Below are 123,414 nucleotides of genomic sequence, written 5' to 3'. Positions count from 1 at the left end.
CCTCTAGCGGGATTCGAACCTATGACCTTCCAATGAATACTTAGTTTTTCCAAAAAAAAAACAGAAGTCATACTTTCCTTCTTGCCCTCTCCTTCACTAGAATCACTACACTTAGTGCAATAAGCTTATAGGGCAAAGTCACTAGTCAGGAGACTGAAAACAATCGAAGCTACAGAAGAACATCTGCAAAATTATGACAAAAATACTAACTTTCAAACACATCACAAGAACTTGTTACAACCGAACATATTGCGTCTTACGGTTGTGCGCATCGAAAACTCATTAGCAATGTCATTTATGCTGATGTAATTAAGAATATTGTGGTGAATGTTGCAATTTGCAAACAATGCTAGCATTCAACCTTTCTTGTCCCAAAGTATTTCTCAGCCAGGTTTTCAATCTACGAAGATTGGAAAACGACCTCTCACAAGCAGCAGAGCTTACCGGGCAAATTAAGAGGATTTTAATCAGCTGGAGTATTTCAGAATAGAGAGGTTTTTCCAACTCGGACAATGCCGGGTAAACTCTTTTTAGCATCGTAGGCTACAAAGATTTTGCTCCTGTTGCCTTGCTGAATGGATCAATTAGATAACTCATCGATTGTCTATTCAGCTCTGGATAATTTTTGACCATTTCAGGAACTAAGCCGGTCTTGAAAATTAGTGCAAGTTCTTTATACTTTGCCGAATCGGAATTCAGGCTACTTTCAAACCGTTCGGTCAGTTCAGAGATTACTCTGTCCATGAACTGTGTAAAGCATTTTATAACGCAGTTGAGTGTCTGCAGTATAGCTGCCATCGAGCCTCCACCCAATCTTCCAGGGACTCTTCTTTGCTGTGTTGCTTGCAAAATGTAAAGACGTGATGAAATTAGCAGCAAATTTTTCCGGAAGTGAAACTGTATTTTTGTAATTGTTCTCAAACTCCAAATCACGATATTTCTCTCGAGTGATTTTCAGGGTCTGAAACAGCTCTTGACAAGAGTCAATGTCAAGCTTTTCTCCTTGCAACGTGATACTAAATTGCTCTATAAGTGCCAAAGGCTTCAAAATCAGCACAAGTCCCAGATATGTTTCTGCAGTTTCTTCATTACTGCAGTGCCGTGGCCAGTGGCCTGGTCCAACTCGTCCTTAATACCTTCAATGAAGGTCCGTCATTGTCTGTAGCGTCAAATCCAAGACAATTTAGAACTGTGATCAAACATCAATAAAAGAAAAACAACAGCAATTCGAGATGCTTGCAAACAACTAGATCGAAGTACAACTTCATAGCAAATAATTTTTGTCTGAATTATTGGGGGGGATGCTGCAAAAGTATTGGGGGGGATATATCCCCCCATCCCCCTCTACTTCGGCACCACTGATCCGTCTATCTACCACAGACAGATGCTAAAGGTGGCAGTTGACTCGATGACCTCACTGACCATTCCTGTCTCCTCCAGAAAGCGAAATAAACTAATCTGAACTTAACTACCAAAGTTAAATTGACTGAACAATGCTATAGCTTACAAGTTACACTGACATTCGATCATTACTTCAACAGCATGAGCATCATTAAACCGTCACAAATACCACATGGTGAGGCACAATCAAAAAAGTTGCAAATTAGTTTATAGGCATAACTTGTTTAATTTTTTGGCTTCACTTAGATCAGTGTTAACTTAGGTCGTTTAAGTCTGAGTCTCTCCGAGAATAAATTAATGTGACTGTCTTTGTTCGCTTAAACTTTAAAACGTTATCACATTTTGCCGCCCTCTAGCAACGTGCCGCCCCTGGATTTATCCGCAAGATCCAATGGGTAGTTACGCCACTGCTGTAGCGTATAGGCTACCAGGAAGTAGAAAGGAGACCGTTAATACAGTAAAACTGCAGGTAAATAGTGAAATAAAAAAATTGGACTGGAGGAGAAAGATCAAAACAGAAACGTTAAGACAATTGTTGGAGTAAGAAAATCGGCTACCTTTACTAGAAGAGAACAAACCAAAGTTAGGCTAGAATACGATGAAAGATGATGAGAACACAAGATAAAATGTTGAGTCTGAGCAACAACTTTTGCCCACATTATGGTCTAGGCTTCAAATAATAGCCTAAGTTACTTTGCACAAACACAACTACACTGCAGGGATATGCTGGGGACGAAAGCAAGTAGGCTACCTACACGTGGTCGACCCCGCAAGTACCAGCTTGGGAAACTATACTTTAGGGTGTTTCATTTTTTCACCATTTTTGAAATTCAAAATGCCTGGGATCTCATCTGGTGGTATTTGGGGTAAAAAGTTTATATCCCAAATTTTTTCAATTATGACGTCATATTGAGGTGGTCCACGAGGTTTGACATTTCTGGGCCTCAAAATCTCGAAATTTGGCCATATCTCCGGAACCGCTCATCATAGATCGACAAAATTAGTATCAAAATGCGCAGAAGGGTCGGTTTCCTACACCTGATGTAGAGAATATTAAGGTCTATCTGCTTCAGAAAAAAAGTTATTTCAAAAAATCTGATTTTCGGTCTATTTTCTCCTGATGAACAGAAATCAGGTGATCAAGAAAAGAAGTTTTTCTGTATTTTTCCATCTTGGAAGCTGCTATTGCGTAATATAATAGTCCTTGTTCGTTTTGAAAGAGATGAAATGGTAATTTGAAGGTATTACTATTATAATATTAATGTAACCGTTGAGGAAGAGGTAGGCTATGCTGCTCAGTGCTCACCTGCTTTAGATTAAGTGTCATTATGGCATTAAGGTCAGGTATTAGTAAGTCGATGCAAAACTTCAAGGAATTGAGCGAAATGTGCTTCCCCTGAATTCAGATATAGTCAGTCACTATTTTCACTTGAGAAAGAAAGTAGCCGAAACTAATCCTAAGTTTTTGAAGAAAATACCCCATTTCAAAGATTTGAAAGATGAACTGCTGAAAGATGTAGTTGGCATGTGGGACAAAGCTGGTCTTCCAGTGCTTAGCAAACAGAGAAACCTAGCACTTCTGGGATACGATCTGCCAAAGCATCGGCACTACTATGTTTGAAACAGAGAAAAAGAAATGAAGTAGTTAGATGTCTACACAGTAGCGAAAGCGACTCTGATGGTGTTATGAATTGGGAAGATGATAAGGAATACGAGCCTCTGAAACCAGCTGTTTGGGGAAAAGTGTGCAAGAAAGTACATTCTTTTTCCATAAATGATAGAAGTTGTGTACTTGCTGATCGTAGGATGACTTCGGTACGCCAGCAGTCAGATCTTATGAGGTCAGTTCTTGGAAAAGATCAAGTAGCTGCAATGCTGCATCACCTTCGACAGTATACCGCCAACGACAAAAAACGAGAGAAAAATCTCTGATGGAAAGTGATAACCTTCTCAACTCAGCTTCTGCCATGCAGTTATGTTATGATGGGTGCGTTGTCGAGAAAATAGATCGATACGTTTTTTTGGGCCAACTTGTTGATGATAATGGCATGAAGCCCGAAAGTGTGCTTGCTGTTCAGTCTTTTCCCAAAAGTGTGCCGGTCACTGCAGAACTGATTTTTGGCACCATCATCCAGTAGGCTTGCAGAGTTCACCTATACCACGTATATTCAGTCATGGCTGATACCACTGATCTCAACACAGGAAAAAAGTCCGGAGTCAATACTCGACTGGGCAGTTATTTTAATGATGAAGTTGGTCATGATATTCATACCCTTTAATGCATGTTCCACATAAATGAAATATATCTTTCCCATGTCATTTCTTTTGTGGACGGCGCCAAGAAGAGTCCCGGAGCAATGCAAGATGGGGCTTTGCTTAACCAGATAGCAAGACTAGACAAGCCCAGTACTGAAACCTTAACACCAACTATTATTACGCAATAACAGCTTCCAAGAGTGGAAAAATACAGAAAAACTTCTTTTCTTGATCACCTGATTTCTGTTCATCAGGAGAAAATAGACCGAAAATCAGATTTTTTGAAATAACTTTTTTTCTGAAGCAGATAGACCTTAATATTCTCTACATCAGGTGTAGGAAACCGACCCTTCTGCGCATTTTGATACTAATTTTGTCGATCTATGATGAGCGGTTCCGGAGATACGGCCAAATTTCAAGATTTTGAGGCCCAAAAATTTCAAACCTCGTGGACCACCTCAATATGACGTCATAATTGAAAAAAATTTGGGGTGTAAACTTTTTTCCCCAAATACCACCAGATGGGACTCCAGGCATTTTGAATTTCAAAAATGGTGAAAAAATGAAACACCCTACTATACTTGCTACAACTGTCGCTATAAAATTATCATGCGGAAGAACAACCATTGGAATGGCACCAGAGGTGGGCAGTGGCGCAGTACATGTTTGTTAGAGTAACGACGCTACCTTTTTTTCAATGTATCATACAGACGCTACATTTCTTTAGTCGCATTCCGCTACATTATAATTTGAAGTAAAAAAATGACTCGTTTTTGGAGATTTTTTGTGAAAACAATGCGTGAAAAAATCAAAAAAAAAATCCTTCGACTATTGCGGGAAACATCAAGCCACGTTAATACCGACAAGAGTGACACCAACACCAGTAACAACTTCGAGGATGAATTTTTTGGTGTGGTAAAGCCATCGCATGACAAGTAGCCTAGATACAGAAAAAAAAATCGGTTGTCAGAAAAGGTAGTGGGAAGCGCGCTACTTCTTACCGATTGGTAGCGGGTGGCGGTAGCGCGCGCTATTTTAACCCAAGTAGCGGTATTTTTCTTTTAAAGTAGCGGATGCCCACCTGCAAATGGCGCTCCCACACCAAGGGCACTAAACCGCAGGGATATGCTACACTGGTTAGAGCAGTAGAGCTACTACAAAATACACAAAATAGAAGAAAAGAGCGGTGAGAAACCAACAGTCAGAGTTTAATTCCTGGTATTTTCTTAATAAAAATACTAGGCTAACACACTGGACGCAACAAAGAAAAACAAACAAACATTGAGTAAAGACGTCTACAACGTTGTTAGATATGCCGCACAAAACAAAAATGGATTAGAAATCTCATTTTGCATGAGTTTAAAAAAATCTAATAGGGCTATAATTCAGTTGATAAATGGTTCAAAAAGGATTTCACTTTGTCAGCTGGCTAGAAATAGCAAGCAATTAAGTCTTTTTAAAACAGACAAGACGCACATAAGATGCTTCAAAAGTAACGAGTAGATAATTTGAAGTGCTGCATTTCGACAGGTAGTTGACAAGAAGAATGCAACCAAAGCAAGTATCTGCGCAAATTAGCTGAATTCCATTTTTACGTTTGATTTTAAACATTAAGTTCTATATTACAAAAAAGAATCCAGTCCAAACTCAGCAGCTCTACAACATCAAACATCTGGCAACGTGGTATTTCCCAAATAGCATTTTTCGTCATTTATACATTGATTCAACGTCTGCAGACGTTGAATCAATGTAAAAATGACGAATTTTGCTGCCTGGGTTGCTACAACAAATATCAGATTAGTTTATTTTATGGACTGCTGTTGTTCAAATTGAAATTGATTTTAAAATCACATCAAAAAAGATCAATGAAGGACGATGCCTCTTATCTTTCACCTGACGAAAGATTTCCTACTTAGAGTAGGCTGCAACCAAACGGGTTACTGAAGGTAAAATATAAAAGAAAAATGGTTCTAAAATTACGTTTCTACTGAGTTTTACGTCATAATTTTTCTTGAATAAAAATAGTTTCTTGCGGAAAAAGGCCAGCGCTTTGCAATGTCGTGTCATGAGGCAATAAGGAAATGTTCTTCCTTGGAAAGTTTGTCACTAACTCGTGAGTTTGTGGATCGTAGCGTTTCTTCAGCAACAAGTCATGAAGTTCCTGAAAATAAACAAATATTATCTTAATTTAACTTATTTTAACTAATCTCGGATATTCACTTTATTTTATCTACTTAGACTGGATTCCAACATTTCAAGTTTAGTTAAATGTGTTGTTTTCACGAGAAGTAACATTTGAGACATATGTCATGCTAGACAAGCAGCCTTTGGCTGATCCAGCCCCCTGAAGTTAGTCGTGTCTGATTGACGAAACGTCGGAAGAAATGCAAATTATTCAGTCAAAACACCTTGTGATAGTTCAGCTTAGTTTACACCAGAAGAGAGCATCATGTTATTGATCTGAGCTACATCGTAAGATCTTCTAGTGTGAACAAGCTAAACTATTCCAAAATGATGCGAGGGATAATCTGCGTTTGTCCGGCCGTTTCATTGATATGATTCGCCTGACACCTTCAAAGCAATGATCAGCATATCTGCCTATAAAATGACAGAGCAACATCGGGCGCTAAATCAAAAAAAAAAAAACAGGAAAAAAATAAAGGCATATTAGAATGATTTTTTTACCCAGCAACGCTGCATTGGTTACGACTAGCGTAAAACAATTTGAATTCGGCAACGAAAACTGATTCGATTTGTGATAGCTTGCTTATTTGCACCTGAATAACACCCCGTGTTTCAGATTAGATGCTTGATAGCAACTTTAATTCATTTTTGTGAACTTCAGCTACTTAGGCACCTGGATCGTTTCGCGTTGTGCTGCATTAAATGCAAATGTGAAAAAAATAAAATAAACAACACACCACCGAAAAGATGCTGAGATAAACAAAAAATACCTGCACAGTGCTATTTGCACTTAATTCCATCAATTCTTTAGCACCATCCGGATATTTTAACCTCAGCTGACACTTAGCGGTTGGCGACGTGTTGTTTGTATTTAGAGATAGGCCATTGCTTTTCATGTTCAATCTTTTTTGAGTATTTTGAGTGACATCAGTTGAATAAAAATCGTAATGCGAGTTTTTTGCACATTTCGAAGGTGATTCGGTCAGGAAAGGATTCTCGTTGTCGTCTAGCTTTCTCTTTTTCGGAAAAATCTTTTGAAAAGTTCTCTTCGGAGGCTTCGGTTCTTCAATGGGATCGGCCGGCGCCGCGTGACCATTTTCAACGGCGGAAAAGCTCTGTTTGACGTCATAAAAGGGCTCCTCATCTTCAGGATCGACAAATTCTTCCACGGATGAAGCAGAAGAATCGTAGTCGGTTTCTGTAGTCAAATCTTGGTTTGCTTGAGCGTCCTTCAGCGAGGCGGTTATAGCCGCTTTTAACTGGTCTTGCTCGTTCATAGTCAAGATGTCATCCTGCAATTGTCAAAACATTTATTTATTTTCAACCGGCTTCAGCTTTACAAAACCAGCAAATTAGTTCTTCTTTGCATTGATTCAACTGAAAACGTTGAATCAATGCAAAAAAGAATTGATTTGTTGGTTGGGTAGTGGGTAGTTACTGTGCAGTAATTACAATTAACCAACACATGAAAGCAGGGGCCTTCGTTGAGATCTTCGGGCCCCTAATCATGACACTTCTAAAAAAAACGCATTATATCCAAAGAATACGCGGTGGTTTCTCAAACTTTCGGGCCCCTTAAAAAGGTCCCAGCCCCTAAATTCCTCCCGGGCACGGATCCAAAAGTATCCCCTGAACCTTCCTGTCAGCGCTGCTGCCTGAAAGAACCACGGATCAATTGAACAGCCAATTCCATAGGGAATGGCATTCCCACAAAACCAACTTCGCAAACTTACTTTTGAGCTTTTAGAAGAAGCCACGTCGTCGTTCACACTGCCATGATTAGCAAGAAACAAGTTTACTGCAATTCAATACATAAGCAGAGTTAGTAAAAAATACATAAACTTGAAAACCATCATCCTTCATAATGACCAATTGATTCTAAAAGTAACTAAAAATGCACACAACCTTTCCAACTCCATTTACTCTTTGGTTTCGATTGGCGTTGACTGTCAGCACAATGTTAACGATCACATTATAAAATGACTACTAAAAATCAATTTTACTATATTTATAGTTACCTTCCCCAAGAGCAAATCAACCGTTTTATACAATGTAAAAATAAAAAAAGATGTGAAAAGGGTTGATTCTGTCTGGGTTGTACTACCATCAAAACATTGTAACGGAATTTGATTTGCTGTGAAATGAAACCTGAATTAACACAAAACTCATTCGCGCGACAACGCGAGCCCGCAGTGACGTAGTTGGTAAAAAGAAAACTTTAGAGGGGGGGAAGCAACTGTTGGAGAGGGCAAACGTCTTTCAACAGGAATTATAATGGTACGGTATTAAAACGTTGTGAAAGTTTTTTTAGAAGGGCAAGATAAAATGTTTGGGGACGATTGCCCCTCCAAGCCCCCCCCCCTCTGTGGCTACGTCCCTGCGACCCCGGTTATTTCTTACTTGACTCCACGATGCTGGCGGATGTGACGTCATCCCACGTTGCTAAGCGACCGCCAGTACGAGGATCAATGACAGCAACATGAGGCCACTTGTTGACAGGATAGAAGTTCATATAGCGCTCCCCTTCCACGCTGTCACAACGCTCCTGAGAAATCAGATTAGTGACTTCAATTAGGGGGCGATGAAAAAGTGGCTTCGATGCTTTTGAAACGTTAAACCAAACTTCATCACCATTCTAAGTCGGTTTTGTCCCCACTAGTGGGGGTGGCCGATTCTTTCCTTGCAGCGATTGCCTTCACTCTTATTCTCCATCTCTTAAGGTATATTTATCAACAACCATTTAACTATGTGGATTTATAGAGTGACGACATAGCCAGAATGCCAGGTATTCAAGTTCGTATATTTTGCTTAGTCATTCGTTGCATAACGTTCAATGGGGTGAGACACCTACTTAATTGCTGTCTATATGTAAAAAGGAAATATGCAGGTTAGACTATATTTATTTTAGTTACCAGTTGACTAGCTGGTAAAATCCTATCTTACGTAACAATAATAAAGAAACCTAACCATTTACACCTGAAATTCAATTTTTAATAAAAAAGAAACAAAAAACAGCGCACAGGTTACCTGCCAAAAAACGAAATGCTTTCTAATCAAAGCTTTCACACTCTTATTGCTCCACACATCTCGATTGATGGCTTGGCAAACAAACTCTTGTACATTCTGAAGGTTCACCAACAACCACTTGTTCTCCCCAGACCCTTTCTGGCATGCCTAGATCAAAACCAGTGGAGTGAATAAATGAACGGCAATAGAAAGCACGAAGAATCACACAATGTAACACGACAGGTGTAACGCTTCGAAAAATTATCATTGAACAGGCCTCGAAATTCGTTTTTGTTGACGGCGGACAAACGTGTCCGGTCTGAGCAGCTATCTCGGCGGACAAATCAAGTCTCACGGCGGACATACCAGTTTTAGCGTCGATCGTCATGCTTAATCACTTTATCGTGATAATTCTTCTCCATTTGAGAACTATAGCTACGGTACGGATTAGAAGGCTTTTTAAAATTTCAGCGAAGTCACTGACTCTGAAAAGCTTTCATCAGACCAACGACGTGCGCTTGAAGAGTCAAAGCGCCGTATAGCTGCTTAATACGCCGCATAACTAATTAACTTCCACCGAACGAGGTCGTGTGGCTTCTTTCGTCACAATGCTCTGGGCACGAGTGGGAAAACTTCTACGCTGAAACGCTACTATTTTCTGTTGTGCAAAGTTTCACTAGGCTTTTTTCTTTAGGTTTATTTTTGCGCGTCATGTGAGCGAAAGTGAATTTTCCCTGGGCCTTTTCTTACTGTAATACCAAAACTTAAAAAATTTTGCTGCATCTTGTTGTAATAGCCGACTCGTATAATCTAATTTTGTAACCAACTTTGCCTTATCAATATTACTGGGAGATCAAAGCCAGACATTGTGACGTAAGATTTGAACTAAGTTGCGCGTGATTAGTGCAAAAGTACCGGTACTCCCATCGGTTCTTAGCGAATAATTCACTTTTGTTACGCTGATTCAATGTCACCAATCGTTGGAGCAACATAAAAATCGAAAGTTTTCCTGCTTGAATGGAAGCTAAGGGATATTATTCAGTATTCACATTTTCTAGAATGCACGGGAAATTATATTTTCGCAACAATTGTTCGTGCTATGGAATGACGATTTCCATCGATATTTCTCGGCGGACAAATATGACCGATCTAGAATCTAGATGGTACTTCCCGCGGACATCACATGCTGTGACGGCGGACATGACCGCCATGAATTTCGAGGCCTGTTGAATGGTCTTTCCTGCAGCAATCGTTGCAACTTTCATTTCTTCCTGTTTGCCTCAACATGAACTTGATCAAAGATTAGGTTCACCGCTAAGAAACCATGTTCTCAGCGGCTTACCAGAGTACAGTCATACAATGTGAAAAGTGCACACAATACTTGCTGCGTCGGTGAAGCGCTATTTTTCATTTTTAGTGTTTAGTTTTCCTATTGTCTGATGAGCATTGACAGAAAAGTAAACAAACAGTGCCAAGCTATCACACTTTTCAGTATTCAGCTGCATAATGTCTGGCCATAAAATCGCAATTCAAGAACATTGAGATCTACGCTTCCACCAAGAAAATGTGAACAAACGCGTGGTTGCTATGTAGACATCATTTGACGCACCAGTTTGGTCGTGGACAGGATATAGTGTTGAGGTTAAGTAATAAATGTAAGCAACAGGTTGGCAAACGCTCAAGCATCTCTCGCTTCAACACAAAAGGACAAGAGAATGACCGGGCAACCGATAGTTAGAAAGGAAACCACTAACATACAGTGAAAACGTGCACGACACAAAAGGGCACAATGACACCGCAAAGTCGATCTTTCTTACGTAACACGCTGCTTATGTAAAGACTAGCTTAGCTAAAAGGACACTTATCGATCAAAAAACCGCAAAATTGCACGATGCTTATGTTCTATGTAATTAACCTTGCATAACAATGATAGTGGATTTTCAACAGCCGTTACGTAAGCTTGTCAGATATTGAAATTGCCACGATGGTCACGCTTGAGTAGACATACTATGTCACAAAATGCAGGCTGCAGCTTTGAAAAAAAAGAAGCTGCGCGGTGCTGCAAGTCGCGTCACTGTCTAGCAACAGTGTGTAGAGCAGATGGCACAATACAATGACTAATTGTTGTAACAATGGCTGCAATGCTCACCCGATGCTAGCGTAAGTGCGTGAATTCTTAAGCACATTATTTCATGCTTTTGGAGTGCGTTATTGTTACACTACTTGTTTAACGTATATGTGGAATGAAATCTTAAAGCATCAGTAATATATCGTGATCAACACTGCGCTCATTCTCAAATCACGCAAATACTTTTGGTTATTACAACCTCCAGCCTTCAACTCAATGTAAACTTGTCCAGCCAGTAACGTTGTCATTTTGTATCATTTTAACGTCGCTAGATGCAGCTATTGCTGGCTGGGTAATGCAGTTTTTTTGGTGAAAAACCCAAAACCTACAAAACGAATTTGGAGGACCACTTCCGTAAAAACAACGAATGCTACCAACATTACAAGAATTCCCATTTAATAAGAACTGTGATGAACTGGCCAAACAAAACATGCTGATGTGCGCGACTGCTATAAAAGAAATGTTAACAAATATTTAAAGTTAAAATATCCAATCATAGTTCATGGATCAAAGTAGTATGTAAAATGGTAGGGAGTGTTAGAAAATAAATTTTAAGTCAGGCCACCAGGAAGATTAAATATGTTGAATAACTTGTTTCTTATACATAGGTATATACGCAAGCTGTTACGCAATGAGAAAAACAGAACACATAAACTTTTCTTTTATAGTTAATTTTGCGAGTAAGCTTTGCGAGTAAGCTTTCTCCATGAATGGAAATGTTTATTTTCTACTTTGAGTTGATTTGAAATTACAATCAATCCTGTGATTTTATATTTTGTTACTTTTGTGGAACTGTAAACCTAATGCTGAAATGATCCTTAAAATTTTTATATTTCCAAAATCGACAAAAACGACTCACCTAAGATGATCATGGAAAAAAAAATTTTGTGTCTTTATATCTGCTATCACTCGAACAGCTCCACCATTCAGAAAAAACACAAATTTAAAACATAAGTCATTTACCGCTTGAAATGTACCAATGTGCATGAGTTCACGGGGTGGACTGAATAGTTCCTCTAGTTTCTTCAATTTCTTGCTACCACCACGGCTCGATCCATCTGTAAAAGCAAAACATCAGACACATGCATAGTTGATGCATGTTTTTGAGCAGAGTTGTAAATTACAAAACCGGAAAATTCTCAATGAAATAAACACGTCACTGTATCAGAATCTGTCCCGCTACGGTTTTAATGTTCGGGACGTTATGCATTTGATAGCTACAGCAGGCCTTAAAACTCGTGTTTTTTTTTCCGGCAGACATCGTGGCCTACCGAGAGCTCCTTCTCGGCGGCCAAATCTGCGTGCTTGGAGGCCAAAATACAATAACGATGGCACAAGTAAATAGCATTAAACTTGCAGCAATGTTAAAACAATCACTTAGCGTTGTTGAAGTCTGGGCGACGTCCTGCAATAGAATCGTTGTACCACGCATTAAATGCTTTATCGGGATTGTAATCCGGTATTGCGGGACCATCTAACGACCCTAAATTGTTTTAACTGCTCGCAGCTCAGTAAACTGTTTCAACTGCATACCGCCTTTCATAAAACCTGACCATTTATTCCGTTATGATGTCACCTTTGAGGGTGTGAAGTCACTAACCCACAGCGTTCTCAACTATTAAGACACGTGTTTTACCCACGGATGTCAACTAACCTAGTTCTCCTTTTTAACAATGATTCAATGTCCGACAACATTGAATCGATATAAAAACGACAATATTGCCAGCCGATGTAAATTAGCACTTCGGATTAACAATTCGTTAAAATAAACATCGGGAATTGCAAACAAGACTTACAGCGCTGGTGATCGCAGCTGGATATATTCAATACAACAGTAGTGACTATAATGCGCTGACCTAATTCTGCGTCACTCTTTGATGCTACATATTTTCGACATTTAATCCACGATCATTCTATTGCAAAATCAAATAATTGGCTAGAAGAAACCGGCGGCCAAACTTGGCCGACGGAGGAGGTAGCACCGGCGGTCATTCAAACACTACTTAGCGGCCATGGCCGCGATGGCCGCCGGCTGCTTTAAGGCTTGTACAGTACAACAGTATTGCACCGTTTACTTATATATTGCTTACTAAAATACAACCCATTGCATAGCAGCATAGTATTGTGAATAAAATATTCGATCTGGAGTAAAAAATTTTGATGCCAGGTCTGGTGTCACAAGAAAAGCATAAAATGAATCCACATTCATTGTCTGTGCTGAATGTTATCGTTCGCTTCAACCTTTGGCATAAAAGTGCAAATACTATGTTGTGGTGATGGGCAAATAATGTCAGTGTTGCCTGGTGTTCAATGCAACAGGTCTGGTGACTAATGTTGCATGTCTATATTCTCCAGATAAAAGAAAACTGGTACAATATCCTGAGTATAATGGTTACTTTCGGTTCGGTGGAAAGATTTGGCGGAATGGCCCGTCTCGGCGAATTCAATTCGGAGAAATCCTGTTTCGGAGACAGCCTTTTACGGAGCATTCTCGAGAATTTGTGGGATAATTTAAGCAGGCGGCTTTTGTGTTTACCTTTCCATACCATTAATTACCCATGCAAAAGATTGGGCAATTAACTTAACCTATAACACTGGTCAACAAGAAATTTTTACAAGACAAACTATCATTTCCAAATAATTCTGGTGCCCAAGTACGTAATTTAATACTAATACGCCAGCCAGTGTTATGCTTGGTCAAAACTACTATTGTTTTGGAAGCTTAAACTGTACAAGGTAGCTTTCAAGAATGCTGTATTTTTGTTATTAGCATAGCTGGCAAGAGCCATTACAACCAGTATGAGTGCGAGACCAAGTAGCTCAAGACGAGGTTGGTTGAACATAGAAACAAAGTTTGCTTCATATGCGGAGAGTAGGTACAGTGGTACACATTTGCCTTCTGATTCTGTAAAGCTGTCCACCAGCCACAAACTTGCCTGGCCTGATAAGGTTGCAAGGAAGCAATTGTCAGATTCGCCACTGATATGTCGACCGTGGTAATGATTCATGTGTAACAAGTATGGATGGGCAATTTGGAATTGGATCTTTGCATGCATGTTTTAAACCATTACGGCTTTGCCACCTTTTCTTTTTGTTGGTTATGTCTTGTCACTGTATTTTATTTTCACAATAACGTCATTCCGACTAAGAAAAATAAATATCTTCACAGTCATCATGTTTTCTCGGAACCCAGAGACTTGAAATGTTCATTCTCGGAACCCAGAGACTTGAAGAACCCATAGCACATGACTAGGGAACTGTGTTCCGAAAGCTCGTGTAATTTGATATTGCCACAACTAACTCGCAGCATCAGGCTTAAACAGATCGTTAGAATCTACACTGTGAAGTAAGCAACAATCATGCTGCTAAAAGCGAAACTCAATCAAAAAATAAATATATACACAGTGTACAACTGCAAAAAAGTGTACGTTTTAATGGGGACGGGGAGGCCATAATCTGTTGTAGTAAACAAAACATTGACTTTATTTTGAGTTTGCTTTGTTTCCTATGGCAGAAATATATCAAAATTGAATCGGATTCGATGTAGGCCTTGCTGAGTTACTCTAGCGGGCCTCTGAGCTCATTTACTTTTCCAGAGACCAAGCATGGCCTACCAGAGCTGCTTCCAGGTGGCCATGTTCTCGCCAAAAAAAATCCGTTAAAAATTGTGTTTATAAAAATCCATTAATTGATATCGTGTTCTTGCGTTCACTCAAAGAACAACGCAAACAAAAACCAAAAACTTAATTGCAGTTGTATTTAAATGCACTGCTTCCCACGTAAGTGTAGAGCTAGTCTTCGAGTTTTTTTTAGGTCGAGAGCGATGCTCAATTGCTCATACTTTGTCTTGTTGGTAAAAAATGTTGCGAAGGCGAGTTAAGAGAAATATTTCGAATACCAGCGGAATGGAGAAATGTTGGCTTGTGGAAGCCGGCCTAACATGGACTACCGACACGGTAGTTTTAACGGAATGGCCTGTTTCGGCTAGTCCGATTTGGCTAGTTCCCTATTAGTATTCGGCTACAGTTTTGAATTGTATTTTGTATTCTATATGTATTTAATGTATTGTTTCTTTTGCATTCCAACAATGAAAAATAAATTGAAACGAAATTTAGCGCAAAATGTTTGAACTACTGTACTAAATTGAAATGTTTGCTCACATAAAATCGACATGTATCCTGCGTCACCGTCTGTATGCAAATTGAGAATATATTAGAATCCTCAACTATTATAAATTTCTAAATCCAACGACGCCTTCAGTTTATTTAGGGAATTTTGTATTTTATTCCACAATATTGTTTCTTTTATAGTTGAAATTATCGAAGCTTTAGATGAGTGGGGTTTAAACCTAACCACTGAGATCTTAAGTCATATTTATGACACCGGAAACATCCCTAGTGATATGGTTCGTTCCATATTTATAACTTTACCAAAGACAACCGGAGCAACAGAATGCTCACTCCACAGAACAATTAGCCTTGTGAATCATCTAACAAAGATCTTACTCCGAATCATGACAATGAGATTGAGACCAAAACTAAAATTTCAACAGAGCAGTTTGGATTTGTTCCAGACAAAGGGACCACAAAAGGAATTTTTACATTAAAAATGATAACAGAGAGAGATGCACATATGTCCAATTCTTCTGTTTATTTAAAGAACTTTGTATTTTATTAACTACAATATGTATCCTTTCTTTTGCATTCTTGCATTTTATCCAGTGTTTACCTTTGAGTACCTATATATATATGTTTTTGAACAAATTGAACTATACAATTTAAAACTGGTGAACTTTGATTACTGAATTGAACACAAAACAGTATTGCATTTGGTTGTTTCTTTTTTATTTGGTGTTTTTTTTTGGTGATTAGTGTTAAGAATGAATTTTCCTTTACAGCAACCAATGCATAAACTTTCTTGGACTGGTTTGTTGCTTAATAACTTTGTTGGTAACAATTTTTTTGTAGTTGATATATATTCAGGGTTGTCGGTATTTTACCCGACCCAAAAAAACCCGGGTGGGTTTTTTCAAAAAAACCCACTTAAAAAAACCCCAAAAAAACCCATAAAAAAACCCAGAGCATCATATTTGTCCAGTTTTTATTAAAAAATTGAAAAAATGAACAAAAACACTACAAGGCGCTTAAAACAAACTTTAAATTAGACTTAAGGATGTGATTATGAAGTAAATTTCCAAGAATAAACTGAAAACGCAGTGGATATTGTACAGTACACAGAAATCAAGTAATGCCCCTTTGTGTATACTACACTAAAACTCATTTATGCAAGAAGGCCTTATAGTTAAACTGGTGAAAGTACTACTCTACTGTAGTCTGTATATATGATGTGAAATGCAATTTAGGAGGCTATTTACCAATTACAGATTCTGCAAAGCAGGACATTAAGGCGCGAACAAAACGGCGCAGACATAACGGCGCCAATGTCAACGCAACAAGTTCAATTTATAGAACGATAATACTCTGCAACCATAACGAAAGTTTATGCGTGAATAAGGATTTTTGGAGCTGGTATACAAGTCCCCCCCCCACCACCCTTGGCAACTCATGACAAAGAGGAATTGACCAAAACATGTTAACAAAATGAGGAAAAGGTTCTGAGCTGGTTACGTTGACTTTGGCGCCGTTTTGTCTGCGCCGTTTTGCCTCTGCGCCGTTTTGTTCGCGCCTTAATGTCGTGGACCGCAGATTCTGGATTCTAACGCTTGGCTGTTTCAGAGCATTTGCCTAAATGGCCATTGGCCACGCAATCGCTCAATTGCTCATCCATTACTATATATAATATATATATAAATGATAAAAAATATTTAAACATGATGGCATAAATGCTCCTTGCCTTCAAATCTAAAGCAAATGATGCAATAATGTGATTTCTACCACGGTAGCATCAACTTGGTATAGAAATCAGTGGATATGCAACATCCAACTTGATCTTGAAATTAATGGATGATGCAACATTCAAGCAACAACAGCCTTAGTGCATTATTTTATTGAGTTATGCAAGCATGTACTGTGAGTGAAAGGCACTTCATTCGTAAAAAGTAGTTTTGAGGTGAAATAAGCATGAATCTACCTTTTTTGCATCTTTTTTAAAAAAAAACAATAAAACCCAAAAAAACCGGGGTTTTTTTAAAAAAAACGGGCGGGTTGGGCTTTTTAAAAAAAAAACGGGTTTTTCTCAACCCTGTATATATTAGTTAAATATCGGTATATATATATATTGGCATCAGCCTAAAACTTTTATAAATATCGGTATTGGCCTGAAAAAGTGATATCGGTCTATTACTGAAAAAGTGATATCGGTTACTTATGTATAGAGATGTACCGATACCAATATTTTAGCTGATACCGATCCTGATATCACTTTTTTAGGCCGATACCGATACTGATACCGATATTTTGGCCAATACTTTGGTGTTACAAAAAGAAGCAATTTTGGTATTTGCAAGGAATTATATCAGATGCTAAGTTTTACCTTATTTGCATAAAACTCTTAAAAAAAGCTTTCAATTGGCATAATTTATTAAAGATTTAGGAATCCAATCTCAACCGCATTGCTGTGTCATAATCAGCGGCGCAACTAGAAAAAATCAAAGGGGGTCGGCAACGAGAGAGAAAACTAACAATTATTTGTAGAAGTGGATATATCACAGTTAGATTGTTAGAATATTAGCCTAGTGTAATTTGACAGCGCAATGATCCAATTCTGTGACGTGCGAAGCGACCGTTTTCGCTCTGTCCGCGCTTGCTACTCTCTCAAAAAAGTTTCCCGCTCTTTCAAAAGTAGGCAGCAAATTGTTTGCTCTCCAAGCCCACATTTTAAAAAGTAGTCCACGCAAGCTTAGGGCCTGGATACACGTCAAGATTGTAAAGAAAATTTAATTGCCGTCTTTTTGATACCAAAATTATAAAATTGGTTTAAGAATGTGTGAAGTTGTGACCATACGAAGATTACAAATCAGACTAGCCTAAAGCCAGCTGCAGTTTCGTTTTGTGGGTTAATAAGGTTGCATCCTAAGTAGGGATGCCCAAAGTAGAATTTCAAATCCTTAAGATTCGAATCCATCCAGAATCGAATCTAAAAACCGCTTTTTATCGGGTAATTGGATTCGGAAATAATACGGAGAAAGGAAAAAAATAAAAATTGAAAAAATGCTCCGCCGTCCGCAAAACGCCTGCAAGTCACGTGCGTCGTGCATGCCAATCCGTTTCTGCATGTGATTAACAGAAGTCCCTTACGCGTGTGTTGTTTTGAGAGAACAAAGGCAAGAAGAAGAAAACGATTGAACCTGAGAATGAGAACTTGTTAAAATGATGGCTTTGCAAAGCTTCTTTTTCATGCCGTTGTAAGCGTAAAGCTGAGCCGGTTTCCCAAGCCATTTTGTTTTTATGACATCATATTGCGTGAATAAATGACGGTCTGTTAATATTTTGTATTGCGGTTTATGCGACTTGAGCGTGAAACAAGTTTGGTATGCATAGGACGTAGCTTGAACGGACACACGTTAAGTAGTACGTAAGTCTCAGTCTAGTTAGTCGTCCTTCTTCTTGAAGTTGCAAATCTTAAAGGGGGCTGTCATGCCGACTAGACAGCCCCCCTAGTTGCGCCCCTGGTCATAATAGTAGGTTTTAGTAATGAAAGGCCACCGTAATTGAGGATTGGGGTATAAGGGAAGAAACATTACCGTACATCATAATTGGGGTTTCTGAAAAAAAGTGTTTGCGCAAACTCTCCAAATAGGCTATCATAATTGATAATAAGATGTAAAATGTAAACCAAGTGATTTGTGTAGTTGTACAAAAACTATTCGACAAGTAATGTGCAACCTAAGGGCGCTTTTCGCTTGGTTGAAAAGCTTTTGCCAGGCCAAGACTACCCAGGTAGCAAAAATGCACAATTCTGCATCGCTCTCACCCCGCCAAACGCTAAAAAAACCCATGCAACTCGGCTGTCCCCAGCAAGCCGGCTCCACCAGTCGGCAAATTAACTTCCACCCTTAGCCGCAACAAACTCACCAAGCCCAAACAATGTCACGGCAGAATAAGTAGGCCCAAAAAGAAAGCAATGGGACCACGAATCCTCACCAAACCAATCAAAATGGTCCCGTTGCGCCAAAGATGACAACCTTATTGCAAAGAAAGGAGCGTCCCCCCCCGGCCACCAGCACAAGGCTGAGCACTCACCAGCACACCGAGCTGCCGTGACCCGCCAACCACAAGGGTGCAGCTTCCACACTAGCCATTTCAATTCTTGTCGATGTCAATTCTTGCTACAAAACGGCTGCCGAGAAACATATAGTTGATTGGATGGTCTAAATGGCTAGGGTGGAAGCTACACCGTTATGGCCAGCGAATCGCAACAGCCCGCCGCACTAGTGAGCGCCCAGCCCCATGCCGACAGCAGGGAAGGACACTCCCCCCTTACAATGAGGCCGCCATCCCAGGCGCAACAAGACCACTTATTGATTAGTTCAGTGAAGATTCGCAGTCCCACCGCCCCCACCCCGAGCCCACCCACTCCGCCACGACTTTGTTCAAGCCTGGTGAGTCCACCACAACGAAAGGCGGAAACCAAATCATAAACTGACAGAACCAGCCCACCAAAAACAACCAAGCCACACGGGTCCCTCAAACGTCCAGCAACGCAAAAATGATGCAAAACTACAAATTCCCGCCACCTGGGTAGTCTTGGCCTGGTTTTATCCTCTGCTGAGAGAAAAAAGAAACACAAATGATAAATGTTGGAGAAATTGAGTCTCCTTCACAACTTAAGAATCGAACAACGCAAAACTGCTGAAACAAAACGTTTTGTTTGAGTGAAAGAATCACTGTAAGCAAACAATTCCAAAAGGTGCGCGGCACTGCGCGCATGAAGTCATGGGAGTGTGAGGTATCAAAAATTTGAAAAGGTTGTTATTTTTCTACTTCAATGTGACGTTAGTTACCACTTTAAAAAAATCTATATCTTTGCTTCTGCAGAAAATCCGCAGCAAACGCCTTTTTTTACGTGTTTAGTATCGGCCACAGTATCGGCCAAATTTTGCCGATACCGATGCCGATACTCAAAAAATGGCCGATATCACCGATACCGATATATCGGTACATCTCTACATGTATATACCGTACTGTTTGATCACTGCTTTTTTAGCTAAAATTTATTTAATTAATTTCTATTGTTAATCATGAAACACCGTTTAATAACGTTTTATTTTATTTAGTTGAGACTTTTTCACTGACACTTTACTTAAGGTTAACTTCTATTATAAGCTAATTCCTTCAAATAAACAGATGTTCTCCGAAAAGGCTTTCTCCAAATCGGCTTCTTAGAATCGGATTTTCTGAAATGGATTCTCCGAATAATAGCAGACCGAAAGATGTGAGTGTGGCTCTCAGCAAAAACTATTTTCCAACTACAGCTGCAGCATTTGCTGACATGAAAAAGACAAACTTTACGACATTGAAATTCAACAGCTACCTGATCTTTCCAATGTTGTGAAACCATTCAAGCCATCAAATACAGAACGTCTTGTAGCTGGCATCCACTGATACGATGAAGCAAAATCATCAACTAGTCTTCCTACAAGATGGTACATCATCAGAGAAAGATACACACAAACAAACCATGTTAGTCATGAATTAACACTTATTGCTACTTTTCAAATGTTAAGCAAAGACGACATTTGTGGGCTAAACTGGCATGAATACAACAATTTAACTTCAGATTTAATATTAGACTTCTGTACATGTTGAACTTCCTGAAAATGTTGTGTACTTCTCGAATAATGTACTCCACTAATTGACAAAATGTAATTGCATGTCGCTTGATCATCCTTCAATAAATATTTTATAATAACATAGATTATAATATTATTTTTTCCATACATATTTCATAAAAACAAATTTACTACAGCAGCAAAATAAAAAATAACATTGTTACCTTGGGTTTGAGGAATGGGTGCTCTAACTTCATCTTCATTGGGGTGAGAGAGTTTATCTAGAAAGAAAAGTGAGGTGACAGAAGATACAGCTTAAATAGTTTTTGTTTAATGCAGTTAAATTTGCAGCATTTAACCCGGTACGGTACTTCACAAAGTGATATCATAGTTGTTTTCCAGAAATTAGATCTATAGTGATCATCATGTAAAATATTGCATTTTCTTTGCATTTAGTCTAAAACTGTTGATATGCACATGCCACTGCACAAGAGAGGAGTCTTGTGGCTTTTTGCTTTGAAACTGGCTTGGATCTTGGTGTATTAGGCCTAACTATTATACTGTAACACTTGGTGAGAAAAGTCTAAGAATTCTTAAGTTTTTAATCTGTTTTAATGATATTGCAGGTGGTGTCTGGTGCATTGACAAAAATCAATTTGTACTTACTTGAATCATTTGACAAATAGCCACTGTCTAAGTATGCAGCAACGGCAGAATCAAGATTATTCGCACAAGCCTCCAACATACGAGATGCAGTGAGTCTATCACAGCCTGAAAAATTCAAAATTACAACAAAAGATAAAAATCTTGAGCTGATTCTTCTATGAAATATCACAAGATAGACAAAGAGATAAAACAAAGCAATAACATACAGTAATTATTTTCGTAGTCAAGTAAATCTATTGTGAAAGGTTGCAATGTAGCGTTTGACTTTGAGTTTCTATTCCTAACACACTTACCAGTAACTGATACAAATTTGTTTACTAATGTTTCATCTGCCATATCTTTTTTTCTCAAAATGATAGGCTTTGAACAGAAAAACTATTCGATAGATTATTTACTTCAAGTTAAGATACCTAAATTATCCCAAAATCAAGTAGCCTAAAGGCCCTACGTTTTTACAAAAATAGTTCAACCATTTTCACTTAGAAATAATGGGAGTTTGCTTCTGAAAAACAAAAAAAAGCATTATAGACCGAGCAAAACACTAGGTTAATTAAGAAATGCCAACAAATTACTTTGATAAGGTTTGTGAATTTCTGTTATTTCTAAAACTATAAATAACTTTTTAGAGGTACAAATTATATATAACTTAATGCTTCTTTGTAACAGTTGTTGGTTTTGTGGCAATGTTAAGCTATAGGCATCTACTGAATTCCACAAACAACTATTCAGGCACATTTTACACCATTTTAGGTTTTGCCACCTTTTCCTGTTCATTAACATGCTGTTTTACCCCTTGTTGTAGCTATTGCAACTACCTTTTAAGTTTTTTGTTCTCCACACCAAAATGACAACAACATAAAATGCTACAAAGTTTTAAAAATTCTGGAAGTGTTTCAAATTTATCGGTCTACTGTACAAACAATACAGCTTAACAGTGAAAAGGAAGTAAATCTTTCAGAGCAAACTGCATCAATCATTTACATAACCTAATTTGTCTATAATTTACTTGCTCTTTCAAAGTCCTGTCCAACACTCAAACTTGTTAATTGTTATGCAATTACTCCCCTATTTCAGAAAACCACCTCAGCTTCAGTGCTGCCTGAGAATAGATCTCTAACCATAACTTTGAAGTAATAAATTTTAGAAGGCTGCTTGTCCAGTTAAAATTTTTACTTCTGTAAATTAACCTAACCTAACAACTCCGAAAAGAGATTATAATTTATCGGTTATAAAAGTCAGGGCAGTGGTGAATCGTGATCCTGGAGGCTGGTGGAGGACCAACCAGAGTTGTTACTTTTCCAAGTTTCCAAAGAACCTATTTATCAATTTATTTATTTTATCCAGTGGTACACGCAGAAAATTTTCATAGGTGGGGGATGGAAAAAAATACAATGAAACCATTTTTACCAACGCTGACTTCTCGGCAAAAAAAGAAATGTAGGTCTATGAAAAAAAATTTTCAATGCGAGGCATATTCTTCTCTTGTTAACAACAATTGCCAGTGTAAGACATAGCAGGGGGCACTTGACCACCTCCTCCCAAAATCGAGAAAAATCATGTTCATTTTCTATGTTTTTGCGTAATTTTCTCGCTCTTTTAATCCAAATTTGCAGTAATAACAAAGATTTCATTTATGATCAGAACAAGATTAATTTTGTCAAAACTTTTCCCCCCCAAGCTAAACCGTTTTCCTTTTCGGACCTCTACTTTTACACCATCATAATTTTGCTTCATTAAAAACTCTGGCCTAGCCAAAAAACTTAAGCTTTTTTTTTTTTGAAAAGGTGAGTGGTTTTAAAAGACTACTGTTTCATCATCATCATAATCCATCGTCGGTTTGTTCCCCACTAGTGGGGGTGGCCGATTGTTTCCGCGCAGCAATTGTTTTAATACCTTTTCTCCATTTCACCCTGTCCCTTGCATCTTCCTCCTTCAGTCCGACTTTTTTAAATTCATCCTTCGCTTGTTGTTTCCACGTTCTTCTTGGACGACCGCGTTTCCTCTTCCCATCCACCTTTAGATCTAGTGCCTTTCTAAGAAAACTTCCTTCCTCCCTCCTTATCACATGTCCATACCATCTTACTCCATTTGCCCTTGCCATGGAGTAATTACTCCGATTGGAAGTAATTTGTTTGATTGGACGAAATTATATCAGAACTGAAGTTGTCGCCAACCTCGGTCTGGCATAACTACCTAGGCCGACACAGTCTAACCTAGCAGATTAAACAATATGCCTAATCCTGTGAAACTCCGTATAGGTTCGTTGCTGACCATTCTTTCAATTTAAGTGTAGGTTCATAGCACATTCAACCCTGGACAAGAAGTATTTTTAAATGTTGGCAACACTGCATTTGATTGTGGGAATCTTTATCCCCGGACTGCGAAAACTTCTTCGAGAGTTTAATCCGGGCAGTTTCGCATACTTGTAGAGGCTTTGAACCACTGACGCTGGTCCGGTTACCGAGTTTGACAGAGTGAATAGCTTTTTCTTAAATTATAATCTATTTGATCGGATGAATGCATGCTTGACGTGCCCTTGTAATTTCACCATTTAAGAACCTCAGGAATAAATAACCAAGCAATCACCTAAGAGATGCTTGAACGAACAAATTAAATCTCGTCACGCACTCGGCATTAAGGAAGAAATTTTCAGGGCAAGACAAAAAGAAAGCATGTAAATCAGAGACTGATGAAATAACCCAGCTGCACAGGCCAGTGACGTAGTACGTAGATGAAGAAAGCTTTAGCAGGGCATATGTCACTGAATTACAATGCTATTAAAACACATTTTATGGGGCAAATGCCCCCCTCAAGGCCACGTTCCTGGCATAAGCCTTTCGTAAGTCTATATTGATTTGCAGTGACGATCGGTGAGGGAAAGCAAGGAAAGCAGTGCTTACCTGAGCGAAAACTATGCAAAGTATAATGATTGAATTCTAGGTTTAACTTATTATTTTTATCATGTCTATTTTAACTTGAAAATTACTGTATTCGTGACTAGAATTACTCGTAATGCTAGTGAGTAGTCTAAATCCTCACCAAACCGCGTGTCTTGCCTATAAATGCCAATTAACGCAAACGCTTCTGTCAGAAACAATCACTGAGGCTCCAAGGTAAGCAACTATCAAACTTGCTTACCCAAATTCAAAAATGTCAAAAAACGCCTTCGTTTTATCCAATCATCACTCGTTTTGCAAAACGTCACCAGCTGCTTAGCCAATCAGATGTGTTATGGTGAGACCAGGTGAGTCTTGCTTTCCCAGTGACGTCAATGCATACATTCGCTAGAGCGGCTAGACTAACTCGTCAGAATGGTGCTCGTCACGGTACACCGCACAAGCATCATAATGCCGAAATAATTGTTGCTGTTTTTTGATGTCTCCTCGCCATGTACTGTACTTTAGCCTACTAGCTTTCATAGTCATGCCTTTGCCCTTTTTACAGCATTGATATAACGTTACTTCGCCAATGAACGTTCAGGTGCGGATGCAATACTTAGTTCGTTAAGCTTCTATATGCAGGAGGCAAACTTATCCAGCTTTTTGTATAAATTGCTTGCGGTTGTAATGTTTAGACCTAAGTGTTAGTTTTTGTAGTGTAGGCCTAACTGAATATCTCAGAATGAATATTCATGACGAATTAAATATTTAGACAACTATTATTCCATGTCTAACACTGGATTTTGGTCCTGCAACGTTAAAATTAAGATTGTTCATGACTTCTAAACATTAAATGGATGTATGATCACGACAAAAGCGAAGCACAATTTGACAGATTTTTATGTTTGATTTGTTTTGAAAATGCTCTCAGAGCGCACCAAATTGGAAGTGTTTTTCAAAAATTTCTGGGGGAGGCCCCCCAGACCCCCCGCTGGAAGTGTTGCCTTCGGCAACACGCCTTCGGGCTTCGCCCGACGGTTACGCCCTTCGTGCCTAGGCCTACTACCTTGCTGCAGCATATTTACAAGTTGCTTTCCCAACGGTTTAAGCCACCGAACGTCACTGTTGATTTGAAATCTACACTTTGAAGATGAACAAAATACGTTTATTGATATAATTATCGCCTCATGGGTAATAGGCGACCACATTCTTCGAATAAAGTTCACAGAAATGAAAATATGCCAATGATGACGCTAAACAAACACTGTGATGAAACAAAAGCAATCCCTTCCTAGGCAAATTGAGCATCATCCAAAGAAACATAAAGTGCAGAGTGTAGAATCGTGGTAGCAAAATTCAAGGAGACATATTACATGCGAGTGACACAAAAAAGTTAATCAGTTGATCCATTAGTAGTTACATTGGAAAGCCAAGCCAGAAAGCAACCGAGTTAACATGATACTGAGCAACCTATCGCAGTTGCATAAGAGAATAATGACTGTCGAAGTGTCCGTAATGCAAAGTAAAACCGGAACAGTTGATTGCATTAGCTAGATAATCCAGACAAAAAGTGAACTAACGTGAATGTTGGCGGCAGAAAACGCGGAATATTGCTTAAAACATCCATAAAGAACGTAGATTTAACTTCGCGTTTTGCACCAAAAGAAACAAATGTGTATTGCGATGATATATTCGTCAGTGGCAATGAAGAATCAGGATCACAGCAAATATACAAATAATGGGAACCATTTGTTACAGATGAAACGATATTTTTGGGAATGAAAGTGAAACCAGAACATTGTGTTTTAGCAGCAAAATTTTTAAAATATTTACCATCTCAAATGACAATGCAGAATTTCTGGCAGCTTGCATAATGAAGTCTTCAAAACAAATATTACAAGTTGTAGGCTATGGAATAATAAAAATGTGGTTAAAGCTAATTCTTGGAGATTACAGGAGAATTGACATAAGCAGTGGAGCCGTGTTCAGGGTTGGCGCCCTCATCCGCGCCAATGTTATCGTATGTTGTGTTGTTTTGACCTGAGAATTGAGTCAAATATGTCACAAAGTGAGCACAAGACAAGCAATGGTCAGACCGTTTGCTTTAATGTAAGCTTGAGATAAGCTTTGAAAGTGCGTATAGTATTTAATGGAGTAGGCTTTAAGAGCTTCCTCTTAGGTTAAAATAGGTAAAGCTGTGCAGGTTCAAAATAGCTAAATCTTCAGACATTTTGCAACAAAGCATATGTAAAATTGAACCAACTAAAATACCTTTAAAATTGTACTTAGATCGTTTATAGTTCAAAGATTGATTTTTAAATTCACGAATATCCATTACGAATGCTAGATTAAGTATTCCATGCCTCAATGAAGCCCAGCACATTTTTTAGTGTCAAAACTAGGCAAATAACATGTGGCGACCAACCTATCACTGGAATTCCATGACAATGCAGTAACAAGTAAAAAACCATTCAAATATCCTGTGATGCCATTTGATGCTTTTTTCTCACTTCCCCAGGGGCGCTACGCCATGCTTGATGCCAGCACGAACAAGCATACTGTCCAATGTCCATCTTATGCTCAACCTACGGACGCTATATGATCTTTGAAAAAAACCCAAGAAAAATTTAACACTACTGCAATTACTTACCGAAGTTGATGTTGTATTCACCACCTCTGTCCTTGTACATTTGATAAAGAAGCAGAATAGAAAACGGCTTCAGAATGAGATTTATAATTGCCATGGCTGGAATATACAAAAAATCGTGAGAAATACGTGAGCGCAATGTCACAATCAATTTTTGTAACTTTGAAATGGCAAATTATTCTAAAGCTGACAGAGTTCACTTTGTTGTACCACAAAAATAACAGACATAGAAAACTTCTTAACGCCAATGGTTTTACAGTAACATTTTTTGTGGCCGGTGCACGAAAGAAATATGCGTACATACAGTACATGACATAAATAAACAACACGTATTTCGGCAGCTGATTGCAAGAATGGAGTAATACACCGTGATGTTCGCAAGGAGCGATCTTCCTGGCGTCAGCACTACCTGACTACTCACTATGCTGTATAACAGTGAGCGTTGTGTTTCGCTAACCATACCGGTGTAGCCTTCACAGCAATTGCTCGCTGTTCTAGCGAGTACTCAGCATTGTGCTGATTGCCAGGTAGATCGCTTCTTTTTACATAAAGAAATAAGTTAAACACTTTGGAATGTTTTCAGCACATTGTTCTGTCCTCATCAGGAATAACCTGATAATGATTAGTTTTGATTACATACATGAGGTTTAACCAGGGTTGAGAAAAACCCGGGTTTTTTTGGGTTTATTTAAAAAAGATGCAAAAAAGGTAGATTCGTGTTTATTTCAGGTCAAGTACTACTTTTTACCAATGAAGTGCCTCTCACTCACTGTGTGTACATGCTGGCATAACTGAATAAAATAATGCACTAGGGCTGTTTAACTATGAGGCCTTCTTGCATAAATGAGTTTTAGTGTAGTACAAAGTGGCATTACTTGATTTTTGTGTACAGAAGTCAGAAATGTCCACTGTGTTTCCAATTTATCGTTGGAAATTTCCTTCACAATCATATCCTTAAGTCCTAATTTGAAGTTTGTTTTAAGTACCTTGTACTTACTTTAGTTCATTTTTTCAATTTTCTGATAAAAATTGGACAAATATGATGCTCTGGTTTTTTTTTAAGTAGGTTTTTTGAAAAAAACCCACCCGGGTTTTTTTGGGTCGGGTAAAATTAGAGCTCGACCGATATATCGGTCAGCCGATATGTATCGGCCGATATCAGGTGTAGCCGATATATCGTATCGGCTATTTTTCGCCGATAAACATCGGCCAGCAAAAGCACACTCAAAACCAGCCATACATGCCTTTAGAAGAAACACAAGTTGCTCAAACGTGCTTGCATAGCACAAACAATTGCTGTGAGAATACTGTATAATTTCCCGCCCATTCTTGTGCGGGCATCTAGAAAATGTTAATACTGTATCCCTTAGCTTCCATTCAAGCAGGAAAAATTTCGAGTTTTACGTTGCTTCAACGATTGATGACATTGAATCAGTGTAACAAAGGTGAATTTTTCGCTAAGAATCGATGGGAGTGCGGGTGTACTTCTACACTAACCACGCACAGCTTATTTCAAGTCTTACGTTACAATGCCTGGCTTTGATCTCCGAGTGATATTGATAAGGCAAGATTCGTTACAAAATTAGATCATACGAGTAAGGCTATCGCAGCAAGATGCAGCAAAATTTGTCAAGTTTTGGTATTACAGTAAGAAAGAAAAGGTCCAGGGAAAATTAACTTTCGTTCACATGACATGCAAAAATAAACCCAAAGAAAAAATCCTAGTGAAACTTTGCATAGAAGAAAATAGTAGCGTCATTGTAGAAGTTGCAAAAATAAATAAAATAATCCTGGTGAAACTTTGCACAGAAGAAAATAGTAGCGTCATTGTAGAAGTTGCAAAAATAAATCCAAAGAAAAAAGCCTAGTGAAACTTTGCACAGAAGAAAATAGTAGCGTCATTGTAGAAGTTGCAAAAATAAACCCAAAGAAAAAAGCCTAGTGAAACTTTGCACAGAAGAAAATAGTAGCGTCATCGTCATTGTAGAAGTTTTCCGATTCGTGCCCAGAGCATTGTGACACAAGAAGCCACACGACCTCTTTCGGTGGAAGTTATGCGGCGTAATTAAGCAAGCAACCACCTGCGCCGAGTCCCGGGCGGGTGGGCCACGCCCGCCGGACATTTCAGGAATTAAAAAAAAAATTTAATTCAATTTTATGTCCAAAAATTTCTGTAACCATCTGCCGCCTTCTAATACTAGCCTACTTACCTTATTCGCAAGGTTTTGTCGCCATATGATAGGCCCTACTAGACCTACTAATTGAGCGATTAGTTTTCGTCAATTATTGCCATGTTACATTCATGCAACGTTAAACAGCGTTGATTCGCCGTTAAACGAGCAAAAGTGTCCAGCCGTGCCGTTTGTCTCCACTCTGCCACTCGTAAGCCCAGTGCTTTAAATCGAGTAAATTGCGCAAACCTGTGAGGAACTTCATTCGCAGCAAAAGTCTGACCGCAATTTCCACTGCTGTTACATCGTTTTAACATCGCCAGATGTTAAATCGGTGTAAAAATTGTAGCATCGTTCTTCAAGGAGTAATTTTCTCTCAAATTAACTTAAATTAATTAACTCAAATTAATTTTCGTCATCAATTAACCCTGCTGCTAAAATGCTCTATTTTGTCGTCTCAACCATCACAGTTGCGTCTGTTACGTCACTGATATTAAACTGTGCACTACTGAACAGTGCACACGTGTTGGTTTGGCCGGATGAAACCGTTGGTTGTCATTAGTTGCAATTCAGCTCCTTCGTTAACTGTTCTATTGTAGATTCAATGTAAGCTCAGTTCAGTAGCGCAGTTTATCGCTAGATATTTGCAATTTATAGTAGTAGGAACTAGGAAGCCTAGATCTTGGACCTTGGTGGTAGGAAAACAACAGTGGAGTTTTACATTATTATTGGTGATCACGACATGACGTGACAGTATGTGTTCGCCCGCCCAGCTATTTTGAAAACTCGGCGCCTATGACAGCAACCAATGCATAAACTTTCTTGGACTGGTTTGTTGCTTAATAACCTTGTTGGTAACAAATTTTTCGTAGTTGATATATATCGGCCGATATATATCGGTATCGGCCTAAAAATTTCATAAATATCGGTATCGGCCTGAAAAAGTGATATCGGTCGAGCTCTAGGTAAAATACCGACAACCCTGGGTTTAACACACAAGCACGTGAAGCAAATGATTAAAAAACGCACAAAAGAAATGGTGAACCACAGGCAAACAATTGCCTGCTTAAAGATGTATTAATACACTGGTCTACAAAAAAAGATTTTTTTCTGCGGTTTGGACTTTGACAACTGATTTCAGGTAATTATGGGGTGCTGAATCCGAATCTGAACTCAGATTTTTACTACCACATCAAATTTTTGAGATATGATAACAAAAATACTTTATTTTTGCCAAAAGTGAAAGATTTGGCATTGCGTTTACTACCAACATATGCAGTGCTATAGCGAAAGGTTAGTGTTAGACAGGCAAAAACAGCTTAAATAAGGTTACTGAACAAGCATCGCCATAGGCCTGCTTAAATCTTTGTGGTTTCATGCAAAACATTGACGGGGGAGGGGGTCAGTTATACTTTTAGCCTCCCTTTTAGCTTGTTATTACTGCATGGTTAATAATGTTGCTTAGAAAACAAATTGGTATCAAAATTATAGTTTGTGGGTGTATTTCAGCTACTTATGCACCACATGGCCTAGATTTCTGGATATAGCACAATGTGTATGTGTGATAAACGCAACGTCAAATTTTCCACTTTTGACAAAAGTAACAATTTGTTGTTATCATATCTCACAAACATGACGTGATAGGCAAAATCTGAGGTCAGATTCGGATTTAGCACCCCAATATTACTCTAAATCAGTTTTCAAAGTACATACCAGAAAAATCGTCGACAGTGATATTATTCCCAATGAGGAGACAACGATGTGTTGAAAACATTCGGGCTATTTACATGATTATTTTTGTTAGGTGCATTTATGTTTTTTTGCGAGACAAAAATAATAAAAAAGGTGTCAAAATTATTAACGTTACTGGGTTTCAACTGTCCATTTTGAAGCTAAAATATAATAATATCACGTATGTATGGAAAATTTGATTAAATATATTTGTTATTTTATCAAAACTAATTGCAATGCAAACATAATTTCATACCAGCACTAAATTTCATGAATCCAGTAGCTTTATACGATGGAAAGAAAAGGGCCAATACTACAATATCGATAATAATTGTGAAAAACAGAGTGGTCATGAACTGCAAATCAAAAATGTGATTTTAATAATAATAATAATATGTCTTCACTCTTAAAGCATGGTACAGTAACTCTGATTTACAAAGCGTATGCTAAAAATTAATCAGATGTACAATGAATTCCCAGAAACAGAATATTTCAGCTGCTGAGGGATTTGAACTATATACTTGAACTTTGAACACTTGGCATAAAAATATTGAGATGCTATAGCAGCAAAATAATAATAATGATCATGATTTATTTCGTGGCCACTGGCCAGTGTATTGTAATTACAATTATATACTTATTAAGCAGCCGACAAGTAAGAAATGCATTTTTTTCATAAAAAATTAATATTGGTACACTGACACGTTTAACTAACAGTGTAGGCTACATTCAAATAATAATCAGTTATTATTGCAATTTCCAAAACATAATATTAATAATTGCAACCTTCACTTACTTGCTTGAAACTGTTTGAAAACTTTACCAAAACACTAAGATGTGGTACTTGCTATTTAGCAATTAGCATGCGACCTCTCAAGGCTCTCATATTGCAGAGTTATTGGTGATCATGTTTTTTGCAAAGCTATGCACAATTACCTTAAAACTGATTTTTACATTTGCTGTAGAATATTAGTAATAATCTTTGGTCCTAACAACATCCACATACCATAAGGACTGCGTCTACAGATTGTTTGTCAGCTATTGCCCAAACTCCAATAGCAAGTGCTGTGATGTTTCCCCACACAAACGGTTGCACACTCCAATGAGTTGCCCTGTAGTATTAACATTTTTCAGAATTTCAGCAATTATTAAATGAAAGTAAAAAGTACCATACCAGGGGTGCGGAATGGCCCGTTTCGGCGAGTCCGATTCGACTAGTCCGATTCGGCGAGTTTCCTATTCGGCGAGAGCCTTTTTCGGCGAGTGCCCTATTCGGCGAGTTTTTGAAATTTTTAAAAGGAAATTATCGGGTACCGTAGCCTAATTGCAATTGCCGTTTTTACATCGTTTTAATGTCGCTAAACGTTGAAATCGTGCAGAAAGGAATAAAAATAAAATGTTTGAACTATTAAATTAAAATTCGTCATGTCAGCTCAGTTATTTTTACTTTTGACCATCATATCAAAAACAATACACGTCAACATAGCAAAGGTAGAAGCGACAAAACGCGAACGTTAAAACGTGCTTGAATTCATCATGTCAGTTCAGTTATTTTTATTTTTGACTATCATATTAAAAACAATATACGTCAACATAGCAGAGGTAGAAGCGACAAAACGCGAACTATAAAACGTGCTTGAATTCGTCATGTCAGTTCAGTTGTTTTTATTTCTGATCATGATATCAAAAACAATTCAACATAGCAAAGGTGTAGAAAAAGGTAGAAGCGACAAAACGCGAATGTTCAAACGTGCTTGTGACCGAAGTAAGTTATTGAGTTGAAAGAAATTTGGCAAGGTTGCACCACCTTCAGAAAAATTTAAGATATGAAGAAAAAATAAAACAAAGAAAATGTTACAAAAAAATGACTATAAGTTAGTACTTTTGAATAGTTAAAATCATAGGCGCCTAACTATTTTTTTGGCCGTGGGGACGAAAGCGTGTTTCATCAGCAGCAACGTAAATTCAGCGAAATGTCACGCAGATAGATGACGTAATTATGTCGTCACACTAGGATTGCTTTTATTGCCACACTCGGAGTTATCGCTACGTTCTACCTACCGTTAATTATTATAAACAAAGCTCGACCAAAACACATGCTATGCGTCTGCGTTGGCTAGCGGTTGATGGACTGCGACTCTTTAAGCTAAGCGCAACATAAAGTTTAGCAACGAACTAGATTTATTAGCATGAAACAAGAGACGAAAAGGTTTACTAAAAGGTATACTGTAAATGGAATGAAAATACTAACTTGATCATATGCTTGAAAATATACCTGTTGAAAGCAAAATCATTCATGTTTACATCAATTTAACAGCACGTCACCTTTAATAAATTTAAAATTTGCTGACATCCGTAAACAGCCCTTGAAAAATAGTTACAGAGAGACGTTTGATTAAGTTTTCGACTTGACATTGCTCCCTTTTCACTACAATATCGCAACTTATGGCTGACCAGCTTTCAAGTTTCAATTCGCTGTAATACGCCCGTTTTCGTGTTGCAGATGAAACAAAAGATGCGCATATTCCCCGCCTTTGATCGGGTTTCTATGGCAACGGACGTGTGTGCGCCATGCAGTTTGCGCGAGTCCGTTGTTGTGTTGATTATGCCGCCTGTGCGACTGTGGGCAGTGCGGTTTGTACCAGCCCTTGTTACGTTGGTTAGTGGTAACCTCGGGCCGAGACTTCAAGAAGGGTTGCCAGATGGCCATTTTTTAGGCCAAATTCCAGAAAACTGGCCTTTTTAAATTGCAGTTGGCCTAAAAAAATTGATGCAAATAAGGCCAGAAAATCTGGCCTTATTTGGCCCTTTTTATGGCTGCAAATTTTTACCGGTTTAGAAAGTATTATTTTAAGGAAATTCAATTTCAATTGTAATATAAAAGTATCACTTATCATCACTTAGAGCATGACCTATATTCGTTTTAATTTTAATTAGTGAGCAGAGACATAGGTAGAGAGTAAAGAATATGTTAGCGGTGGACAGGGCGGTTCTATTAAGTTGCACCTGCCGTAAACTGCAAAGTATACACTTGCCTTGTTTGTTAATGTCTTCTTCTTCTTCTCTCGTTTGACTTGTAGTAGCTTAGATTGGCAATGCCTCATCGTGCAGCCATGATACGGTAGTTGGGTCCAGTTTTCGAATACCAATGATTCCACTTGGGGGCCGTAAGATGGGGTATTCGTGAAGTATGTGTTGCATTGTTTGTTCTACCGCTCAGCAGACACATATCGGCGTATTATGCAACCCCCACCTAAATAGATTAGCTCCAGTGCAGCCAATGTCACATCTGAACCTGTTCAATGTGACCCATGCCTTTCTTGAGAGGTCTGCTCCAGGAGGGATGGAGAGTGCTGGTATAACTGAAAACTGGGGAGGGATATGTGGCAGCTTGTTCCATTCCTGGGCCCATGTCTCCATGCAGCTGAAGTTCTTATCCACAAGCTGTGTAGCATATCGATGGAATGGGAGCCTTGATGACAGGCGTTGGGGTCTGACTGGTCCATATCTTTGGGAGTGACTGTGGAGAAGGTGTTGAGGATCGAGTCTTGCATGCAAAGCCAGTTTGTGAGAGGCTTCTTCCCTACGGACATGAGCAGGAGCAATGCCAGCCAAAGTTGGCAGATAAGCAGTAGGTGTGGGGCGGAGACAGCCCGTGATGATGCGCAAGGTGTCGTTAATGCATACATCCATTGTTATTCACAAGTGTTAATGTGATGTGTTTGCATTCCATTTGTGCAATTGTCGTATTTTGTTTGCTGCTAAATAATTTCAAAACCGAGTATTAGTTTTAGTTCTTATGACATCTTAAACGTATTGATTTCGTACTGGGTTGGTCTGTGAATAAGTTTATTATAAAAGCCTACGACAACACATTTCACTGATTGTTGAACACTCCACGTTTACTTCTGATCCGGTTTGCAATACGCAAAATGCTACAGAACGACAGGGAATCTTTGCATTCGTTTATTTTTGATTTTTTAGATTCGTGGTTTTAAACTTCTATACATCAAATAAGTTTTGATGTGAGTGTAGGCTATATTTTATATTGTTATTATTATTATTGTAACTGTCTCCGCCGCCAGTGTAGCCAAATTGTTTGGCATCCGCTGGCTTCGATCAGTCTTTCAACAAGGTAGATAGGATCTCCATTCTGTTTTGTCCATTGCGATGTTTTGCAATCGATGGAGATGTGGTGTGCTGAGCAGGGATCCCAGGCCAGCTTTTCTGATGTCAGATCTCAGCAGTTGTAATAAATTGGTACGGTGACGTCCGGTTCGGCCTTGGTACTTTTTGCTGCCAATTATTGCAAATTCAAGGGCTTTCTGGGGAGGTGAGTCCTGGTGAAGTCTCAGAATGTGTCCAAACATGTTCCATCTCATGGTGGAGATCTTGTGTTATTGCGAAATTGAATTTTATACATTCTTTAGTTGATTCAAACAGTGTTTTATTTTAATAATTCTTCTGTAGTCATGTATAGCACTGAAAAGAGTTTCCAATCCTGTAGTTGTAGACAATACATCCCTGGTAAATATACTCAATAAGACAAATTCATGCTTGTTTCTTAGCTAGATGTTCCGAATAGCACTGTTCATGAATTGAAGTAATAATGGTTTCTAGTTTATCTGCTAGTGGGTTTTTTTTTTCGCTCATTTATCGGTCATTGACCAATTTTTTAGCAAAATGTCCGAAAAAAATATAGTCAATTCGGTCAAAATGTCCGAAAAAATATATAGTCAATTCACTATATATGACCAAAAATGACTAAAAATGACCGAAATAAATAAAATTGACCGAATTTTTTCAAGTCAATTCGGACAAATGACCGAAAAGTCTCAGCGAAAAAAAAACCCAGACTGCTACTACAGTAATTTTTCATTAATCAAATTATGCAAACGAACCGGTCATTATGCTCTGACAGTGCTAAATTATTATCTGTCATATTTGATCGTAAAATGGCATTTTCAAAAAATTATTTCAATTAAGTTGTTAGCGTTTATTTAGCCTTAGAAGTAAATAAAAAATTTGGCCTTTTTTTGGCCTTATTTTATAATGGATTTGGCCTTACTATAGCTTTCAGAGTATCTGGCAACCCTGACTTCAAGTTCATTTTCACAGCAACCGATTCACTGCCGCGACAATTCTCTGCAGAGGTTTCGACTTTCGAAAGCGAGGCAATTTGCAAGCGCATTAAGTTAAACGCACGCTGAGTCAACGTAGCAAATTATGTTGTTTTTGGGTGCATTCAACATCTGATGACATTGAATCGACGCAAAATGGTAGACTTTTGCTATGTCACAGGCAGCAAAATCAGTCATTTTTACATTGATTCAACGTCTGCAGACGTTAAATCAACGTAAAACTGACAGATTTTTTTGTCTGGGGTGGGATTGTAGCATCGCTACTCGTTCTAGTGATTATTTACTGCGAAGCTGTTGCGGTTTGCATTTAAAAATGTTTTCCTGCTGCCGATCGCTAGTTCATCTATTGTTTTATGTATCAATGCCGCATAAAAAGTTGCTCCCACGCGGAAATATGCGTGGGGGCCTGGCCCCCACAGCTTAGGCGCCTATGGTTAAAATGATTAGTTTGGATCAACAAATGTGTGACCTACACTTCTACAGCTTAGATTGAAAGGAAATTATCGGGTAGGCTACCGTAGCCTAGTTATCCCGACCAGCAAAAATTTGTTCCAAGAACCCAGTTAGCCTTAACAGTTCATTTTTACATTGTAGTAACAGAATGAAAAGGCTAACCAAATGTGTGGCCTATCATTTTAACGTCGCTAAACGTTGAAATCGTGTAGAAAAGGGTGCTTTTGCTGACTAGGATACGTTGAAACTGAGAAACATTCACAGAAGCCCTACGATACGTTGTATTTTTAAGATAATGTATTCAGACGTTGAATCAATGTATTCTGGGAAGGCACTTAAAGGTAAACACTAGATAAAATGCAAGAATGCAAAAGAAACGATATTGTGAAATAAAATACAAAATTCTCTAAATAAACAGAAGAATCTAAGTTTGCATACAGACGGTGACGTAGGATACATGACGATTTTATGTGAGCAAACATTTCAATTTAATAGTTTAAACATTTTGTGCTAAATTCCATTTCAATTTATTTTTCTTTGTCGGAATGCAAAAGAAACGATATTGTGGAATAAATTACAAAACACAATTCAAAACTGTAGCCGAATAGGGAACTAGCCGAATCGAACTAGGACTTGCCGGCAAGTTATGCAAGACAACAACCTACAGAAAAGAAAAAGAAACGTGGTGGATTAACATCCTCAACACCACTGAACCATTCGGTTTAAATAAGAAAGATTAATTATACTTTTATTCAACGTACTTCCTTCTTACTTTTTGTTGCTTTCCCCCTCCTTGCGATTTTTTAATTAAATGTAATTTTTGTATGCCACAATTCACTTTATGACGTCATTATTCCATTGCATTTTTATGTTATTTTTTTACGTTGCTAAGCTGGTACAGTAGAAGAAAGATTGGCATTACAACAGCATTTAATTTGTTAACGGAAAGCTTCAAGTCAGCTTAAAATTATTTCAAACCTAGACTTTGTTTACATTTAATTTAAATTATTATTTATTTATGGTTCAAACGTTACCTTTTGAAGTGTTTCCTTGTACTTTATAATTTTTTACATATTTTTTTTTAATGCTTTTTATTTGTGCTTTTATAGAGTACTGATGAAGCCGCCTTTACGGCGGCGAAAGCTCTACCAATAAATTTTTGTAGTTACCAAACCTGGTTGATTTTTTATTGATTATTATACGTTTGGTTGAATCCTCTCACATGGATCCTACAATTATTTATGATTTTATGATTAGCAATTCCCATAACACCGAGAAGCAAGAACTGAGGTTAAGAGTCTGCAGAAACCTTTTATTACTATATATATATATACACTATGCACTATATACACTATGCTGTATACTGCTCAGTGCTGATAATGGTAAATGTGTGATAAATGTAAATCCAGTTACAGTAAAGGTAAAAAAGTTGAATAGGCTAGTAACTTCATCACCGACCAGTTGATCGCCAGTAATTAAAAAATTTTTCCAGTCGATCGCAAGCGATGAGTAGTTGCACTATGCATACAGCCATACACACAATGAAAAATGCATTAAAAGCTTACCACATAACTAGAATCCACTGAACCATGACAATCAGCTGAAAATACAAAGATTAATTAAATTTTTGATATTTCAAAGAACCAAAAAAGTATATATAAAAACAGATGTATAATATATAATATGTATAATATATAAATATATATATATATTTACTTTATCAAAAACAACAAGCTTTTGCAAACTCTGGTAAACTGGTGTCCTTTATAACAATCAATCAGCAAACATAAGCAGGGTACTGGTTTAAGGTTAACAATACCACATAATCTATAAAGTTAAAAGAAAACATACTTTAATTGAGATTGAAGGCATGGCGAGTGGAATATGTGAATTTCTCCGGTTAATAACAAATTTTAATTGTGTTTAATAATAACCTAAGAATAAGTTATCAAAACCTGTCATTGAAACATCACAATATCAAATATTCATGGCATCACATTTGATACAGAAGTCTGTAACTTTACAAAACAGTGGGATCTATATGGCATTTTATTTTGTAAGGATGCAAAAGACATTTTATTACATTGATAAATTCACTAACATGACAACTCATGAACGTGGTTGCATGTTATGCACATAAAACCAATGCATCCTATTTAGTGGCTCGTGGTTTGTATCTTGGGTGTGTGTGTGAATAGATCAAAACATTTGAAGTGTAAATAACAATCACAGGCTCAACAGATGATACATAAACCGCAAAACAACATACCTTGCTAACATGAAACAAGCTTAAAAAACATATATATTGAATGTATTTATACCAATTAATGAAATGCACACAAATTTCCAAAGCACTTCAAGCAAAATCAGTTTTTTTCATGTCTTTCCAGTGTTCATGTAACTTCGGAAATTTAATATTATGAATACGCACAACAATAACGATCAGCACAAAACAGATCAAAATGAAATACAGTACACCAACAAGAATCCAGGCAATCTTACTCTCAAATCTACAAAAAAAACTTTACTGACAGCAGTAAGAGTAAACAACAACAGGATTTTGGAGAATCATTGACAAATCAGCTGAAGTTGTGCAACTCAAACTATGCACCAAGACACTTGCAGCATATGCAATGAAGTTGCTTGGTGCTTGGTGAACACATTGCAAACACATCTTGCAGCAAACATATATATAGATTCTTTATAGCAAAGAACAAAGCAGCTTAAAAAATGTGATGTAAAGAAACCTGGGCCAATCAAATGATTTTGAAGTTGATCTCTACTTACAAACTATGAGGTAAAAACCAGAGGCCAACAAGCTCATGTGAGTGAGAAAGTAGCATACGTGATGTTACCATACCATAATGCATCCATGACAAAAATTATTTGTTGAATACACATGTCAGCAGACTTGTTTTTTTGGTGCTTGAAATATTGGACTTCAGGCCTCGAAATATCCGGCGGTCATGACCTCCGGAATGACCTCGAATGTCTGCCGAAGCCGACTCATTGGTCGGTCATAAATGACCGCCGCAAAATTCTTGACAAAAATAAAGCTAATGCAGCAAAAATATATTTTAAATTTGAATTGTTACAATTGTTTGTTTAACGCGAACAAATACGGAGCTGAAACAATATTACAATAGTACAGGCAATTGCTTTAAAGATCACATTAGAGTGGCGTGGTTAACGAGCTAATGGCAAAAGTACTCATTTTTACATCATTTCAACGCCTTGCAATGTTGGCTTGAAATAAAGTTGTCTGAAGTTTTCGGCAGGATATGTATTCTAATTTTAACAATGAGGATTATTGCGTTACATTGATCGTTTATTAAAAAGTAGGGACGGTACATTACGGGACGCGCAACTCCGTTGTTCCTTCAACATTAGAAGGGTCAATTGCCAATTTGACTTTTTTTTTACACTTTACTGCAGGCTTGCTTTCAACTAAAAACCTTAAATTACTTTAAAACCAACTTAACTCTTCTTATATAACCCATAAAAAGTAAAATATTTTGTAAATTAGAAAAAAACGTAACCTTTCTAGTGTTGCGGATGAAGTTTCGCATCCCTATGATCTACAATCCCTATTAAAAAGAAACGTCACAGAGAAGCAAGTCTCAGCTGGGTTCCGCACGTGCTTGGGCGAATGTGGCGAGTGGCGACCTTATTAACGCTGATACTGATAGAAATAGAATTTTTGCACAGAAGGGAGGGTGTTAGACACATTTGTCTGACACCATTAGATAGAAATAGAATTTATGTTCGGTTGAGATATTAATAGTCCGCTGAAAGGGCCAGTCCGGTAGGACATGCTTGACCGCCGGAAAAAAGTACAAATTTCAAGGCCTGGACTTATTTTATGGTTTATTAGAAAGTGGTACCTCTAAATACCCATTGTCAAGGTTGCCAGTTCCAATTGGACTAGTTTTTTGAATTACGGTTAATGTTATAATTGGGGGTCAAGGTTAAGCTTATGGTCTGACAACCCTTTAAAGTGTCTGCCAATCCCTGAAAATACAGACAATGCCTGGTATTACTTATCAATGCCCCACTATTTTTTGGTTGGTAGATCTGCAAGCTTGCCTGCAAAACCTGGACTACCTTTGCTTCTCAATTGCAGAAAAATTTTAACAGTTACAGAGTGTTGTATCGTTGAATCCTTTATTTTCTTATTAATTCCAATTTGCTTCAATGGAATAAATACTATTTTTAATCAAAGACATCTGGCAACACTGACAATGCCAGACAATGGGTATTTAGAGATATGCCCCTTACAAAGTCCTGGTTTTAAAAATGAAACAATTTTTTTCATATGCTCTATTTTTTGGGTTACTCGTACTGTTGCCGAGTGTACAAACTATAAATTTTTGGAATCATTGTCATATATAATTATTATATATCTACAAATTCCAAGCATCAAATTCAGTGGTCACAATGTTATTTTGTTCAAATTGTTGAGTACGGTACATGTCTTATATGTTTTAGCAAATGCACTGCGACTGACGCTATATATACAACACAAATCTAAGATCTAATTAGCAAGAAGTAAATCTAACATATACAATATACATACCTATATGTATTGTAACAAATGTTATTACATGCAAAAAACCAACAACAAATGTGCAGCTTCAATGATGATAGGACAAAGCTAAGACATTTTCTCACTGTGTAAATACAGTTTAATTAAATTTAGTTCTTCATACCGACACAATTGCTTTGTGACTTAGAATAACCTCTTAATCATTTACTGTACAATTCACATATAAATAGCTTGATAGTGAACATCTACTTAGCGAGTATTGATCGCCAAGATCAAGAAATATTAACCTTCCAGTGATAGTTCAACAAGTGGTCACTTACTTTCTACCTACTCAGTTAAAATGACTTTATAAAACATTATGCAGATTTCATCTTTAAAGGAAACATATTTCTGTCAAATTTGAAAATAAAACAAACCCAAACTTTTTAAATAAGGTATGAATAGGTTCTTTGCAATAAAACATCACCAAATCTATTGCAAACAATGTGTCAGCAATCAATAAATTACATAGAAAAGCCTCCTCCGGTGTACTCCAATCGTTGCAAAGGATCGACAAATGCCAACCAATCTGATGCGTGAGTTGGAAGAAGACCCATGCTGTTGCATTTATAAACTGCCAAAGCAAGTGCTAAGCAGTTTCCAACCACATATACAAAAGTTTGAAGAATATACTGGTTTGACAGCGATAACACTTGCATGATTGCTCGAATGCCCATAAATGCTTGAATAGGTCGAAAAAACATCATTCCTACCATCATGATGGGAAATATTGAAATTGTGTTACCAGCCATATACATAATGAATACATTCATTGGCAAATTTTTTATTGGACCCAGTGCTGTATCCCATGACCTTTTGTCAACTACATTAGAGTGACCATCTTCACCGTCATGACTTTCATTTGAAGCTGATGCAATTCTTTCAGTCATATACCCAGGAGGTGAAGCCAATTCCACTTTCTGATCTTTTTTTAAAGAAACATCCAATGCCCATTTATGATGTTTAGACTTGCCCGTTTGAATATGCATATTTTTTTATTGAAGTAAGCTATCTCAAAAATATCTCTTTAAGTCTGTAATAATGAAGACACCTTATTAGTGATATCTGCAACTACACAACTATGAAAGTTTTCTTAGTACTTTTTATGTTGGGCTACTGTACGAAGTTTTAAATTACAATCACTGATACTGGCTGTAAGCCAAGCCTACAAACTAAAAGAACTTGACAAATAGCAAGACCAAGCATCATAACATCTCAGTAAAGTCAGCCCAACCTATCAAAATTACTGAGTAAGTAGGTTTTTTTATCAATATTTGCTAGTCTGCAAAAAAGTGAAGTAAAATTGCCTTCAGAAATATTTTTGGTTTTATCTAAAGTAAGTTTGGAAGCCTCACACAATAAAATGATTTTCAGCTTTTCACAAAATTGTCTAAACGTCACATGATTTGTTTGAGAAATGGTTCATTGGTTCAGGCATGACTTTTTTTGTTCGACAAAGCACAGGGCTGTCAGGTTATCCCTACAAACATTAGCGTAGTAGGGTTCGGTTAGCGCGTGCCTTCGTGAACGAAGAAGCTTCGAGATCAAGCGGCGCTGGTTCGACTTTCGGAAAGTTCACTCTGTCAATCTCAGTAACCGGGCCTGCGTCAGTGGTTCAAAGCCTCGAAACAAGTATGCGAAACTGCCAGGAGTAAGCTCTTAAAAAAGCTTTCCCAGTCCGAGGATAACGATTCAATCAATCAATCCAGAATATCTCAAAAAATATCCAAAAGCAGCCCAACAAAACACAAATAGGCTACGTTAAAACAGTTTCAAACGTACCGTATTATCAATAAAAAATAGAGTTGACCACGAAGACAAGTTTTTGATGAATGTTTTATTTTCGTTCCAAATTCAAAGAAAAAATGTTTTTTTTTCTTGAACACGAATGAAAATATTTTTGATTGAGAAAAACAGTGCATATCAACAAAAGTCTTGAAAGCTGTCACAAAAAAGGTAAAAGTTCAAAAACTGTTAGAATATTTTGAAAAAAAAAACATAGCAGAGAGTGTAGTACCAAACTGATGAAATTAAATTCATCGCCTAACATTAATCTGGCCAAATAAAAAGTATCAAAAAGCTGAACAATATGAAAATAGCACAAACTAAAAATCCAGCAAAGCAAGTCACGTCGAACTACTCCTCCTAAGTCCGTCGAATTACTGATAAGTTGCGTCGAATTACCAATAAGCATCCATTATAAGTGACGACGAATTACCCATAAGTCACTTCGAATTACCTATAAGTCCGGCCGAATTACGCATAAGTTATACACATGTCATGCCAAATTACTAATAAGTCGCGTCAAATTAACCATAAGTCCGTCCGCATTACCCGACCTGGCTTATGGGTAAGCCTACTTATGGGTAATTCGACGTCACTTACGGGTGCTTACGTGTAATTAATTCGACGCGACTTATTGGTAATTCAACATCATGTATGCGTAATTCGACGTGACTTATAGTTATAGGTAGGTGATGACGGACTTCGGTGTGGCTTGTAACGTTGCTGGTTGAATGCTTCTGACTAAGGGTGGCTGATAACGACACTAGAATGTTGGTATCAGGAAGTACATCTTGTATTAGGAAACGTTCAAATATTACGTAACGCCTTTTTTCCGAATTTTTGACCCCCCCCCCTCCCCCATGTAACGCCAACGTAACGCTTTTTTCAATCCCCCCCTCCCCCATGTAACGCTTTTTCACTACAAATTCAGCACAAAAAACTACCATTCCGTACTCGAAAGCGTTACGTAACGTTTTGCTTGAACCTCCTCCCCCCCCCCCGATGTGACGCTTCTTCTTCTTCTTTTCGCTAACGTAACGCTTTGCATAAACCCCCCCCCCTCCCCCTCGAAGGCGTTACGTAATATTTGAACGTTCCCTTACGCCACGTGTGAAGCGATCAAGGCGAATTCAGAAACGTCACGTCATTCCATCAGAAGTTTGTTGATTGAAAAGGGAAGAAGATTACCACACCAGTCTGTTTTATAGGCGAAATCAGTCACCCTTGGCGAGTGCTGCCAGACGCAATGCTAAAAATATTAAAACTTGAAAGTAGGCTAAACAGTACAGAATTATGAGAACGTTGGACTGCACTGCAGAATATTGGTTGATGACGAATACGAGACAGCAGTCGGTACAGGCTAATATGGGTAGGCTACTTATGAGTAATTTGACGTCACTTATGAGTAATTCGATGCGGCTTATGGCTATGGGCGCTTATGGGTACTTATGGTGCTAATGGGTACCGGTAATTTGTGGGACCCTGGCTGGCTTTTTTTAAGCCAAATTTAGATAAAAATGAGACAAAAAGGAATTATATAGTAAAATGTTTGTTTCACAACAATTTTTTGTTTGTTTGTTTATCTTTATCCTGCATTGCGGGAAAGCGGACTTGAGCGCTATGCATCGGTGTACGCCTTCCGACGTACACCTGACCCACGCTGCAGCCGACTGCAATGTCTTTTCCGGTTGTCTACTCTACTTATGACTTAAATTTGGTACTAACCCATTACTCGAAATCGATCACTGGGTAGAGGCAATTATCGTAAAGTTTCTTGCCCAGAGAAACAACAGCAAGTACGGGTGGCTGGAGTCGAACATGCAGGCTCTCGACTGCGAGTGCAACGCGCTAACCACTCGGCCATTGCTTGTTTTGCATTTGCAATCTTGTAAAACGTGCTGAAAACTTGCAATTATACCTTATTTTAAACTGAATATTTTGTTTTGGTACCATGCATATTATAAAGTTTGCGTTTTATTGCTTCTTCCTTTTTCTAGACCTCTGTTTTGTTTAGTATAAATTGCTTTTTGTTGTGATGGTCAGAAAAAAAAAAAAAAAAAAACTGAAGTTGTTGGGAAATGGATTGAACGTAATCTGGCAACAGCGATTTTCAAGCTTTGGTGATTGATGTTGATGTAGGTAGCCAAAGCCCAAAAAATCAACTTTATACTTAACTACGGTATCCAAAATACAATTTTTATGTAGTTTCAAGTACAGCATGGGCATTTAGGTAACCAGCGTATTTAAGAACAGTAACTGCAAACAGAGCTTCTGGTTCAACCGCTTTTTATAAAAAAAATTACCAAAAAAGGAAAATTGCTTCTTTGATGATTGATCAAAATCTTATTTCTGTACTACCGGTACATGCACAACTTGGCCTATTCAGGCACGACTGTTAACCCTTTCAAGGTTTTGCCACCTTTCTGTTCATTGACATGCTGGTAGCCTGGTATATTGATTATATTGTAGCTATTACTATCTTTTTTGTTCTGCACACTTTGATGACAAAAAATAAATGATTTGATCTTTTTACAAGCATCAAGTTATGCATTAAATGCAAAAGTAAATGGCTTAAAGTAGAAAAAAGTTTGGACACAAAATATACTTTTTAATACAATTTTGGTAAAGAGGTGACTTTCTTCAACCATAAACAGATAAAACCAAGCAACTACACGGCATTTAACATAATATATTAAACTGAACATAAACTACCTTTAAATTTATTTCAATGTAGATGTAAAACCAGTTATTTTTTGTTACTTGAAAAGGGCTAACATGTGTATGGTAGAAAACGTTCGTAGTTTATAGTTTATGTTCAGTTTAATATATTATGTTAAATGCCGTGTGGTTGCTTGGTTTTATCTGTTTATGGTTAAAATATACTTTTATCCAAACTTTAGGCTTCGGCCTCTAATCAGAAGTGGGTATCTCCTACCACACTTTAAAAGTAGTGCGCTACCAATCGATAAAAGTAGTATGCTAACGCTACTCGGGCTAAAGTACGATAGACCACGTTACTGTACTGCTAATTCTCTCACTACTTTTGTTTTAAGCTGACACAGGAAGCACTTTGTGATGTCAAAATGACCTTGAAAATGACTGATCGGTACCTAAATAGAGTGAAATTTGGAAAATGCACTCTCACAATTTCATGTTACAACAAAGTCAAAATATTTATTCAGCAATCAGCATACGGTAGATGTTATAGGGATGTTAAGATAGGCCTGTGTTTATTTCATCACTTCATCACATTTTTTTGAGAATTAACAAAGCATTTTTGTGAGCAGTTGACTGTTAAGTTATTACATGTTAAATTATTACATGTTTTGACTGGAAAGCACAATTATTGACAATGGATTCTGCTGGAAATGCTACATCTACAGTTGACTTTGGAACTAAATTTGCACGTCGATATCAAACATTCTTGGATAAGACTGTGCCGTACTTAATTCCAAGATGGGTTACTGCATTTTCCCTTTATTTGCTTTATTTCATTAGAGTATTTTTGCTCCAGGTACATATAAATTTATATTTTGTGTTCAGTAAAAGTTGAACTGTATATACACTTTTATGATGGCTATTGTGTATTTAAGACATGGTAAATACAGCCAGTTCTATGCAATTGTTTTCGCATTTATGAAATTTTTTGTATACTTCAAGCAATAAATTCATAGTGTGTGATATCAAAAACCAAAGAACTGTGTATGGCAAATGGTGTTTGATAGTTGATTTATGGTAATTGGTGACTAGTTTAGAAAAAGAAAGTGGTGACTATATAAAGGTGATTGGATATGTTAACAATGAAAAGGAAATTATCAGAAAACCAATATTTTAATGCTAAATTTGCAATGTTTACTTTAAAGTGCAAGCAAGAAAATGATGATGCTGTTTTGTTAAGCTTACATGCATTTGGGTTATAGAATGTCTGAAAACGCTGAATCAATGTAAAAATGAGATATTTTGTAAGCAGAAATGTTGTATTTGACAGAACAAAAAAATCTATTGCTTATGAAATAAACTGTTACACAGAAAAATTTAAAATTGGGATTGAACTCAGGATTTCAATGGTTATTGTCGCATATAAGTGTTATTTTTCAATGTTTAGTATACCGGTACAGAAGACTTATATTGTTTTGACTTAAAATGTCTTCTATACTGAAAAGTTTGAGTGTTCATCAGGACAATTATCATTTCTAGCACTAGTTGCAACGTTCATCTGATGAAATTAAAAGTAAAAAGTTACAACAAACAAGATGGTTTATTGCTTTCATGGTGCGCGAAGCGTCAGTGAAGTAATAAACCATCTTGTTTGTTGTTACTGTTTACTTTCAATTTCATCAGATGAACGTTGCAACTAGTGCTAGAAACGATGTTTTCTACATATAAATTTGGAATTGAAGATGTAAAATGTAGTAATCTAGCAAGCCTGTGTACTGTGTAGAACAGTGGCTCTCAACCTTTCTCGGCTTATGGCACCCTGCAAACAACCAAATAATTTGGCGGCACCCACAGTCAAACCAAAAAGTTTCTGCATTAAATAAAAATAATTTTGAAAAGAGTTTTGCAAAAACAAAACTAATTACAGCTCTGTATCGTATCATATACAATTTAATGAAGTTAATTAAAAATAGAGTTAATGCGAAATTTGCGGTTGAGTTTTAGCACAAATCCTTTCAATGTCTGGGCGCATATACGATAACGCAACTCTAATAACTCGCGGCACCCTTGCGAAACGTAAATGGCACCCTTGGGTGCCGCGGCACCCCGGTTGAGAACCACTGGTGTAGAAGGACAATTTCATTTACGATGAATGAAAATACTAGTTTCAACTTGACCGTTATATCCAGGGATATCTAGAGAAGGGGATACGAAGGCTATTTTTACGTCTGACAATAATAGGGCTTCTATTTATCTCAAATAATCTGTTTATGGTAAAATGACAATTGGCACATATAGTAATTTAATAAATATTTGAACGTTCCCATAGTTAAAAGAAGAAATAGCACTAGTAGTTATATTCTGCATTAATGCCTTAGTCGTACCAATACAGATAGTGTGTACTACACATGGTACATTAAAAATAGCCTGTATTACAAAGAGCTTTGATGTGACTATGATATCCCCGTAAAATCATTAGGAGGTGAATCATTTTTGAAATTATATAGTCCTTTCATCTAGCCAGCCATGTCACAATGTAAACTCGACTTCTTGCACATTGCAGGGATGGTACATAGTGACTTATGCACTTGCAATATACCACCTGAATCTTTTCATTGCATTTCTCTCACCAAAAGTGGATCCATCCGTCTATGGAGATGATGCAGATGGTCAGTGCGGTAGAAACTACAAAGTTTTAGCCATTCCGGATGCTATGCTTTTGCAAGCACTTTATCATTTTGGTATCTGTTATCTCTATACTGTATATTAGCGTAAATACTAAATAGTTGAGCAAAACTTTCTTACTGTTTTTGAGCTTTCTTACATTAAAATGAAGCTGAACCAAAATGTTATCGTGTTTGTAAACTACATTTGTTGGATAATTGAATCTTGTTGGCTTGCTAGTTATACACTATATGTATTTGATGAAGTATGTTCAATGAATCTCTCAGTTTTACGTTGAGAGTGATTTAAGATGGAAGCAACATAATGTGATTACATTTTAGATGATGGCCCCAAGCTACCTACAAATAGTACTGAGGAATTCAAGCCTTTTATCAGAAGACTCCCAGAGTTCAAATTTTGGTATTCCGCTATAAAGGCTATTCTGATAGCAACAATTTGTACTTTCTTTGATGCTTTCAACGTTCCCGTGTTTTGGCCAATCTTAGTTATGTATTTCATCATATTGTTTGGAGTGACAATGAAGAGGCAAATCAAGGTATGGTTTTTATACATTTTTACACATAAGATATGAAGTCATAGAAGGTTATAGTACAGTAGAACTCGGTTAATCCGGATCTTCGCCTAATCCGGATAAAACTGGAAGTACAAATGATTTGTAATCTTTTTCTTGAGAAACAGCTTTGGATTATTTAATCAGGATCTTCGCCTATTTCGGACAAAAGTTGCGCTTTCTCTATCGCTTTATCCGGATTTGCCCGACAGTTTTGCCATTTTATGCTAAAACTAAAACTTTGACCGTGATTTTTTGTAAGTTTTCCATAAAAACTCGTCTTCGGTAACTGTTTTCAAAAGTTTTGAGTGACTACAGATTATTCCGACAGACCGACACGCATGTCTGAATATGTAACTTTTGCCAGTGTGTTCTTGCGTTAGACGCAGAGTCTACAAATACATTCATTTTACATGCATACTGCGTTTCAAAAGAACTCTATCACTGGGTCGCTAATGTGGTGATCGCGCGTCTCAGAATTGGCAGATGACCACACTAATGCGTTCAATTTCGGTGATTTTTACCGATACCTTTCTATCTAGGTAACGTCAGGCTTGATAGAACCGTCATCGGTTAATCCGGATCTTCGACTAATCCGGATGGAATCGCCGGTCAAATCGAATCCGGATTAACCGAGTTTTACTGTATGTCTACTTCGTCGTTTTTTATGCGAAGATTACAAAAAGGGCTCACCTTCAGAGAGTGGTTTTGTATAAAAATAAAAAAGACAGCTTTTTGGATGTGAACTATCCTCAGCATTTGAAAACTTCATTTGTGTAAATACACAGGAAAAAGTCTTGCTTGATTGAGTGTCGTGCGAATAATTGAGACAAACAAACGAAAGCAATTTTTGTTTATATACTAGTAGAGTGACGGACACAAACTGTACATCTGATGTAACCATTGGCCATAAAGCTTGTTTTCTTTCTTTCAGCATATGATTAAGTATCGCTATCTTCCATTCACGCATGGCAAAACGAAGTACAAAGGAAAGGAGGACACTGGAAAAGTGTTTGGTTCTTAATGTTGTGTTGTCACAATATTTATTTGCATATTCCATGACCGAAGGTTATGATGTTCCATGCAGTTTTTTAGGAAGTCACGTAACATAATGTATTTTGCTTTGTTAACTTTACAGCAAATAGTATAAGAAAAGTTTGTATGTTGTACAGTACTTTGTTAAATCTCTTGCAACAAAATTGGTAAAAGTTTGTATACAAATGGAACTATTTCTGCTCGGATGAAATTTTTGGATGTTTAAAAGCTGATTGATTAGCTGCTGTAGCAGGCGTAGCAGTACCGTGCGTTTATATTTTCTAGAGTGAGAATCGATCGAAATGCGTGACTCACTTTCCATTCAGCAGGCGACAAAATAGCCACACTTGAACAAATCTCAGTTGACTCTGTATTCTGGTGTTGTGATGAAAGAGCTAGGACTTGAATTTGGAATATTATTTCTTGCCACAGTTTGCAACACTGGACCTTTTTAAATAGATTGTAAAATCAAACAAAAAAGACGTACTGCGGCAGGACTGTTTCATCGACGCTGGCCATTTCAATCTTGAGAACGCGTGAAGATTGTCGTTAGCTTCCATTCACTTTTTAAAGAATTAACCATAAAGCTGAATCCGCAAGAGACCTAAGCAATTGGTTGTCAGAGAATGTAAATTCACTGAGTTTGCAATTTTGATGCTGGAGTGTCTGAAATGAGCCCGTTGTGCGCTAACGTTGTGTCAACCGTGGGTCTTGCTGGACTTTGCTCTGTACTTTCCGGTGCTATGTGTGTTCCAGTTGCATTATTGACACATCTTGCCTTGAAATCACAAAGCCAGCAAATCAGACCTTTTTCGTAAAACGTCTTTGAACGACGTTGCATCAATGAAAAATAGACTGATTTGCTGGTCGGGTAATCGCTCACAACAGGCTCACCATATTCCTCAAATAACGCCAAACTTAATTTTTACCATGAAGCAAACGATGTATTATTGACAGCAAGTGTTTATTCTCATACCCATACAGCGAACCAGTCCTTTCTACATTGAACCAATGTAAAAAAGGGCTGATTGTTTGTGTGGATAGTAACGCTTTTAAAGTTACGCCACTTACATTTATGATTATCGCGGGAATGTAAATATATAGAATATGTCTCAATGTGGTCTGTTATAATAGAATTCGATTTTTATAAGCAAATAAATTACGCTTTCTACTACAATCTTAGTTCTGCTGCATTGTCAACGTATGACGTTAAACCAAACCAGCACTGATGTTACGTTTAAGACAAGGACTGATATGCCGGTGGAGAAGAACTAGTAAAAACAAAAACGTTTAAAAAATGCAGTAATCTTAATGTGAAAAGTATTTTAACGACGATTAATGAAACTAAGAAATGATAAATGATCTAACGGTACAAAGACGCAGTGCGCTGTTCCATCTCATAATTAACACGGTTTAAATCCACGAATAATAAAAATGTATTAGTAATAACTAGTCAAAGAAGTCATCGGCTTCTTGAGAAGCCTTGCAGGAACAGGATGGGGAGCCCGAGCATCAACCTTGCGTACAAGTGCACTAGCCTTGGTCTACAGCTCAGCCGAATATGCCACAGCTGTGTGGAACCGTAGCAGACACGCAAAAAAGATGGATGTATGCATTAACGACACCTTGCGCATCATCACTGGCTGTCTCCGCCCCACACTAGGGTGCATCATCTGCCCCTCATTTTTTTGTTTGATTTTCTGCAGTTGATTAAAATGTTCCTTTTTATGATTGTTGAAGATGTGCAACTTTTCAGAAAAATTTATTAACATCTAGGGGTACCACAATTGGATTAAATTATGTCATTTTGTGTTATTTTGGGGTCATTCCATGGCTACTGGTACAGTTGTAGAACCACATGTCGTAGATTTTTTATAAAATTTTATATGTAGAATCTCCGTGCAATTCTGAGAAAAGTGATACCAATTTTACCAAAATCAGCCATGTACTTTTTGAGATATCGGTGATTGAAAATTTGCCCTTTTCGTGGTCGCTCATGCGTAAACATTAACGGCAAATTTTGTTTGACCTATTATGAAGGTGTGTCAAATGGTAACTTGAAAATTCCACTGCATATGAGTTATCCAAAGTAAGGAGATTTTAAAAAGATGTATTGTTTGTTTGTTTTTATATCACTACAGGCCACCAAGTGGCTAGTTTCACAAATGACTCTTTGTGATCAGTCATGCATGACGAAACTTTGATTGCTTATAGCAAAAAACACTCTACTTCGATTTTTCTACAAATTGTCTTAAATGAAAGGCAATTTTCTTGGCTTTCTAGCTTCCAAATATGAAGTGGGATATTTGAGTAGAAATGAGGTAGTTTGCTGTAGTAAGTGTATCATGTATTTTTTAAAGTGAAGGAAGGATGGGTAGCACCGTGCTACATCATCTGCCCCTCATTTTTTTGTTTGATTTTCTGCAGTGGATTAAAATGTTCCTTTTTATGATTGTTGAAGATGTGCAACTTTTCAGAAGAATCCATTAACATCTAGGGGTACCACAATTGGGTTAAATTATGTCACTTCTTGTGATTTTGATCATAATTTCGCATCAAAAGAAAACTAGAACTGCAATATTGTTAGGGAACGTTTTTTTGCTATTTTATGAAATTAAAAAAGAAATGGAAACCCTAACGCATGGTTTTGTTCAGTTTGAGCATTTGAGTGGTATTTTAGAATAAGGTAAAATTAGAGAAAAATTATAGGTTTATAAAATAAACAGTTTTTTGCAGTAGTACTTTCCGATAGTTAGTGCATATTGTGTATTTCTGTCTGTTTCAGCTGTTTTAGGCTACTATGGAGATAAGAACTAGCAGTAAAGTTCCTTGGCTTCTTTCTGAGCATGTAACCAAGGACAGCTTGGTTCTCCACGGCAGCCGTTTGCCAACAAATCTGGATGTATTGAAATGTATTTATGCTTATATAAAGTTTGAATGTGTTGGTAATCAAACATCATCTTTGAATGAGGCTGCTGAATATGCATACAATCAGGTAGTCCCATTTTTTAGAAAGGGAGGCATACCAATGAAAGTTTCAGAAAGTGGTAAAAAGTACCTGAAATCCATGTACAATGATGCGAAAGATGTTGGAAAAATTCCCCAGAAGCGAAGAACCACAAGCGAAAAATTTCAAAAACACAATGATATGTTAATGAAAACTTGCAGCTTGTGGCATTATAATGCAGAAGTACAAATCAGCAAAGAGGAAGACCGGTTGTTTTTTCATTCAATGAAAACAGACAGAACCGCTTCGTGGGATGGTGTGGATATTTCGTCGAAGCGGAAAGCCATAAGAAAGCTACAGAGAGAAGAAGCCAAAAGAAAACGTCTTGAAAAAGAAGAGCTACGAAAAGCTGGCACTCATCAAACAGTGACTTCTGTAAGAGTTGTAGATGACACAGACAGTTGTTCTTCAGCTAATGATTCAGCCTCGGAATTCTATCACTCTTTTGCAAAAAGTAATGAATCACAAATACGTTCACATCGTCGTTCAAAGAAAACTGGAGATACCCTTACATTGCCACACAACTTTGCTAGTCATCCAGAGTTTGTTTCGTTGTTGAAACGTGGAAAAGTTTCCTAATCAGTTGCATCGCAACTTGCGACAAAAGTCATAGAAATTGGTAAGGTGATCGAATGGTATTTTTGATAAATATGCAGTATTATTATTATTATTCTCCTATTTCAGGCGGTGGTGGCGTTGAAAAGTTTTCTATTTCGTATGCCACTCTGGACAGATATGATAGAAAAACATGTCTTGAAATTGCTGAAAACATAAAGGACAGTTGGAAACCTTCTAGTGCTATGGCAATCCATTGGGATGGAAAACTGATGACAACGTTAGATAGCAAATATCAGAATGAAGAACGGTGTGTTGTGTTGGTCTCAGGTGATGATTTTCTGCTGCCTTAATCGAAGCTATATTGCCTTTACAAGTTACTGATGTTTATTTAGTTATGTTACACAACAGGAGAGCACGGAACAAAGCTTCTGGGTGTCGCGAAACTTGAAGAAGTAGGAAAAGGTGAAACCGGCAAAAATATAGCACAGAAGATATTGACGCTCCTGACACAGTGGAAGTGCTGTGATGAAATAGCGGCAATGGTATTCGACACCACAAGCTGTAATACAGGTACAGGAAACCATAGGGTAATTGCAATGATATACATTTTGTAGCAACTGTTTCATGTGATAATACAGTGTGTTTACTATGATGTCTTTGCAGGTCACATCTCAGCTGGTTGCATCTCTTTGCAGACTGCTCTTGAGAAACCATTGCTATGGTTAGCATGTCGTCATCATGTCGCTGAAGTTATTTTGAGTCATGTTGTGAAGGCACTTAAACTTGATGACGCTACTCCTGAATCAAAGACCTTCAACTTGTTCCGGAAGAAGTTCCACCTGCTTGCACATGCCGATGAAAGAGCTTTAGATTTTAGCCTGGTGAATTTCCTGCCTGATGAAAAAAAGAATGAACTGATTACATTGTTTGAGAATCTGCTGTCAGATGAACGGAAGGATAAATATCTCCCTCGCGGAGATTATAAAGAGTTGCTGCAACTGCTTCTCTCTGTTTTAAAAGGGAATTTGATTGTACCCCTGCAAACACCTGGTGCAACCAACAAAGCCCGTTGGATGAATAAGTTGTTATATTGCTTAAAAATTCTGCTCCTTGAAAAAGAGGTTATGAAACAGAAAATCTGCAGCAAGGCCACCATTGCAAAGTTTAAACGTCTTGCCAAATTTATCTTGTCGTGTTATGGCTGGTACTGGTTTGTAGCACCATGCCAAGTCAATGCACCAACAAACGACTTGCGCTTTATTGAAGTCTTACACCAATACAAAGAAGAAGACAAGCTGGTAGCAGAGGTAGCTCTCAAGTATTTCATGCTGCACACATGGTACTTGTCTGGGGAACTTGTTCCCTTTGCCCTTTTCAGCACCAAGACACCGCCAGCTGAGAAAGCATCAATGGCAAAAGCAATGCTATCAAAGAATACCGGTTACAGACAGCCATCAAAAAGATTTGGGGAAGGTTTTGGAAAACCAAGATTGATTCCTGTATTGCCAGCCACCAAGTTGGCTGATCTAATCAATGAAGATTCCTGGTTCTTTTTTGCGGCACTAAAGCTTGGCCATTGTACAAGTTTCATGGAGGAAGATGTTCTTCAGTGGGACAGCTGTCCTTCATATGCAGCTTGCTGCAGAGTTGTTAGGCAGCTGAGAGTAGTGAATGATGCAGCTGAACGGGGAGTCAAGCTTGGATGCGACTATCTTTCATCGGCAAAGTCTGAACAGAGATTCCAAACTGTTCTGCAGACTGTTGAAGGCAGCTATCGGCAGTGTCCGAATTTAAGGAAGAAGGAAATGAACAACAATGTTCAATGGATACTGCATATTTAGTTGAAGAAGAAACTGTGTTTTTTCTAACTGTGTTATTTCAACTTGGAAAATACAGAATTTTGCTATTTCGGCAAAACAATGTGCATTTATTGGTTTTCGCATTTTTCGCTCAACGTCTATACGTCAAAAATTCATTCGCGATGTGGTACCCCTAGATCCAAATAATTTCGCATAAAACTTCACAGGTGTGTTTACTTTGACAAAAGGAACACTTTTGACAACTGCAGAAGAAAATTTGAACGAAAAAGGGCAGATGATGCACCCTACCCCACACCTACTGCTTATCTGCCAACTTTGGCTGGCATTGCTCCTGCTCATGTCCGTAGGGAAGAAGCCTCTCACAAACTGGCTTTGCATGCAAGACTCGATCCTCAACACCTTCTCCACAGTCACTCCCAAAGATATGGACCAGTCAGACCCCAACGCCTGTCATCAAGGCGCCCATTCCATCGATATGCAACACAGCTTGTGGATAAGAACTTCAGCTGCATGGAGACATGGGCCCAGGAATGGAACGAGCTGCCACTATCCCTCCCCAGTTTTCAGTTATACCAGCACTCTCCATCCCTCCTGGAGCAGACCTCTCAAGAAAGGCATGGGTCACATTGAACAGGATCAGATGTGACGTTGGCTGCACTGGAGCTAATCTATTTAGGTGGGGGTTGCATAATACGCCGATATGTGTCTGCGGAGCGGTAGAACAAACAATGCAACACATACTCCACGAATGCCCCATCTTACGGCCCCCAAGTGGAATCATTGGTATTCGAAAACTGGACCCAACTACCGTATCATGGCTGCACGATGAGGCATTGCCAATCTAAGCTACTACAAGTCAAACGAGAGAAGAAGAAGTAATAACTAGTACAATACATGTTACCTTTAACGTAAACAAAACATAGAAGTGCAATGTAGAATACACCATCATGATTAAATGTTTGGAAAAACTATATTGACAGCAATAGCTTCAGAAGAAGCTTTCAACAATGATAAAGAATTCACACATAAAGGTATGTAAGCGATGACTTCTTTGACGGTGCATAGACTAGAACTGGCAATGCAGTGATACAAATTCGCTTCCCAAACTAGAACTATTTCCACGTCAGGAAAAGATTCACGATTCGCTGTCAAATCAACGCGAGATAAAAACAAGGGGACCATCAGGTCGGAGATCGGGAAAGAAACATTCAGAGATGCAGTGGATGTTTTAAAAGTTCCCGAATTGATCAATAACAAGTCAGTTTCTGTGGATGGTTTCTTCTTTTTGAAAGTAGCGGTCAATTGCCATGATGAAGGAGCTTCTTCGGTCAAATGAATGTCCGCCACTGAAAGATTGAGCTGAATTGTTTCATTGATGCCGATGGTGACGCTTTCGACAGATATCTGCTGAGCTCGGTCACGGTTGACTAGTCTGGAAGGTACTTGAGGTTGCTTGGCAACCGGAACGGAATCGGGTACTGTCACATTTTTGACAACAGAAAACTTGACATCAATCTGAAATAATTGACACGCATAAGTGCGTTATGATCGTCACATTCCTTGAATATGTTCCAGTTGCAGTGTTTAAAGGCGCACAAATGATTTATATACTTTTATGTTTTTTGCCCTGGTTTCAATGGCACACAGTAAAACCACGATGCCTTCAACTAAAGTGATATTTGTGCCTTCTTCTTCGTCGCTTACCTCACAAACTTCTCCAGATGTCAGGTTGACCGTTTTCACCGAATGGTTGTTGGTGTCCGCTATATAGAGCCGTTCACATTGCGGATCAAGACATATCCCACCTGGTTCACCTAGCTGTGCTGCTGGAAAGGTAGTTGGGTAACCTACCGTGTTGTCTACGGTCGCACACGATTCTGGCCCGCATAATGTTGAACACATTTTTGATGCAGGATTCACAACTTTTATCTGTCAAGCACAAGTTTTTGTAAATTAAAAGAAACAACCCTGATGTTTCGAGATGAAGAACAAGCTTCGTTGAAGTAGAATGGAAAGAGAGAAAAACAGACCTGGAAAATGAATACAGGTTCTTACATCTTATACGTCATCAACATGATGGCACTTTGACATACGTACGTAACACGTATGACATACGTAGTTTGAGAATCAATACTTTTCAACTTGCTTTTCAATATACAGCACAGACCTTAAAATGCAAAATTACTGACGAACTATGAACAGTTCAAATTTATGAAAGAAGATTCAACGATGTTTCATCTGACGAGACAAGCTTTGAAATAAAAACAGCAAAGTTTGTCAGGCTTAAATTGGCTGAAGCAAACACATTCGTGCGTTCACGACTGATGATTAACTGACGACATGTGAAGCTCAATGGCTTCATTTCGCCACTCAAAGTTTTCCCCTGTAATCGACCACAATCGCTACTGCATAGTCAGTTAGTCACCTTGTGGTTGTACGAATCGGCCACGTACAGTCTTGACCTTTTCTTATCCCAAGCGACGCCTAGTGGATGCTGTAACTTGGCACTTCTTGCTTTTCCATCTTCATCACCGAATGCGAACAAGTTCTGAACAAAACATTCCACAAATCAAGCAACGTATGTCTGATATAAATTAATTTAAAGAATATGATCAAAACAAACAATGAGAAAGGGTGGGTTTGGTGAGACGTTTATAATAGAAAATTGGTCAACAAACTATTATTAAGAAAATATTCAGGGAATTTGTTCGAAATAAAGCGAAAGGACAGAAGACACTGATTGTTTGTTTGTGGGTCGTAAACATATATTTTTGCGGATGCAAACAAAACCTCAAGCCCATGCATGGTGAAGGACTACTAATGAAAAGTTAATCACTTTTAATGAAGTCAAAAGTCACAAAAACTTGATATTATTATCTGTTGTATACGAGTGCGTACCGTTGGGTCCAAATGGCCACCCACCAGACCCTCCACGGCCCCATTGGCTAGGTTGGTACGGCGCACTGTGCTGCTTTCACTGTCAGCCACGTACAACTTTGAGGTTTCGGTGTCTACGCTCAATCCTGAAGGTTGTGCAAATCCTGCCTTAAAATAAAAAATAAAACATCTATAAGATGCATCAAAAGACCTGGTTTCAACTGCCTTACTCTGCTTCAAAAACATATTCCTATCCATATCTTCATTACGCCCCTAAACAAATTTAATAAAAAGCATGGTTGATAACAGTTAACGTATAAAAAAACTAGTTTCCAGATCACATTCCGAATATAAATTTTTACAAACCAAGCAAGCGCTAGTTCGTCGGCGGTAAGCGGGTATGTGTGGCCAATCTGCAAGCTTTGGAAAGGTCATAACGTGATCACGATAGGTATGTAAATGGCACAGTAGTTACACGGCTAATGTTAGCATTGGCGGCTGGAGTGTCAATCTGCATACTTTAATCAGGTGTATTGAATTAATGCAATGTTATCGGCAAAAGTTTGAAAATCAATTGAGTAAAATTCGAGAAAGGACATAACATGGTACCAATGTTACGTTATTACCTTTTGACATGAGTTGCTTTCTTTATGATTACTGCAAGCCTACCATTTACAAACAATGTGAAAATTGTAACTTGTATTGGTGGCGGAATGGCCCGTTTGGGTGAGCCCGATTCGGTGAGTCCGATCCCTTAACGGGGGATTTTTTCAATTTTTTTTTAAATTATCGGATACCGTAGCCTAATTATTACTGCCGATTTAGGGTTAGGGGTTAGAGGTTAGGAACTCACCGAATCGAACTCACCGAATAGTAGCAGACCCTACTGGTGGACAAGCGCGACCTGTACCAAGAGAGTGCTTAAGAGGGTAGGCATATTAAGTTCATACTTTGTGGGGGTAGCTATTGTTTCTATTTTCTTCTTGTCCATTCCCAGCAAACCTTAAGCAAGTTCCCATTGTGTATTCCGAACCTGAAAAGTTTAACCTCGTCAACATCAAAACTGTTCTACGGTTAGTTTGGTAGACCAGGTGTATGACGTGTTGGAGAACGTTCTCTTTTAGTACAGTAATAGCCTTTGTACGTTTTTGTGTGCCTTTGCAATCATCTCACACATTTTTCTAGTCACATCAGAAGTTAAACCTAAAATTAACTTTTCAGAACAACATGACAGTTTCACTTTAAGGTAAAGATGCCTGGAAGAAGGTACAACACTTATTTGTAGATGTGAAAGACTTCCTTCAAAAGTGCTATGTTTAATTAAGAGAAGGTTTGTAACGTGGATGATGAATAAATATCCGAACTTGTGCTGATGTTCAGAAGTCAAATCAAAGTACAAATACATGGATTGTTTTAGCTGAAAAAAAAGAGTTTGTTTTGCTTTTTCTCATTACATAAACCAGCGCAAATACAAACGACTTAATCGTATAGATTCGTTGAGTACCGCACGACGTTTTGACCTTGTCGGTCATTCGACTCTGTCGTGCGTGTTAAAGTAAATAAACTATCTGAGTTAATGCGTTTCGCTCTTGCAATAAGACATCAAGATAACACAAAGAATGACAAACTCAGCTCAGGAGAGATAAATTGCTTTCACAGTAATCGTCACCTGGTCAGGCATGTCAGAGCTTGTCGACACAAAGCATACCTGATCAAAGAGTGACGTTGTTATGTGGTTTCAATATTTAGTGACGAATGATGATGCTAGATGTGAATTGGGAAGGTACAATTATTAATGGACACCAATGCACAGCTGGCAAACGTAGCAATGGATTCAATTTGCTTTAAATTAATAGTGGTCAACTTTTCAGTACGATTAACATTTAACTGGCATTTACAGAAGAAGTGTCGGACATCGTTCAGTTAACCTCTCACACGCTAGAAGTCCTTAAAATACCTTTCTGCCAATCAGCATCTTCCAGAAAGAAAGCCCATATCTGGTGTAACCCCGACATGGCAATGTAGAGAATGCTTTGGGCCTGTGGAAAGCGGGGACTTCCAGCAACCTGAGAAGCGTTGCCAGATCGATCAAAATGTTATCACAGAAAACTGTGTCAAATACGTGACTGGGAATTCATAAATTCAAACAAAAACAGTGATGGTTTTCCTTAGATTGATTTGGACAGATTTTACCGTTGTTTATATACTGTTGTGGCCGGTGTAAAAATAAACACCACGGAACGTGAACCAAAGTTTGAGATACATTATCAACAAATGCTGAGGAAGAAGCATACGAATCATCTCTAAAACATATCACTTCACATTAAAATAATTCTATATCTTGTAATGCTTAATTAACATAGTTTTAGGCAGAGCCCTTCGACTCTTGAAGTGGCGAAGAAGGTTCAAATGAAGAAGAAGAACATAGTTTTTGCACTAAAAAATAACAGTCCTGACTAACCGCTACATCCCAAGGGGAACATATCTCTTGTTCACATCCCTGCTTTCCACCCACTGTGTCACTGCCGTGTTTGCCGTTGCCCACCACAGTTACCACTCTGCGTACGGTCAAGTCGATCTAAAAAAATGAAGGAAAAGATATATACGTTGTTGTCCAAAGTAAACACCACCAACGCTGATGTGTCACTATGCATATACAAAGTAAAGATTCACACAAAAAAATGAACCGCTTGAGTTTTTTTCGTATCCAGGTTTACGTCTGGTGGTTGAAAATTTAAGTGTCTTGCTAAAGTAAAGACACAGCCACATGCTCTTGAGCGGTGTCGAACCGGTGCCTTTTCGAACGCCGTACCAGGGTTCTCACCACTCGGCTATGCAGCCGAAAACCACTTGTGGTTGAAAGTATCACGTTCTTTGGTGATCCTTACCTTTCTAATCAAGTGATTGTCACAATCAGCAACAAACACAGACGATGAGCCACGCCACGCTAAGCCTTGCGGTGAGTTGAACCGGCAAGTTTTGAAATCTCCATCCATCCTTCCTAGCACACACCCTCCTACCACGTGCTTGACGTGACCATCAAGGGAACATATGATGACACGATGGTTGCCGGTGTCAGCGATGGCAAGCTGCTCCCCTGGTAAGGAGTAGAGAAACATTGTAATCGTAGAGCAAATTAAGAACTTCGCCAATTAGGGAATCCAATGCGGAAACATGCGGCCAGCATAAATGCCTGAGATCACAAAGGATGACAGGAAGCGGTGGCAGATGACCAACACTAGCCCCCTGGATCGTGATGAGTGGAAGCTGAGGATGTGCTTGCCAAACCCCGTCTTACTCCGAGAAATGAGGTAAAAAACACGAAAAAGATCGTCATGTCAATGGGGGCATGTTTTTTACTTTATAAAACAAGCCGTGAAAGCAAAATCAATCAACTCAGTTGTTTAAACCAGAAGTTATTTGGTAGATGGAGGTGAAGATGTTTGGCACAAACTACTAATCATTTAAAAATCATCCGTTTATATTTTTAAACCTTACAGCTCATTTCTGACTATCACAACAAAAGCAATACATGCCAAACATATCAAAGATCTGGATAAAACTAAAAGAAGCGATGACCGAAATCAGTTTGACATTTGGCGCGGTTGCAACACCTTCAACTCAATCATAATCAATGATGATGATTTAAGGTTTACATTACCTGACATGTCGATAGAAACTTTTCCAGGGTATTTCAAATTTTTAGGTGATTTCAGCAGTGGAGAAAGACAAATTCCATCGTTCAAAACATCATCATAATTTATCTTGTCACTATAGCTCTTCAATGCTTGAGACACAACAGCTTCGACAACATCTGCATGAGCTTCACCCGGGAGAGACAAAAGAACCTTTATAAATGTTACAATCGGTTTGTTACACCCAACTTGGCTAGGAGCAGTGCAGGATTAAGGTGGATGCTATTGATGCTGCAGCATTAGGCCCATTCCTGAAATAGGCCCAGACAAAAACAGACGTGAATTTTCCGGACGCTGAACAGTTTTCCTTTGCTTAATTAACCCACAAATAATTCTTATTATGAAATTTGTAGTCCGACTTTTGCACGCCTAGGCACAGTGTTACGCCTAGGCACGTAAGATAAAGCAAGATTTTGGCATAGACTACTTATTTAAGATGAAAAATTATAACACTTTTCGAGCTGTTTCAGGGCCCTTCATTACTTCAGCCGCAGATAAGATGCACGGCTTTATTAACTCTTCCCCAATCGTGTATGCTTTTTTTGGTTTTAACTATTCGTAGAGAAACTAGATAGGATTCATGAAGAAAGGATTTTTCGGTAGTCGTCATCTTTTCATTTGCTTTTTTTAATCGTTCATATCAGAGAATATTCGTCCAAAATATTCAAGTGGCTTGCCTTCAAGATTGTTGTGCTTTGAATGAAAGTGACGAACAACTTTAGAAGGTTTCATAACGTCATTTGGCAGAATTTGGGAGCACACCAAACATTAGGGCCGTGACGATTGTTCACTACCCGGAACTATTGTAAAACCAAGCTCCAAGTATTTTTATTGTATTGCCTGACAAATTCCCCTTTTCGTTTCTTACTTCCCTCTGTGACACTCAACTTATCTGCATATGCCCTTTTCGTAGTTTACATTTGCACCTACTGATACTTGGTTCATTTCCATTTTGAGAATTATTTGTTTCAGAAGTCTTAGTTTTTTCCTTCTTGTTAAAATACACTTGTTGGTTCGTTGATTCCATATTAATCCTTCTGTAGTTTAACAGGACAAGCTATTGCAGCATCTGAAAAGTGAAGAATGACCTTGTATTACAAAACTTTTTGAAAGCTAGACGCAGTTTATGACGAAACAATCATAAACGGCACAAAATCTAGGTCATCGGAAGGTTAACATTTGGATTTCTTTCGGAGCTAACGTCATTGAGCATAAAGCAGATCGAGAATAAAGCGCAAAATCTCATTTCCTCGTATCCAGATGACTTGGAAGACACGCTGGTGGCTGAGCTCATACAGTTTGCTGCATTTATGCGCACCCAGAAACCGGTGAGTGTGAACGAGTCAGCAGAGCTTACCATGTACAAGCTTTTGTCGTCGTTGAACCTTTCTCAAACATTTCCAAACGTCGAGATTACTTTGCGCATCTATCTGTGCTTGATGGTGTCTAATGCCTCCGGCGAGCGGAGCTTCTCAAAACTGGGAATAGTCAAAGGAGAGCTGCGGTCCTCGATGAGGGAGGAAAGGCTAAACATGCTGGCGCTTATGAGCATTGAACATGAGGTGCTGAGCAGCCTTGACTGCACTGACATGATCGAAGATTTCGCGCTTGCTAAGGCTCGAAAAACAGTAGTATAAGTAAGCAGCACTAGCGCAGCATTGACAATATGCCAACGTTAAGTTGATCTGGATTAGCCTTTTCTTCATTAACTCCGCTTTTCAGGCAATATTGGTATTGAATTGTGTTGGTGTTACATAGCCTGATGTTACTCTCGAGTTTTTACGATAACACGTCGTTATTATTGTTCATGTTCATTAAAATTTGGCTGACTGCGTCGAAAGCAATAAAGGCTCTTTGGTCGGTCTGATTACGCGTGTACGGTGGAGTCAGAGTGTCGAATGCATATGTACCAATGCCTAGAAAAAATAGGCCTGTTTTTGCGCTGCAGCATCAGGCCCAGTTTCGTCTTAATCCGGCCCTGGCTAGGAGCACTATGTACCATTGGTACTTTAAACCCAGAATTAAACAAGATTGAGTTAAAACTAATCATTCTGTGCAAGGTAAAAGCTTATCAAGAAAAGCTTGTTCTTGTGGTTTTGGGCATGAATCCTTCACATATGCACCAAAATCAGAAGAATCTGAAACAATTTAAAAAATAAAACAGCCTAACACAGCATATCATATATGAATGCCTCATATAAGAATGCTCTGTTTGTATCTACCTTTCCACTTGGTGATAACACAACAAAAGTTGGCCAACATTTTATAGAAAGTCCATTCCATAGCTTCAAATCAGCATCATTTAAAACTGGATGGGTGATATTGTATCGGCTTAAAGCGTTTTCAATGTTTCTTGTATCCTGCAAAATATATTTCAAATGCTCGTAAAGCAACAAAGATATTCTGTTGCATTTGCCTGTGATGGTTGCTATTTGTTACAATGCTGTGTTATACAAATTACGTATTTTAATACCGTACTTTAATAATGACGTATCTGCAATTTGGCATGCAAAGCAATTAAAGCTTTAGAACTTAAAATCAAGAAAAACTTTCAAAGAAATACGATTTCATGATTAGTATCACTCACTTTCTCATTATGAAACTTTGCAGAATGTATTCCAATCACCACCAGACCATCCGTCACAGAATATAATGATTCCATCTTGTGAACAAATGGAAACATGTGAATGCAATTTATGCAACAGTAAGTAAAAAAATCAAGCAATACAACTTTTCCATTTAAAGAGTTTTGGTCAAGAGGTTTTGAATTCATCCATACAGAATCTGGAAGTATGGAAAATAGTAGTGAATCATGAATAATTGAATATGTTTAATTATTTTTTCTTATTTATGAAGATATATATCTTTAATCTTTATTATATATCTTATGGAGTAAATATATTGTTTTTCAGAAACAATGTATTAACTTGTAATAATTACTCATAAAAACTAACTTTTATCTTGCAAGCAGGGAAAATGTGAAACTGCAGAACTGATTGCATAAGCAAAAAATAAATGATTGTAGTGCCCAAATTAATGATCAGATTTCAAAAACTGCATGCTGTACACAATATGGTTGGAAACGTCATCAACCAATTTCATCAAAACCATAATTTGTATTTATATATACATTGAAAAATCTATTCGATAACCTTCTATGTGATTGCTTGTGAGACCAGTTTTAACACAAAATTTTAATCAGTAGGTATTTTACTGTATCTGAAACCCAATTGGGACTATTTCTTGTTGTTACTGTTGATACAAAGTACTCACCCAGAGACCAAGCTGGTTTAATGACATTTTCATCATTATCGAGTTCATTTATGTATCTCATCACTAGTTTTGAACGACTTTCATCATCATTTGAAGAATGAAAATCTTCTGCTAGTTTTAAAGAGTGTTTCTCCAACAAGTCCATTTTTGGAACTGCATTTAACGTCTGCCTTTATACTTTTAAGAGCATCAGCAAATGCCTCAAACCTATTAAGAAAAACAAACCACCAACAACCTAAACACAAAAAACGAAAGTTTAAAACGAAAACAACCCAAAACATTTGTGCTTTATCAAAATATTCTTGTATTGCTATGCTATAGCAAAGCTTTAACAGCAGTTTAATTATACACATGCAACAATTGAAGAAAAACGATGAGCCAAATATTGAAAAAGTTAGGTATGGTACATTGGTACAATACACATATCATGTTGTACCAAATGTGTCTTTGTATATAAATAAAAAAAAAGAAACATAAAATAACAGTGATAAAGCTTCGGTAGAGAGTTTGTCTTGTTGAACCATAGGCATACGAAGCCGAGTAACATGATCAAGTTTAACATCTTCAAGTGTAGTAAACTTGAAGATGTTAAACTTGATCACGTTACTCGGCTACGTAGTACGTATATATGCCTATGGTTCAACAGTGATAAGTTATACAAAATTGATGATACCCATTACCAACCTTGTTAATTTTAAAAATATTTATCTCAAATGGAGCATATACGGCACACACGCATGTGGAAAAACTTCAATACTAACACCAAACAAATTGATGTTCAAAATACGGATGGTAGCACCAATATACGGATGGTAGCACCAGACAAGTACCGTAGTTCACTTTATGAGTGACCAAATAAACGTTGCAAACTTTCTTAACCAGATGTCCAATATCTACCGATACTTAGCAGGTGTTTATTCTTTAGAAGCCATGAAAAGTAAAAGGTCTATCACACGGTTGCTATAGCCATATTCGTTGTCGTACCATGCAACTAACTTTACAAAGTTATCATTGAGAGCAATTCCAGCACCAGCATCAAATATGCTGCTTCGAATATCACCATTGAAATCAGTAGAAACCACCTCATCTTCTGTATATCCCATTATACCTTTCATAGGGCCTTCAGCTGCTGCCTTGACTGTCTGCTTGATTTTATCGTAAGGTGCAGCTTTCTTCAATCGAACAGTGAGATCAACTACAGATACATTAGGTGTAGGTACACGGAATGCCATTCCAGTAAGCTTACCATTCAAGTCTGGAATTACTTTACCAACTGCTTTTGCAGCCCCAGTAGAAGCTGGGATGATATTCTGTGCAGCACCACGACCATCTCGCCAATTCTTTCCACTTGGTCCATCAACTGTTTTTTGAGTTGCAGTGTATGAATGAACAGTCGTCATCAAGCCTTCTTGAATGCCAAAATTGTCATTTATAATTTTAGCTAAGGGAGCAAGACAGTTAGTTGTGCATGATGCATTGCTAACGACTTGCATTGTATTAGTGTACTTACTTTCATTTACACCCATTACAAACATGGGAGCATCAGCAGATGGAGCAGAAATCACAACATGTTTTGCTCCTCCAGTAAGATGTGCAGATGCTTTTTCAACTGTTGTAAACACTCCAGTTGATTCTACTACAAATCCAGCTCCATCTGAAGACCAAGGTATTTGACTGGGGTCTCTATGACCATAAACAGAAATAGCATTACCATTGATGTACAGTTTTCCATTTTTGGCTTCTACAGTTCCTTTAAAAACGCCATGTGTTGAATCGTACTTGAACATATAAACCATGTAGGTCAAGTCAATGAATGGATCATTGATAGCAACTACTTGAATGCCTTCTTTCGCCACTGCTGCACGAGTAACCAAACGTCCAATGCGGCCGAAACCGTTAATTCCAATTTTTAAAACCATTGTAGTCACTCAACTTATAACTTGACGTGTCAAAGATTAAATACAAATACAGTGCAGCCTTCGACTACTCACAACTGAATTTCAAAAGTCAAATCCAATCCGATGCAACAAGTAACGAAAGTAGTTGATTAGCAGCGTTGCCAGAGCCTAACGAATAAATTTCCCACAAAAGGTTCGTACACTCTCCAAATGCAATATTACATTTCACCAGCGCTATTTCATTGCAACTTGTGCTGTGCGTGTATGGCTTTTGCCAATTTTAAGGTGAATTGAAAAAAAAAGTTTTTGCCTTCAAAAACGTGGGTTTCAGGGAGGTTACTAGTTCAGACCACTCGATTTCGATCTGCTTTTTTTTCTTGAACCTCAAACTTTTTCAAATTGAATTATTTATCCCAATTTTAAATAAAATGCCCATCTGGGAGCAGTCTTGGACAACTAGATTTTTTTAGCTTTTCTGAATTAGATTAGAATTTTAATTGGAGCTATAAGTTTTCACAAATTAAATTAGAATTAAACTTACCCAAAGTTATACAAATTAGATTAGACTTTAAAATAGATTAGAATTAGTTGGACAGAGTTGTCATATTTTTCTATTTGGATAAAAATGTCAATACATCATAACATCATAATAGACATAATAGACAATTTAATTGATCGAGTATCAAAATCGATCAAGTATCAATAGAATACTTGATCGAGTATCAAACTAAGATCTTGGAAGCCTTGTAGGCTACATAAAATGTCACAATCCACTTTTGAACAGACAATTGTTTGCTTGCTCTCTGTATTTTAAAATTAGTTTTTTCGCACCTTGCCTTTCTACCATATCATGTGATCTGTTTAACACCTTTTGATGCAGTTGCCTTTGATTCTCGTGGAGCCTATCGTTGAGTTTGAGCTAGTCAGAAGTACTGTGCAGTTTTTGTCTTTTCTTGTTTATAGATTTAGTTAACCATTGTATTTTATTCAGATGTAGTTAAGTTGTATGTATATTATTCCTGAAGAGGACATCTTGTGATGTCGAAAACGTTCGATACTTAATTTGTTGCGTAGTTTTATGTTTATGTAAATGTAATAAACTTGAAGATGTTAAACTTGATCACGTTACTCGGCTTCGTAGGCTATGCCTATGGTTCAACACAGGGCCTGATTAGGCTAAGGCTTACGGGGGCCCGAGGCACAGCTAAGTTTAGGGGCCCCTATTGGCAATCGCTTTCGATGCAATGCCATTGCCATGTAGCCTATTCTCTGCGAATGATGAAATATAGGTTAACAAATAGTTCAAGCAAAACTATAACTTCATAAATATTAATTTAGGATGAATGGATTAGGATGAATGTAGCCTATTGCAGTATTGCTATTATTCAGGACATTAAGAAATACCAACTCCATATAAGAAATACCAACTTCAAAATATAAAAACATTTTATGCAAAATTTACCTTAACACGCAAATTTAAATATTTTATCAGGCCTCCTGAACGCAAAAAATTGGAAATTTTGTTGTTCTAAAAAAGGGCATACCCATGAGGGGGCCCAATCAAAATACAAAACTAATATAAAAAACAATATTTTATGCAAAATTGACCTTAACACGCAAATTTAAAAATTTTGTCGGGCCCCCCTAAACTCAAATAATTGAAAATTCTGTAATTTAAAAAAAGGCATAGCCTATAGGCTACCCATGAGGAGGCCCATTCGACATACGGAACTAATATAAAAACAATATTTTATGCAAAATCGTTGAAATCAATCTTTTTATCGCTTAAATTTAGACATTTTGTCGGGCCCCCTTGAACTCACTGGGCCGGTGCAATGCACCGGTTGTCCCCGCTTTTGTGGGCCCTGCCTACGGTATATACTAATGTAAAAAAATTGGGGCCCCCCAAAACCAGGGGGCCTGAGGCCTGTGCCTCATGTGCCTTATGGTTAATCGGGCTCTGGTTCAACAAGACAAACTCTTTATTGAAGCTCTGTCTGGAAGTAATCAGTAAATATGATATGAAGATTGAAGCAGAAATTTGCCAGATAAGATTTTTATTTTCTGTCAAACGGTGTTCTAAATCTAAAAGAATCAGAATTGCCAAGTTTAGACGGAGAAATAGAGAGAGGGGCAGAGAAAGAGAAGGAGGAAGGGAAAGTTTATGTTTCGTCTGCTTTGAGAACAGTAGGCCTCTAGACTAAAACTAAATTTTACAACAAACAGGAAGCTGTAAAAGGTTCGACAGTGGGCATGTAGGCTAGGCTAGTTATGGTGTCAGCTTTTGATGTGACAAATGTCAAGCCTCGACCAATTACGTTAAAAGTTTAAAATTAAGATTATTAAGGATAGCCTGATGTTAAATGAACAAAAAAAATGTTCCTGTGGGCTGTAGCTATCAATCAATCAATCAATGTTTTATTTGTCAGTAACAGGAACATAGGTACATGTTTGAAATATGCAATATACACAGTACAAAAGTTACACAAGTTCCCATACCGACAGGGAGACAACGAGACGACCATACGGTCTACTAGTCACTTGCCACCCTACGGAAATTACGATTTTGCCATTTAAAATAAGCTTACAAGAGAAAAATAATAATTGAAACGTTCCCGCGCTTCAACAACAGCATAGCCTACGCACAAAAAAACATATTGATGATAACGTAGGCCAAAACACAAAATTCCATGAAGCAAGCAGAGAATAATAAAGTTTCCGAAGCAACTGACAAGTTGGTTTCCATAACATATCACTTACGATGCACTGTAGCTTTGTAAAATTAACGTTTTGATCTCTTTTTTGAAACAATGAAATGATAAGTTTTTTAGCCTACTTGGAACCTCTGACCAGAGCATTGGTCCCAATACCTGCATGGACTTCTTGCCAAATTCTATGTTTGATCTGTTTATAAAATAATTGTTGCTTGTTTGATATCTTGTGTTATGCTGATGAATAGATGAAGCATTTGTAAATAAATCACAATACATAGACGGATACTCATTCATATGAACTTTGTACATATGTTTTTTTATTTCAATGTTATGTATGTCTTTTAGTTTCAAGATGTTCATTTTGAAAAATAAAAAATTAGTGTGAGCATAGTAATTTTGTTTCGTAATTATTCTTATAACCTTTTTTTGTAATTTTATTAATGGATCCAGTGCACTGTCACAGGCCTTCCCCCAGGCCTTTCCCCAAGAAAATAGCTATAGCCTACTTAAGTAAAATCCTGTAGTTTTAAAAATATTAAAAAAAAATATTCCCGGCGAAATTAGCCTACTAACCTACAATATGAAAAAACATTGTTGAAATGGAGAAACGAATTCAGTTTGCGGAAAAAGTAGGTAAAGAATCGAAAACTTGTGCTTGTAAAATTGGACAGCTTATTATCATCATTATTTATTTGTATCAGACAAGAATATTCATATTTGAATAAAAAAAATAAATACACAAATACAATAAATACCTACACTGCCAGGATTAAGCTCTGCAAGAAGCTTTCCCAGTCCGAGGATAAAGATTTAATCAATCAATTAATATTAACATCTCCCCCAAAGTTAAGCATTTGAAAGCTTGAAGAAAATAGCCTACTAATAAATGAATTACAAATAAATCAAACAAATGCATAACGCATCGTGATTTAATTAAAAACGGTTCGGCTCCTCTGGCATTTGGGGGCTCCTCCATCATGCGACTGCTTGTTTAGTTATGAATTATACTGTTTGATAATAAGTAATAGAGCTGGAAAAATCTAATAAGTCGGAAAACTAGTCTACGCCTGGCTACAATCATTTGTCAAACGCAACGCAGAAGAGTTTACTGTTTAGACCTAAAGTTGCAATTTCCACAGCCTAAATCGGGGCTACTCAACTGGTAGACCGCGGTTCGATTCCGGACCTTCTGGGTGTTGATGGTGGACCTTGAGCTTTCGGAAGAATAACCTCATTACCACGTTTCAGGGCTTTTTTCAACAGATTTCTACTGGGAGGAAGCAGTTTTTACTGTGATTATCCGAGTTGCTGGAGGGCTTCGCCTTCCAGACTCCCCAACACTTTCTCAGAAATCCAAGTCGAGCTACATTTTATTTAAAAAAGTGGTTTGGTACAGATAATTTAACTTTCCTGGTTGGTGTGTGAAATAAACCTATTCACCGGACCGCTAAAAATATTTAACTTGTCAAACTGGACTTTCGTTAACATTACTTGAGTAACCCTGGCCTAAATAATGTTGACAGGGGAGTCTAGGATGTACTTTTGGACCCGGAATGATGTTAGAAGCCCATAACCGTTCCAAGGGGCCCAGAAACTTATGGAAACCAGCGCGTAATCTTTGGATATATCGTAGTGCGTTTTTTAAAAGTGTAATCCATTGATCTGAGGCCCAAAGCTCTCATTGGTTCCGGGACGGGACCTGATTATCCTCTCAGCTGCCTTGTCCACATACACCTGTAAACGCAGTAGCCTAATTACTTATGATTGAACGTTCCTAAGCACATTTGGACGACATCCGCTTCTTAAAGTTTTTGTCCCAGTTAAACTGACAACTTTTGAAGTGCATAAAATTATAGCAGAGTGGGCCACATGAAAGCATAATTAGCAAATCTCTCATAGTATTGCATTGATTTTTAGTAGGGCATTGCTTTCTTGACTAATGTTTTACCATCTAAGAATCAAGAATGATTTGTAACAGGGTAGGCTATTTAGAAATTTAACAAGCCTTACAACATGCAGGAATCTATGTTTTAATTCCTTTTAAAACCCTAACAAGTTTTATGTGTTTTTTTTGCCAATAAAATAAATAAACCGCCTTCGAAATGATACAACAGTAAAGTGACTCTGACCACGTAGTAAATTTACGTTTTTTTCAATGGTAGTTCAGTTCAGTTTATTTTTTGTTATTGTTGGCGAAAAAGAAAGACACAAAAAGCAAAAACACAATAAACACAAATAAATCGCACAACAAGGATGGCAGCGAAAGACCAAAAGGTCATCAAAGTCAGCTGCCACCCAAACATTTAAACAAAAGACCCAAAATTAAGAACATTAACACATACGGTATATAAGGTATACGGTAGCTAAAAGATTCTTTTAAGTTTTTAGGAAAAACTGTCTGTAGAAACCGTGAAGTTACTGTCTTGACCAACAGTTGGCTAAAGCTATATTTGGCTAAGTTCATGCTATGTTTAATTTGACCGTTTTTATCCCTTTGTGACCTCAAAGTCAGAAGTTAACTTTTATTGTAATAACTACGTCATTCTTTCCTGTATGCTAGAGATATTTTAATTCAGCTATATAGGGACTACAATTATTTTATCACCAAAGCGACCTATAGGCCTAAGGATAATAAGTGCACAAGAAAAGTGACTGAAAGGAGATAATAAAGTGGTAGGCCTACAGAATGTACAGTGTACACACTCACTGATTTCTATTCTGCTGAATGATGGATCCTAAATTTGATCTGATGTAAGCCATTGCATGACTTTGGCTAACTTACTTGCTACCAGTAGCGTAGCCAGGAATGTTGGAGAGGGGGGTTTGACCACCCAGCGGCGGGGGGTCTCCCCCAGAAAATTTTAAAAATTACTTTGAATTTGGTGCATTTTGAAATCATTTTCAACAAAAATGTGGGTACGAATATTCCTGTAAAATGGTGCTGCCCGGTAGCATAGCAAAAGGATAAGATCATGTTTTCTTGGGCATTTTTCGGAAATAAAGCTAAGTCTCTATGTTTTCTTGTTGCTAATTCCTGGCTGAGATGTTTGAATGTTTGGTATTGGCAAAACTCGCTCTTTTAATGCAATTTTGTTTAAAATTAGGCAATTTTTTTAGACTGAAAGCATCATTCTCAATATCGTGACGTCACACGCCTGCCAAAGGGGGGTTGTAACCCCCACCCCCCCACCCCCTTGACTACGCCACTGCTTGCTACTGTTGGCTTGTCGTATAATAATAGCATACTTTGACTTTGACTACAACTGAGTGTGGTCAAGTTTTTCAGAATGAAAATATTAATTTTGTTTAGTTGCTCTCAAACAAACTGCTAATAAGCACTTTTGTACAAATGGCGAAGACAGATATTTGATCCCTTTTCTTGTTATTTCTATTTCCAGATTCAAAGATAGATCATAAGACACAACATTTTTCTTAAAACACAAGGCAATCATAAATGTATTTACCATACATTTATAAACAGGGCCCAGGGCCGTCGAGAAGATACTTTATCTCCAGTTCCAAATATGGTCTCCAAGCTCCCATAACACTAAAAGACACCTTTAATAGACGTGATTATTTAGTTACAAGTTGAGTTTTAGTATTTCTCTTATATTTAATTGTTTCTGGTTTTACGGAAAGTTGCATGCTGTGTGGCATTCATCGAACTTATTTTTGTTGTCTCACGATTCCAGCAATTACACTTATTGTCGTCCGTGTCATTCTATTATGCCCATACCAGGGATATCTAGAGAAGGGGATATGAAGGCTCGCAGCGATTGCCTTATTCTCATGACATTACCAGGGCGGTAGTTTGTAGTGCTTTCAACATGTAGTTCTTTTTAAAATCGTAGAAAGTTTTGTAGTGCAGCTGGTACAATGAGCTACAGAAGACAGTTATCAAATGTTACGTAGAGCATATTTAAAGAATACTTGTTTACAAAGACAGTTGAAAAGTTACCAGTAAGCTGTTTTTTTTTAACAAAGTCTTTGCAGGAGGCTAGATGTAAAGCAAGTATATGGGTAGTTGAATTAACAAGCAACCATGAGCATGCTGTGAATATTCAGGCTTGATTCTAATAACGCAATGCTAGTTATCATAACAAGATTTATTAAACTACTATCGGTGCCAATTGTCATTTTACGATAAACAGAGATTATTTACGATAAACAAAAGCCCTTCTATTGTCAGACGTAATAAAAGCCTTCGTATCCCCTTCTTTAGATATCCCTGGCCCATACTTAGTGGATGATTCAGCGATGGGAAAAAGTTAGCCATTAGCCTGTGTTGGACAATGTTTACAAACCACTTTGGTGTTTACTTTTGATTTTTTGCTTAGCTTTCCACATAACAACACGTTGTCTTTTCACTGCACAGCGACATCAACAAATGAAATATATTCGGTAGATAAAACTAGGTGCCTACATGTTAAAACTTAACTTTATCGTATTTAAAAGTGAAATGTAGCCTATGTACATTGTACAGTACAGTATATACACTGCTGTACAACAATAGCTTTCTTCAAGAGACTAGAAAAAATTTTGTTGTTGAAATAATGTAAATAAACGTTCATAACATAATGCTAATGAAGTTACATAAATCATGAAGTTAAATATAATAAAAGTAATGTTAATAAAGGTTTTGTTAAATGATGTTCTTTTGATAAGGTAAAACAACCACGAAGGTATTTTAGCGACTTTAGGCCAGGGTTTCCCAAACTGTGGTCCCCGGACCATTGGTGTTCCGCGACGGCTGCACAGGTAAGCTGCGGCGATATGACAAGAAATTAAAAAGTCACACATATACGTTGTACAGTACGTCCCCTGTCAAAGATAATTGCCGCAGTTCTTTACAACTTAAATGATTTCGAAAGCTTTTTCTATCCAATATCGTAAATCTTACTTGTTGCACCTTCGTTGCAGTTAAAAAGTTGTTTACGAAAAATTATTGGTCCGTGGCCCAAAAAATTCACAAATAGTGGTCCGTGGCCCAAAAAAGTTTGGAAAACCCTGCTTTGGCTACTTGATTTGTGCAAATTTTACATCACAATCTGATGATCGATGAAGGATGTGACCAGACGTAGCATCAAAGTGCAACCTCACTTTTATGCTCGCTGTTTTACGTAAGAATCAATGAGGTTTTTAGCATAACTACTCGACCTGAAATTGAACCAACACAACCTGCTGGATCCGCTCCTGGCAGAAGCAGAGGCAAAGAAACTAACCATTCTGTCGCAGACTAATGCTTCGAATGTGTTTCTGCACCCTTTTCTTTCACGTCACTAAGGCTGTTTGATTAATTTCCCGTTTGCGTTTGTTGTTTGAGCTGAATGAGCTCATAGAGGCTTTGGAAGTGCGGGTAAGTACACAGATTGAACAGCCATCTATGACGTGACACACTGTATTGTGATGAAACGTTGTAAGATATGGAATCAGTGAAAAGACATTTGAAGGAAATGACTTAACAACACGCGATCCTTATTGAAAACTGCTGCTCAAGCGATTTCTTATTCAGTGTTGTTGGAAAGTTGCTTGCATGCTCAGTGTTTACTAATAACGAGGTGCTGAATAAAGTTCAAAGTTTTTGAATGATAGTGTTGTTGCTATTTAAAGGGACTACAACACCAAAAGGTTTATTGTTGAGATTTTAAGTTTGTATTCCACTTGTTCTTCGTGCAGCAAAGAATACCAGGTTTATTGAAAATAGATTTTAGCACACAATCGGTCTTGAGAAATATCGGGTTTCATATTAACGTCATGGTGCAGTCTGTTTCGTTTAAGTTGAGCTTCGTCAGAGTAGACCACTCAGTTCGAGAATAGGTAAGAAAGCAGAAGATCTCGCAAAACCAGTCCATGTTTATGTAACAGCAAGATGCTCTGCACAGGATTTAGCCAAGTTCAACGATAGAGCAGGAGCTTGCGTGGTGCTTTGGACTTGTGACACATCACGAAAAAGAAAGCCGTTTACCGAATACTCCTACCAAAACGATATAAGAAACTCGTGAAGCTTGATACAATCAGTCTAACTTTAAAACAGCAGAGCAGTAACTAGTAGCTTTCATAGCGGGCACTTTTAGATCTGGGCCCTTTTACTGTTAACACTAAAATTCTTTTGCTGTTAAAAGCTTTAAAAGAACGTAAATAACGTAAGCGTACAATGTAGCGTAAATATACTTCAGTACATGTTCTGAGAAATGTACTGTGCTGATGGAAATCGGGTTACGACTTTGAAAATCAAGTTCGACACATGAACAAACTGAACGATCATACAGGCGGCTGAATGTCATTGAGCGTTGTAAATATTTATTGAAAAGCACCCGCAGCCAATTCAATATTCGTCTATTGGCTGAAGAATAATCGCAAGTTCTGAACTTTTGAACAAATATTTTTCTGATAACTTATACCGAACATATTTCAACCATCGAAAGTGTATTTTCCCACATAGTGCCGATATCTTTTATGTTTGCCTAAGAATGGCTTCTGCAGGAGAGCAGACAAAAAGGTGTTCGTACAGTTTTCTAAGGTGTGAGGAGACATAAAAAGCTTGATTTTCAAAAACACTTCTTTTCCACCTGTTACTATATGATAGACTACTAGTCTGACTCAAGTGGTCTGCCCGAAACAACCATTATTAGGTTCCAGTTTAAAGATTACTTTTTTCTCGAGTATGAAATCCGGGACATTAAATTTTGTGTTTTACAAGGCTAATGTGACGTTAAAGTTCTTTTTTATAGAACTGGGAAATGTGTGAGTTTTAAGTAAAAACAAAGAGCACATTGAAATAGTCTAACTAAGTGATTATGACCGCATTAAAGATTTGAGTTATAAAACCCCAATTTCTTTAGAACTAGCCTACTACAACGACTTGAGTTTTAGAGTCACAATTTAATACGATGTTAAAAATGTGCAGTTTAATGGTCACACTCATAATTATCTTCCTATGGAGCAGAGTATTTCATAAACGGATTACCTTTTTTCCACACTTACATAAACAATATCTTTCAACACGGTACGTGGTTTTGCTTTAAACGAGCGACTGTTAAAAAGCCTTGTATACGCTCACAAAGTTCATCATTTATTCATACCTCCTTGATAAAGCTAACAGGACATGAACCGGGAAATGTAACCGCTAAGCTAATCAATTGTGGCGCAATTGTATAATTTATTGTTGCATCATTTGGATGGCACAACGCTACTTTTGCAAATACTGTTGCTACCTAGACAGTAAAATCTGCAACGTCTGCAGACGTTCAATCAATGCAAAAATGACGGATTTTGCTGTCTGGGCACCAATTCGATGGTAGTTTTTAACAGATCGCTGCTGGCTACATGACCCAGTGGTGAAAGTCACTGAGTCACATTCAAATGTTGTTGGTTCAACGCCCCTGGGGAGCACGTGCCAATGTTGGAAAGTTGCTTGAACTTTAGAACAAAAATGATCTTCCCGTCTGCCAGGCACAATCCTGCACGCCACACGATATCGCATGACAAAAAACAGTTTAAATTTCTTTAGAGAAGCGGTTGGACAAGGTCACATGCAAATTGTTGTTTAGGTTACTGAGAAAAGTGTGAAGAGTTTACCTAAATTGATTCTTACAACCCGTACCACTAAATCCGTCGTTTTCACATTGACTCAACGTCTGCAGACGTTGAATCAATGTGAAAATGACGGTTTTTGCTGACTGGGAAAGTAGTAGAGAACTTGCATAAATGTGCAAATGCTGCAAATCTCATATTTCAAGAACTGAATCCCTGTGACCGGATTCATTTTCGAAATTGTTTCATCGAACAGAAAAAAAGCACATGACGGAAGCCTTTCTTTGTGGCACACATCTGCAAATGTGAAGTGTCATGACGCTGTCGCTACGAGTCAACATTCATTTGGCTATTTTCCGATAATTTGTGCCTTGTCTGAACATGCAGCTTTCAAATTAAGTTATAACTTTGCTTCGTTCTTATTTTACACAATCACTAATGTCATGTGCCTTGAAGATGGCCAAATTGCTTTCACTAATTTGAAGCTTATGATGCGATTGGACGCAAGAAATTTTCAACGTTTATCACAATATTCTATAATTTCTAACTACGTAGATATGAACTTGCATTTACAATCTTTTTTACAGAAAGGCAAACAAGTTTCCGTATAGACATTAACTCAGCCATTTGAGATCTACTGAGTGTTTCCTTAATTTTTATTAACTAATAGGCGTGCATGTAAGACACAAATAGGTTGTTTACTAAATGGAACTGTTCCTATAGAAGGGATCACACGATAGTTAAGCTTCAAATACAAGCCCACTAGAGCCCACGATATGACAAATATGGATTGTTGAAGTGCCTTTGTTCTATTTCGGTCATGTAGCCTGTCCAAGTCTCGATGTTTTATTTAATTTTGTAGTGCAAAGTTAAGCTCTGTTCCAACGTTTGTCGTGAGACGCTATTTCAAAGAAGGAAAATCTCGTTTTGTTTGATTGCAGACACAAGCACAAAAAATGAACCATAAGTTTGCTGTTGTTTTTCGTAAACAAAAAAAATGCAGTTTGAAGCAAAATGGTTAAACATTTGGTATTTGTTTGGCCGAGATGAAAAGTATTGTTCAACTTTCCAGTTGTCATGACGAAAATTTTCAAAAATATCTTACTAGCAGCGTCACATACAAAGTTAGTCATGTCAAAGTAGTTTCTGCATTCAGTTAATTGTGCTTGTTTTTAATACTAAGCGCCAACTTAAATATATTAGCTGGCTATCAAGGCAGTAGAATGAGCTTAATGTGGCATGTGTCAATAAACCAAATATTATATCCAGTCTTTTAGCGGTTGCGTGATTTATTTGATTTCTAGTCATTGAGAAATGCAAACAAAAAACAAGAGCCCACGTTTATACCGCTGGGAGCATTCTTTCTTTTGAAAAAAAAGAGATTATCTTCGTACAAAAGAAATAGATCTACTGCAGAAACGTAGAATTTTTAGTTATCAACGTCAGATCAGGCCAGATTAAAGTCAAAGGTGCTGTACGCTCTACTACTTCCAAAAAAGGAAAACCTTCACAGGATATGTTAGAAACTATATGGCGAAATCGTATGGACAGTTTGCAGAACTGTTTATTTAGCACAAATAATTTTTAAAACTCGCATAAAACTGTTCTTAGACTACATGTTATGCACATGGTATTTCATTTTTTGAGTTCAAAACTCGAACCAGTTGAATGAAACGCCTACACTTGAATAATTGCTGTAGGCCGACCCCTACATTGTTATTGTGAGTACTCATCTTGAGTTTCTACTGAACACTCAGAAGTAAAGCACAGATGATCTATTCTAACTGTAAAGTGACCATAACTTATAACGATATTAGAAATGTAGTGAAGACAGCTTCCTTTGAGCCACCAAACAAAGTGATATATAGCTAACCGAGGCTCAAAAAAGAATGATTCATATTTAAGGTAGACTTCAGTTGCACTATCAGTAGATTTTTGCATAACGAAGTATATTTTAGTAATGGTATTAAACTGTTCAATTTTGTAATGCACTGAATATACACGTAAAGGATTCTATATTAGTATATCGCAAATACAGCACACACTCTTGACTAAAGGTTGGAGAAAGGTGAAATCCGTTTCATATTCAGATGCTCAGCGTAGGCTACAGAAAACTTTGCTTGAAACACAGTCTGTACTACGTGAATTGTGGACAGTTATGACAAGTCTAGAGTTAGGACTGAAGGTTTGTGGCTGGTTGTCTCCTACTTTAGATTGTTTGGTTTCTGTATGCAATCTGTCATACAGGGCCAGGTTAAACTTGGCGGTAACTCGTGACAAGAATGCAACCAAGTTACTGGGTTGCTGGCTGTGGGTATTGATTGAATGCAGATCATTCTTTCATATCTGTATGATTTCGTGACTTAACAACTTCCTCATTGCCCGCTGGTGGGCTTTTGAAATGCATAACTGTAAGTTTTGTTTTTATTCATTCACCTTGGAACGCCAACGACGACGTGTATGCTTCTCCAGTGCTGCCAAATAGCATACAGCTGGTTGGTATATCAATAATGTTTTCTGAATACTTAATCAACTAAGTTTAATGTTAATTTGTTTTGCCACGTGGATTTGCTTTTTTGTTATGTATGCTTTCAGAATAGGCATCTTGATGACTTGCAAATTCGCCAAAGAAAACTATGTTGCAGCGTGATTTTTGTTATGGTTTCTGCGCAAAGCAAGTAGAGATTTGTTCAAAGATCTAGAAACGGAAGTTCTTAGTCAGAATTGCTCAGCAGGAGGTACTTTGTTGCGCACCATTGGCCACTTTGTCGAAATTTCATTAAAAGTGGATTTGCCAAAATGATGATGCCAAAGCTTAACAGCAGCAGTTTGGTGGTTCCAATGACTTCAAATTCGAATATTTTCAGAAAGGTGCCATGAAAAATATAAAAAATCCACATGTTCTTAAGACAAATTAACATGCATTTTTGAAGTGATTTGACTTGCTTTGAGAAAATGTGATGTTTGTCAATGTTTATTTTATATTTGTAAAGACGAAAGGCTATGCCGCTATATTTACTTACAAGGTAATTGTATTTTCTAACAAATTCAATGTAGTTGTAGACCACCAAATGTTTACAAACGCTAAAAATGTATTCACAGCTGTCTATTTCATAGTTTACTTTTAGGTTTTGTGGCCTTTTCAAAGGTTGTTAGTCCTGTTGATTACATATGTTGTTTGAAAAGCAGTTTCTGAAATACTCTTGATCGATGCAACGTTCGAAAGCATTGTTTAAATGGAAAAGCTGAGTTTGGTAAACTGCAAAATGCTAATCATGGATTTGTGATTATCAACTCTCCAAGCGAATAAATATAAAACCCACTTGATTATATTCAAGTTGATTAATTTTCGACACTTGTCGTTTGCCAAATTAATTTCATTTAGACCAATTTCATTTGAAAACTTTTGTTTATTTCAGCAAGAAATAAAGATATCAGTAACATCATCATTAATCAGCAAAAGAAGTTGCAATCGCTGTGATTGCAATTGATAGGTTCAGCTATATCAACAGAGTATGTGCTTCGCTGGTCAAAGATCAAGAGCAATGTTGTTGTTTTAGTTTGCACTTTTTGGTGTTGGGTGTGGATCAATATTGCTAAGGAAACCAATTGTCTGCATGCTAAGCGGTTACCTCATTCGTGCAGTCATTATTTTGAACATTGTTTTGCAAAGGAAATGCATATGGCGAATGTAGTAGCATTTTCAGTACCACGTGTTGTGTCACTCCATTTGCTGCTGAGTTGAACAGCAAACATAGATTGTGTTTTGGTGTCAATGGGTGTCATAGTCACAAACCGTAGAGGAATATTGAAATCAAAGATTGGTGTCTTAGGTAGCCTGTCCTTGTTCATTCGGATGGATATACTGTAAACAGCTGACAGGTGCGTATTTGACAAAAAAGTAATTCCCTTCTTCAGGTGACAATCTAAATGTTTAAACTGAGGGTATTTTTTAGTTGCAATATTCTTTAAAACTACTTAATGCAGTGTACAATTGTACATAGCAAAATATGAATAGTTGGGCCATGTTGCTGTGTTTCTCTTTCTGAACAAACCTGTTGTTACGTCACAAGATGCAAGCCTGCGTTAAAAAGCTTTCGATAATAAATTTGTGTCAAGCCTAGAAAGATTATGCAGGGATTTTTCTTTGGGTCAGAGTTCAAGCTTGCCTTTGGTTTTTTGGTTATTATGTTACATTTGGTTCGTAAACGATTCATTTCGCAGTGCAAGCAATGCCCATCGTGTCAGTGACATCTCAGCTCGAGAAAAAGTTAACCTTTTTGCATCGTTTCAGCGTAGCTCGATGCTGTAACAATGTAAAAAGAGAACTTTGCTAGCTGGGATACTGGCAACTTCATCTAACAATCTTTCCTTTGTCACGCTGATTTGTTGTCTGCAGACGCTGAATTAGTGTAGAAACCAGTGGCGGATTAAAGTAATTTATGGGTGGGCCTAGGAAATATCTTGGTGGGCCTTCACCAGTAATGCCACGGCGGGCCAGCATACAACAACTTAGTGTTACCGAATATCTCTTACAAACGCTGTGAAATAGTGATGCTACACCAGACAATTTAGTGCCACTTGGTTATTCTAGGGTTAAACATTAATATGTTTTTTGTTTCAAGATTCTGATTTTGGGTGGGCCCACTGTCAATCTGGGTGGGCCTGTACCAATCAGGCCCACCCGGTAGATCCGCCCCTGGTAGAAACAAGCAAATTTCCTTGATGATGCATTGAGTGTAGACAAGATGATATTCCCAGATGGACATTGCACGGAGAAATGAATACAAAGAATAAAAATTTTCTGAAACAGACATCTAGATAAAAAAAAATGTAATAGGACTTGCACTGCGGCTTGATTACATGTTATCCAGATTAGGGCACAGTACAGACTTGTTAGAATTAGGTCAAATGGAAGAAAAGAAGGAAGGGAGTGGTGATAGATTACATGCCCAGATAGAAAATCAAGCGTTTTTTACACTGATTCAACGTCTCAAGACTTGAATTAATATAGTAAATGGTTGTATTTTGTCTGGGCAATGACAGCAAAATGGAAAACTTAGTAACTGCATAGATTTCAAAAAGCAAGCTATTGCAGCAACTTTAAATAATAGCGTAGAGACAAATCACTGAAAAACATTTGTAGTACTTGAGTAAGGCTGCACTTGTGGGAAGTTGTGGCAGTTTAGCAGATACACAGAACCATGGCAGAACACCAGATTACACTAGCGAAAACGAAACCGTTTCCCTTTTTGCGTAGCTACTGGGTACTATAGTCACTGTTCAACTCGGAAAAATGGCTCGTTTTACGTTGATTTAACGCCTGCAGAAGTTAGATCAATGTAAAAAAAAACAATGTACTAGCTAGTTTTATGGAAACTTCACCATATTTTCTGGCCTTTGAGATGAGCCGCAATGAAAGCACAGTTTTATTGGAATTTCAAAATCGATGCGTTTGATTAAGCGCAATGACTTATTGATTTTGTGCTTTTGCCACCTCATGCACCATAGAGGTGGCACATTAAGGCGATGTGAAAATCAAAAAATTTTTAAAAATCAAAAATCGAATTATCACACAGGGTGACTATTGCTATGTAGAGTATTTCTGTAAAATTTCACGCAAAAATATTCAGTAACCTTAAACATGTAGTCGATTTTGTCTTTGGCATTTGTTGCCAGCACAGAGTTGCCAGGTACAAATTTTTTGAAGAAAAAACTTTGTTTATCTTTTTTAAATTGTAAAAATTTCCAACTTTAACAACCACAACAACAATTACATATGATGCGACTGCTAGTTGCCCTTTTAGGTAAAGGCTGGCGGTGTACGGCAAGATATTAAACAATCACCTGGCAACCCTATTTTTGCTTGGTTAGCAAAAACTGATGATATTAAAGCCTTTTTCACTTCTATGGCAAGAGTAGGAATGCACTGTGCATAAGATGACACTTTGGTTTTGTTGTAGTAATATGTATTACATAATCACACAACGCACTGCATTAATATTCGATTGTTTTCGCCGATTTACATTTGTTTTATGACAGATATAGTAACCGCAACTCTCCAATGGTAGCTTACACATCAACCAACCAACTTTATATGTGCTTGTAAAACGTGCACAAACGAATGAAGAATAAAGACAATGAACAAGAAACAATGGTGAATATCAAAACATTATACTGCAGCCAATGAAAGAAAGTAAGATTTCGTGTCTGCTTTCGGCAAGACCCTACGCGAAGCAATTCTCGGCCGAATGAAACCATACCGTCGTTGATGGCCAGCAACACTTCCACAGTTGTTAGTGACTTCCCAAATGATACGCTGCCTAGCCTGAGTATGGGCAGAAAAATGAGGGCATTCAAACTTTGTGTTTATCAAACCCTTTATTTCATCTATGGTCAAGTGTGAAGTAAGGATAGACTCAGTAAGCGTGGCATGGTCCCAATCAAAGAGAACAGTGAGTTGGCATCCAAATTTGATTTTGGTTGGGTAAAAGTGCGGACAGAAACATCACAAGAGTTACTGCCTTTGCGAATATTTTCTAACATGTTCACAGAAGAAGATCGCAGAGCAGGATCATCACTGAATACCAAGGCATTGTTACATTCAGATGTACCAGGTACAGCTGGTTCGAAAGGAGGGTCAATTTCTTCATCAATTGCTGCAGAAAACTGCTGTTTTTTTCCAGTACTCTTCCTCTATCACTTGTGACTTCTTTGCTGCAGCGAAATCATCTCCTCGCTGTTGTTTGAGGCTCTTGAAAAACAAGTTTTTTGTGTGAATGATAAATGTAAAGAACACAAAATAATCCATGTAAATCGGTTCAGTTCGTTTTTATTTCTGACTATCACAACGAAAAACAATATATGCCAAACATAACTAATAATACTCTTTCGGACAAATGGCAGTAAAAATCAGTGATAGTCAAGAAAAATCTTCTCGCCATAGCACGACTAGCTTTAGTGAAAGCACAAGCTGCCTGCCTTTACAGACATAGAAATCAGAACATCTGAATCACTTTCCCACGAGAAAATGCTTTAGGAAAGCAAAAAATCCTTAAACCACCTACTATCTAGAGTTGGTTGCACTGCATCTGCAATGGTGAAGTGGGGTTGTAGAATTGGCAGTAACCCATTCTCCTTCTCATATGGCTCCATTCAACAAATGTTGTTAGAAGAGCCATGTCAATGACAACAACTGACCAACCTCAGTACACAACATGGGACATGTCTATGCATGACCCATTGACCCTGTTATCAAAGAATATACTTATAAAAGCCTCACATTTCATAGAAAATTACTAGACATAAAAGTTTGAAATGATACCGTATGTAAGAGCTTACCATTTGTTAACTCTCTTTTGAAGCGTTTTCGTTGTCCTTTTGTCAAGAAGCCCAATTTGGTATAATGGTGTTTCTACTCCACGATAACGTTGGGAGAGGAGAAACCTCAATTGTTTTAGGAATGCGATCTTCATTTGAAAAGAGAATAGTTAACTTTTTTTCCAGCTTCCTGAAAAATTAATTCCTTATGAGAGCTATGTCTTTGCAAACGTGGAATTAATTATTTCAACACATTAAGGTTTTGAAAAGTGTCTGCTAGTTGGTTATTGTAGCCTACGTGTACTGTTCATTCATGCAAGCTATATGTTAGTATTTTTAACAACTACCCTTCATCCATACGAAGATATACGAGTTGGTCTATGTTTTATGTCACTACCAAGCTTAATTAAAACCGGTCAGAGAAAAAGTTGCAGTAATAAAGTACTTGAGTATCACCTTTAACAAAGTACAGAATGCAAGAACATATCGTAGTGTTGGTAAATCAGCAGTGGGAAGCTCCTTGGAGGGTCCAATGACAGAAGAGCTTTCCATGCTTCTTACTCTCTTTTTAGAACTTTTAGGCATGATTTAACAGTTAACAATGCTACCCACAACAAGGTCAGCCTAATGAACTAAAGATAATATGTGAAGAGATTAATGTATTTTTTGAAAAATAAACATAGCCCACTTACAGTACACAGAACTAAGAATTTAAGTGCTGAAAACTTAGTTGTCTGAGCCTTCCGTAATACTATGAACTTTATTAGTGTCATTCTCAAAGCTACATATAAAAAATGCAGAACCACAAACAGCAACTTCACCTGAATAAGCAGTTCTTATTCCAGAAGACCTGATAATTACAGACACTGCCTCTTAGGCCTACTTTACACAATTTGGAAAACCTAGCCTAAACTAACTTTGAACCTAAGCCTGAATGATTTTTTAACAACCAAGCATAAAATCATAGCAAACATTTCGGCTGAACACAACTTCTTATCTGAATTTTGCAGCTTTATCTTCAATAATAATCAGCAATTCAGCATCTCAAGCTATAAATCTCTCAGCAGCAGACAGCAATCGCTTGCGCGCGCGTGTGTGCGGCACACAACGCGTTTTCCCTAACTAGCCATTCAGAGTGCGCTATCTGGATCACGTGGATTGATGCGTTGTGATAGCATTTTTTGTGGAATCACCTTGCAAGAATTAGAAAATACTAACCTTAAAACGCTTACATGTTTACGGATACTGGATTTTATTGCATAAAACTTCACAAAAATACTCTACACAACAGTAGTCACCCTGTGTGATAATTCGATTTTGTCCATTCAAATTTCACATCGCCTTAGTGGCACATACCTGTTCGTTTTCTTGTAGTACAATCATTACAAACCCAAAAAGTAATGTGAAATGCTAGCGTAGGAATGTCGATAGTACGTCAAACAGATATTGTACAGTGATAGCATGTATTTATATGACCTATTTTGTCAGTGAAATTGTTTGTTGGAACAAGGAAAACGTTTAAAGAAGATTTATTCTAATTTACATATTGTCGTTTCCGTAAAGATGTTAAAAAATAAAATTTTGCTGTATAGCCCTACTGAATATGTCTACGGTATTTAGTTATGTTGTGATGGCTGGCAACAAGAGACTATTGGGAAATTTTATCCCAAACTGAGAACTTAGGCGATTCGAAAAAAAGAAATTTTAAAATATATTTTTTTTCAAGGCCAAATTCTCTGTTTCGGTTTCGATTTGAAGGATAAGCTATTTTGTTTCGTTGTGAATTCGCAACGAAATGAATTGCCAATCTATTCAAGCTCACGAGCGTTTAGCACAAAACAATTGCACCAATGCACCATTTTACATCGATTAGCGCTTCTTTGATTTGATTTTACATCAAACTTTTTGTGAAGAATCTCGTTTTGTTTCGGCTGAACAAAAATCGTTTCAAATATCTTTAGGCAGCAAATGTATTCTGCCTGACTTCTTCACAACTTTTGAGAAAATCCTGTTAATTACTATGTTAGTAAACTTTGATTGTAAAAGTTAGTTTGATTAAGGAAGACTTTAGGTCGAGGTTTTGAAGTATCGAGATCTAAAACAGTTTCCAAACTGTTAATTTAAATATCTCTGATTGAGTAACATGTAACGATCGAACTTGCTGAAAACGTTTTGTGTGGTTTTTATTGCCTGTCACTTTATAGTTGCATACTAGTACTTGACAATGTGTGTTAGCTTGCATCTTATATTTCAACAGATAGATCGTGCTTGATCAGCTGTGACGCTCCTTACGAACTTCCTACAATTTGTTTTGTTTTTATTACTGATTTTGGCATGTTTTTCAGCCTTGTAATTTGTTTGATATTGTCAAAGTATTTCATTTTTTGTCACCATTCCACAGTTAGCATGGAATGCATTTTTATGGGAAATAAAGTTTTGCCCCAGTCAGAAAATCCGTCTTTTTTGTTGTTGATTTGACTTCTGTAGACGTTGAATTAATCCAAAAATATGTGTCTTTTGATAAGGGAACGTTCAAATATTACGTAACGCCTTCGAGGGGGAGGAGGGGTTTATGCAAAGCGTTACGTTAGCGTCACATCGGGGGGGAGGGGGTTCAAGCAAAACGTTACGTAACGCTTTCGAGCACGGAGTGGTAGTTTTTTGTGCTGAATTCGTAGTGAAAAAGCGTTACATGGGGGAGGAGGGATTGAAAAAAGCATTACGTTGGCGTTACATGGGGGAAGGGGGGGTTAAAAATTCGGAAAAAAAGCGTTACGTAATATTTGAACGTTCCCTAACATCCTACAATTGTCTGTTTTCACAAGCTGTTTTTTCGAATAGCCGAACCGGATGCACTGCCGTTGCTGGAACCAAGGCATTCTTTTTTGTGCATGACTATCACCACGTTGCAGTTAGTCATCTGCTATTTTGGTTCAGCATTTTAGTTTTTTTGTGATCGTTTTGCAAAGTAATCAGTTTAATCAAAAAGAATTCATACAAATTAAAACGTGTAGCCGTTCGATTGTTTCAAATAATCTTGTGCTTGCATGCGCAATATAAAAAAGAAACAAGCCAAACTTTAAAGCAAGAGAACTGAGCTATTTTAGCTTGCAGTACCGCTCTATTCCCGGAAATGACGAAGCAGGAGTTCAATTCGATTGTTAAGGAAGCCATTGTGGTTGTTGCATTCTCTTCCCATATTGTCACGCCATCTTTAATCCTATTTTGTCCAATATGGGTATTAATGCATTACCAGGATACAACGCTTTATAACTTTCCTCTCACAAGTCACAATACAAATTAGTTTTGCCCATTGTTTCACTACTCCGAAGCTTTGATATGAAACAAAATGCAGGGGTGTTATATTTTTGTTTAGTGAATTTCTTTTGAACTAAACGTAAAAAAACGCTCATACTGTATCAGCGTTGACGTAGGACCGTGTGTGCAAATAAATTCATGTTGTGGGGTTTTCAACGTCGAAATTGGGGCTTTTAACTTGCTGGGTATCAACGTCCGTCATGTTTGTGACGTCACATCCGTTTTAAGGCACTTGCTGTGGTGTTGGGTGATGTCATAAAAGCTTGTAGCCAGCGACAATGATGTCACGCGTACAGCGCTTCAGTTAAAGTTTAGACTCACACAAACTTTTGAATTTTTTCAAAACATTTTTCCTAATACAATAGCTTTCAGATGAAAGACCACCTACAAACGGTTGTGAGCTCACGAAACGTTGTTTTCTTCTGTGAAACAATTTTTGTTCTGTGTCATCGTAATGAACAACATTTTATACAAAAAAAAAGCTTTCCTGTCAGACGTTGCAGACTTGTACCTGTTTGTTTGTTTATCTTTATCCTGAATTGCGGGAAAGCGGACTTGAGCGCTATGCATCGGTGTACGCCTTTCGACGTACACCTGACCCACGCTGCAGCCGACGGCAATGTCTGTTTCCGATTGTTTACTGTACTTATGACTTAAATTTGGTACTACCCATTACTCGAAATCGATCACTAGGTAGAGGCAATTATCGTAAAGTTTCTTGCCCAGAGAAACAACAGCAAGTGCGGGTGGCTGGAGTCGAACATGCAAGCTCTCGACTGCGAGCCCAACGCGCTAACCACTCGGCCACGGCTGCCGACATGCAGCCGCATGAAAAAAAAAATTAGAAACTAGCTTTTGTAAGTGAAAATTTGTTAGTTCAAACATTTTCAATGTTTTGCCTGCCTTTAATCTGGCTTGTTTTCACAAATTATAGAAGTAAAAAGTTCAAAATGATTATAACTTTATATGCTTTATATTTCTACTTAGGGTAAGCAAGTTTGTTTTGGGAAAGTATATCAGGTAGGTTTGATATGATGATGTCATAAAATTATAGATTTCTGACAGTGTTCAAATACTAATCTTTTCGATTAGCTGTTGCCACATATTCAACCTCAGCTGGTCGTTGAAGTGTTTCCATTTAAAAAGCAAGTTCGTATTTATGGTATTGTTTTATGGTGCTAACGACTTATCATTTGTTCCTTTGTTCTTTGGCAGGTTTGACTAAAAACAATCATGATTTATATTAATTGTGTGGCATGCTACTGTTTAAAGTGCGTTGGTGAAAAATAAAGTAGATACTGTTTTCTCACAAGGCCGCAAAGGCTGCCATGAAGATGAAAAGGTTTTTTACCAATAAGCACAAGAAGAAAAAGCATCACGGAAGTGGCGAAAGCATATCTGATATTATACCATCAGATTCAGGAGATAATAACTCATCAAATGCTATTTCATGTGAAACCTTTGACCCCAGTACCAAGGCCTCCAGTAAAAAGAAACACAATAACCGTAAAAAGAAATTGAAACACCAAGCGTCAAATGACAGTGATGATCTTGAAGCAGATTTAAGCAAAACGTATTCTGCTCCAAATGGCCCAAATGTTGTACTTAGAAGAAGAGCCGCTGGAGGAGTGCGTTCTGCTATACCTCCTCATAAACCTCCCAGTCATAATAAACGCATTCCCGTATCAGAGTCTAGTTCCCGAACTCCATCGTCCGCCTCTGCATCGTCGTCTTCATCTCACAGATGGTCAGCCCGTCGCCCTTGGTCTCTGGTGGACACTTTTCGCGGTCAAGAGGTTGATGAGTTTTCAGAATTGCAGAGAAATGATCTTCCCAATGATGTAAGCAGCGGTTTTCCTCTAACAGCCTCTGCATCTGCTCTTGCTAGAACAGATGATGTAGATGATTCTTCAAACAATCGCAATAAAAATAAAACTTTATCATTGGATTTCGGTATTTTTCGTCGATTTAAGCGGTTGTCGTCTTCCAGCTCTTATACATCTGAACCAAACGGTTCGGCTACTGCTGATTTACTTGATGAAAGAGCAACTTCTAATACCGACCTAAAAAAAACAAAAAAACGCAGCAGCTGGAATGAACCGTTTCGTTTCAATTCTCATCGAAATTCTCTTAATTCTACTGCGTCTGAGCAGACACACAGTGATCAAGTTGCCGAATTGTTTACTTTACCCACAGAACCGGTGAAGTTTGATTTGGTAGAAGTTAGTATTCCTGAAGAGCGATGTTCTCTTGGTAGGCTTTCATCTCGTTCACAGAGCAATAAAAGCAGTGCTAGTGCTGATACAATAACCAGTGCAGCAGAGTTTCGCAACAGAGGGTCGTTTGAAAATGATCCAAATTTGTCTTTCGGAGATCAGGACAGTTTTTCAAACAGTTTGCTTCGTTGTCAACAGTGTCATAGATTAAGACGTGGAAGCAGGCAAAGCTGCTGCTCTTGCAAACATACTCCGTGCAATACTGAAATTATTATTACAGACACTGACTCCACTTGTTCGTATGATGCATCGTATATAGGAACTTTAAAAAGCAAATCTACTTATACCGATCCAACACATAGAGATCCGTATCCTCGATTAGAAAAGTCGATCAGCCTTGATAACTTGCATAGAACTAGTAAGAAAGCCAAGTCGAATGGACATAAAGAAGTCACGTTTGGTGGTTCTTTGCAAGAGTTGCCAGGCTCAACAGGTCAAAGAGAAAAAATAGTTGTATCAGTAACTTTGCCGCGACGAAAATGCATTGCCGACAAAAATAAACTAAACCTTGGATCTCCCATGAACAGCGTAGTTTATGCTTCTTCCCCACAACTATTGTTTTCAAATCGTCACAGCTTTACTGATGAAGCTCCTTGTAAAAAAGAAAGACCTAAATCTACCTCAGCACCTTATTCCAAGGATGAAATAACGTCAGATAAAACTCAATCACCACCGGACATGGATTCAGCTAAAACCCAAAAATCTGTTGTAGGTTCTCCCATTAAGCGAGCTATTGCTTTTCCTGGTGTAGTTCTGCGTCGTCACCAGAATCGCAGAATGAAGGTTAATAATGACCAGGAATTGAGTAAATCCTCAAGTGGAGATTATTTAAGCTCTGAGCATCGATCACAGCAGGTGTTGTCTTTAAACGTGGAAGATTTGCCGACTTACGAAAAAATGCGTGAAGACCCTAAATGGCATACGTCAAGCACGTCTTCGTCTGGAGCATTTTCTAAAAAGGACATCAGTGTATCAGGAGATGTCGGAAGGGCCAGACTTCGAGCTGCCGTACTCTATCATCGATATGCCACCCACTGTACTAGCAGTGATGATGTCAATGCTATTGAGTTCATGTTAGGAGATGATCAATCTTACGAAGACCTCAATAAGATGAATGACGATGAATTTATGGATCTTTATTTATCCGGTCCGTCATCTAAGAATACATCTTCACGCGACTACAACCGATCAAGTCAAAATCAGGTGAATATTGACTAAAAGTGTTTGCCTTGTCTATGCCTTGTCTTTTAGAAAACTCCTAACAGCGATGCCGGGGTGAAATGGCCGTTTTTGTATTTGGAACGTAAATGCAAAATATTAGCCTCTTTGTCACTCAAACATCGAGAAGGCTTGGTATCAAAACATTGTTGATATTGATATGCTTGCCTAAGCAGACGTCTCATGTTTTGGCACTGGGCAAGGTTATTATTGTAAGTAAAAAACGTACCGAAGGACCCATTAGTCTTTCGTTCATCCTCTGATTGTTTGGAGATTGCAATTATAGGCCGACTAAGCAGAACCTCTTTGTTGTGGAATCTAGATTGTTATGGTGCTATTTTATTCGCATTGTTTATAATTGTATCGAACTGTCGAACTATCGAACTTAATATTGTATCGAACTATTCTCGCAAGAGACGAAATAAAAGGTTTCTCTCCCTCTCATTTTTTTTCATGATGCATGCAACAATCTTTCTCTGATGTCAGTTCGTTCCTTGCCAATCTTGGCTCGTACGGTAGTCATTGAGTTTCGTAAAATTACACTCACAGTTACAACCACGCGATGTCGCTGACGGTCCAAAATGCTTCAGTCAAAAACGAAAGCGATGTTTTGATTTTAAATGCATCGCATGTAAGCCTGATATTGATAGGCACTCCATCCAATTGATCACCATTCATAATCATCAACAAATAGTAAGGACTCAGATTTGTTGCAGTTTGAGTAGCTGAACATACTAACTCAATAGAAATCGAAAGTTTTTGGATTCATTTCTCGAAACTATTTTCAGCGTTTTACTCTATTTAATGTTGTAGACCTATTTAAATGTATATTTCTAAACGCATGCTCGTCAAAGTAAAAATAAAAAGAGATAAAATAATTTCTTTTAATTTTGGTGATTTAAAATTGTGCATTGCATTCCATTCTGTTCTTGTCACAATAACTGCATGATGATGTCATCAACAAAAACTTGTCACTTGGCACAAACTGGAAACTCAAAGAGCAACGTGGCGTCATGGTGGAAAATTGTTGATTGATTTACGTTCTTTAAAACTTTTTCATTTTTGAATTTCGGTGAAGTGGAATATAAGTATGACAAATGAAGGATAGTTTCATGTAATCGATGACGTTCTATTCTTTAGCTACCAAGGCAGCAAATCAACCGCTTTTTACGTTGTATGTAATCAATGTAAAAATGAGATGTTTCATATTTATTTCAAAAAGTTTTTAAAAGCTGATTAGCTTGACCGTTCAATTATTATCTGGTTCTAATTGATTTGACATATGAACTTTTTATGTCAATACAAAAAGATGTAATTGGCTGTTCCTAGCAAATGACTCTTTATGTAGTGGCGTAATGACGATCAAATTGATGTTTTCATTCACAAAAGTGTTGTTTTGAAATTTGAGAAGTTGTAAACGTGATAACGTATCAAGTTTGCTTGGCGTCTTGTTACATGTTCCAAAGTTAAAACACTCTTGGCGATGGTGCAACTTAAACATTCACAATCCCAAGGGGATTTAAACAAGGGATTAGAGAAGTGCGGTGTTGAAACTGTCTTCGTCAAATCCTCGTATGCGTACCGAAGCATTGACCGAAGTCATTCGTGTTCTGTTGACCTGACCGACTAGGCCTTGGGGGGGGGGGGGGGGGCACACACTGTGGGCTACGAAAGACGTTGTATAACACAAGAAAAAGCTTTCAAACTATGACATCCTGCATCAGAGTCACGATGTAATTTTTTTTGCTTGAGATCTTTTCAAAATTCAAATTCAGTTTTATAAATAATTAATATGTCTTTGCAAAATTAAGTTGGTTTTAAGCTGCCAAAAACGAGTTTTTGCTACTGTTCCTGATGCTCAGACGAAAGCAAATCTGTACCCAGATAGCAAAGCCGTCATTGTTACATTGAATCAACGTCTGCTGACGTTGCTCGTTGGCTTTTGCTGTCTGGGTACAGTATTCTACACATAAATGCAAAATTCAACACAGGCAATACAACTCTAAAACTTTGTTATTCTCTTGATTGGAAATTGAGGCGTGTGAAAATGTTTCTTCGATGCGTAATTATAAATTAGCAATAACAATCAACCAGAGTCGCTTCATAATTTGTCTGAACCTGAAGTTTAATAGGTTATTCCATAGAGGTCTTGTTATAACTTATCATTTTCTTGTCTTGAAAGTAGACTATGGTTATAGACAGTACCTATAATAGGGGATTCACAAAGCGTATTTGTCACTGGCTAATTTCGGGATTTTCACTGTTGTTCATAAATTTGTAATAATAATACACAATTACGCGCACACTGAAACAAAAACAATTAACCTCTTTGTTGAGTTCAATCACATTACACCATCTATTGTGTCGTAAGTGCCGGGTGCCTTTTGTTGTGCCAACCCTGCGCGATCTGTTGACGACGACCTCTGCTTTGGTTTGTAAAGTAATGCCGTAATCAATGAACTTTCCGCTGGGGTAGTTAAGAATAACAATCAACGTTTTTACAAAATACGTCATTCAGTGGCGTAGCCAAGGGGGGGGTTTTGGGGGTTACAACCCCCCCCCCTTTGGCACGCGTGTGACGTCACAATATTGAGAATGATGCTTTCAGTCTAAAAAAAAAATTGCCTAATTTTAAACAAAATTGCATTAAAAGAGCGAGTTTTGCCAATACCAAACATTCAAACATCTCAGCCAGGAATTAGCAACAAGAAAACACAGAACTTAGCTTTTTTCCGAAAAATGTCGAAGAAAACATGATCTTATCCTTTTGCTATGCTACTGGACAGCACCATTTTACAGGAATGTTCATACCTACATTTTTGTTGAAAATGCTCTCAGAATGCACCAAATTCAAAGTAATTTTTCAAAATTTTCTGGGGGAGGCCCCCCAGACCCCCCGCCGTTGGGTGGTCAAAACCCCCCCTTTCAAAGTTCCTGGCTACGCTACTGAGTCGTCATTCAACCTTCGTTTCCTACATGTCAAAAGCAGGACCCTTGAGAGAACAATTTGGGCTCGGTACGAATGGGCCCAGCTCCCCCATAACAAGAGACCTCAAATAAAGAAATAAACGAACTTAAAAAAAATACGCAGTGTTTGCTTTGTTTTTGAGCCCTCTGAAAAAATTTCGTGCTCCTAAAGTGATCCCGGGCGGGGGTTCAAAAGTACCCCCTGGGTCCCCTTGTCAACGCTACTGGTCAAGAGAATGGCTGAGGTAGGAATATACACCTTGTTTGAGGCTAGCCTCGTCAGTGCCGTGCCGATTCTGCATAAAACTCTCGATCCTGCTTACATTAGCTGATAGGCTACTTGCTGTACTGGTGAATGCTGTGCTAGAAAGAGCGCCGGTTCAACACCGTTCAAGAGCACGGGGTTGTGTGACAAGAGACTTAATGATATGCTTGAAAGTGAACACCAAGGATAGATAAGAAATTGTTAATGTATCTTTTATCTTTCTAGGAGCCCATCCCAAAGCGAGGGAAAACCATAAGAAAGTCTGTGGCATCAATTGCAAATCTTATTTCTACCGCAAAACCAGGAAAGCAAAAAATGCAGGTTTGTAGAGTGCTATATGATATAGAACGTTGTTTTGCGTATAACAATATCGAAATTGTATGTTGATGTTCTGATTAAGGAAATTTATGATCTAAATCTAATCCAGATTTTTAATATAGACTTTAAACACGAATTAGATTTTTAATATAGACTCAACGTCTGCTCATGTTGCTTTAGTCCACTTATGTTACTATATCACTTAAGTTACTTATATAGTAATAAGCTGCACAGAGGAGACTTTAAGGTCGAAACAGTCGCGTCCTGTCTGCAGCAGTTATATGTTGAATCAATATAGAAATCCCGATTTTTGTTGCCTGAGACTGAGTTATGAGTATCTCTGATTCACCTCATTGATCTTGCCATTAATGGCGGATAGTTGAAAATGGCTGTGACAAATTTTGTCTTAGAATATTTTCCAATCTCCCCAAGAGCGATAGAAAGTAGTAGAAACAAGCATAAAAAAGTCTTGTGGTCAGACCGTTTTATTATCCCATTGATCACTAACCGCAGCAACATCAAGAAATTCATATTCACGTTTGTTCAACGTCTTTTGATGTAGAGAGGTGAATGTTTGATAGGCACATAGCTAGTGAATGTGCTTTTTCACATTAATTCGTAGACGTTGAATCAATGTAAAGAAGGATTGATTTGCTCGCTGCGGAAGGGAAAACAACTGATGGGTTCAATTGCTGTTAACACGATGTGATTTACTGGCCCTAATCTTTCACTCCCACATATACATTACGTCACCCTGGATATGACGCAACGCTTTCCGATTAAAGAAAACAACGTGTCAGCTGTGTACTGCACAGAGGAAAAAAATTGCAAGTTATTTTAGTATTGTAATTCTGGTTATTGCAGCCACAGTAGTGCAGGAAAGTTTGTAAAAAAAGGAAAAAGACGCTCTGTCTAGACTGAAAATAATAAATCGAAGGAAGTCGAGGGGTAGTCATTCAACGTATTTGTGTGGATTTAAATTTTAATCTGCTGGCACTAATTTTATTTATTTTTCTTTATAAAACGTTGCATGTTGTAGCCAACGAGGACGAAATGCCTCCGTGGCCGTTAAGACACTTTATTGCAAGTCTAGATTGAAATTGCAGGCCCTAAAAAAACAAACAAAATCACTATGAGTTGGTTAGCTAGAGTAAACGCTTTCCAGGGCATCGGTTCGACACCGCTCAAGAGCATGCATCTGTGTCTTTGGACACATAATGGCGTGCCTGAAAGTGGACACAAAGATCGGATTCCTTGCCTCCCCTTTCACTTAAATTCAACTCTTCAACCAACGGACGTAAATCTGGATATGACTAAAAGCGCTCAATAGACGGTGGCAAAACTTTTTTTCAGCCCACATTTAGTTTTGTGACCAAATCGGTTTTCTATTGAATACGATCACTGAAAACAGTTACATGTGATCCAGTGATCATTTGACCATTCATAGGCTGTAGTCGGCTTCACCTACGGTAGGGCAGTTAGTCTCACCTTTCAATTAATCGGTTTGTTTAACTTTAAGCTTGTTTCATTGGAATCATGATGTAACTTTGTTTATTCAAAGACCAGCAATATTCCCTCAACTGTTTTCTCACTAATCCAAAAACATAAACAATTATTTTCTAATTCACTGTCAAAGCAAATGTAGAAGCTTGATTTTAACTTTTGTTCTTTTCAACTTAGCGTTGTGATAGGAAAAACTTTGTCCTTGGCCTTGTTTTGACCTTTCTCACATTGGGTATGAACTTTTGTGAATGAACTTGCAGTTATTAATTATATGCTTAAATAATCAAATAATTTATTCCGGATATTCCTTTAAAAAAACAACTTAATATTGCGCACATCCATCAATAGCAACCGTAGAGGCTTTTGGAGTTTTCGAACTGCGCAGTTCCTGTGGATTGTTGTTCTTTGGCTTGGATTCCCCAGTGTGTATGTTCGCAATGCACAGTTTATGTCAGAAAACACGGAGCGCTTGCTTTCATTTATCGTTGTTTTGTGTTGCATTAATGCAAACTTAACTTATCGGTTTGCCAGAGAGTATTTCATTATTGTAATAAAGATCCTTGTGTTTATTCAACAACTTTGATGTGTTTCTTCCTTTCAGCGTTGCTGCTCTTTTCTCACGCTAATTTGATTATTCTAATTGCCACCACCATACAATATCATCACCAGATCAATTAAAGCCGCAGCGCTAGCACAGGCATCGTCGTCTATTGGCTTTCAGTTCAGTTCAGTTCAACGTGTTTTTGTTTCCAATCGCTACAAGGCTAGTGATGAGCTCACCAACACAGCAGAAGTTAGGAAAACAGATGTGACAAAATAGTAGGATGTCTTTGAGATTCAATATAGATAAGATGACAAGGTCGCTGCATTTAGGGGAAAAAAAATCAAAATTTAAGAAAACATTTAAGAAACAATAACATTTTTGAATATTTTCTTGGATTTTAATGTTACACAGAAACAATAACATTTTGTTCTATTACAGCGCTTGAAAGTCTAAATAAGGTCATCTTGCTGAACATTTTACAATGTTGGTGTGTAGAATTATACTATGACATCAGGTTTTGAACTAGAGAAACTATATTTGTAAATTTTTGTCATCAGCAAATTATTCAGTGATTTTTATTCCGTCATAGTTGAAGCTACAAGCTCTGTTGTTTAAACGTGATAATTGGCCGTAGAAATAGCCAAGCCAAACTTTAAAATAACTGTCCGGGTTGCGATGAAAGCTTTTGACATAAGCACTATCAAATTTAAACCATTCGCATTAAATTTAAATCATGAAATACAATACTCGCTGTATTGCTACTACTAATTACAGCTCACGTTGTCTAAGACGTTTCTAGACATAGGCGTTGCCGCTCTTGCCACCGCGCAGGTGTGGCGATGAGATGTCATTGGTGTATCTACTGTAGGTTTCTGTTTGTAACCATTCGTCTACTATTAACATCGCGTTGTCTACAGAAAAAGTATTCATTTCTTCAAAGTAGGATGGCAATCGAAAGTAGTTGGCTGAAACGCAGCGCGCTTTAAAAACGGTTAGTGTTGTTATCGACTGTGAGATTATATTTGTTAGTCAGCTTTGTTGTTTTCAAGCTACTTTTAAACTTTATTCAAGTGAGGATGATCAAGAATAGTTATTTTATTCAATGCTGTTAAAAGAATGCTGTCAAGAATTCTGCATGCCAATATTAACAGTATATTCAAGAAAAATGTACGACGAGTCCAAATTATATCAAGTTATCTTGTTGTGTAGTGTATTGCGATTTCGAATATTAAACTCACTTCACAGCTTTATATCAGACAGTAAAATCTTCAGCAGTCAGTTTCAAGGATTCAGCAGTTAAGTTTAGAAAGAAACCAACAATTAGTGTTTTTCGGTTGCTAAGAAACAGATAAATTAAGTCTATGAGCAGAGTTACAAAATTATGTATATTATGAAAGAAATTAAGTCATACATTAGTAAAACGTAGTGACAAACGCCAGGGAGGGATTCTGGGGAGGCAAGCCATACTCGTAAAAAAGTAACGCAAAATTGCCCTATAGCTGATCAAAATGATACAGTCACTATCAATTAATTTTTGCAATATTAACAGCTTTCTTAATTTGTTTTGCGTAGCATGTTTTTGCAAGCTGATAAAGATAAAGCCGGTTTAATTTGGGAAAGAGTTCTGAAGCAAACATTAACGTGTACCTGCTAATTAGAGCATGATTTTTCCTCGTGTTATGTCGGTCACGGATTGAAAATTTACTTCTAACCGAGTAAGCTCACGAAGCAGCTAAAAACATTTTCAGTCAGAACATCACATCTAGCTGATGCCTTGGGAGTGGCAAGGACAGTTTTTAATAGAGTAAAATGGATGTTAGCAATTCTAATAGTTTTGTTGAAAGCCTAGTATAAAAAAATCAGTTTTTGCATAGATGCAACGTCTACAGATGTAAGAAAAGACCGATTTGGTTGCTTGAAAGTGAGTTGCCGCTACAGAAGAGTTTAACCCACTTTCAAGGGTCTTTGTTGTTTGTACTGCAACATAAATAGCTCTGTAGTTTCCGCTTTTGGCAATTTAATTGTTTACGTAATGGCTTTCATACGGAGTTTCTTTGATGAATTGTCACTTCGTAAAGTAATCGTCGTAGCATTGGCAGTGGTAATGTAGAGCGAGGTAGCCTACTATGAAGTTTTAAATACACATGAAAAGGAATAAAAAAATAGTATGTTATTCAAAGTTATTTCTAGAGGCTTGTACAACGTTCTGTACGAAAAATAAAGGCTAGCTTGTAAAAGTTTACAACAGATCAGATTTTGCTAGACTATAGTGTGACGCATGATAACAGTTTTGGTACACTTTCACCGTTCTGGACTTTTTTGGTGCCTAGAGCCTAGAGGGATATCATGGTGTGGCAGGGTTGAAACAACAATATTTCGTTTCGAAATTAAAGCAATTTCAATTCCTTGTTAAATCTAGTGAGTTAAGATTGTATTATAACATGGCTCAATATCTTAACTATCTTATGATTATGTTTCAGAGTGCCATGTATTTTGTGCTAACGCGAATGTTAAGTTAATGTCAATCGTAGTCCTTAGAGTGACGTAAATATATGATAGTTTTTCCATTTGTAATTGAGAGAATGCCTATAAAGTTACAGCAATACTTTACGAAAACTGTTAACATCATGGCAATTCACAGAATCCAAGACACTGAATTGTTGACGCAGGTTTGGCAATTTATCAATTCTACCTCACGATTTTGAATAATCCCCTTGATCTATATCAGCTTTATCAAGAGGGCAAAGCTTACTTCAACTCTGAAAATTACTGAGAGAATGAAAACAATTTAACTTTGTTAAATCTTAAATTCAAAAAGCAATGTTGCGTTAATGAAATCTTTTATGTTTAACTTCAAATTAACATTTACTGTCTCCTCAAGTTTTTGGTTCGGTGTAAATACAGGAAGGTCTTATTACTGTTATTTAACATTTTGCAGAGATCTTCCAGTTTTAAAGAATCTCCCAGAACTGCTGTCAAACCTTATCGTCCGCCTGGCAGCAATGGCAGTGGAAGGCATAGTGATGTCATCAGTTCTTCTGGTCCAACGTCCACTCCAGGCCGCCGGAGCGTGGGAAATATAGGGATGGGTAGAAGTAGCAAGCTTTGGTGTGAAACTTTTGATCACACTGGTTTAGATGAAGCCGACTTGAAACGTCAGGAATCTATATTTGAACTGTATCAAGGAGAGAGCGTGATGGTACAAGACCTCAAGATGGCCAAGCAGGTGAGGAAGATTTATGTCTAAGAATATTGGGGTGTGAATGGTTTCTCATCCAGCAAATGCCATAAAACTTTTTTATTATGTAGAACTCACTGCAAGCGAATATTATCTTTGACACGTTGGGGTTCTCTTGGCGTAACTTGTTACATTTTTAAGCGAGTCTTAGTTGTTTGCGGTGGTGTAACGAAAATGTGCAAATTTGTCTTTACGACTGAATCCAATTTTCTTTATTAGAGAGTTGTTTTTGAAATAATTCTGTAATAAATTGATTTGAAAAGAGTTTAGAGAGAAACTCTTTTGTAATATTTTGTTTCTATGTTATCAAAACGCTATTGAACGTTCTGTTGATCAGAGGATTTTTGTTGATCATGATCAAAATGTCCTTTTATGTGGCAATCCAGCGATCAGGAAGTGACAGCGTTGTGTCATAGCTGCTAGTATTTATAACATTTTAGACCATCCTCATTTGGAAATTTTCTTGTAGATAACTTTTTGTAAAACCGATCAAAATGTAGCGTAGCAACGATGTTAAAAATCAGTGAAAACAAAATATAATTTGAGAGTTTTACACTCATAAAAATGTTTCTTACAGAGATTGTTTGCAGACGTTGCATCGTTTAGATTAGAACAGCGGTCCCCAACCTTTTTCTGCTCATTGCTCATTAAACTAGGAAGATTTTGGTGGTGGCCCATTAACTTATGCAATGAAACACACAAAGTGACAATAACACAAAATATTAATTAGCAGTTTATTTACACAACTTTTATAAGATTGTTTGCTGCATTTTGTCCACAATACTTTGAATTTTGAGCGCAGCGTACGTCGTCTACAACATCAAGTCGGTTGCGCTGCATAGATTTCACAGCAGGGATGAGAAGACAGACTCACACAACCATGTGGCGATGTGAAAGGCAATAGTTTTTAAGACAACTTCTGCTGATACATAGATACGATAAGGACACTCTAATCCAGAATTCAATGACTGAATTTATGATGATCACTATGGGTTTATTATTCTGATTTATGTCCAGTTCGGTGGCTCACTGGAAGCAGCGTCATGGCCCACCACTGGTATTTGGTTCTTTTCTGGAAGTGCGTTGCTTTAGGACTGGATTTTTGTTTTTCAGACTTATCGAGATTCTATGATGACTTTAAAGATGTTGACCGCGGATGAAGTGATGCGCATTTTCGGGAAGCTGGACTGTCTTCTTCCTCTCCATGAAGATTTGCTTGCTCGATTAGAAAAAGCAAGATCAAAAAACGGAAGGATAGATACAGTTGGCCAAGTTTTCATCGATTGGGTATGGGTTACTAATTGCTAGTTTATTAGGAGACACCCCGAGTTTGTATGTGTTTTTAATCTCATGAAGCTTTAAATTTAGCCATAAATTAGCGGATTAAACCCCGCTTATTTACGTTTTTGTTCCTTGGCTTTTTAAGTTGAGGAGCTATGTTTGATAAGTTTGCACTTGCTTTCCTGATTTCATAACTGGAATGTATTTTATTCCTTTGCCAATTTAACAATTTCAATTGTGTTGAAAAGCAACTGATATGTTGAAAAAGTGTCTCACAATTCACTTTATTCACGCTTGTTCAGCTAAGAACGTATTGATTTTTTTTAGTTTCCAACCCTATCACCATATGAAGAGTACTGTGCAAACCAAGCAGACGCGAAGAAGACGTTGGATGCTGTTGTCAACCGAGAGGCCAGAGTGCGTGATTTTCTTCAAAGATGTTTGGAGTCTCCTTTTAGTCGAAAGCTGAACTTGTGGTCTTACCTGGATTTGCCTCGCTCACGACTGGTCAAATATCCTCTTTTGTTGAAAGCAATTTTGAAAGCGACTCCTCCTAAACATCCGGACACCCCTCTTCTGGAAAAAGCGGTGAGTTGAAAACATTTTGGCGCCGGTTCGATAATGCTTAAAAACAGGTGGCTGTGTATTAGTGAGACACTTTAATGGCGTACCTGATGGTGGACACGAAGATTGGCTTCCTTGCCTTCCCGTTCATTTTATCCAAATCTTCAACCACCAACCAAAAAAGTCAACTTTGCATTGTTGTAACGACAGCTACGCCTTTTCGCTATTTGCGTCTGTCACTAAAACTTTTCATTGATTGAGTAATTGCAAATCATCACTTTGCGATGCAGATATTTTTGGGAGATTTTGTTGTGTAATCCGTTGTCAGATCGTTGATCATTCAACTAAGTAATTATAAATCGATTTTTCTCAACGCAACGAATTGTCCATTTACGTAGGTTTGATGTTAAGAAAAGTTAGCATTACGTGATGAATAATCATCATTGCAACGACGATGTTTGCAGCAGAACTGCGTGCAGTCCTGTCACTTCCTTGTTGGCTTTCTGTGAACAGTGAAATTCGTTATTTTTTTATTGATTCAACGTCTGCAAACTTTAAATCGATGTAAAAATGACAGTTTTTTTTGTCTGGATCGATGATCGGTTGATTTATTTGAAAGCCGTTGCTCTTTAGTTGGCTGGAACGACGTTTGGAAATGTTTTACATAAATTACTTGCATGTGTGGTAATTTTAGCGCACTCCTTTTTAGGGCAATTCATTTCTTCCATTAACAAACTAAATACTAAATATCCAGCCAGCAAATAAGTTGTTTTTTTACATCACAACCAATGCAAAAACAACAAATTTGCTTGTTGTGTCACTCTTTCAAACATGTTTAGATGTTAGCCTAGCAGTCAAATCAGTTCTTTTTCATATCAATTTAAAGTCTTCAGACTGGTTTGCGGACAATCTTTTTTGTTTGCATGTTGAAATGATTTGACCAACGCTATAATTGAGAGGATTGACCGGTGTGTCAGTTTTAGGTCTTACTTGTTTAGACAAGGCTCGATGTGTTTGCCAAGCGTTCTAACCTTCGTGTTCTGACATCACTTTCTTTGTCATGATGAAAAATTAGTTGTGCCAGCTTTTACTTAGTTTAACGAAGACAATGAGAGAGCTTGTTTATTTATCTTTGTACAATACAATGACAAAGTCTTCGCCGCACCTATACGTAGAACTATACACTTGACTATGCAAATCTTCATCTTATAAATTTATTTTGATTGTTAATAATATTGTCCTTAGCGGTTTTATAACGTTTACAAAAAATGTTTTTTATCTTTCAGCTGGAAATTATCAACGACACCATCACAAAGGTTGATGATATGACTGGAGAAAGAAAATCCAAGTTGGTCCTGAGCAAGTTGGAATACCTTGATGACAAGCACAGATGTAAGGAGGTTGAAGAGAGTAGAAAGATAATTTGCTCCGGGCAGCTGAAGAACAACAGAGGAACGGTGTGTTCATGTTACTTCGTTTGTTTATAGCTCTGTACATCACCAGATTTGAGTGAGCAGACTATAAAACTTAATATTTTTCCACCAAAAAAATGGTCTTTGTAAATTTTTCTTGTAACCTCATCAAAAAGGTTTACGATCTTTAGGTTCTTTCACACCCAGACACAACATTTCATAAAATTTAGTTGCAATTTGTTTTATGGTACGCTCCAAATTTTTTTGATTTACAGTATATTTTTGTTACCATAGTTATTATGGCATGGAAGCGTGATTTACTGCATGTAGTATCTACCCAGTACCCAAGACCATTAGTCACTTTATTTTATTTTTAAACTGAGTTTCAGGGTAATTTCATTGATAATTAAGTTATTAGTATATTATGCTATCCATAGGCGCCGACTTTTATTTTTGCACGGGGTGGCGGATAGCACAATATGGCAACCTAAAAACTTTCAAACTGCATGTTTTTGTTTGATTTTTACTAAGCGTGTTTCGTAGATGCAACTGTCTTTTCTAGAGATGTACCGATATATCGGTATCGGCATCGGTATCGGTGATATCGGCCATTTTTTGAGTATCGGTATCGGCATCGGTATCGGCAAAATTTGGCCGATACTGTGGCCGATACTAAACATGTAAAAAAAAGGCGTTTGCTGCGGATTTTCTGCAGAAGCAAAGATATTATATATATAGATTTTTTTAAAGTAGTAACTAACGTCACATTGAAGTAGAAAAATAACAACCTGTTCAAATTTTTGATCCCACACACTCCCATGACTTCATGCGCGCACCTTTTGGCATTGTTTGCTTACAGTGATTCTTTCACTCAAACAAAACGTTTTGTTTCAGCAGTTTTGCGTTGTTCGATTCTTACGTTGTGAAGGAGACTCAATTTCTCCAATATTTATCATTCGTGTTTCTTTTTTACTCTCAGCAGAGGATAAAACCAGGCCAAGACTACCCAGGTGGCGGAATGTGTAGTTTTGCATCGTTTTTGCGTTGCTGGAAGTTTGAGGGACCCGTGTGGCTTGGTTGTTTTTGGTGGGCTGGTTCTGTCAGTTTGTGATTTGGTTTCCACTTTTCGTTGTGGTGGACTCATCAGGCTTGGAACAAAGTCGTGGCGGAGTGGGTGGGCTCGAGGTGGGGGCTGTGGGACTGCGAATCCTCGCTGAACTAATCAATAAGTGGTCTTATGGCGACCTCATTGTGGGGGGGAGTGTCCTTCCCTGCTGTCGGCACGGGGCTGGGCGCTTACTGGTGCGGCGGGCTGTTGCGATTCGCTGGCCATAACGGTGTAGCTTCCACGCTAGCCATTTAGACCATCCAATCAACTATATGTTTCTCGGCTGCCGTTTTGTAGTAAGAATTGACATCGACAAGAATTGAAATGGCTAGTGTGGAAGCTGCATCGTTGTGGTTGGCAGGTCGCGGCAGCTCGCTGTGCTGGTGAGTGCTCAGCCTTGTGCTGGTGGCCGGGGGGGACGCTCCTTTCTTTGCAATGAGGTTGTCAACTTGGGCGCAACGGGACCATTTTGATTGGTTTGGTGAGGATTCGTGGTCCCATTGCTTTCTTTTTGGGCCTACTTATCCTGCCGTGACATTGTTTGAGCTTGGTGAGTTTGTTGCGGCTAAAGGTGGAAGTTGAATCGCCGACTGATGGAGCAGGCTTGCTGGGGGCAGCCGAGTTACACGGGTTTTTTGAGCGTTTGGCGGGTGGGAGCGATGCAGAATTGTGCATTTTTGCTATCTGGGTAGTCTTGGCCTGGCAAAAGCTTTTCAACCAAACGACAAGCGTCCTTAGGTTACACATTACTTGTCGAATAGTTTTTGTACGACTACACAAATCACTTGTTTACATTTTACATCTTATTATCAATTATGAGTTTGCTATTTGGAGAGTTTGCGCAAACACTTTTTTTCAGAAACCCCAATTATGATGTACGGTAATGTTTCTTCCCTTATACCCCAATTACGGTGGCCTTTCATTACTAAAACCTACTATTATGACACAACAATGTGATTGAGATTGGATTCTTGAATCTTTAATAAATTATGCCAATTGAAAGCTTTTTTTAATAGTTTTATGCAAATAAGGTAAAACTTAGCATTTGATATAATAATTCCTTGCAAATACCAAAATTGCTTCTTTTTGTAACACCAAAGTATCGGCCAAAATATCGGTATCAGTATCGGTATCGGCCTAAAAAAGTGATATCGGTATCGGGATCGGTATCGGCCAAAATATTGGTATCGGTACATCTCTAGTCTTTTCACACCTGATTTGTAGCTCGATAATTTACAAAGCAACTTTAAAATAAAGCACAGGAAGTATGTCGTGAATTTTATTGCTACGTTGCTGCTCTGACACTTAACATTTGGCAAAAGTATTTTTGCGAACAGCAGCTCTATCAATCCAACTGTTAATCAACTGGTCAAGTTGTAACCGTGAAGCTTCAGCTTGATAAACATTTAAAATTAGGACGTGGTTCAATCGCTGTTGCGTCATGGTAGATCGCAAGTAGGTTTTTATGCGTCTGAGTGCACTAAACGATCGCTCCGCCTCGCAGGTGGTGGAAGGCAACGATAAGTATACTTTCACAATGCAGACCACGTTTGGAAGCATTAATGAAATTGTTTCGTTGCTTGCAAATAGATCAAGCAGTTGCGACATAATTGAAACAAAAATCTGTTTTTGCTGTTGAAAACTTTCCAGCTGTTGCAATTCCAGACGCAGAAGTGTTGGGTTTATGTCATCTTTATATGTGGCAGCGACATTTTCAAAAGCAGCTCTGTTCTCTTCCGATGCTTGATCCTTGCAAAGCAGAACTGTTTCCATGTCATTATCGTTATCATGTCCTGCTGTGAATAATGTGACAAAAGTGAAGAAGAACACTGTTTAAATACGTCTAAATAAATGCTTTGGGAGTAAGCATTTACGGTAGAAAAAAAACAAAAACGGTTGCTGTTGCTGGTCATCGAAAGATCTTGCAGTACGTCCACCACGGCCATGCGGCAAAGATGGCAACTGCAAACCCATATCAACAGCTGATTTTTTACATGCTTCGAACAACGCAGATGCCTCACTTTATGTTGCTGCATTCCAAGAAACCGTTGATGATACGGCTTCCAGTAATTCACGTACCTTTCCGACATTGATCCCACGTTTCTGAACAGCGATATGTACAGGGCTTAAAATAAGCAAAAGCTTTTGCAGGACACGCAAGGAAAAGTAAACGTCGAAACTCTCCATGGATAAAACATGGCTAGTGGCATTGTTTCGAGTGACAGCATCCATGCCATCTTCTTTCGATGCCGTGTCAAGCCAATCTAGTATGACCTCATACTGGTCAAGAAAAGCATTTACGCTGGGAGCTGCTTTTCGAAAATTTTCGAAAATTGCATTTTTTTAATGAAATTTAAAAATGGATAATTGGATATTCATTTAGGGGGTGGAGCTATCAATCATCGAGATAATTTTATTTCCAAGTATTTTATAGCTGGCATAATTTATAGCGATATTATGAGCAGTTTAAAAATTTTCAAAAAAGATTTTTGAGGGAGGCAATGCAAAGATCGTATTTTATTGATTAATAAATCCCATTGTAAACCTAACAAATGTAACAATGACTTATGACAAGTAACAAATAAAACGATCGCAACAACAACAAGGAAAAAACTCGTAGCCACGTGTTGCGTAATCTTCACGTAGCTTGCTTGATGTTACGCGAGTATCATGCTTGTGACAAAACAATCATTTTCTTCGCAATACTGTATTGGTTCACTTCTTGCTTTACGTTGACTTGAAGCGAAAACCAATGACCAAAAAAAGATTAAACGTCCGTTCAAATTACATTTATTTGCAGTAAGTAATGTAGCCTAAACGGGGTGGCTGCCACCCCGCCACAGCGGTTATGGGGTGGCGTGGCCACCCCGTAACCCCGTAAGTCGGCGCCAGTGATGCTATCCACGCGTTTTTAAACGTCTCGTTCTAATTTCTGCTGATGCAACTTAGTCTTAGTCTATCATGTTTATACCGTATATCTTGCTTGTTACACTTGGGTAGGCCGCACGTCTTAATAATTTGTTTTTTCTTTTAGAAACTCCAAGTGTTTCTATTTGACTTAGCCTTGGTGCTGACACGAAACGCTACGAGGAACGACAAACTGGTGTACCAGGTGAACCGCCGGCCTCTCCCTCTCAAGTCGTTAGTCGTTGAAACTGAAGAGGGTGGAAAGTTGGGCGGCTCTTTCAAAGGCGGACTCCTCAGTAACGACAAAGGTAAAACTTGTTGCATGTTTTGTTATTGATTTTGCCTTTTTTGTTAAGCCGAACGTGTGTGCGGAGAAAACGTTTTTAGCAAAGTGGCGTAACACTTGATTCATTTTGTTTTTCAGCAAAGCACTCGTTTCGTGTACGGTCTCTGGAACTCAATGTTGCTTACACTCTTGTAGCCAATGATGAGCATGACAAAAAGCAATGGATCAACTCGCTACTGGAAGCCATGAACGTGCTTCGATCGGTGGTTGAACCCAAATCCAATGGATCTTCCCCTTCACCTCTTCCACGTCGAGGAGGCTCCGAAAAATCTGCGTTGGACAAGTCCGTGGAAATAGCAAGTGCATCTGTGAAACGCTCCTCTTCAATGAAGAACGAAGGAACTGGTGCAAGTCCTTGTTTCCGACACAGAAGCATGACCATCACTGGAAAACCAGTTAGACGAAACAGTAGAGATAAAAAAGATCCTATAGATCTAAAAAAGAAATCAAGGCTGTCTCCTTTGAGCATTCGCCGAGGCAGCAAGCCAGAAAATTTACACACATCCAAAGGTTCTGACGTTTCTCTGCTTACTTTAGAAGAAGAATTGCTAATTGAAGAAAAGAATTCCCTCGGTCGAAGCAGAAGCCTAACTTCCTCACCCATTGCGTTTCTTGCAAACCTCCCAAGACGAAGTCCCAGACGAGGTTCAGGCTTGGCTCGTAGTGAAAGTTGCTGTTTGAAGCCTCCTTCAGGTCGGGCGCAGATGAATGAATATCAGAGGTCATCGGGATATTCAAGAGTATCTCAATCTTCTCAACGTTCCATCACCCGTTCCATCCCGGATCTCTCCAGTTATGATTCTCAAGGTGCGCAACGAAATGAACAATTTGTCTTGGAAGAAGTAAAGAGAAGATTAGCTCCAACAAAAAGCGCTTCGAATTTCTTGAACGTGCCTGTAGAGTTTGAAGAGTCTTCAACTAAATCAGAATCGTCTGAAGAGTTTTCAGACTCTACTTTGACGCATAGGAATTCGTCGCTTCCACATAATGACGCCAACAATGCTGCAGCTTCCATTAGCCAGAAGAGCGCTGCCGGCGTCCTCGTAAAGAATTCGACGTCCCCAGTTTACAAGACACGGACTGTCACGTCATGCTTTCCTAATCCTTCCTCACAAGTTTGTACTCCCACTGGTGTCATGGCTTTACCACTGACCCCTTCCAGTTCTATACAACTCATCCCATCACGTCGGGAGCAACGCTCCTCCACTTCATCGTCGGAATCCCTTGATGACGTCAACCCATTGTCGGATGACGTGGCTATGATCTTGGACGAAGTTGGTGGTAGTAGAAACGATGAAAACTTTCGCGATCATGATGTGACTCCTACCAACGAATGTGCTAACCCATCAAACACCAGTGAAGACGCGTTAGACGCTTTAAATGACGTCATCGATCGCGTATGTGATGCGCAACAAGTGTCATATTCCGATAAAGTGAGGGTCAGCTGCCAGGAAGATTACATTATATTATCCAGTGACGATGGCTCGCCGTGGCGTGGTGATGACGTAGAGATGTCTGTGTAGTCTTGCAATAAGCACTGTAGCGTAGAGTTTTCGTTGTATTTTTGACAGTTTTTATCCTTTTCTTTCATGCAATGTCATTGAGACTTTGGTTTTTTGTTGCAAAGTGATTTTTTACTGCACGACTATTGAACTGTTTAATATTGCAATTATTCCGAGCACCAACGTAACTGTAGTCGATAATATCACTGTTTTCCGTGCAGTATCGTATTATTTTGTCATCATTTGCTTTTGAAGGATGCGCAAAGACACAATTCGTTCTCAAATGCCAGACCAATTCCTACTGCTTTGTATAAGTTGGAAGGATTTGGCTGTCTTGACTTTTGACCGTCTACATTGTCTACAAGAAGCGAATCTTAACTTAACTTTGGCCGTCTAACTACTTAACCCCTGAACTTAATTCATTTTAATAATGCATGGACTCAAATTTTCGTTTTTAAACGTTTCTTTTAGCTTCTCTTGTAGTCTCTGGCCACTAATACTGGACAACAACCAATGCATCAACACCGAGGATAATGGCATCGCAGACTTGCTTATTTATTGCGCTGTTTCATTCCCTTATAGTTTCTTGTTCATTGTCTCGTACTTGAATAAATTCCCACAACGTGGAAGGATGTCGAGATTGCAGTTTTTGTTTTTAGATCTAAATGACGTGTTGTTGTCGCCTGTAGTTTGGACCGCCATTTGGCATGATCAAGAGTTATCTCAAGTGGTAAAACTTGTATGTAAAATTTGAACAAACGTACGCTATATCCCACACTTCAAGACTATAGGTTGCCAGTTTGAAATTCGTCACAAGCATGCGACGAACTCTTGGTGTCACCTTGGAGATGTCCGAAGATCGGTTTTCCGGTTTTTCTAAAAGGTTAGCTACTAGCCGAAGTCTGAATTCGGTTCAAAATAAAGTACTCAAACAAACAATTTTACCAGTAGTGAGTTTCAATTTATTTATTCAATAACTGATAGATAAAATTAAAAAAAAAAAAAGTGCTCTGAATCATTGTGCTATCTGCTAAAACCGTTGGAAACACCAGTTTTTCGAACAGGCCACAAAACTATGCTAGACACAGCAATTGCCTTTTTTAACAGCCTTAAATAAAATATTACAAAATAAAACATTTGTTTGAACAGAAATGCCAAAGTGTAAGATAAAAATGAACTACAATATCAAGCAAATTAAAGGACTAAAAAGCATGCCGGAATTATTAATAAAAACAAAAGATGGATGGAGGTCATAGTTGATTGATTGAACCTTTATCTTCGAACTGGGAAAGCTTCTTGCAGAGCTTAATCCTGGCGGCAGTTTCCCATAGCCTACTTGTAGAGGCTTTGAATCACTGACACAGACCCGGTTATCGTGATTGACAGAGAGGGAGTCTCCGATTGTTGAAGTGTTGTTGCCGGAGAATTACTCGATCCACTAAGTGTCGCTGAATGGAGAGCAGTCCCTAACGTGCGTTGCTCAAGCGCATACCCCGAGAGTCGAACCAGCACCATTTGATCCAGAAGCTTTTTCGTTTTAGAAGTCACGGGCTAACCAACTGAGCTAGTTGATTAAACAATTAAACATGGTTAATTTGTTGAAAACGAAATTGTATACGATTTACAAACGGTGAAAACAAAAAAGACACTGCATTCAAAGAAAACTTGCATCCAAATGTGATCCATTGCAGAAATATTTTTGATGGTAAGTTATCCTTTAATTCCTGCATGACAAAGCACCTAAACGTATTATTGCTGTCGGTATGGACATTAGAGTTATTGCATAATTGACAATTCACAACAGTGATCCCGTAGAGGTGAGACAAGAGGTAGAAAAGCCTCTTTGCCATTCCGCCTCTTTTGACGCTCACGAACAACTCGAAGACAGCAGTCTGAAGCCAAACAAAAGAGCCGCATAAAACAACGACTCACTTCAACACCATTTGTCATATGACTTGTCATTTGTCATAGCACATGACTAGGGAACTGTGATAGGAAAGCTAGTGGAATTGTTTGTTTTGTTTGTTTGTTTTTCATATATTTATCCTGCATTGCGGGAAAGCGGACTTGAGCGCTATGCATCGGTGTACGCCTTCCGACGTACACCTGACTCACGCTGCAGCCGACGGCAATGTCTGTTTCCGGTTGTCTACTCTACTTATGACTTAAATTTGGTACTACCTATTACTCGAAATCGATCACTGGGTAGAGGCAATTATCGTAAAGTTTCTTGCCCAGAGAAACAACAGCAAGTGCGGGTGGCTGGAGTCGAACATGCAAGGCTCTCGACTGCGAGCCAAACGCGCTAATCACTCGGCCACTGCTGCCGACCGCTGCTGCCGACTGCCGACCGAAGCCAGCAACGATCGCTATTAGGCTACCACAGCAAACGCATTCATTCATTTTATTTTTCGTCATTAACGCGCCCGGGACGAAAAAGATATTACTAGCTACAATAGTCGATATAGGCTGACCAGCACGTTCATGAACAGGAAAAGGTGGCAAAACCTTAAAACGTTTAAAACGTGCCTGAATAGTAAATCATGTAGTAGCCTACGCTACATGTCTGTAGTTAGCACATGAAAAGTGTTGTGGGTTGCATTTGCCAGTTCCAATATTGATGTGGATGAGCAGTCATAATAATAATAATAGGATGGAGAAAGAACGCCGGACGTCAGGCTTAAACTCGCAGGATCTGGCTAAATCAGGTCGTTAGTATCTACAGTACATTGTGAAGTCAGCAACGATCATGCTGCTAAAAGCGAAACTCAATCTATTGCAAGAGGTACAGGATCGCTAACAATTTTTCGATCTTCACCATTTCTTGATTGTGTAAGGTAACGCGGAAATTTTAAATGAACATAGGCTATGCTTGGCTGTTGTTGTTTTTTCATCTATTTCGCTATAGTGACATAATAAGGCTCAACATTAGCCGGATAGGGTCACAAATGAAGCGGCCAGTTCTGATAAGTAAAACAATATCTGCCATTTATGAAATGCTAAGAAAAAGCTTGCCATGGATTGTAATGCTCAACCTCGTACTGCACGAAAAGCACCTTTTGTACCTCAAATAACATCACCAGTAGCAGGCACTAAGCAGAAATGATGGTGATATACAGTCAGCACGGACTAACAAAGCGCCAAAGCTACAATATGTGGTAGGCCCGCCATAGTCTGACTAGTGACTAGTAGGCCAATGGACAAAAGAAGTGAAAATTTCAATTAGAGCTGACATAAAACATATATCATCAGTTTTATGATTTAGTCTGCATTTGCTTTTTCCTTAAATAGTTTTCTCTTTCGATCAAGGATGTTCTTGAGCTCAGGTGAGATCTCATCTGGATGCCGGACGCTTGCTTGAGAATTCTTGTCAAAGCGCCGACCCAACCTTTGAGGCTTCAACCCAGCCTAAACAGTAATTCGTGGTTGAATTATAACACATAAATAGCCACTAAGTCAGCGACTCAGTCTATTTTTTTTGGAATAATCAGTTCAGTTGTTTTTATTTCTGACCATTACAGCAAAAACAATACATGTTAACATAGCAAAAGTCAAGAAAAAGGTAAAAGCGACAAAACGCGAACGCTAAAACGTGCTTGTGACCGAAGTAAGTAATTAAGTTGAAAGGATTTGGCACGGTCGCAACACCTTCAGAAAAATTTAAGATAATCGTTTTCAGACGTTCAGTCAATGTACGAAAGCACCGAATTGCTGACTGGGCGTGTAACAGTTTAAATGATCTTCTACCTCTCTCTAGATCTCAGCTATCGCAAAGAAAAACAAAATCATTATTTTAACTTCAAAAATGAAAGCAAATTTAACCGATCTAAATAAGTAGCCTAGTCTGTTTTATTAATATTGTTGAGTCACTTCAGGGTTTTTGATGCAAACAACTAATCTTATGTTTAGAGAGAAGTATTTACACTAACCATTAACCAACGTTTCTTATAGGTATTTACATTTACCTTGGAGCTAAAGTTGGTGGGAAAATTTAATAAAGACCAAGATTGAACGAACCACTCACCGATAGTTTTCGCATTTCATCTATTGCTGATCCTTTCACTCTACTTTCGCTAGTGGGCGCTGTTGCTTTGAGACCAGCTCTAAGATTGAGTTTGGTCGGGCTCGGTGGGGCAGAAGTTCGCCGTATTCGCGAGTCAAGCGTGGCCGCCTTTCTTTCTTCGGGTTTCTTAAGACCCTTTCGGAAGTTGTCAAAAATATCGAGACTGTTTTCATTGTCAATAGACTGCTGCTGTGATCTGACGTCAAGTGTTGCTGCTTTGGTTTTTCGAAGATTCATTTTCACTATTTCGCCATCTTCAGAGGAGTTATCAACTTCCTCTTCTTCCGATATAGCTTTGTTGATTCTTTTCAACCCGACATTTCCCTCTTTTATCCTCTTCATCATTTCAGCCATAGCATCTCCGTATTGATTCGCTTTAGGAGCTTTTTCTTTTTCCCCAGCGCTGTCCAAGTTGGTGTTGCCATCTTTCAATCTTGCGGCTTTGCGCTCAGCCACAATCTGCATGAGATTGCTGTAATAAAAACGTAACAAACTGATTATAAAAATTCTAATTGAACTTGCAACATTTGCCCGTTTTACTTTGATGCATTGATTTTTACGTCGGGAGACGTTGAATCAACGTAGAAACGACGGGTTTTGTCAGTAGGAAAATAAACTGAGAAAATGAAACACAAGTGATTTGAAGCCTATTTATAAATCACTTTGCAAAATTACATTGTGAGATTACAACACAATGGTTAAGCTATCAATTGAAATAAACTTCAGAACAATGAAAAATAATTTGCATGTTTGAAATACTTTCAGAACAAGGCATTTAGAAAAGGATATGTTTTGATGAACAAAATGATTATACGTTTTTGTGAAAGAAAGAAAGCGTTTTTAAAGTTTTGCATCACCTTGAGAGGTACACGGGGTTTGTAACAATGGGATACAAAATTTTTTGTTTTAAACAGTGTTCTAGAATAAATATTTTTATTGCTTCATATCGATTTCAGCAGTAGTACAGGTCAATTACAGCCACGATCCTCCTATCAATTGTATAGTCAGCCTACTCGTCTTACCTCATCGGATTATTATCTCCTCCTGCTCCTGATGGAGGTGGTGGTGGTGGTGGCGGCGGTGGCGGTGGAGGAGGTGGGGGTGGTGGAGGTGCTCCTCCAGGAGGAGGAGCTGATGATGGTGTAGATGTCTCCATGCGAACTTTTTCAATTTCAGATTCTAATGCTTTGCATTTCTCCTGTAGATCTTTGTTTTGCGTCAGCAGTAGCTTCACTTGGTCTTCATTATCTTCGTTATTCGAGTCGTTCTGTTCACGGTCCATATTTCGCAAAGATTCTATTATTTCTTCCATCTCCTCTATCTGTTTTGTATAGAAAAAAATTAAACAGTGTAGGTTAAAACAATTGAGGCTTGCTACGAGTATAGATTTTTTAATTCTCACATAAACAAATGCGGTGAGATATTTGAGATAAAGTTAAAAATACCGATATACGCTGGCAATTACATTAAAGACAACAAAGTAGCCTACATAATTGGTTGGCATACAAATAAATTGATTGAATATGCACCTAGGCCATGAGACCATTCAACACAACATGACGAATACTACAAGGATGGATAGCTCAGTAGTCCGCCCCGATAGCTCAGTTGGTTAGCGCGTGACTTCGTGAACGAAAAAGCTTCAAGATCAAGCGGCGCTGGTTCGACTTTCGAGGTGTGCGCTTGAGCTACGCATTCTAAGGACTGATCTCCATTTAGCGGCACTTAATGGATGGAATAATTTCCCGGCAACAACACTTCAACAATCGGAAACTTCACTCTGTGAATTTTGGCAACCGCCCCTGCGTCAAAAGCCTTTATAAGTATGCGAAACTACCAGGAATAATCTATCAAGGCTTTGTCAGTCCGAGTATAAAGATTCTAAACTAAACCAAAACCAACCAAACCAAATCTTCGAGACACATCGCTCATGAGTTTCTCACTTCTAAATAAGGTTTGGCTTAATTTTTCTGAGAGACAAATTAATGATAGCCTAATAACTGTTTCGATTTCTTATTACCAAACAGGGTGCATTTGTTACCATTTCCATGTTCCTTTGTCTTGGCGTTGGGCCGGTGTTAAAACCATATTTTATAGTTCTATTGATCAGTCAGCTTTTCTGTGACCAAAGCAACTTCTCGGTTAAGCATTGCAGCGACCTCATCAATTAAAAAATTTACGCTGAAAATCAAACAACAAACCTTCTGACGTTTTTCGATCTTTTCTTGCTCCAACTTTTTACTGAGATCATCAATTTCTTTCATGGCGTCTTTCAATTTGCTATCACCGTCTCCTTTCTTTGTCTGGTATATTTTGCTTTGCCGCTATATTGAAGTATTCATCAGGTTATAGCCTACTATTAGAGTTGGTTTATTCACACGAATATGCTTGCTTGATATTAAAATTTTTTACTGAAATGATTGCATTTTTTAAGTCTAACATTGTCTAATATAGCATGGTTTATGTAAGAAAGCATTTAGAATATTAATAGATGCCAAGCTTAAAAAGAATAAATCGTATACTTTCTAGCGAGAAATGTGTTGTATGCCAGTTTGTTATTACAAGCGAAAAACTTTACTTTCAATACGGAAACAATATGTTTAAAAGCGTAGTTAAAACCCTATATTGTAAGCAGTTTCAACAAAGTTTAAAATTTGGAAACCCTACAATCCTCAAACAAAAAGCTGCACAATGAATGTAAAAGTTTAAGATGTCTTCATATTGGCATCCAGATTTAGTTGTACTTCTGGATTGTTCTCTTGATAGCAGATACTCCGGCAGGTTCTAATTTACGTTTTATTTGGCCTAAGTGTGATTAAATTTGTTTCTCGGCAGCCGATTTGTAGCAAGAATTGACAGCGATAGACACGTGTTTCGCCCATGAGGCTGGGCTCATCAGTATACGGTGCGATACTGATGAGCCCAGCCTCATGGGCGAAACACGTGTCTATCGCTGTCAATTCTTGCTACAAATCGGCTGCCGAGAAACATATTGTTGATTGGATGGTCTGAATGGCTAGCGTGGAAGCTATACCGTTATGGTTAGCGAATCGCAACTGCTTGCTGTACTAGTGAGTGCTCAGCCTTGTGCTGATAGCCGGGAAGAACGCCTCTTTCTTCACAATGTGATTAAATTTGGTAGTGCTGGACAAAGCAAACAACAAAAGCGAAAAGACTTTAATTTTTTTACCTTCCAAGATTTGTTTTCACCATACATCTTTGCTGCAAACGACTCTGCTTCCTTCCTGACATGTGATTCCACATCAAGTTCTTGATGCAAATTGCGAAGTTCTTCAGTGGCAGCTTTCTCAACTGAAAAATATTATTAAACCAGTCAACCCCCCCTGGATCGATCAATTTCTCAAGTTGTTCTGACCAGGGCTGTGGAGTTGGAGTCGGAGGGATTTTGGCGTATCCAGAGTCGTAGTAGGTCAGTTATAAACCGAGGAATCGGAGTCGGTCGTAGATTTTTCGCTCGATTCCACAGCTTTGTCAGGAGTGTGAAGTCGGAGTTGTGAAGTCGTAGAGATCTTGGCATGCCCGGAGTCAGAGTCGGCCAGTTATAAACCAAGAAGTCCTAGACGTATTATATTTGCCTGACTTCACGGCCCCGGTCTTGAACAAAACGGAATATCGCACTGTGTTCAGCTACAAACCATTTTTGTGTTGTTTAATTTTGTATTGCAGGCTTTGATTTTCTACTTCCATTGTTTGTAACTTCTTCTCCAGTTTTAGGTTCTGTAAAACAAATGTAAATATCTGTAAAACAAACGTACATAAAATCATAAACAAGATACCGATGTTATCATTGGACTATAGCTTTGTTGCAGTGAAAAAGCATCTCGAATCAATTTAAATCTGTGCACTTAAATTGCAGCCGGCAATATCCGTCCTTTTTACATTGATTCAACGTTTGCAGACGGATGTCGTTGGCTGGATATCAATGTCACAAATGAACTTGATTTTTGTATAAGGTATCGTTCAAATCGCATTTGTTTCAGCAAAAGTCTAGGTAAAAAAAATATATATACTATACTAAAAAATACTATACAATATAGATAAAAAAAACTACAAATGTTTTGATATTGCTTGAGGACAATTAGCCTACTAAACTCCCACAAAAGAACGAAGATAACACTTGTAAATTCAAGTCAGGTGCAAAATTTTAAGAAATGTTTGAGTTTTCATTTCAGCAGATTTGGTAAAAAAAAATAATTTGCACACGTATTAAGGGCAGATTTGCCTCATTGGAAAAGGTTGCTAGTGTCTTCGTTATTGCACTCAGGGTTCGATTTTATGGTTCAAGTCAAAATAGAGATTTCTAGAGTCCTATCAATTGTGTATTGTTTGCAAAACAATAGTTAAAATGAGTTGAGATGATAAAGTCCACGTGTGATCTTAAAATAGCCATCAACAAAATGCAAAGCTCAAAACGGACAGTCTCTGAAGAATCTTAGATGATACAAAGAGAGATCAAACATTGACACAGGCACAGTAGGTTACCGTACTTAAATAAAAATAGCATATTAGAGATGATATAGCTTACAGCTGTAGGTTTAGTTCAGAATTGTTTGCAAATTTATACTGTACACTAAAACCATAAAATCCTCTGGTTTGAATATTAACTAGTACTTCTAGTACTTCTCAGGCTTACCGCTGACTTGAGCTCTTTTATTTCACATTTGGCTAATTCCAGATCCTTTAGCAAACTTGTATCTACAAAAGAAGTTTCAAACTGAAATTTAAAAATAAAAATATTTTTTTCACCAAGAATCCACCATTAGGTAAAATTGATCATTGTAAGCCGTAATGTTCAAAACAGCACCTAATAACACACAATTTGTAGTGTTATTTTAATGGTTCATTTTGAATAAAATCTACTGAGGTATGACGCGAATCGTGACCAGCTGCAAAGTATACCTGATTGTATGGCTTCAATCTCTTTGACAATCGCGTCATCTTCATCGCTATCTGCCGACGCTTGTTTGGCTTCATCTTTCTGAGATTTATCTTTTGATGAAGATGAGGGCACAAATTCATCTTGATCTTCTTTGTTTTTTTGGGCCCAGTTGTGTTTTCTGCTGCTCGGTTTACTAAGCCTTCTTCCTCGATTCTGTATGAAATATTTAAAAGTCCTTGATAACCTCTTTTTATTGAAATGAATAAATGCATCAAACCAAGCAACAACCTGAACCAGTGGGGTAGCTACTCATTGGATGTTATGGACATATCCAAGGGCCAGTGCCGAGTGAGCACCATCTTAGGGCAATTTTTCCTTGAGAACACCACAACCTACCGCATAAGTTCCTATAATTTATTACCTAGCAGTTCCGAGCCAAGACAAATGATTAGTCCGCCCCGTTAGCTCAGTGGTTACGCGCCAGGCTCAAGATCACGCGGCGCTGGTTCAACTCTCAAAGTGTGCGCTTGAGCAACGCAATTCAGGACTGCTCTCCATTCAGCGGCAACTGGTGGATGGAATAATTTCCCGGCAACAACACTTCAACAATCGGAAAACTTCACTCTGCCAATCTCGGTAACCGGCCCTGTGTCAAGAGCCTCTACAAGTATGCGAAACTACCAGGATTAACCAATCAAGGCTTTGTCAGTCCGAGGATAAAGATTCAAAAACAACCAACCTACATGTTACTGAACCAACTTTCTAGGCTTTGCATGCAGTTAAAGGGAGGATATGTTTGAAAAAAGTTTAAAAAACAATAAGAGGGACTACAAACAGTTTGAAGTTTTGAAGTAACCGCAATTGAACATTGAATACATAACTCGTAAAATACTATGGAACCATTAGTGCAAGGCAGATATCGTTTTACTTTCAACAAGGTGTTTTGTCTGTAGATGTGAGATGCGATGGATACAGCTTTGTCACTCTTCATTCTTTCACGCTCGATTGCACATTGCATCACATCGAATTCCTCTTGAACTTGTTCCGACACTACAGATAAGCAAAATCTATATCACTCGCCAAAACTAGATTCAATAATTTCTTATTCACATTTTTACTTTCCATGAAGAAAATTTAATTTATTAAATCATTCAGGTTTGTGAACGAAAAAAAAACAGCCAGATTAAGCAGCAGTAGGCTAACAAGTCTTTGGATTATCAAGATCAAGCGGAGAACTTCACTCTATCAATCTTTGTTATTGGGTCAAAGCCCCTGTAAGTTTGCGAAATTGCTTGGGTAAAGCTTCAAGCGATGTATTCTCCGTCTAAGGATAAATATTGCTACAATCAATCAATCTGGAAGCGGTATTCTATCTTCTCTTTAACAGAGACGTCGATCCGTTTTGAGTATTGTGGTTCAGACAAATTTTAACAACTACAATATCGATTTCTATACTGTAGGTTGGTGGTATGTATTTCTTGAAATCATACTGTTTAACGTGAGCTGTGCATTGAATTATTTTCCACAGGGTGATGTTCAAAACTATGATTGTCAGTCACATCTAACGCCAAATTTTCTGCCAAATTTGTGCATTTTGCACACTGCACGTGCGTCCTTTTACTTCATATAAAGCCGACCTGCCAAAAGGGTGCTTACGTATCATCTGGAAGTTTTTGGCTTTCCATAAGCTGGAAAACCATAAATTCAACACGTTTGAATCATCTTACCTTTTTCATACATTTTCAGTTTCTCTTCCAAGTCAAGAATTTTTTGCTGTTGTTCTTCGAACTGCAATATACAAACAAGATAGAACCAAAAATAATTTCATAAGAGCTTTCTACAAAATTAATATTTAAGCGTAGTTATAAAAAACAAATAAATTGAAAGTGAAATGCGGTAATCAAATTTTTGATCCTTTCCATGTCACGAATGGAATAAGACAGTGGGGAGTTCTAAGTCCTTATCAGTTTTCTTATACATTGATGGTAGCCTATCTTTCTAGCTGTTGCATCAATGTACAGTACAGAAGCTGATTTATATTTGGCAAATCTACTGTTGCAATTAACTTACAATGCGACTAATGTATCCAGCAAGGCTGCATCTCGTCCATGCTTGACACTGTGATGCCCTAAGCCTAATCAATTCAATATTTTTCCCACCTAGTGAATAGCTTAATCTTTTTTCAATACGATGTTTTGATTTCAAAACCCGACTAGGAAAGGTATCGTTTTGAAGAGAGTAAAAAAGCGACTTACTGCATTTGGAGAAACGGCAGGAGTGCTTATGCACAACGACCCGTACTTTGATTGCTTGCCAAATAACAAATTTTGTGAGAAAAAGCTTAGAAACTTTATACACGGGAAAAAGCGAACCTTTTGACAGCGAATTGGCCGACACAATTTGTAAGTTAATGAATACAAAAGAGATTGCGCTAACTCCTTGAAACGTCCTCACAAACCGCCGAGGGTTCGCTGACTCCAGTTTGAGAATTAGGCTACTGGGGAATCAAATGCAGGGCGATGATTTACATTTCATGCTCTCATTAGAAAAAGTTGCTATGCATTTGTCGAATCTTAACCAAATAGCTTTCAATGCATGGTTTTGACCGTTTCATTTACTCTGCTTGTTTGTTTATGTACGGTGCTATTGAAACAAAATAAATTAACTTGACTTATAAATATTCTCTACATCTGCTTTTGCGTAACATCACATCTATTCATATTGTTCCTATAATTCAACATATTTTACTCACCATCACAGTGTTATGTAATGTTTATTAATGTGCAGTATGTATGTTGCTTTTATTTGGGATCTTGTGCGATGACTGTTTTGTTCATTGCTCCTATGTGTGTGATCTTTTGTGTCTGATGCAAATAAATAACAATAAAATCATTTAAGAATTTGTGAAAAAATTTCGCTATGCCAATAAAAACCATAATATGAAAAACCGCTTTTACATTCAGAGACATTTGTGTCATTTCATGATCATAGTAATGCTAATGCAGAGGCTACGTAGCAAGATTAGTTCTGTAAAAAACTTATATTTCATCGGTTTCTGCCTGGTTTTCAACAAATTTTCTTGTGTTTATGAGATTCGCGTGGTTAAAAATTTACAAAATTATATTATTGACAGAGGTTATATGACTTTGAGCTAAACACATTTTACCAAAATGTTGTTTTGTAAATATGTCAATATTATTACAGATAATGAATTTTTTGTTTGCATACGTTAAATAAATGTAAAAATAATTGATTATGCTATTTGGTAAGCCGACTGTTGCTTTCTGTTAAAACTGGAATTGATGGAGAAATAATTTTTTGTAAATGTAGGAAAATACCTCTCTTTTAAATACAACCCCAACAACTATTCTTCCTGGCAAATATTCTCCTATTATATATCCCCTCGGAAAAAAATCTTTCTGGTAAATAGCCTACCTCCGCACTAAAAATTATTGGATGGATAATTGGAAGCATGGATAAGAAGTTCTTAGTGTAGGCGTGTAGCGTATTAGTCAACTGTTCAGAAACTTCCGGCATTTGAGAAAGTTTATCAGAAAATTAATCGATTTTAGTAGCCAAAGTAGCACTGCTTTTTCTTGACTTATAAGCAAACTTTAAGCTAATCACCTACACCAAAATGAAACCTTGAATGTATTTTGATTGAAATATCATTTCCTGAACGATATTTTTAGTTGGGAAGTATTTATCATGGGGGAAACTTTTTTTACGAGTGGTGTTTACTGGGGGTGTATTTACAACAGTGGAATTTGTCGGGAATATTTTTACCGAATACTATTTCTTGTCCATATTTACACTTAAAAATACCTAAGTAATACTGAAGGTTTATAAGCTACCACTGCCAGGTTAGATCGATCAACATGCGCTGGTCAGAACTTAGCCAAATAATTGTGCTTATATGTTGTTTCAGCTTCTGCAATTATTCTACAAAAGAAAAAATTTGATGGTTGGCAATTTAGATCATATAGTGCAGTGGACGCGTTTGTAGACATATTTTTCAATCTCCACAATAAGAACTTGTAAAATTGATTAATAATAAATATATAATTAATATTACATTTAACTTGTTTAATTTTTGTAGGTAGCCTAATCATACCCCTGGACTAGACAGAATAAATTATCCTTATATTAACAAAAAGACAGCTTCAGATAGGCAAAACCCTACACGTTTGTCTCAAAACAGCTCGTAAGGCTCCTAGATTTCAAAGTTAACTAGCCAGTAGGGATAAGTCATCCCCTGTTTATGAAAGAGTTGCAATGCCATGTGCAAGCCATGCCTTAAAAGTTAGCTATCTGATGTGTTTTTTCATGCACACAGCAATAGTAGTAGACTACTCACATTTTTTGAGTTAACATTTTGTTCATCATCACATATTGTTGTAGTCTGTTGCTCCATTGTGCTGAGCAGAATCTTCAGAGATTTTAAGTCTGACAGAATTCTTTGGTAATAGCTTAAGCCTACTGACCGCTTTCAACAACTTAGAGCTTAGCCTACGGTATGTCAACACTTTGTCAAATATTTACTTCCTATTATGAATAAAAATGAACAGTAAACACTGAAGTAGCTGCCAGCATATAGCGACAGAAATGTTCAAACGAAAGTGAAATCGTTAAAGTTTTGTTCTTTTGTCTGAAAAATTCTCAGAACTGCAAGCCCACAAAGACTGTGTAAAGTTTTTTTTACTGATACTTTATTTACCATCTTTATTTCGGTTTGCAAAATTTAACAACTGTTAGATTATTCATACAATAAATTGAGTTTCGCTTTTCGCTGCCAGATTGTTAATTATTATTTCATAAGTGTAGGTTGAACTTTTTTTTTAGCCTAATGGTGCGGAGTCGTTGTGGTAATAGCATTTCTTTACGAGCTTTCGGAACACAGTTCAATAGTCATCTTCAAGTAACGATCTTTACTTGGATTCCCTAGTCATGTGCATTGTGACAAAACAACTGTTATTTAGTTTGTCATATGTTTTTTTCGTTGTGATGGCCAGAAATAAAAACAAACTGAACTGATCTGTATGCAGGGGCGCCGGAAACGGGGGGGCAGGGGGGCGATCACCCCCTGCCCTAAAATTTTCTCTGGATGGGGAGCAAGGAGGGCAATTGTGCCCTTTTAAGGTTATGTGAGCTGCTGCATATTTTTCAATAACAACAATTTTTGCTATTCGCTTTTAGCCTAATTACAATTTTTCATTTCTGCCTCAAAATAATATTCACACACAAAATTCTGTATCACAGTAGCATGATGCCCTTCCGTGCCATTGTTCTTTGTACACC

General features: G+C 37.8%; 8 protein-coding genes across 8 annotated transcripts; 2 read left to right on the top strand and 6 right to left on the bottom strand.

Moving 5' to 3' along the window:
• Positions 1-4,858: 4,858 nt before the first annotated feature.
• Positions 4,859-21,869, bottom strand: LOC145778633 (UBX domain-containing protein 7-like). The gene is made up of 10 exons (XM_082590164.1): positions 21,665-21,869; positions 21,372-21,476; positions 20,930-20,986; positions 20,468-20,569; positions 11,939-12,033; positions 8,869-9,015; positions 8,242-8,386; positions 7,575-7,639; positions 6,612-7,133; positions 4,859-5,818 (listed from the first exon to the last, which is right to left on the bottom strand). Exons 1-10 carry the CDS (start codon positions 21,705-21,707, stop codon positions 5,657-5,659), a joined length of 1,443 nt encoding a protein of 480 aa, XP_082446290.1. The 5' UTR covers positions 21,708-21,869; the 3' UTR covers positions 4,859-5,656.
• A 3,532-nt stretch (positions 21,870-25,401) lies between these two features.
• Positions 25,402-38,348, bottom strand: LOC145778154 (type-1 angiotensin II receptor-associated protein-like). The gene is made up of 6 exons (XM_082589582.1): positions 38,245-38,348; positions 37,959-37,993; positions 31,806-31,911; positions 31,056-31,155; positions 26,901-26,996; positions 25,402-26,290 (listed from the first exon to the last, which is right to left on the bottom strand). The coding sequence occupies exons 1-6, from the start codon at positions 38,263-38,265 to the stop codon at positions 26,187-26,189; spliced, it is 462 nt and encodes a 153-aa protein (XP_082445708.1). The 5' UTR covers positions 38,266-38,348; the 3' UTR covers positions 25,402-26,186.
• LOC145778153 (ER membrane protein complex subunit 4-like) lies at positions 38,349-42,007 on the bottom strand. The gene has a single exon (XM_082589581.1). It carries the CDS (start codon positions 41,965-41,967, stop codon positions 41,443-41,445), a length of 525 nt encoding a protein of 174 aa, XP_082445707.1. The 5' UTR covers positions 41,968-42,007; the 3' UTR covers positions 38,349-41,442.
• A 4,048-nt stretch (positions 42,008-46,055) lies between these two features.
• LOC145778440 (protein RER1-like) lies at positions 46,056-52,261 on the top strand. The gene is made up of 4 exons (XM_082589917.1): positions 46,056-46,277; positions 47,985-48,090; positions 48,427-48,641; positions 49,591-52,261. The coding sequence occupies exons 1-4, from the start codon at positions 46,116-46,118 to the stop codon at positions 49,678-49,680; spliced, it is 573 nt and encodes a 190-aa protein (XP_082446043.1). The 5' UTR covers positions 46,056-46,115; the 3' UTR covers positions 49,681-52,261.
• Positions 52,262-56,027: 3,766 nt separating this feature from the next.
• LOC145778452 (NHL repeat-containing protein 2-like) lies at positions 56,028-65,003 on the bottom strand. Its single transcript, XM_082589931.1, has 12 exons — positions 64,922-65,003; positions 64,236-64,432; positions 63,871-64,008; positions 61,615-61,801; positions 60,842-61,050; positions 60,415-60,531; positions 59,911-60,019; positions 58,904-58,986; positions 57,975-58,121; positions 57,502-57,624; positions 56,781-57,005; positions 56,028-56,591 (listed from the first exon to the last, which is right to left on the bottom strand). The coding sequence occupies exons 1-12, from the start codon at positions 64,980-64,982 to the stop codon at positions 56,028-56,030; spliced, it is 2,160 nt and encodes a 719-aa protein (XP_082446057.1). The 5' UTR covers positions 64,983-65,003.
• A 153-nt stretch (positions 65,004-65,156) lies between these two features.
• Positions 65,157-66,943, bottom strand: LOC145778020 (glyceraldehyde-3-phosphate dehydrogenase-like). Its single transcript, XM_082589407.1, has one exon. It carries the CDS (start codon positions 66,838-66,840, stop codon positions 65,836-65,838), a length of 1,005 nt encoding a protein of 334 aa, XP_082445533.1. The 5' UTR covers positions 66,841-66,943; the 3' UTR covers positions 65,157-65,835.
• Positions 66,944-89,032: 22,089 nt separating this feature from the next.
• On the top strand, positions 89,033-109,782 carry LOC145778451 (uncharacterized). Its single transcript, XM_082589930.1, has 8 exons — positions 89,033-91,183; positions 94,656-94,751; positions 99,734-100,021; positions 101,147-101,320; positions 101,642-101,902; positions 103,165-103,335; positions 107,433-107,613; positions 107,730-109,782. Exons 1-8 carry the CDS (start codon positions 89,033-89,035, stop codon positions 109,172-109,174), a joined length of 4,767 nt encoding a protein of 1,588 aa, XP_082446056.1. The 3' UTR covers positions 109,175-109,782.
• A 1,761-nt stretch (positions 109,783-111,543) lies between these two features.
• LOC145778167 (uncharacterized) lies at positions 111,544-122,623 on the bottom strand. The gene is made up of 11 exons (XM_082589599.1): positions 122,474-122,623; positions 119,844-119,904; positions 119,045-119,166; positions 118,137-118,329; positions 117,871-117,932; positions 116,873-116,954; positions 116,407-116,528; positions 115,418-115,540; positions 114,239-114,537; positions 113,178-113,688; positions 111,544-112,561 (listed from the first exon to the last, which is right to left on the bottom strand). The coding sequence occupies exons 1-11, from the start codon at positions 122,528-122,530 to the stop codon at positions 112,415-112,417; spliced, it is 1,779 nt and encodes a 592-aa protein (XP_082445725.1). The 5' UTR covers positions 122,531-122,623; the 3' UTR covers positions 111,544-112,414.
• Positions 122,624-123,414: the final 791 nt, after the last annotated feature.

The sequence above is a fragment of the Aplidium turbinatum genome, chromosome 10, assembly GCF_918807975.1.
Source record: "Aplidium turbinatum chromosome 10, kaAplTurb1.1, whole genome shotgun sequence".
Classification (NCBI taxonomy): domain Eukaryota; kingdom Metazoa; phylum Chordata; class Ascidiacea; order Aplousobranchia; family Polyclinidae; genus Aplidium; species Aplidium turbinatum.
Note: the sequence above shows the minus strand (reverse complement) of the source record. Positions and strands in the feature narration are given on the sequence as shown.

Coding starts and splice junctions, on each gene's coding strand:
- LOC145778440 (XM_082589917.1), top strand. CDS start 46,116: ATGGATTCTGCTGGAAATGCTACATCTACAGTTGACTTTGGAACTAAA. Junction 46,278..47,984: donor TTAGAGTATTTTTGCTCCAG/GTACATATAAAT, acceptor TGCACATTGCAG/GGATGGTACATAGTGACTTA. Junction 48,091..48,426: donor CTATGGAGATGATGCAGATG/GTCAGTGCGGTA, acceptor ATTACATTTTAG/ATGATGGCCCCAAGCTACCT.
- LOC145778633 (XM_082590164.1), bottom strand. CDS start 21,707: ATGGCAGATGAAACATTAGTAAACAAATTTGTATCAGTTACTG. Junction 20,987..21,371: donor CTATTTGTCAAATGATTCAA/GTAAGTACAAAT, acceptor TTTTCTTTCTAG/ATAAACTCTCTCACCCCAAT. Junction 7,134..7,574: donor CTTCTTCTAAAAGCTCAAAA/GTAAGTTTGCGA, acceptor TGACAATTGCAG/GATGACATCTTGACTATGAA.
- LOC145778020 (XM_082589407.1), bottom strand. CDS start 66,840: ATGGTTTTAAAAATTGGAATTAACGGTTTCGGCCGCATTGGACGTTTG.
- LOC145778154 (XM_082589582.1), bottom strand. CDS start 38,265: ATGCCTTCAATCTCAATTAAA. Junction 31,912..37,958: donor CAGTGGATTCTAGTTATGTG/GTAAGCTTTTAA, acceptor TTAATACTACAG/GGCAACTCATTGGAGTGTGC. Junction 26,997..31,055: donor ATTCATGAAATTTAGTGCTG/GTATGAAATTAT, acceptor TGTATATTCCAG/CCATGGCAATTATAAATCTC.
- LOC145778451 (XM_082589930.1), top strand. CDS start 89,033: ATGAAGATGAAAAGGTTTTTTACCAATAAGCACAAGAAGAAAAAGCAT. Junction 91,184..94,655: donor ACCGATCAAGTCAAAATCAG/GTGAATATTGAC, acceptor TTATCTTTCTAG/GAGCCCATCCCAAAGCGAGG. Junction 100,022..101,146: donor ACCTCAAGATGGCCAAGCAG/GTGAGGAAGATT, acceptor TTTGTTTTTCAG/ACTTATCGAGATTCTATGAT.
- LOC145778452 (XM_082589931.1), bottom strand. CDS start 64,982: ATGAGATACATAAATGAACTCGATAATGATGAAAATGTCATTAAACCA. Junction 64,433..64,921: donor TAAACCAGCTTGGTCTCTGG/GTGAGTACTTTG, acceptor CCATACTTCCAG/ATTCTGTATGGATGAATTCA. Junction 60,532..60,841: donor ACAATCACTTGATTAGAAAG/GTAAGGATCACC, acceptor TCATTTTTTTAG/ATCGACTTGACCGTACGCAG.
- LOC145778153 (XM_082589581.1), bottom strand. CDS start 41,967: ATGCATATTCAAACGGGCAAGTCTAAACATCATAAATGGGCATTGGAT.
- LOC145778167 (XM_082589599.1), bottom strand. CDS start 122,530: ATGGAGCAACAGACTACAACAATATGTGATGATGAACAAAATGTTAAC. Junction 117,933..118,136: donor GATTGAAGCCATACAATCAG/GTATACTTTGCA, acceptor CTTCTTTTGTAG/ATACAAGTTTGCTAAAGGAT. Junction 112,562..113,177: donor ATGAAATGCGAAAACTATCG/GTGAGTGGTTCG, acceptor ATTACTGTTTAG/GCTGGGTTGAAGCCTCAAAG.